Source organism: Hypanus sabinus, chromosome 12 (assembly GCF_030144855.1).
Source record: "Hypanus sabinus isolate sHypSab1 chromosome 12, sHypSab1.hap1, whole genome shotgun sequence".
Classification (NCBI taxonomy): Eukaryota; Metazoa; Chordata; class Chondrichthyes; order Myliobatiformes; family Dasyatidae; genus Hypanus; species Hypanus sabinus.
Genome location: NC_082717.1, coordinates 80,921,247 through 81,065,425, shown reverse-complemented (window position 1 = coordinate 81,065,425; position 144,179 = coordinate 80,921,247). Strand labels below are relative to the sequence as shown.

Below are 144,179 nucleotides of genomic sequence, written 5' to 3'. Positions count from 1 at the left end.
CCTGACAGGGTATTCCCTTGGCCCTTGAAGGAGACTAGTGTTGAAATTGCAGGGGCCCTGGCAGATATATTTAAAATGTCGGTATCTATGGGTGAGGTGCCAGAGGATTGGAGGATAGCTCATGTTGTTCAGTTGTTTAAAAAAAGGCTTAAAAAGCAATCCGGGAAATTATAGGCTGGTAAGTTTGACGTCTGTAGTAGGTAAATTATTGGAAGGAGACTAAAAGATAGGATCTATAAGTATTTGGATGGACAGAGACTTATTAGGGAGAGTCAACATGGCTTTGTGCATGGTAGGTCATGTTTAACAAATCTATTATAGTTTTTTGAGGAGGTTACCAAGAAAGTGGATGAAGGGAAGGCAGTGGATGTTGTCTACATGGTCTTCAGTAAGGCCTTTAACAAGGTCCCACACGGGAGGTTAGTTAGGAAGATTCAGTCGCTAGGTATACATGGTGAGGTCATAAATTGGATTAGCCATTGGCTCAATGGGAGAAGTCAGAGAGTGGTAGTGGAGGATTGCTTCTCTGAGTGGAGGACTGTGACTAGTGGTGTGCCACAGGGATCAGTGCTGGGTCCATTGTTATTTGTCATCTATATCATGATGTGGATGATAATGCAATAAATTAGATCAGCAAATTTGCTGATGATACAAAGATTGAAGGTGTAGTGGACGGTGAGGAAGGTTTTTGAAGCTTGCAGAGGGATTTGGACCAGCTGGAAAGAAGGGCTGAAAAATGGCAGATGGAGTTTTATGCAGACAAGTGTGAGGTATTGCGCTTTGGAAGGACAAACCATAGTAGAACGTACAAGGTAAATGGTAGGACACTGAGGAATGCAGTAGAACAGAGGGATCTAGGAATACAGATACAAAATTCCCTAAAAGTGGCGTCACAGGTAGATAGGGTAGTAAAGAGAGCTTTTGGTACATTGACCTTCATAAATCAAAGTATTGAGAATAAGAGTTGGAATGTTACGGTGAGTTTGTATAAGGCATTGTTTAAGAAGGTTGAATAGATTAGGACTTTATTCCCTGGAGCATAGAAGAATGAGGGGAGACTTGATAGAGGTATATAAAATTATGATGGGTATAGATAGAGTGAATGCAAGCAGGCTTTTTCCACTGAGGCTAGGGGAGAAAAAAACCAGAGGACATGGGTTAAGAGTGAAGGGGGATAAGTTTAAAGGGAACATTGGGGGGGGGGTGCTTCTTCACACAGAGTGGGGGGGGAGTGTGGAATGAGCTGCCAGATGAAGTAAATGCGGGCTCACTTTTAACATTTAAGAAAAACTTGGACAGGTACATGGATGAGAGGTGTATGGAGGGATATGGGCCAGGTGCAGGTCAGTGGGACTAGGCAGAAAAATAGTTTGGCACAGCCAAGAAGGGCCAAAAGGCCTGCTTCTGTGCTGTAATGTTCTATGGTTCTAAGGTAGCAGTCACAATACTGAACCCTGAGGAACACCAGTAGTCACTAGCAGCCATCATTACCTTATGAATGGCATAAATTGCCATTTTCCTTTTATCACTTTTTTTTAAAAACCATTCAACTTCTTTTCCTATTTATTTCTATGGTGATGTTATGCTGCTGGGTAGAGATGCCAAATAAAATGCAGGATCCTCATTTTTAATTTCCACCATTAACTTCAATCTTTGGGCTTATATTCCAGGAGACACATGCATTCCTCTTTACCCAATATGGAAGTTCTATTTTTAGTTACTGCATCTGCTTCTTGCTTTCTATCCCCAAAAGCATTTATGACATAATTCCCTAGCTACAAATACCTCCAGGTTCCATTCTCTTCAACATTGTGCTTCTCATCTTTAGATTTTCTTTTTAATTCCTTCAGCCTTACAACGTAGCTTTATATGAGGAATTTTGCAGGAAAATAAGTTGTTAATGACAGTATTTTGTTTGGACAGAAGACTCATTATTGTGAATTTACTTGACTTACTGCTAAGATTTAACTTCAAAAAAAAAACCAAGCTGAACTTTGATGGTGGAACAAAGGCTTATTTCTAACATTAGTTAATACTCTGAAAGCAAATGTCTTTGAACAGAAGTGATTTGACCACTGTACAATTTTAATTGGTAAATCTCAGTGCTGCAGAGGGTATATTTTTGTGTAGTTATAGCTCAGTAGTTTGCTTTCACATTTCTAAAACCATAGGTAATGCTGCCAAGTTACAATCTATTTTGTCTTAATTATTATTGAGGTTTTAACCTCAAAATGCAAATAGGATATTACTACTGTAATGATAAAGTTACTTCAAATGAATATTTGAAGAACACACCAAGAACCTTAGCAAATGTACTTAGAGAAAATGTTCATTCCTATGTGCAGGATGAAACTCTACTAATGGACAGTTTCCAAGTCAAACTCAGTTGGGCTAATTATGAAGTACTGAAGCTAAAAAACTCATACAGCACTGACTGTGCCAATCCTCTGACTTCAGGACCTCTCAAGGTTCTTTAAAACCAATTAAATACTCTTTAAAAAAAATTAAATTCATACTGTTGCAAGTGTAGAAGTCAATTTGTACATAGAAAGGCTCAACAGACAACAGCAAGAAGGTAGCAAGATAACCAGGTTATTCACATTAATTGAGAGAACTATTTTTGTATTGCAATTTAATTGAAAATAACAATACATTTATACATAGCAAAATGTGATATCATTTCAATTTTCCTTTTGCATTAATTAATAAAAGTGTGTGCTGGCTGTGTTGTAATAAAGTGACCCTTCCACGTGCTTGTACAATGCATAAAATACATTGATTAAAAAAAACAAAAGGTTCACTGTGATTTGTTCAGAGAAAAAAGGAATTTACTCAAATTTGAACTCAATTGTGCACTGGAGAACAGGAAGTTCCAACAATGCTCTACTCATAAAACGCAATTTTGTTCTTTGCATCACGTGTCATTAATATATATCACTAATGCAAATGCAAATTAAAAGTCAAAGCATTTGCACTTGCCCTGCTTTGCTCAAAGGTTTTTTGTTGTGGTCTTCAGATGTCAAGATGATTCTCTGAATGTCAAGTGTTGATTCTAATGAATGAAATTATTTGTTACAAGAATGTCTAAATGGAGTTTAAATTCCAGTAATAGGAAGTTGAGAATAATGAAATGCATTAATTAGTTATTTCTGCTACAGTGGCTGCCTTCTTAATCATAAATAGATCAGGACATGGTTCAATAAAACAGAGTACTCAATCTCTTTTGACGGCTTATATAGTTACAATTGTTACACTTATCAAATCACAACTAAATTATTAACTTTATTTTTAAAAAAACAGGAACCATTTAATTAACTGTGACACTGCTATTTACAGAAGTACATTTTTATGTTGGAAACCCATGCTGCAATATATTGGAAGAAAGTATTTTGTGATCCTTTTTTCTATAAATATCCAAGCTGCTGCTTGAATGCAGCATTATTCTTCTGGCTATAGCATAGCCCTTTGGATTCCTTGCAGATGTAAGAAGCTGGCTTTTTGACAGCATTCATGATTTTAATTATATAGATATACAATTAATACTCAATATATCACGGTATTTAAACATCATCTTGGAAAATACAATTGAAAATATGTCTTCAGAATTCTACAGGTAAATATTATGGCTTTCATCTCATGTTTGCTTCATTGTCCAATCTGGTTTTTCTTCTGGTCCACAATCAGAGTGGTTCTAAGCCCCTGGCTAATGCCTAATAAGTCGGAACTTGCAAGGGAATTTATCCAGTCACTTTCTCCTATATTACCCTTAACCTACCCATTCATTTGATGGTATGGCAGACCTGGACCATCAGTCTTCTGTCTCATCATGAGAACCTGCTGCCTCATTAAATTTCCTTTCATGTAATCATGCACCAAAATATTGATGTAACTGGAAGAACGAGCTGTGGGCTACCATTTTTTGTTGTTGTCAAGAATTGAGCCCAATCACTGTTCTGGAGCTCACAACAGCAGCACTTCTTTGAGGATCCCTATAGATAGGGTAGGTGAGAAGGGTACTTGCCCATAATTGCAGGTTTCCAGATGCATGTATGGATCAGATCAGTTGAGCACTAATTAATGTTATTACCTGCCTAATGGACAGTCACAAGCAATTTGTGTTTCTTTGCAATTCATTGTCAGATCAGTACGAATCACAAAAATATGCAACCAAGTTGGGAGCAAAACAAAAGCCTGTGGAGCCACTTTAGTTGCCAGATGGCATTAGTAACACCATGATATTTAATACAAAAACAAACAATTAAAATGACAAGAAATCTAAAAATATGGATGATCACCAGGAAACACAAATACTGCAAATTAGATAGATATGGAATTAAACATCACTTACACAGACACATACACGCGGGAGGAATTAAGCATCTATGGAAAAGAGTATACAGTCACCATCTTGGGCCAAGACCCTTCATCAGGACAGCATTTTATGTGTGTTGCTAGGAGCATTAGTGGCGATTTTGAAACTGGCATTTTGTGTAAAATCTCTGTCGTACTATCAGGAATGAAACGCCCTCCTTCCCTGGTCTGCCCTATGTAATTCAAGCCCAGAGTAATATGGCCAAGTGATTTTGAGGATAATTAGGAATATTATCCTGGTCTGACCATATCCAGGGATTTGTTTTTAAGAGACTAAATGAGATGTACAGAAAATTATCAATTCAAAAGCAGCATAGTCCATAAAAGTCTCTAATCCACACGCTGACGGTGTACTCTTCCTTGGATTGTGTGCCACCATATTTGTGTCAAACGTTATATCCTCTGCAGACTTGACAGCTAAAAACAGGAGCAACACAAACAAAATGCTGGAGGAGCATCAGTCCTGAAATGAAGGGTCTCAGTTTGAAACGTCGACTGTATACTCTTCCATAGATGCTGCCTGGTCTGCTGAGTTCCTCCAGCATTTTGTGTGTGTTTGCTTTGGATTTCCAACATTTGCAGATTTTCATGTGTTTGTGAGCTAAAAACAGGGAAGTTTCTGAAACACTAGACCAGCAGCAGAGATACCCTATGGTTTCATCCAATAGCCTTGTGTCCCAGCATATCCCTTATGCTACTGTTATAATCAAATCAGGTGATCAATCATAGTACAAGAGGAGTGCAGGAGAACATGTCAAGAGCAGCACCACACACAACTAGCCAACCAAGTGAAGCTGCAATACAGGCCAATATGTAAACATTAAGAATAGGAGACAACCGAGCAAAGCGTTGCCATGATTGAGGAATTGCTCCATCTATTGTGAATGGTGGTGGACAATTAAAGATTTATTGGGAGAGGGAAGCTCTGTTGGCCAGTTAGGCATGTGAATGCTAATATCAAGGATGAATGTTTGCAGCCATCTTCAGCTGGAGGTGTTGAATTCTACCTTCCCAGAGATCCCAACATCAGAGAATCCATTTTGAGGCAATTAAATTCACTGTAAGGATCAAGAAATGTTTGAAAGTATTGGATACAACAAAGCAATGAGAACAGACCACATCCCAGTTAGAGTAATGAAGATAATTGCACAAAGTTCAATTCCATTTGCAACTCCTCAGCAAGTGAACCAACTTGTGTCTGTGTGCAGCAAGACCAAGAAAGAATTCAGGAAGGAGGAATAGGTGGCAGGTAACATTCACAATGCAAAAGTGCCAAAGATGACAATCACTAGCAACGGAAAACCTGATCACTTATAACTGACTTTCAATGGCATTACCTCTGCCAAGATCCCACCATGAACAGAATCTCAGTGGACATCAAATTAGCTGTAATTGCGAGTCAGAGACGGGGTGACGTCTTCTGATGAACCAGATGTAACTGGGTGACCACCGAATGCTATTCATTATCATTAAAAAGTGTACTCAGGCATCCATCTGGGTAATGTTAGAATAGTTGTCTGTGCCTTTAAGTGGAGATGGTGACGTCATTACGTATGCACAGTATAGTGGGGAGACCATTTTGTTTTCTGCTGAAGAAGCTGGTGGGGCATTGGAATCGAGTTCCTCCCAGAGGTACTGGGCTTGGTGAAGAAAAATGAGCATTAATTTACAGTATCCATCTGAATTCATTTCTGCTTGTTGGCAAATTGAGAATATTGGTAATTTTACATGTTTTACATGTGGATGCTTTAGATTTTTACGAGTAAAGGACTTGACGCCCGATAGCGTGGCTTGCGCAGAGTTCCTTACCAGCCAAGTAGGTCAGTCATCCTGTAATTTAACTACCAGGCAATATCTTGTAAAAGTTGTGCCAAAGTGTACCTTTTGTCTAACTTTATTGTGCATGTAACAGCGTAACGTGAATGTTTAGTCTCCGTTCAGGGGTTCAGCACGTGTGCACTAAAAAGTAGTAGATGTCTTAGGTGAGATGTATTCGCTTACAATTCGGCTGCGATGTACAAGGTACAGGGTTGGGGGGGATTCTAATGTTGTTTGTATTGTGTTCCTTCCGAACTGCCACTACCGTATTAGTTCTGTATTAGTTTTGTACGGTTTTCTTTATTTTTATACTACATACGCAATTGGTTGATACACAAGTGTGTGGATTGAAGGTTAAACGGAGATTGGCAGGACCTGATTGTAAAGTCGTTCTTTTTGTTTTAAGACCCTCTTCTGGCACTTAAACATCTAAAACAGATAAAGGAATTAAACCCTGAAAATGTATTTGTTGTCCTGAGTGAATCTTTTCACTGTTATGAGGAACAAATAAGGAGTCAAAAAAACTCTTCACTTGCCTGGATGAGTGCAGCATCAATGATCCTCAAAATACTTGACCCCATCAAGGAGAAACACCCTGCTTGACTAGCACCACACCCGTCAACCACCCCAAATTAATTCCTTGCACCTCTGCTGCACAGCAGTGTATACCATCTCAAAATGCACAACAAATGCACACAACCCCTCACAAACCTCGGCCAAGGTCAGGGAAGCAGGCATAAGCTGGAGGACTATCTTCAGATCCCCATCCAAGTCACAGTCATCCTGACTTGCAAATATATCACCAGTCCTTCCATCACAAGGTCTAAATGTTGGAATTCTGTAATCAAGAGTACAATGGAAACATTTTCATCAGAAGGACTGTAGTGGTTGAAGGCAGCTTTCTGCCACTTTCAAAAGAGCAGCTAGGTTTGTGAGATAAATGCTGGTCTTGTCAGTGATGCCCAGATTCTTAAAATGAATATTAATGCCGAGTTAGTCAAGCAGATCCAGTACATTTAGAATAACTTAGAATATGTATTACCTTCTACATTGGAAGTGCAAGGTTGAACCTCACCTTAGGGTATATTGACATCGGCTGCTACAATCAGAGAGAAGATCATAGCTAAACTGGTGACTGTCAATCAACAGACTAGGCTCCCCAGACTTATTTATGAAATTATATTCGGATGCAGCCAATGAAGCACTACTCAATTCCAACCTCCAAGATAGCTGAGACCAATAACCTGATTAATGCTCAGCTTTAAATAAAGACTTGTAGCCCAGTCTTAGAAATGCTGGGCTACAAAATGAAATACAATGGAGAGTACTGTTATAACCCCACCACCTGGAGATGATGATTGGAAACCAAAATGAAAACCATAAGGGTTGAGATCTAACTGAGCTGCAAAAAGGTGGGAAGATCAACAAATCACCTTGGCTGCTAAGGAAGTCAGAGGTATCTCCACAGTCAAAGCCCTGGAACCTGCCAAACAATGGTTAACAGCTCAGGCTACCAGTCTACAGAAGTACACCAAGGATGCACAGGCCATGCAAATAAATGTATTTGAAGCAGGAAAAGTATTCGCACAGTTCCAAAGCAACGACATGCCAGTACCTGAACTAACCAAAACAGCAACTGAGGAGGACTAGAAGAGCATACAAGAGAAAGAAGCATCACATTACAGCAGTGCCCAGCAGCTGAAAGACCATTGCAAGCCTTTGCAGTCTCCCAGAGGAAGAACCAGTCACCATCACAACTGTAGATGTCCAGCAACGGGTAGCAAGCATGAAGAACTGGACATCACCAGGACCCAACATGATCCATGCCTATTGGCTGAAGAAACCAACAGCATTACATTCCCAGCTGGCAGCTCAAATGAACCAGCTGCTTGAAGCAGGCTCCCACCCTGACTGGCTAACTCAAGGAATGAAGTACTTGCAATGAAGGATCCTTACCAAGGAGCAACATGATCAAACTACTGGTCTATAGCCTGCCTGTCAACAATATGGAAGCTCTATCAGGCATCATAGCCATCAAGCTAAAGGAACTTGTGTGTAAGTTCCTGACTCTTGCTCTGAGAGCGATTGGTGATGGAACCAGAGGCTCCAAACACCAACTACTTGTAGACAAAGCAGTCACACGAGACTCCAAGACCAGGCGAACCAAAGTCAGGACAGTGTTGTTCAGCTGCCAGAAAGCATACGACTCAATGCCCAAAACATGGATCCTGGATTGTCTGTTTCTGTATAAGGTGAACAAGGACCTTCATCAACAACTCAATGGGCTGTTGAAGGTCAATGCTACAAGTTAACTCAAAGCCAATAGGACAAGTGACTATCAGGTATGGAATTTACCAGGGTGATGCAGTGAAAAGAGGCAAACAATAAGATTGTAGGAGTTGAATTTCCTGAAGGTCACATTCAGATGTACAGGACAGCTACAAGTACCTGGGGATCTTGCAGGAAGCCACAATGAGGACACAAGGAAGGCTGCAATATCCAATTACCTCCAAAGAGTGAGACAGGTCCTAAAACATCAGCTGAATAGGAAGAACAAGATCACAGCCATCAACACATTCACCCTACCAGTCATCAGATATCCAGCCGCAATAGTATGCTGGCCAAGGAACAAACTGGAAGCTGCTACATCAAGACCTGGAAACCAAGAATACATGAAGTATCCCATCTGAAGTCCAACATCAAGCCAGAATAAAGGACTTGGAAGTCAAAACAACCATCCTGGAAGAAATGCGAAACATCCATGAATATGTCAGGAAGATGGCCCCCAAGGATGATCTGCTAGGAGAATTCCTCAGGCAGCAGGCGGGAGATCTGGAAGTGGAAGTGGATGAAGCCGATCCAGAGGTCCAGAGCCCATGGCATGAGATGTACCATCACCGGATATCAGAGATGACTGACAAAGTCTTACCAATGGTTGGAAATGGCAGGGCTGAGGGACAATACAGAGGCGCTGCTCATGGCTGCAGTAGAACAGGTGCTGAGCACAAGAGCAATAGAAGCAGAGGTCTATCACACCAGACAGGACCCAAGATGCAGACTGTGCAAGGAATCCACTGAAACCATCTAGCACACAGTAGTAGGGTGCAAGATCAGGAAGGGACAGCATAAACTGATCGGCACAACAAAGTCGCAGGAATTGTGTACAGGAACATCTGCATTGAGTATGGATTGGACATCCCAAAGTCCAAAAGGGGAAACACCCAAGAAAGTAGTGGAGAATTACAGACCCAAGATCCAGTGGGACTTCCAAATACAGACTGATAAGCAGGGGTCCTGGCAAACCAACCAGACATAGTAATACTGGACAAGGAACAGAGGAAATCAATAGTAATAGATGTGGCAATCCCAAATGACAGTAACATCAGGAAGACAATGTGAGAAGCTGGAGAAATACCAGGGCTTGAGAGATCAGATGGAAAGGACGTGGAAGGTTAAAGCCAGAGGAATCCTGGTGGTGATAGGAGCACGGAGCTCTCGAATGGGAGGGTGGCTCCAACAAATCCTGGGAACAAAATCTGAGATCTTTGTCCAGAAAAGCACACTACTAGGAACAGCAAGGATACTGTGCAGAACCCTCAAGCTCCTGGGCCTCTGGTAGAGGACCAAGATTCAGGGAAAAATACACATACATACCACCCATAGGGAGTGAGAAAAAGAAATTATAGTTTGATTAAGTATTCTTATTAATGTAAACAATTCATTATGGGTTATATATAGAAATGTGAAATGCATACGTCGTCACACTACCATGTGATGTGCGCATCTTGCTCAAGGTAAAGAACAAACTAAGACTCGCATTTGGACTCTGTCTTTTTCTTTTAATTAGTTGAACATTTTGAAGTTACAAAACAAAACTTAAATCAAACTGATTACCAACCAGTCAACAATCATCAGCAAAATGATGCAAATATACTTGCCAGTAGCCTGCTTACTGGTGAACAGTTTTAATTTTCCCAGGACCACCCAGCTCCCACCAAACATGGACAAAAGAGATTAATTCCAGATGTGGGTCATGAGTGATATCAAGCCATCATTTGATCAGTGTGACCCAAAGAAACACTGTAAAACTGAAGTTATAGACAGCCAGGAGAAAATATTATAAAGGCTGGAGTCCAGCTTAAACAAAGAAAAATGGCTGTGGTTGTCAGAGATTGATTATCCCAGAGCTAGGACACCTCTGCAGGAGTTCTTTGGGAAAGTGTCTTCAGCCCTACAACCTTAATTGCTGACCATTGACAGGAAATTTAACCATCTCAGCCACACAAATACTGTAGCTAAGACTATATAGTGCATGGATATCCTGAAAAATGACTCACATGAAGACATAGGGCACACCAGGGTTGTGATGGAATTCCCTCTGGATGAGAGAAGCGTCAATGACACTTGAAAAGTCAGACACCCTCAAGTACAAAGCAACACCATTGACTGGTTCCGATCCATTAACTTACACATTCACTCCCTCGACCATCAGCACACAATAGCTGCAGTCTGTACCGTTACATAATGCATTGCAGTTATGTTTCAAAAAACAGACACTTATCACCACTAAAGGACAAGGACATTGGTTTCGAGGGGACACTGCCACTTGCAAGGTTTCCCTAAAATTTAAACATCATTCTCACTTGAAAATATATTGCCAATCCATCGTGCTTGCAAAGTCGAGATCCTTCTCCGGAAGCAAAGGACTGTGGGAGTCTATTCATCACAAGACCTTAAGATATAGGAGCATTAGGCTATTTGCCCCATCAAGTCCGCTCTGCCATTTCATCATGGCTGATCCATTTTCTCGCTCAACCCCAATCTCCTGCCTTCTCCTTGTACCCTTTCATGCCCTGCTCATTCAAGAATCTACCATCCTCTGTCTTAAAAATACCCAAATACTTGGTCTCCACCGATTCAGCACTCTGGCCAAAGAAATTGCTTCTATTTCTTTTTAAAATGATGCCCCTCCATTCTGAGAATGTGTCTTAGACTCACCCACCATAGGAAACATCTTCTCCACATCCACTCTTTCAAGGCCTTTCACCATTCAATAGGTTTCAATGAGGTCAATTGTCATTCTTCTGAATTACAGGAAATACAGGCCCAGGACTATCAAATGCTCTTCATATGACAAGCCATTCATGGAATCATGTTCGTGAACCTTCTTTGAACCCTCTCCCATGTTAGCACATCTTTTCAAAGTTAAGGAGCCCAAAACTGCTCACAATTCTCCTAGTGAGGCCTCACCAGTGTTTCACAAAGCCCGAACATTACATTTTGCTTTTATATGCTAGTCCTCTTGAAATGAATGCTAACATCCCATTTTCCTTCCTCACCACTACAAGTTGACCTGTGGGGAATCCTGCACAAGGACTCTCAAGTCCCTCTGTACCTCAGATATCTGAATTTCCTCTCTATTAGAAAATAGTCTACCCTTTTATTTCTCCTACCAAAATACATGACTGTACACTTCCCAACACTATTCTATCAGCCACATCTTTACCTATTCTCCTAATCTGTCTAAATTCGTCTGTAGCCACGCTAGAACCATAGAACATTACAGCACAGAAATAGGCCTTTTGTCCCTTCTTGGTTGTGCCAAACCATTTTTCTGCCTAGGCCCACTGACCTGCACCTGGCCCATATCCCTCCATACACCTCTCATCCATGCACCTGTCCAAGTTTTCTTAAATGTTAAAAGTGAGCAAACTACCTATTCTCCACCCATCTTCATATCATCCACAAACTTCGCAAAAAAGCCGTCAATTACATCATTCAAATCATTGACATATAACATAAAAAGCAGTCCCAATACAGACCCCATTGAACACCACTAGTCACCAGCAGCCAACCAGAAAAGGCTCCTTTTATTTCCTCTGCCTCCTGCCAATCATCCACTGCTAGATCCATGCTAGAATCTTCCCTGTAATACCATGGGCTCTTAACCCATTAAGCTGCCTCGTGTGTGGCACCCTATCAAAGACTTTCTGAAAATCCAAGTACACAACATCAATCGATTCTCCTTTGTCTATCTTGCTTATTATTTCCTCAAAGAACTGCAATAGTTCAGAAAGACAACTCATCACCACCTTCTCAAGACCAATTATTGATTATAAATATTGCTCTTGCCAGCAATGCCCACTCAAAAAAAAAAGTTAAAGAAACTAGGATGTGAAAAGGAACAATTTATTTTTCTATTGTAAGGAATAAAGAAATTAACTATTTTTCCCCTGGAGAGAATCAAAACACTTATTTCCCTTCATACTAATGATATCGGTGATCCCTTTTTAGTACCTTCTCCCATTCAACAACAATAATCTTTAATTCCCTTTGAACAAAACCACCAGGATCTACAACCTTTCAACACAAATGTACGAGTGAATGCTTTGGCCAAAGCATGCTCCAACCACAATCCTTCCTAACAAAAAACATAATGTAAAGGGATAACAACAAATGTAACCTCAATGCTACATTTAGTTAGTTGTTTTTACTGCATTGTTTAAAATGAGATAGCAGCTTCCTTACTTTGCTGAAAAGTGGTTAAAACAATCATGTCCACTTAAAAAAAATTCCAGAAGGCAAGACTGTCATCAAAATAGATGAGTCTGTGTTTAAAATTTCTGGAGTGAAACCTGGCTAGAAAGTTGTGCTTTGTTGCAGCTTAGGCCATCATGGAACTCAGATTTTAATTCTGGCACCATTCTCTGAGGAATCTCTGAATGCGTGGGTTTTCTCCGGGTCCTCCGATTTCCTCCACAGTCCAAAGACATACTAGATTAGTGAATTGGTCACTGGAAATTGTCCCCTTGATTAGTTAGGGTTAATTGGCGTTTGCTGAGGCGGTGTGGTTCGAAGGGCCGGATAGCTTTATCACTAAGTAAATAATAGATAAATTATGCTCTCTATCAAAGGCAGTTCTTTAACAAATTAATTAACAGATACACAATTTATTTTTCAAGTGTTGCACTAATTATGAAATAGTAATCTGTGTAACAATATCTATTCAGTAAATTCTGAATATAAAAGGGATAATGGATGATTTGAAAACTGATCTAGATTCCTGTTGTCAAGGCAATTTGTGTTTGAAGTGTAATGCCTGAAGGCAATGCTCTTGACTTTCTAAGCACAGAATGAGTTTCAAAGACATTGCCAGAGAGACAAAAGAAGAACCTGATTGTTCAATATCAGGGAAGTCTTCCAAGTAAATTTGCAATGTTGCCATTACCCATTTACAAATCTTCCCCATCTTATTAGTTTTAAGTTTTTAGGAACAGTAGGAGCGAGGACTGCAAAAATGAATAAATGCACATTGCTTTTTATAAAGTCAATTGAAATGAATCTAAGATTAAAATATATTCCTTAGCATTTAAGGAAGAATTGGACATTGAAAAGATGCAAGTCAAAAAGGAGGTACAGTCAGCTACAGAGTAATTAAACTTTTGTTTATGCCTAAATTACAAACCGGAATATTAACATCGAAGTGGATCTACCTGCACTTCACTTTCTCTGTAATTGTTGCACTATATTCTGTTATTGCTTTTCCCCTTGGACTGTATTGCTGTACTTAAGTTTTGGAATGATCTGCATGCAAAGTTTTCCCACTGTATCTTGCCACATGTGACAGTAGACCAATTGCTAATTAACATAGTGTTCTGAAATGAACACACTTGTTTCTTATTCATTAGTTTAAAATTGTCATATAAAGAAATATATATTCAGCAGCACCTTTATAGGTACCTATTAAAGTGGCCACAGAGCGTACATTTGTTGACTTCTGCTGCTGCAGTCCATCCACATTGAGGTTCAATGTGTTGTGCATTAAGACATGCTCTTCAGCCCACCACTGCTTCAATGTGTGGTTATTCGAGTTACTGTCGCCAACTTGGCCAATCTCATCTGATCTCTCTGAAAAAATGAGGCATTTTTGCCCAAAGCACCTCCTCTCAATAGATGTTTTTTGTTTTTTCCACAGCAATCTCCAAACTCTAGAAACTGTTGTGCATGAAAATACCAGATGATCAGCAGTTCCCGAGATACTCAATCCACCCCATCTGGCACCAACAAACATTCCATGAGTCAAAGGCACTTGGATCACATCCTTTCTCATTCTAATGCATCATCTGAACAACAGCTGAACCTCTTCTTCTCACTTTGTACACTAGTTGGCAGTTCAACTTAAAGGTGCATCACTGCCACCAACTGGACTGGAGTGTGACATAGAGACCTGGGAAGAACCCTTCCTACTTCTCTTTCAAATGAAAGCTAAATTACCCCAAAAGCCCTATAGATTGTAAGTAGTGAAAGACGATACCATGAATTAAATGAAAGTCACTCCCATAACTTAAAGATTTTAAATTAAATCTATCAACCCTCCAAAGAATGTAATGAAGCCTGCATTTGATTTCTTTCAACCTTATATGCTTCACACTGTAATAGACTCAAAGTTATAGAGAAGAGCAGCCTTTCAGCCAGTCTTCTCCATGCTGAAACTGTTGTGTCTGTGCACAACTACATATCAATTAAATGACAGACAAACAGATGGAGGGTACGGAATGGATCATTGCTCTAAAAGAAATAGATTCAATCCATTACAGAAACCATTTAAACTGCTATCTCCCAATGACCTGCACCTGGACCATAGCCCTCCACGTCCCTACTATCCAAGTACCTATCCAAATATCTTGAACATTGAAATCAAGCTCACGTGAACCACATATGCTGGCAGCTCATTCCACACTGTTACAACCCTCTGAGTGAAGACATTCCCCCTCATATTCCTCTTAAAATTTTTGCCCTTAATCCACGACTTCTATTTGTAGTCCCACTCAATCTCAGGGTAAATACAAACAGGCTTTTTCCACTATCCATATCCCTCAATTTTGTATACCTCTATCAAATCACCTCTCAATCTTCTATGTTCTAAAGAATAATGTCCTAACCTCTTCAATCTTTCCTTACAACTCAGGTCCATCACACCCAGCAGAATCCTTGTAAATTTTCATTGTACTCTTTCAAACTTACTTACATTTTTCCTGTAGGTAGGTGACCAAAATTGCACAATTAGGCCTCACTGAACACAACATCCCATCTTCTGTGTTCAATACATTGATTTTGAAGGCCAATATGTCAAAAGCTTTCTTTACAATCCCATCAATCTGTGATGTCACTTTCAACTAAGTATGGACCTGTATTCCCAAATCCCTTTGTTCTACCACTCTCTTCCTTAGTGCCCTGCCATTCATTGTGTAAGACCCACCCTGGCTGGTCCTCTCAAAGTGCAAAACCTTGCATTTGGCTGCATTAAATTCCATTTGCTATTTTTCAACCCACTTTTCCACTTCCTCACTGTCCACTACACCCCCAATCTTGCTGTCAATTCACAAATTTGCTGAGCAAGGTAACCACATTATCCAGATCATTAATATAGATGACAAACAACAAAGGACCCAGCACCGATCCCTGTGGCACACCACTAGACACAGGTCTCCAGTCGGGGAGGAAACCTTCTACTAACTCTCTGGCTTCTCCCACAAAGCCAATAACTAATTCAATTTATTACCCCATCTTGAATGCTGAGTGAGTGAACCTTCTTGACCAACCTCCCATGCTAGACCTTGTCAAATGCCTTTCTAAAGTCCATGTAGACAACATCCACTGCCTTGCTTACACCCACTTTCCTGGTAACTACCTCAAAAAACTCAAGATTGATTAGACATGACCTACCCCACACAAAGCCATACTGACTATTATTAATCAGTCCATGTCTATCAAAATACTTTTATATCCAGTTGCCTAGAATACTTTCCAGTAGCTTTCCCACAACTGATGTCAGACTCACAGGCCTATAATTTCCTTGTTTCTGTTTAGAGCCTTTTGAAACAGTGGAGCAATATGAGCTATCTTCCAATCCTCTGGTACCTCTCCTGTTGCTAAGGCTGTTTTAAATATCTCTGCTAGGGCCCCGGGAATTGCTGCTCTTGCCTCCCATAGGATCCATCATGCCCTGGGGTTTTTATCCACCCTGATATACCTCAGGGTAGCAAACACCTCCCCCTCTGTAATCTGTACAGGGTTCATGAAGCTGATGTCAATTTACATCATTTCTACATGTGTACTCTGTATCAGTCTAAGTATAGATGCAAAGAATACATATCATAAGATCTCCACCATCTGTTTTAGCTCCACACATGAATTACTCTTCTGGTCTTCCAGAGGGCCAGTTTTTCCGCATTGCAATCCTTTTGCTCTCAACATTCCTTCACCTTGTCTGCTTGAGCAGCTTCATGCCTTCTTTAGTCTTCCTGATTTCTTTCTCAAAGGTTCCCTCACATTTTTTATACTCCATAAGCATCCTACTTGTTCCTACTTGCCTATATCTGCTATGCACCTCCTTCTCTCTTAATCAGGGCCTCTATCGCTTGAAAACCAGGTTGTTATCTTTACCTTTTATTAAGATGGACTCATACAAGTTTTGTAATCTCAAAATTTTGTGTTTGAAGGCTTCCCACTTTCCATGTACACCTTTGCCAGAACATAGCCTGCCCCAATCCACATTTGCCAAATCATGCCTGATACCATCAAAATTGGCCTTAACCCAATTTAGAATTTCAGCCGCAGACCAAGCCCATTTCTTTACATTTACTTGAAACCAATGACATTGTGGTCACTGGATGTAAAGTGTTGCCCTGCACAAACTTCTGTCACCTTCTCACTCCCTGATAGCAGAGCCGATGTTTCGTGCCCTGTCATTAGGACTTCTATGTGCTAATGAAGAAAGCTTCTGAAAAATTTGATCTCACCTGATCCTTTTACAGAATGGGGTTCCCAGTCGATAAAGTTAAAATTACCTAACTCAAGCAACCTTACATTTCTTGCAACAGTCTGCAATCTCTACCAATTTGTTCCTCTAAATCCCCAAGACGGTGGGGTGGTCTGTAATATAGCCGCACTAACATGGTCATACCTTTCTTATTTCTCAATTCCACCCATAATGCAGTTCTGCAGTCTGTCCTGACTGGGCACTACTGTGACATTTCTCCTGACTAGTAATGCCACCCCTCCTCCTTTAATCCCTCCTACCCAGTCACGTTTTTTAAAAAAAATATGGAACACCGGAATACTGAGCTGCCAGTCCTGCAACAAGTTTCACTAATGGCTACAATGTCATTATTCCAGGTGTTGATCTAAGCCCTGAGCTCATCTGTCTTTCCTGCAATACACACAGCTCAGGACCCTAGTAGCACCATGCTCAACCTTTTGATTCCCAACTTTGTCTCAGGGCTTACCAGCATCTGCCACCACAACCTCTCCACTATCTGTTCTGGCACTCTGGCTCCCATCCCCCTGCAATCCTCGCTCAAACCCCACCATGCAGCATTAACAAAAGTTTCTGCTTGGACATTAGTTCTCCTCCAGTTCAGGTAAAAACCATCCCTTCTGTTGAGATCTCACCCTCCCTGAAGAAAGCCCAATGACCCAAAAATCTTATGCCCTCCCTCTTACACCAACTCCTGAGCTGTGTATTAAACTGTATAATCTTCCTAGTTCTGGCCTCATTAGCACGTGGCACGGGTAGCAATCCTGAGATCAGAAGTCTGGAGGTCCTGCCCTTCAAGTTAGCACCTCACTCCTTGAGCTCCCTATACAGAACCTCATCACTTGTCCTACCCATGTCATTGATACCTGCATGAACCATGACCTCTGGTTGTTCACCCTCCCACTTAAGAATGATGAAGACTTGATCAGAGACGTCCTGGGCCCTGGCAGCCAAGAGACAACGTACCATCCTGGAACCTCCTTGTCACATACAGAGTCTCATGTCTGTTCCCCTAACACTACAGCACATCTCTTCTACCCCCTTCCCTTCTGAACCACAGACCCAGATTCTGTGCCAGAGAGCCGACCACTGTGTCTTTTCTGTTAGGTCACTCATCCACCCCCCAAACAGTTTCCAAAGTGATATACCTGTTGTTGAGGGGGATGGCCACAGGGGTACTTTGTACTTTCTCCTTAACCCATTTCCCCTTCCTGACCCTCACCAAGTTCCTGTGTCCTGCACCTTAGGTGTAACTACTTCTTTATATGTCCCATCTATCACCCCCTCAGCCTCCCAAATGATCTGGAGTTCATCCAGTTCCAGCTCCAACTCTTTAAGATGGATTGTTAGAAGATGTGCTTCTCACAATTGTAGTAATCAGGGGCACTGGAGGATTCCCTGTCTTCCCGCATCCTGTAAGAGGAGCATTCCACTACCCTGCCTGGCATCTCCACTGTCCTAGCATAGCAAATATACAGCAGTGGTTGGGGGGAATGGAATCTTCAACCAGTCCTGTCAGAGGGTCTCGGCCCAAAACATCAATTGTACTCCTTTCCATAGATGCTGTCTGGCCGGCTGAGTTCCTTCGGCATTTTGTGTGTTGCTTAACCAAGAGCTTTTCATTTTTCTTTGCTTTCTCTGACAGAAGCCTTGAAGAGCTAAAGCCTCAAGATCACCTCTGAGTCTGTCCACTCAGAAGACAGCCACTGCACTTGCCCCAGTCTTCCTTTAATTTGCTCTTGCTAATCAATCTAAAATGCAGATTGGTCACTGGCCCATTACACTGCCATAACCCACTGCTCCCTTTCTCTATTTGGGGAGTGAACCTGAGTGAAATCACCTCCTCTCAAACCTCTGATGTACATATCGGTTGCTGGTCTAAGCTCTAATAGTATGCGTTCAACTGTTTTATACTGATAACAAAATCTATACAACCCAGAATGATGTTTTCCTACAAGATAAGGAACAATAAAGCATAGTATGCACAATTCTAAGTTGTGTCAAAATAAATCCTTCCCATTTTGTTTTAACCCCCTTCTCCCATAAACCCAACAGTTTTATGTATTCTACAAATGTGACTCCCCTTGTGCCCATTATCCCACAAGTCTTGCCATAACCCCCTAATTCTAAACCCTACCAACCCCTTGGCTGCTCATTTGCTAAATGAAAATCTATATCCTCTTGAATTTTTAACAGTTTTCTAAGCTAAACAAAAAAAAAACACTCATTCTCCTCAACACCTCTGTGCTTGCACCCAAAGAAGCAAATATATAAACCAATATTTTGTTTATAAAATATGTTTGATGAGCATGCAATAGTAAATCTGTCCTACTGCTAGAAGGTCCCATTTTAAAACTCAAAACTGAAAAGGAATTTGAACAAATTATGATTTTACATAGACACATTTCCTCCATCCACTGCAAGCCCAAAAGGATAGCAACCAATTCCACAGTATAAACTGCAAATGGTTAGTAAGCGGTTTCTTTATCGTTACCTTACCTGTAATACAGGCACAAAAATAGCCTCACCAGCATTCCCAGTTAAATTAACTTTTTATTCATCTGTAAAAATAGTTAACATACCATAATTTTCCTTAATATATTGATGAACCAACAGTCTCCTAGGTATAACTGCATCCTTAGACTGTACTAAATCACGTAACCTAAAATCAACTAAAGTCTTGGAGAAAACCAAGGTGGGGTCACCAAGAAAACTACAGTAGGACACATTACATAATCCAACAAACCTGTACTCCCAGCATGATTGGAACCCAACACCCAAAACTATAAACACTCTTCTTGTCATGTTCCCAACAGTCCTCCAGCACACCTTTGTCAGGATAATCATTTCTTTGCCCTCTCAAATTAGTCTAGGATGTTAACATCTACTTCATCCTCCACAATTCTAAGGGCAATTGTCCCATTTCAACCAAAAAAGCTGAAACAGGGGACAACCTTATTGCACCACAACACATTCTTGAAGCCTGTGCTTGTATCATATCCAAACACTTTCAAGGTGAAGATAAGCCACACAGCCATAATCAAGAGCATCTAATTAAACAAATAGAAATCGTCAAAGATTTCCATGTAGCACCCCAAGAATACCCAGAGATACCCTGAGAATACTTAATGCTCCTTTATATTTATTATTAGATAGATACAGTGCTTCCATGTCAGCTGATTATCCATCCACGTGCTTAGAAATGTTACCACCAACTCGTCAAGAGTTTGACCATTTAATTTCAAACCAATTGCAGGTCTATTAATCCTCTTTGTAAAACATGTAACTTGAGTTTTAGCTACTGAAAGCTTAAATCCCCATTCATTTGCCCCTGTTCAACCTTAAATTGCTAATTGCATCCTATATACAATCCGATGTACAAGGCATTGGTAAGGCTGAATTTGGAGTATTGTGTACAGTTCTGGTCACCAAATAATAGGAAAGATATCAACAAAATAGAGAGAATACAGAGAAGATTTAATAGAATGTTACCTGGGTTTCAGCACCTAAGTTACAGGGAAAGGCTGAACAAGCTCGGTCTTTATTCTTTGGAGCGTAGAAGGTTGAGGGGGGACTTGATAGAGGTATTTAAAATAATGAGGGGGACAGATTGAGTTGACATGGATAAGCTTTTTCCATTGAGAGTAGGGGAGATTCAAACAATAGGACATGAGAGTTAGGGGGCAAAAGTTTAAGGGTAACACGAGGGGGAATTTCTTTACGCAGGGAGTGGTAGTTGTGTGGAATGAGCTTCCAGTAGAAGTGGTAGAGGCAGGTTCAGTATTATCATTTAAAGTAAAATTGGATAGGTATATGGACAGGAAAGGAATGGAGGGTTATGGGCTGAGTGTAGGCCAGTGGGACTAGGTGAGTGTAAACGTTTGCTATGGACTAGAAGGGCCAAGATGGCCTGTTTCTGTGCTGTAATTGTTATATGGTTATACAGATAAATTTAAATTCCTACCACTAATCCACAAAGCTTCATCTGTATATAGTGATTTACCCACTCCAGTACCCATCTTAGAATATCATTAATTATAATATGAAATTATGAAGGACTACAAACACTACCTTGTTGGGTCCCATTCTCTATCTGAAAGAAATCTGAATATACCTTGCCCACCCTCACCAGCATAGATCATCCAAATAAAACTCAAAATTATACAATCTCCCTTTAACTCCTAATTTCAGTTATTTACTCTAAAGTCTTTCCTTCCATAGGACATCATATGCTTTTCCAATATCAGAAGAAAATATTGCTTTACAACTTTTGTATTTACCTGCGCTTTCTCAACATCTTCCAAGCATAAAAATGAATCCAATGTCATTCTCTCTTTCCAGAATTCCCTTTGATAAAATGCTATAATCACCTTTCTTTTCTAAAATACAATTCAAGAAACATTACCATACATTCCACAAATATAGGTCTATAATTAAAAGGATCCGACAGGGGTTTTCCAGGTTTTAGAATAGGCACTATGTGGTGAACTACACATACTTGTCTGGACACGCCCCCTCTGCTGACTGCTCCTGTGGCTCCTCCCACAGACCCTTGTACAAAGGCGATTGGAGGCACTGCTCCTCCCTCAGTCTCCAGGATGTTGTGTGGTGGTCTCTTGTTGCTAATTGTGGCCTCTTGCAGCTAATAAAAGCCTATCGTTCACCTCCCATCTCCGAGAGTTATTGATGGTGCATCACACTACCACTGCCATTTTCAATGAGGAAGGAAGATAGCCCAACCTCCAAATACAATTCAAAAATTTTAACTTTACCTCAAGAGAGTTGACAGCCATATGTCCAATTATACAATAAAGTCCTTTCATGGAGACGTCTGGCCTGCATTAATAATAGATTTCTTAAATTCATACAGAGAAAACTCCGTATCAGTAATGCTATCATTGCTACAGCTGACTTCATCACATCACTTAGAGCCTTGTCCCTACATTGTTTAACTTCTTCACTTAAATCATCTTTATTATAAATTGCAGCAAATGGCCTAACCAGTAACTCAACCTTCTGAATTTCAGTAATAATCATTTTACCCACACTCAATACTATAATATTATCACATTATCAATACGAACTCCAGTAGACCTTTCTCGCAGTCTTCACCACTTTACTCACCGTGGGTTGTGTCCTTTATACTTAATAAGGTTACTTGAATATGATACTTAACCTTCCTAAATGCCTCATCCCGCTCCCTAATTGCTTCTGTACACTCCTCAGTCCACCGTGGTATAGCCTTTCTCCTATTAATGCTCTTTTTAATAGGAATCAGTTTGATGAATAATGTGATGTAACCTTTCATTACAAAATTCCACATCATACTCAATAATCAGTCCTGACAGATGTTCATCACATAAAACCTTAAATTTCTCCCAATTCGCTTAACCAAAATTCCACCACCTCCTAAAAGTGGCCTCCTGTCTCCTATACAAATGCAAAGCAAAGCTTATAAATATAGGGAAATGATCACTCCCCTACATTTCACCATCCATAACATCCCACATACTCACTTCAGCCTGCATGTTCGAAACCAAAATTAATCTAATAGCAGTTTCAGAACTATTATGAAAATTAACTCCCATACACCTCCCATCGTTAAGACACAAGATGAAAAATATTTAAAAATTCTTTCATAATCAACTGAACCTCTTTTTCCGACTTAATGGTGTTAGCAGTCCAACTTAAAGGTGCATTACCGCCACCAACTGGACTGGAGAGTAGTGTAGAGAGTTAGGAAATAAAACCCCTGCTAGTTCTTAATCAAATGCAAACTAAATTACCTGAAAAGCCCTATAGATTTTAAATAATGAAAGATTAATATTGTGAATTAAATTAGTCACTTCCATAACAGTTTTTAAATGAAAACTGTCAACCCCCAAAGCTAGTAGTGCAGCCCGCATTTGCTTTCTTTCAACCTTGTCTGCTTCACATTGTACAAGAATGTGTTCAATAACAGTGACAAAATCTACACACCTATGTATACCTGTCTGGACACACTCTCTGCTGACTGCTCCTGTGGCTCCTCCCACAGACCCTGTATAAAGGCAATTGGGGCACTGCTCCTCCCTCAGTCTCCGAGATGTCGTGCTCCCTTTTTGCTGTTTAAAAGCCTATCGTTCGTTTCCAGTCTCCGAGAGTTATTGATGGTGCATCAACACCCCAGAGTGAATAATTAAGCATAGCATGCCCAATTCTAAGTAGAATCAAAACAATTCCTTCCTTCTTGTTTTACCCCTTCAATCCAACAGTTTTATCTATTCTGTAAAGGTGTTTCTCTTATGCCCATTATCCAACAAATCTTGCCATAACCCCCTAATTCTTAACCCTACCAACCCCTTAGCTTCTCATTTGCTAAGTGGTAGGTGTATATCCGCAGATGAACTTTTAACAGCTTTTTTGGCCAATCAACCCACTTGCCCCCTCAACACCTCTATGTGCGGGGACCCATAAGAAGCAGACAAGTAGACCAATACTATGAATATGAAATAAAGTTTGAAGAGCTTCCAGCAGCAGATCTGACCTACTGCTAGAATGACTTGTTTTAAGACTAGTCAAAACTGAAAAAGAATCTGAACAAATTATAACTTTGCAAGATCAGATTTCCTCCACCCACTGCAAGCCCAAAATGAGGGGAACCAGTTCTGCTGTACATATGGTCACATACCCAGTGACGGGTCAAAGAACCAGCTGAAATGGAAAACACATTGGAGTCTGGTATTGCTATTAACTAGTAGCGTTTATCAGTAGCTACTCAATACTGTACTATAAATGCAAATATGTTCAACAGGTTAGCAATGATATACATGTACACAAGTGTGGAAATAGGAACAAAACTAGGCTCTTTCAAACCTTCGGGTGAATGGATAGTCTTATGATGATGATGGAGAGTTCAGTTCAATGCAAGAGGTTGCTGTTGTTGATGAGAGAGAGATTTGTAATCCAAAGGCATATGTTGTGAGAAGGCAATTATGTCAATATTCCAAAACAACAATAACAGTAGGTTTTATCTCCAAAGTTGTTCCACTCCACACACGAAGTATCACCAACTGTGATCTTCAACGAATATCCTTTCAACACAAGTGGTACCACATCTGAATTCAGCTACGGGACATCCCAAAGTGGCGGCCACAGGATACTCAAACAGAATCCATGTATGGATTATCACCAACAGCAGTTTATCACTGAGGTACCATCTTCAAATGGTAAAACCCTGGCCAGGATTATCACACACAGGTAGATTCCACAAGGTTACCTCAAACACACAACTGTGATAGCCACTTATCCAGTTCCACAACATACGAAATGACTCCTACAGTGATTTGCCACAGGGGTGCCTTTCGTCAGTGAGCTACCACACCCAGACAAGGGTAACACACAAGTGGTAATCACAAAGGTTTCCCCACTCCTGTGGATTAACCACATGACAATCACACCTTCGTATTCGAATGGAACTCAAACTCACCCCTATGGGCTACAGAAAAGAGAGTCCAAACAGTGAGCTCTTTGTCAGTAGGTTTCTTCTGTTTCAAACCTTCTTCTCCCCTCTTCTCTTCCTTTAAAGTCACCAACTGTGATCATAACCAAGGTGACTGTTCTTCTGTGGTAGAGTTAACAACCCAGGTTGGACACAAAAATAACTCCCCACTGGTCACACCTTTTCTGCACTGCAAGAGCCACTGATCTATTTCCCCGAATCGATCCTCCAAAAATCCACCTTCCTGTGGGCACAACAAGCTCATCCAGTGTCCAAAACCGTGTGTCTGTCTTGTGTAACAGCGGACTTGGTTTTTATCTCCACATGTTGGACATCAACCTGCTCCAATCTCTCTCTCTCCCTCTCTCCCCCCCCCCCCCAAAACAGTATCCAAAAGTCAGTCTCATTCTCCCAACATTTTAAAGTGATTGTCCACAGAAAATATGAACCCTAGGGGCACATAACAATACTGATAAATGGTTAGCAAGACGTTTCAGTATTGCTCCTTGTAATTCAGGCACAAAAACAGCCACACCAACATCCCTTGTTAAATTATCCTTCCATTAGTAAAAGTGGTTAGCGTATCACAATAACTTTCCCTGACATACCGATGAACCAACAGACTCTTGGGCAAATCAGAATCCTTGGACTTCATTAAATCACGCAACCTAAAAAATCAACTAAAGTCATTGGATAAAACCACTGTGGGGGTTACCGATAAAGCTACAGTGGGACATGCTGCATAATCTAGCAAACCTGTATTCCTAGCGTAATAAGAACCCAACCATCCAAAACTAAAAATACTCTTCTTGTGATGTTCCCAACAGTCTTCCAACATATTTTTAAAAAAGGGTGATCATTTCTCTGGCCCCTCAAATTAATCCAGTACATTAACATCAACCTCCACAACTGCAAGGGTAGTTGTCCCATTTCAACCAGTAAACCCAAAACAGGAGACAACCTTACTGCACCACAACAAACTTAAAGCCTGTGCTTGTATCACACCCGAACATTTTAAATGTGAAGATGAAGCTGATCCATAAGCCACACAGCCTCAATCAAGTACAGATCTTATACAAATTGTCAATAGAGATTTTCATGTAGCACCCCAAGAATACCCACAGACCCCATGGATGCTTAATGCCCCTTTACATTTCTCAGTTGTTACTGATATGGTGCTTCTGTGTCAGCTTATGATTGAGCCACATGCCAAGAAATCTTACCACTGACATTTCAAGAGTTTAACCATATAATTTCAAATTATGTACAGGTCTATTGGTTCTCTTTGTAAAATATACAACTTCATTTTAGCTACTCAAAGCTTAAACCCCTATCTATTTGCCAACTGCTTGACTTGATTAATCACTAATTGCATCCTATATACAAATAAATTGAAATTTCTACCTCTAATCTATCGTCTGCATATAGTAATTTATCCACCCCAGTATCCATTTCTGAGAAAAAATTATAATCATATTATTAAACAATAAACAGCTACAAATACCATCTTGTGAGATCCCATTCTCCATCTCATAGTGGTCTGTATCTACTTTGCCTACCCTAAACTGCATAGACTGTCCCGAGGAAAAAAAAAATCAAAAAAATTACAAACACGGGGAAATCTGCAGATGCTGGAAATTCAAGCAACACACACAAAATGCTGATGGAATGCAGCAGGCCAGGCAGCATCTATAGGAAGAAGTACAGTCGACATTTTGGGCCAAGACACTTTGTCAAAAAAGTTATATAGCCCCCCTCTTACTTCTAATTTCCATGATTTAATAAGAAGGCCCTCCCTCCATAATATATCACGTATATTTTCAGTATCAAAAAAATACTACTATTACAGCTTCTTTATTTACCTGAGCTTTCCCAATATCATAAAACTGAATCCAATGTCATTCTACCATTCCGAAATTTACTCTGATATAATACTCTATCACCTCTTTTTTCCCCAAAAATATAATTCAACCACTATTATCATACATTCCATAAGTTTACACAAGTGGGACGTTAAGGATTTTGGTCTATAACTAGAAGGATCCAACCAAGGTTTTCCAGGTTGTAGAATAGGCACTACTACTGCTGTTTTCTATGAGGGAAGACAGCCTAAATGCCAAAGAAAACATCACCACTGCTATCACTGCTACAGCTGGCTTCCAGCACATCAGGGTATTCACTTAGAACCTTATTCCTACATTGTTTAGCGTTTTCACTTAAATTATCTTGATTATGAATTATAGCAAATGACTGAGCCAGTAACTCAACCTTCTCTGTTTCAGTAACAATCGTATTATGTTCTTTAATCAATACTGGAATGTTATTAGCCCTCCCCCCAGTTCTTTTTTTTTAAATCATTCCCCAAACATCTTCAAGTTTAATATCCCTTCCAATTCTATCACAATACGACCTCCAGCAAACCCTTTTTGCAACCTTCACTACTTTCCTTACCACAACCTGTGCCCTTTTATACTTAATAAGGTGACTCGGAGAGTGATCCTTCTCAACTTTCCGAAACACATTATTTCTCTCCCTGATTGCCTCTGCACTCTTCTCATTCCCCCATGGTACAGCCTTTCTCCTATTAATGCCCTTTTTAATAAGAATCAATTCCACTGAAGTTTGAAGAATAATGTGACAACCTTTCATTGCAGAAATCCACATCATCAACATTCATCCCTGATAGATGTTCATCAGATAAAAACTGAAGCCTCTCCCAATTTGCTTTCCCAAAATTTCACCTCCTTAAAGTGGCCTCCTGTCCCTATATAAATCTACATTCAAGCTTATAAATATAGGAAAATGATCACTTCCCATGGTTCATCTGGCGTGACATTCCATTCACTCATTCCAACCAGAATGTTCCAAACTAAAGTTAATCTATAGCAGTTTCATGACTATTATAAACATTAAATCTCATGCCCCTCCCATCATTAAGACACACATGAGAAATATCTGAAAATTCCTCTACAATCAACCATTCCCATCATTCTGTGAACAACTCCACAGTGAACGGTGTGCATTTAAATCCCCGCACCATACAACCCTTAGTGAGCCAGAGCCACATATGCTTTCCAGCAAATCAGTCGAGAGCTTTCCACGAGGGTTATAAAAATTTACCACTTTAATGCTGAATCAAACACTTCTACTACAAGTGCCTCATATACTTCATTTACACCCACAACTCTGTCCTGTCCCTTTCCTTATAAAAATTGCAAAACCACTAATCTGTCACACCTAATTACAACATAACCCTGCAAAGAAAAGCTTAAGTGTGGTAACAACCAGGCTTCCTAATACATATAACATCAGGTAGATTTGATAAATCAGAAGCAAACTTATTAAAGTCTTGACCTTTAGAAATCGGGCTTCTGGTAGTCCACTTCAGTATTCTTATACTCATTATGTATCTTCACAAAGAGACTGAAATACAGATACCCCATCCATCAGAGCATCATTTACAACTCCCCATCTAACACCTGTTACACCCAGATGCTTTTCAGCAGCTTTCACAATAATTTTAGTTGTCTCAGTACGACTAGATGTCTGAGCAGTACAATTCACCACATCTGTTATAAACATCACAAACCACATTTTATTAACTAGTGAAGTATCTTTAGTAAGAGAAGTATGATGCTGACATATAGCCTCTGACTTCACATTCTGTTCTCTGACTGGTAACATTCTATCAAAGCTCAGCTTAACTTTTTGCACAGCCTCCACATAAGACACATCTAACTGTACTTTAATCTGTTGAAATTCAGCTGCCTTCTTAAGCACTTCACATCCTCTATAAGCTGCACTATGTTCTCCTCTGCAATTACAATTAAACGCCTTCATAATCTTCATATTTATGTTCCCCACCACACTTAATACATCTTAGTTTCCCACAACATGCCCAAACCCCTGACATTTGTAATATCTAAGTGTGGGTGGAATAAAAGCTCAAACATTTTAACTAACATTCCCCAAACTAACTATGAGGGAGCTTCACTTCATCAAAATATATCAATATAGATAAACTATCCACCCATTCCCCATTTCTGACTACTTGCAATCTCTTTACCCTCTTAACCTTTCCTCCCATTAAATGATATTTAACCTTTTCTATCAATATCTCCTCTGGAACACCTGATACAACGTCCCTAACACATTTTCATTAGGCAAAATAGGTACTTTTTTCCCCCAAGTAAAGTCTTCAACATAATGTCTTTTAGTCCTACACACAATTAACACCTTCCCACGTCAGAGTACAAGCACAATCTATTTTCCCTATGGCTGCTTTTAGCTCTGTAGTTAATTTAATCAGGTTGATGGAGGTCAGGTTATACACTTCAAATTTAAATAACACCTTGAAGTCTTCTTCCCTTTTTTCCAAAATATCCATCCCTTCACTATTACTTGAAATCATGCCAATATTAGGTTTCTTTTTTCCATTTTCCAGATCTGGATTTGACTTTCTTCCAAATTCTTCCTGCCAACCTGTCCTTACCCAAACACTCCATTTGTGGTTCCCTTTCCAGATCCTCTCCCCACCTCCCAACTGAACCTACACTATTTCCCAACATCCAGGGCCATTCACAGCCAACGTCACTGACCTCCACTCCGCCACTATGCCAACTAAACTTCTTTACTGTGTGTGCATGTTTTAATACACTGAGTTACTGCTGCATGATTGGCTGATTTGATATTTGCATCAATAAACAGGTGTACAGGTGTACCCAATAAAGTGACCACTGAATTAAAATATTTAAGACTAAAAAACAGTTAACAAGTAAATACATTGCTGTTTACTCAATTAATTTATGAAAAATGTAATTTACCTGAAGCTGATCTATCTCACTCATTGAAGCAAATGTTGCTGTTGAACCAAGGTCAGCTTTAGCATTCAGATTTCTCAGTGAAACTGGAGGTAACGAGGACTCTATCACTGGATAAATGAAGAGTCCCAATTCAAACAGTGGTCAGAATAACTGCAGTATGGACCCCTAAGGAAATTTAGGACTTTTATATTTCAAGAGTGTCCCTCTGAGTATTGACCTGCCAATCCTTGCCAAAAAAAAAAAGAACCACTATTTCAACAATTCATATGAAAGATGACACCTTCTGCAGATTGGACCATCACTAGGTACTGGAGCAGTGTTAGGCAGGTTTTGTGCTCACATTTCTTGGAGTGGTATTTGAATTCAGAAACTACTGAGTTTAGGTATACTCATGTGAAACATCCTAACACCAACATCTATAAAGCATTAGTTAGGAAAATAATGAAATGCTCTTGCCGGGACAAGCATCGTTTTAACAACACAGGAAACTCAACATCATCCAGGACAAAGCAGCCGCTCGATTGGCAATCTGTCTACCTAAGTGGACATTCATTCTCTCCACTCTTGGCATGTTGTTTCTCCAAACTGCATTGCAGTTATTCACCTAGGCTGATCAAAATGTAATGCCATATGACTAGTTTTAGACCTTCCCATCTGCATGCAAGCCAAGTTCCTGCATTCTTAAAATCCACCATGATCAGCAAATGTAAAAGCATGTGACTCACTCGATAGCTGTGGTTGTCAGAAGGGAAATGGATAGCACTCATAGAGACATGGAATCACAGAACACTACAGCACAGAACCAGGCCCTTCTTCCCATCAAGTCTGCGCCAAACTGTTACTCTGTATAAGCCCATGGACCTGCACTTGGACTGTAGCCCTCTACACCAAGCACTTATCCAAACTTCTGTTAAATTAATTAAATTGGAAGGCAGGAGAATGGGGTTGAGAGGAAGCCACGATGGAACGGCAGAGCAGACTGGATGGACCAAGTGGCCTAATTCAGCTCCTATGTCTTATGGTTGAAATGAAGTAATCAAACCTGTTCCAAACACTCAGCACACACTGAGTGGAGAAGATCCCCCTCAGGTCCCTTCTAAATAGTTCCCTTTTCACCCTTAGTCTCTGACCTCTAGTTCAAGCCTCACCTAACCTCAATCCAGGTGTATTCTGTACCCTGGATTGACCTCTTCTCAGGGTATATCATGGGAGAATTTCAGCATTCAGGAACGCGGCTTGCATTCGGGTAGGAGGGCTGAAGTGGCGGTGCATTTGGAAGTGGGCCCAGACAGCCGAGCCACACATATTACTGCAACACTGGGTGGTCTTGAGAAATGTAGTGCCTGTTAGCATTTCTCATTACCCAGTTAAGGTGGTGTTGACACGGGTTGTGGTGACACCATTCAAAAGGAGCAGGTGCAGCTCTGATTGGATTCCCATGGATTCAACTTTTCCCTGGATAATAAACAAGCTCTGTTTCTACAGACATCCGAGAGGTCACTTTGCCCATCAGACTTTGTACTGAATAATACTATGGGAGCTTGTTCATTTATAGGGTCGTCCATCAGTTGGACGTTCATAACCCAGGGACTGCCTTTATTGAGTTGTCAGCTACAGTCACTTGCAAGTAATCATGGCTCCAAGAATAGGGGCCTAAACTCTCTCAATGTGCAGCTGATGTACAATCACTCTATGTTAGTAATCCAGATGTGTGCACATGCTTTCTGAACTACTTGCATATGCTGTCATCACACAGCTGCTGGGTTAAGCATCATATCACATGTTGAAGGAGTGTTAACAGTTGTTTGCTTAGGGGCAAATGAAATCATTTTGAGAATGTGTAACTGGATATCTGGATAACCCAGGCTAGATGGACATGACCTTGTTGCAGTAAAGCTGTGATAACGTGCCATCTGGTGACTTGGAAGTTATATGTTTCATGGTGCCAATTCCAACATTCCCTTTAACACACCGTGGCCCAGTTCCTAATGCTGTTGGTGTCACTCTGAGCCCAAATCTTTGCACTCCTGATCAACATGCATGGTTCTGTTTCCCATACTTCCCTGAAAGTCACCTTATTCTTCTTCCTATGCTGGCTTGAAACTATTTGTTCATGTTTCCCCACACTAACTTTGTTGGGTTTATTGGCAAGTTCTATTGAGTTACACCTAAAGGAAGTGAATTAAAAGTGCTTTGAAGTATTAATAACATCCAATAGACTGGAAATAGGGTCACCTCTTTTTTCTCCTTATTAAGGAGAGAGAGAGAGAGAGAGCCTGTGGTATGTCGAATACCAGGTGAACGAGTAGTCTTTGGAGTACTGCAAGTGTGTGTCTTAATTGATGCTTTGCTGCATGCTTGAGTGCTCAGCGGAGGGTGCTGATGCTTTGTTGCTGATAGGGGAGGGTAGGTCGTTGCCTTGCTGCTACTTGTGCATGGGAGGGGAGGCATTGGGGGGGGGGCTTTGGGGTTCTAATATTTAACTGTCATTCATTCATTGAGGCACTTCTCTGTTTTTGTGGATGCTTGCGAAGAAAAAGAATTTCAAAATACATTTCCCTGACATTAAATGTACCTATTGAATTTTGCTATTCCAGTACGATCTAAATTAATATTGTTTTAATGTACCACTGTAATCACTTAGGACTCTGGTTAGTGAGAAAAAGAGTGAGATATTATCTCATTTAAACCTATAAAATTCTTTCCCACCTGGCCTGACCATGTAAAACTAAGAATTAGTAGCTAATTTGCGGGTTGGATTTTCAGAACCAAAAATAAATCCCTTCATCTTGAGAGCATTGATTCTTTGGAATTGTCTTTCCAAAACAGTGGAGACTCAATGCTGAGTAAATTCATGTTCAAGTTCATTGTTGTCATTGTTTACATATATTCAACCAAACCATGCACCCACAATACAAATGCCACACACAGTACGAGATAAAATATTACCACAAATAAGTTCATATTATACAATTCAAAATGCATGTTAAACGAACAGCACAGGTGAATGTTAAACAATAAACAGATGGTTCAGCACAGACTAGATGGGCTGAATGACTCATTTCTGTGCTGTACTTTTCCATGGTTCTATGACTCTAAACAATAAGCTGTCCTGGTGGAGGCAGGGTATTCATTTGTCTAACAAACGGGGGACGAAGCTTTTATCCAGTCTGGCAGTCCTAGCCCTGATGCTCCTGTACCTCCTTCCCAACCATAGTGGGACAAAGATTGTGGGTTGACTGTATCCTGAACAATGCTTCAGGTCTTTTGTATTCAACACATGTAAAATGTCACAAATGGGGGGAGTGGGAGACCCCAGTTTTTAATATCCTCTGTAGGGTCTTCCGGCCCAATGCCTTGCAGCTTGCGTGCCAATGCAGCCGGACAGGTCACTCTCGATGGTGGTCCTATAGATTTGGGACGTGGAGCCGTGCACGGGGCTCAGAAAGTGCAGGCACTGCTGTGCCTTCTTGACTAGTGAAAAAGTGTTGTGTGGATCCAGGTAAGGTCGTCCGTTTTGCGCACACCAAGGAACTTTGTGCTCTTCGCTATCTCCACCGCACAGTCATTGATCCAAAATGGCGAGTAGCTGGCCGACGCTTTCCTCCAGTCCATGATAATTTATTTTACGGGTCAGTGAACGATATGTATTTTTAGATGTTAAGGAAATCAAGACATATTAGTAGAGGAACGTAGCACTGATTCCCACTGAATGGTGAGAAGGGACCGAGCACCATTTCGCTGCACAGGCGTCACATTAAGAGATGGCTGACTAGACAAAACCTTTCTGACGTCACTGGAAAGCGCTCTATGTGGCCTGTTGCGGTTGCTGGGTTGCGCACGAATTTCTCGCTTCTCCATTGGTTGAAACCAGCCGCCCCAGAGTTCCTGGCGTTTCTCGTCGACTGAAGCCGCGGCAGGGATTTGGGTCTCGGTTGCCGATATCTCCCACCATCTGTGGCCGACATTACTGCGTTCGGCGGCCGCGACCTGACTTAAATCGGGAGGGGGAAAGAAGATGGGAGTCCCAGCGTTTTTCCGCTGGCTCAGTCGGAAGTATCCGTCAATCGTGGTGCACTGCGTGGAGGAGAAGGTGCGTGTAGTGAGGCCTTGTTTCTTAGCCTAGGCCTATGTCAAGCTCCAGCCACTCTGCCGCTCCCTCCCTCCCCCAGTCTCGAAGTCAGCGCTGTTGACTCCGCACCGAGACCACCCGCGTTGTTGCTGTGTGTTGGAAACGGACCAATCTTCAGGGGTGGGGGCTATTTCCATTGTCTTGTGGTCGCCGATAAAATCGAGGAAGCTCAAGTCACGTGGTAGGAAAGCCTCTGGGACGACTCCTTCATTTTGTCACCGAGGTCCCCAAACTTTTCCTTGCTACCTTCGGTTATCAGTACCCCTTCGGTGATTTATAGTTTGAGTCCGCAGATACAATTCCAACTTAGAGCTTCCCAGTCTTTTGTGCCTGCCACGAATACGTAGCTTCCTCCACCTTTCCAGTGGCTTATTTATCTCTGAGTGAAACTCTGGCAAACTTCGTACCTCTTGTTCTTCAAAATACATACGTTGCCTTATTCTACCTTGATTCATTTCCTTGTGGACATTCACAGTAAATACAGAGAAACAGTAGAATCAATGATCACAAGATGTGCAAAAAACAACGCTGTGCAAATACAAAAAGAAACAAAAACAAATAAAATAATTAAAAATATGAGATGAAATGTCTTTGAAAGTGAGGTTGTGGGGGTTGTGGAAACATACAAGGGTTGGGGTAAGTGAAGTTTTCTGTCTGGTTCAAAAGCCTGATGATTCAGAGGTAATAACTATTCCTGAACCTAGTGGTGTGAGTTCTAAGGCTCTTGTACTTCTTTCCTGATGGCAACAGTGAGAATAGAGCATAGCCTGGATAGTTGGGGGGCTTTTATGATGGATGCTGCTTTCCTCCAACAGTGCTCCTTCCAGATGTACTCAGTGATGAAGAGGGCTTTATTACTGGGTTATATCCACTACTTTTTGTAGGCTTTCCTATTCAAGGGCAATGATTGTTTCCATACCAGGCTGTGATACACTGCGCATCTGTGGAAGCTTGTCAAAGTTTTAGGCCCTTTTAGACATTCTCAGGTCATCAAAGATGCTTCATTTATTTTTTAAACATTGCTCACATTAAAATTGGTGAAAGGTGATCAGCTTAGCATAATTTTTCTGACTTTCTTGGTAGGACTTTTAAGAGCACAGTGCACCTTGTTTTTTTTATGCACTTAATGGGGGAGAATGTGGGATAATGAAAAACAATGTTTAGGGAAGCATAAGCAAATTGAAGTTTGGTATAAATTCAGTGGAAGGTGGTGTCTAACTAGTTTTAAGCTTTTTTTAAAGAGTTAATGTAACAGGATGATGAAGGTAGTGTATTTGGTGTAGTCTGTGTGAACTTTGGGTGATGAAATAATTGAAACTGCATCTGGCAGGTTTACAGAAAAGTAAAAACTTGTGCGATTTAAAAGTGAGTCATGAGTTGGGTTGAAATTGATTAGATTTAAATGTGGTTGATTGAAACTCAGTTTCAGGTCCCTTGTTTTTTATTATGTGTTGACTTGGTCTCAAATGTAAGGTCCATGGTAAAGATGTTTGCTAGCGATTCCAACATCGGCATTATAATGATTAAAAAAGGTGAAGTTAACTGGACTATTTGGGGGCAAATGGGACTTGGAAATTCTGATGTAAAGCATTTGGAGCAGACACACAAGATGAAGAAAACATGATCTATGGTTAAGCAGTGAGCAGCAAGGAAGGGAATTTTACTTTAACTTTGAATTTTGGAATATTTGTAACGGATCCTTAAATGTAGTTGGGCTGAAAGGCAAGGTGTTTAAAGAACGTAAGTGGGGTTCTCTAGTCACTGGGGGTGGTGTTGAGTGAGGAAATCCTGGATTTATTTGGAACTGATTCAGCCACAAATGGAATACCATCTCCAGGACTGGCTGTTGTACTAATGCAGAGGAGACTGAGGGATTGAAAAGTGACACCCTTTTGGAGAGTTTGATTAAGTTTGAATTGGTTTCTTTGAAACAGAGGAAAAAGTCAAACTTAAATCTGAGAGTTCTGTGGATAAACTTGGGCTAATGGGACAAAAAAAGAACTAGAGAGATTGGATGTAAGTTGATTGATAGAAGGATAGGCAGTCTGTTATTTGGGAGGAAAGGTCTTCAGATCAGTCGGAGTCTGAAATTTAGTACTTGGAACAGAAGGTCCAATCCCCTTTATACTTGAATAGTATGTAAATAACCATTTGAACGCCTATAACCTAGAGGAATACAAATGGAAAACTGAGAAGAAAGTGAGCCAGTTCTTTTTTTTGGCAGTAGTGAATGTGATAATCTTAGTGGCCAGTTATTAGCAAAGATTTCAGTGCCTCTTATCTATTGGTACATGTTAGAAATTCTATCTGAAATAAAATCATAGCGTAGGTCTAGGAGGCCAGCATATTTGGATTCACAGCTGATAGTAGTGATTTAAAGATTACAATGTAATTTTGGTGTGGCTTAATTAGATTCTGTATTTGACAACTATTGACCTTGGACTTGTAACAAAAAAAACCAGAATTAAGTTACTATATGAACAGTCTGTTGATATCAGTATTTCTACTCCCAAGTTATTAGTGATCAAAAGGAAAATTGGATGATCAAAGGAAAAGGTAGCTGTCATGTAGAGACAGCAATCTACTAAAGCACACCCACAACCACAGCCATTTTGACTGATTTCTTTCTGCTCTACTTTGTGTGAGGACACTCATTTCTCTGGATTGTCACTTCCTATTTTAACTGTACCAGTTCTCATGCCAGTACATCCTTTTCCTCATTTGGGACTTCCTTACCACCTTGGTCAATGGGTATTTCCTCCAGTTCTTTTAATCCTTTTCTTTAATGAGAAAGTTAGTTTCAGGTCTTCATCTTATACCCTAATTGACAAATCACAGAAATTCTAAGATTTAGTGATAAGGAAGTTGATAACAAAAAGAAAGGTTGATACTTGCACTTTGATGCTGTCAATAAACATGCTTTCCTCTTTTGAAAACATCTAGTTCTGAGGCAGGACTTGGGCTCATGTCTTGGTCACCTCCAGTAGTTTTCTTTCCTAAGGAATCTTCTTGTTTGGATATAGGAGATGCAGCATCTGTGTTTTTACCTTTCCCTTCCCACTATGTGGGTTTCCAAATGCTTTCCAAGCATATCAGCAGCTTTTTTGCATTTTCTGTTTGCTTTGGAATATTACCTATTCACAATTCTTTGCAATTGGGAAATGAAATAAGGATTGGAGAATAATTGTGTAACACCTGAGAATAATTGTGTAACACCTCTACTCAAGTATGAGCTTGAACTTCTTGATTTTCCATCTCTGCCTAGCTGTCACTTCACCCTGTGTCTTTGAGAACTTGCTTATTCCTATTATGTTAATGCAAGCATGTGGAGAGCCTCTCATCTTTTGCTTGGGCTCATTATAGCCTTATTGCATTCAGATATTTCAGATGGTTTTGCTCTTCCTACTTAAACTTCCTCCAGACTCAATATTTGCTTTAATCTTTTGTATCACATGTTAATTTGCAGACCTTTTGTTATCCATTCCCACATGTCTGAACCTTAAAACTTTTTTAATCCTATTTTAATGAAACATCAACAAGCTGGTATCCTAATTCTGTTTCTTTCTCCACAAATGCTGCCTGACTGCTGTACTTGCAGCATTTTCTGTTTTGATTTCAGATTTCTAGCATCTACAAAATTGTGTATTTTAGGGACATCTTTGGATTGCTCTGGCAAAGTTTTAGTGCATTCAAGATGAGCTTAGTTATTCCAGAATTTTGTAAGCAACAACATATGAATAACTTGGCCTCCATAATGTGACATCAATCTGTGAATGCAGTGGTTCTGTCCTTTAAGTACTGTACTTTGTATTATCCATTGGTTTCAGTAATTAATTTATACTCATCTACAAACATTATTTTGGTTTTTGAATCGGCATAGTTACTTTGAAATACCTGTTTTGCTTGGGTTATTCAAATCCTATGTGCTTTGTCTAGCTTTAATAATCATAGCTGCCAAACATAACCTGGTCAATTATTTTAAGACAATATGTTAATTTTATATCTGGAAATTTGTTCTTGCACTTTGTCACAGCAGTGACTACATTTCAAGATTGGTGACTCTTGAAGCTAAGTATGCAGTCTATAAAATTGAGGTTCTTTTTAAATTTTAAGTTTGTAGTCAGTTGATTTTATTGTCACTGACCTAGATTTTATACAAATAAGGAATCACAATCAACTTAAAACAAATCCGAAGTTACTGCTGGCACATATGCAATTAATTGACTGGTTCTCTCTGCATAGTTATTCTGTTGTATGTTATCAGAAGTTCATAACACATTACATTGTAGTTTTTGAATAGCTGGAATTGTGCAGTGTGGTTGAAGGTTATTAGCCCATTGAGCTTGGGTCCAGTGCTGTTTGGGTGCAAAGTAATATTGGACATGCTCCTGTCGAGTAATTAATTGTTGGGCTTGTAGCACATGCCAGGAGGTCCAGCTGGTTTTATAATCCAATTGTTTTGCAAGATGAAGGAAATGGCATCAGAAGGGAAAAGGAATTTTTATGTGCAGTAAATGGTCCTATCAATAAAGTATGTTTTGAGTGTCAGTGGAGTAATTTTTTAAATTTGTTTTCATTTTTTTTTAATTGCACATTTGGCTTCATGACAGCAATCACTAATCACTCCTACTTGTAATGTTGAATTTTGAGACATTTTGATGTGGTCTGTGTGATATCATTCTCTGATGCAGTGATAAACAAGTGTCTATGGAAAAATGGGCTCATACTTACAAGTGCAATGCACTGCAGTGGCAGATTTAAATGTTAACCGCAAATCGTGTGTAATTGAGGGTGTTTGGTTTGGTATGGACATCACATACAAAAAAGACATGCTTACCAGAATGCTGATTTAGTTTTTAAACTGTGAAGCAAGTGAGTCAAATCAAAGCTAAGTATATTGGGGTGGTGGTGAGTTTGCTCCAGTCACACATGTGTGCACATCACAAAGCAAAAGTCTGAAATGAGCTGGAGGTCAAGTACCATGTCCAAGGCCAAGCCACTGCTTGTGATCCTGTGGGGTAGCTGCAGCAGCTGGAGAATGAGGCTAATTAGACCACTGGGCAGTAGTGCAGGCAGTGAGCCAGATTGACAAAACTCATAACATTTTTATTGCATCCTTTGAGTATTAATTATTTGTTGTAATTCTACAGATGTTGATTTCTGGATTTATTCCCTTTCATTCTCATTTCCATTAGCTGAAGCTACAGGACTATTGAAAATGTTCATCCCCATAACAGGTTCTAGGTCCTGCCCATCATGACACTATAGGTTCCCCCTGCTCTCTGAAGGTAGAGCATTCCTATGAAACCATTTGTAAGCCGAAATGTCGTAAAGTGAAGAAGCAATTACCATTAATTTATATGGGAAAAATTTTTGAGCATTCCCAGACCCAAAAAATAACCTACCAAATCATGCCAAATAACACATAAAACCTAAAATAACACGAACATATAGTAAAAGCAGGAATGATATGATGAATCTACAGCCTATATAAAATAGAAACATTGTATATATGGTGTAGTTTCACTTGTCAAATTAGGGAAGACAGCAAGCCAAAATCAATGTGGTGGGAAAAAATTGGCACATACACGCATGTGCGAACAACTGCCTGCACAAGCTTCACGGTCATGGTAGTCTTTCTTGCCACAGGGGTCAGCGCTGGGCCTGCAGCTGTTCATGGTATGTATTAATGATCTGGAAGAGGGGACCGAGTGTAGTAGAGTGAAGTTTGCTGATGACACTAAATTGCGTGGAAAAGCAAATTGTGTAGAGGATATGGAGAGTCTGCAGAGAGATATAGGTAGGTTAAGTGAGTGGGCAAGGGTCTGGCAGATGGAGTACAGTGTTGATAAATGCGAGGTCATCCACTTGGGAAGGAAAACTGAAAGAACAGATTATCATTTAAATGGTAAAAGACCACAGCATGCTGCTGTGCAGAGGACCTTGGGAGTGCTTGTAGATGAATCACAAAAGGTTGGTTTGCAGGTGCAGCAGGCTATCAAGGAGGCAAATGGAATGATGGCCTTCATTGCTAGAGGAATTGAATTTAAGAGTGGGGGGGGGGGTGTTATACTGGCACTGTACAGAGTACTGGTGAGGCTGCACCTGGAGTACTGCATGCATTTCTGGTCTCCTTACTTGAAGAAGGATGTACTGGCTTTGGAGGCAGAGGAGATTCACTAGGTTGATTCCAGAGATGAGTGGGTCAGACTATGAGGAGAGATTGAGTTGCCTGGACTGTACACATTAGAATTCAGAAGAATGAAAGGAGATCTTATAGAAGGATATAAAGTTATGAAAGGGATAAATAAGATAGAAGCTGGAAAGCTGTTTCCACTGCTAGGTGAGACTAGAACAAGGGGACATAGCCTCAAGATACAGAGGAGTAGTTTTAGGATGGAGATGAGGAGGAACTGCTTTTCCCAGAGAGTGGTGAATCTGTGGAATTCTCTGCTCAATGAAGCAGTGGAGACTACCTCAGTAAAAATATTTAAGACAAGGTTGGATAGATTTTTGCATAGTAGGGGAAGTAAGGGTTTATGGGGAAAAGGCAGGTAGGTGGAGATGACTCCATGGTCAGATCAGCCATGATCTTATTGAATGGTGGAGCAGGCTTAACAGGCTAGATGGCCTACTCCTGCACCTATTTCTTATGCTATGTTCTTGAAGGGGTGGCATGGTAGTGTAATGGTTAGCGCAAAGCTTTATAGTACCAGCAACCTGGGTTCAATCTCGCTGCTGCTTATAAGGAGTTTGTGGGTTTCCTCTGGGTGCTCTAGTTTCCTCCCATAGTCCAAAGATGTACTGTTTGGTAGGTTAATTAATCATTGTAAATTGTCCTATTCTTAGGCTAGGATTAAGCTGGTGGATTTGCTAGGTGGTATGACTCAAAGCGCCGGAAGGACCTGTTCCACACTGTTGACAATATATAAATAAATATGCTGATAAGGAATTACAGTCGGCCCTCCTTATCTGCGCGTTCTGCATGCGTGGATTCAACCAACTGCAGATTGGGAAAACCTGGAAATGCTCTTTCAGCACTTGTTGTTTGAGCATGTACAGTTTTTTCTTGTCGTTATTCCCTAAACAATACAGTATAACAACTATTTACATAGCATTTACAGTGTATTAGATATTATAAGTAATCTAGAGATGATTTAAAGTATATGGGATGATGTGCATAGGTTACCATGGATCGGGAATCGAAAAAAAACCGAAAGTTCTCCTTGAACAGGTACATCCAGTATTATTTAGCATCAGTTGGTCAAACGTTTGTCTTAGTGTATAGTATATATTTTGCCTTTCTATGCATATAAAAGACAAGAAATATATTTATTTCAATAATTAAACCACTGCGTTGCTTAGTTAATAATTGTAGCTTTCATTGGGGGCAGGGCCATCACATGCTTCATTATTCTCACTTTATCCTTTAAAATTGTTCTGATCATTGACCGACTGTAACCTAACGCTTTTCCAGTGACAGATGGGGTTTCACCTCTTTCCGGTCACTATTATTTCCACATTATTTTCAATCGTGATCATTTTCCGTCAACGGAACAGAAACAGCAGCAGCCACAGGCGGCAGTCCCAAGCTCTGCCGGGTCCTAAAGTTCACTGTACTGAGACGGGTTAAATAAGGTCTGGAGCTCCGCCAGGTCCTAAAGTCCACAGCACTGAGGTTAAATAACGGACTTGAGCATCCGCTTTTTCTGGTATCCACGGGGGGTCCTGGAACCAATTCCCTGTGGATAAGGAGGGCCGACTGTATAATTAAAATTCAAGTACAAACAAACATATGAACTCTGTTGGCTGAATAACAGCAATTTATATAATTCCGTGTAGCCTAACATTCCAAGGTGCCTATTGCAACATAACCAAATCAAACCTTTCCCTGGGCTTTATTAGGCACCTGAAAACAGATAAACAAAAGCTTGTTTGAGGTGATAGATTTTAAGCGATGTTGGAAGAAGGAAATAAGTGGAAAGGTCCCTGGAAGTATTGAGTGCTTGAGGCTTTACCTGTGGTGGAGTTAAATGTGGAGGCCATTGTGAGATGAAATTGTTGGAAGGCTGAAGTCAATTTGAGAGGGAAGAGTGAGATCGCAGTGATAGGGGGGAAAATAGCTAAATTGGATATAGGTTCCAGTTCAGACATCAGCCATGTAATGCTGGATGCTGAGCACAAATCAAGATGCTGGTTGGTACTGGTCATTTCACCCCACGGACACATCTGTAGGGGTTCCTTGGATAAACTTTATTTTCTACCAAATTAGAGGCAAAGACAGGAATGCGATTGATTTTCTGTGCTTGCCACCTGAGTATAGCTGTAAAAACTTCCCAGTTCTACACTTGTCCTCCGCAAAACTCATTCCTTTTCTTTTTGGTACACCAGCTATACAGTGCGGTGCAGCATCCCCCAAACTGGAAATGTCTGACTTCTGCAAGGACCATGACACTAAGAGCATGAGATCAAGTTCTCCTCCAAATCGCATACTGTCAGGATATAAAAGTATCGGTTGTTGTTTGGAAGTGGGGGTGGGTGGTGATGCCCAAGTAATACTGTGGTGTTGCCTTCGATGTTCTGATTCCATTGTACAAATAGGCGAATTTCTTAAGGGTAGGTAAGAATAAGAGTAATTGATTGCTTCACCAATGAAACCCACATTCTTTGAATTACTACAAGAACTGAAACAGACTTTAATGGAAGTGCTTTTCGAGTTCTGTTATTCTTTGTGTCAAGTAATCTTTGGCAACTTTCCCCCCTGAATATCCAAACTCTAATTTGAAATTATTTCCCTAACAGGAAATATTTCTTTTGACTATTTTGGTTCATTTTAAAATACATACTTTTGATGTAATTCCTTAAGCTTCTACAAGCCCAGTGTATGTTTCTATTCAATTAACCCGAGAATCATTCTGAAATTTGTGCTGCTCTCTCAAAGGCAGTGCCTACTGAGGTGTGTCCAGAACTGAAGATCCACCTTTACGTTACGCCCAACGAGAGCTTTGTATAATTATAATGTAATTCTGATGCCATAGCATTTAAGGCCATTTCAAATCAGTTAATTTTTTCTATTAGATTTTGTATTTGTACTTAGCTCACTAAATTCTGATTTTCGGTGATCAACTTTATTTAAAGAATATTCCATATATATTAGGTTCAAATTGATGACCTTGTTAACTCCTTGTATTGAACTCCAAGCTACCACCCAACTCAACCCAATAATGATCTATTTCAGGCCTTTTCCCTTCCAAGCTATTTACTTAAAGCCATTAATGAATGGCTTTAGCACACTTTTAGACAATATTTTGTGCAGATGATAGGCCTGGAGATGTTTCTTGCTTGTCTTGTATAAAAAGCCTGCCACTCGAAGTGGTTAGAGGCAGAACTCATCTTATTTCCTTATCTATTAAAGAAAACAAGATTATTAAACAGTGAGGGTTGTTATAATTTGGACAAGAGAGCCAAACATTTCCACTCAGCATCTGACATTCAGTTTGAAGAGAATTTGATTGCTTTCAGGGCACACCACAATCATTTCATGCTATATTTTAAGGGCTACAACTGTGCCATAGGTAGGGTAGTACATGAATGTGATGCACTGTAATCTTGCTACATCATGTACACTTTTAACGACTTAAACAAAACCAAGTGGTCTGGTAGTTTTTAAATAGTTTAGGAAGTATGGCAATGATTTTATTGAAGACTGGGATGAGTATGCCAATGACGAAGTGGATGGGAAGTCTGCCCTCTAGTGTGAGGACCTTAAGAATTTAACTCCTGTGCATGATCTCCACTCTTTTGGAATGTGGCTCAGTGCATCCTGGGCCAGGGATAGAGATAAAACATTTGGTACTTGGGTGGAGAGAGGAATAATTTCTACAGATCAGTGCATAACTTTAGAAAAAGGGGAAAAAGAACCTTTGAAAGGCCCTGACTGCAGATTCTTTTTGACGATCTCAGTGCCAAAACCAGTCTTCTAATAAAATGTTACATCTTCAATTGCCTCTGCCTGTTTGTCACTCTTGCCAGTGTTTTTCTCATAGTTACCCACTGATGTAAGCGAGCCCATTCTGCTCCTTAAATATTCATGATACCAATAATAGATTGATGTCAGGAGCTGTCAGGATAATTTGTACTGACCATCATTACTAGAAGCATGCTTTCTTGAAATCTGTTCTTGTGCTTTAGTGAATTGTTTGTGACTAATTGCTGCCAAGTTCAAATGATTCACTAATGTTGATGAAGGTAGTTTGTGCGTTGTTATCACGTTTAGGAAAGTGCTGTAAAGTACTGGTCTGAAATAGTACTCTGGGCATGACTAGAAAGTATTTTTACTTTCAAAGTAAACAACAAAACCACAATTTACTAACTTTCCTGTTTTCTCCCAAATATACTCAGATGAATTGCTGAATTGGTTTGTGCTGCTCAGATATGCTTGGCCACTGGGAGCTTATTACATTGCCTGTTGCCCATTGAATGCAGAATGTGTGGTAACCCTGCTTAGAGCTGACTGAATTAGTTCTGTTGTGCCCAGGAAACTATCTTGAATGCCAAATGAATTTTCATTCCTGTTTCCGTGCTGTAATTGTTATATTGTAGCGGTGTGCTACAAGCAGCGCTAAAATTACGACACGGAGTCGGTAACTGCAGTCGAAGGAAAAACTTTATTCGAAAACTTCAGCCTCACTTTTAAGCCTCTGTCAACCGGCCCCCCATGGCGAAGAGGCTCCAAAGCTCTGTGCTCGCAAACCCCCGTAGGCTATCTAATTGTGAGTCGGTTCGGATACGCTAGGAAATGAGGCGCTACATAACCCCCCCCCAGAACCGGCGATACACCCCCCAATGTCCACAGCCTGGGCCAGAACCTGCTTGGGAGGTCGGCCTCTGCGCCGAGGCGCCGGAAACTCGGCCGGTTGCGCCAGGTCCACATGGGCCGGCTTGAGGCGGTCCACCGTGAAAACCTCCTCCTTCCCCCCAACGTCCAGCACGAACGTGGACCCGTTGTTCCGGAGCACCGTAAACGGCCCCTCGTATGGCCGCTGCAGCGGCGGCCGATGCCCGCCCCTTCGTACAAACACAAACTTACAGTTCCGTAGGTCTTTGGGTACGCAGGTCGGGTGCCGCCCATGCTGTGACGTGGGTATGGGGGCCAGGTTACCGAGCTTCTCGCGAAGTCTGCCCAGGACTGCAGCGGGTTCTTCCTCTTGCCCCCTCGGGGCTGGTAGGAACTCCCCGGGGACGGCCAGGGGCGCGCCGTATACCAACTCGGCCGACGAGGCGTGCAGGTCGTCCTTGGGCGCTGTGCGGATGCCGAGAAGGACCCAGGGAAGCTCGTCCGCCCAGTTGGCTCCTCGCAGGCGGGCCATGAGGGCCGACTTCAGGTGACGGTGGAAACGCTCCACTAGCCCGTTCGACTGTGGGTGGTAGGCAGTGGTGTGGTGCAGCTGAGTCCCCAAAAGGCTGGCCATAGCTGACCACAGGCTGGAGGTGAACTGGGCGCCTCTGTCGGAGGTAATGTGGGCTGGTACACCAAAGCGGGATATCCAGGTGGCGAGCAGGGCTCGGGCGCAAGATTCGGAGGTGGTGTCGGTGAGCGGGACCGCCTCTGGCCATCTTGTGAACCGGTCCACGATAGTCAGGAGGTAACGCGCTCCACGCGACACTGGCAGGGGGCCCACGATATCCACATGAATGTGGTCGAAACGCCGGTGGGCGGGATGGAACTGCTGCGGTGGGGCTTTGGTGTGCCGTTGAACCTTGGCCGTCTGGCAGTGCATGCACGTTCTGGCCCATTCACTGACCTGTTTGCGGAGACTGTGCCAAACGAACCTGCTGGAAACCAGCCGGACAGTTGTCCGGATGGAGGGATGCGCCAAGTTATGAATGGAGTCGAAAACACGTCGCCGCCAGGCTGCGGGGACGACCGGACGGGGCCGGCCGGTGGCGACGTCACAGAGTAGGGTCCTCTCACCTGGGCCCACGGGGAAGTCCTGGAGCTGCAAACCAGAGACTGCAGTCCTGTAACTCGGAATCTCCTCATCTACCTGCTATGCCTCTGCCAGTGCCTCAAAGTCTACCCCTTGGGAAAGGGCATGAACGGTAGGGCGAGAGAGCGCATCCGCCACGACATTGTCCTTACCCGAGACGTGCCGGACATCCGTTGTGTATTCAGAGATGTAGGACAGGTGGCGTTGCTGGCGGGATGACCAGGGGTCGGATGCTTTCGTAAACGCAAAGGTAAGCGGTTTGTGGTCCGTGAACGCGGTGAAGGGCCGGCCTTCTAGGAAGTACCTGAAATGCCGGATTGCCAGGTAGAGCGCCAACAGTTCCCGGTCAAAAGCACTGTACTTGAGCTCGGGTGGCCGCAGGTGTTTGCTGAAAAACGCCAGGGGTTGCCAGCGACCTGCGATGAGCTGCTCCAGCACCCCACCGACTGCCGTGTTTGATGCGTCCACTGTGAGGGCGGTAGGGGTGTCCATTCTGGGATGTACTAGCATTGCGGCGTCAGCCAAAGCTTCCTTCGTTTGAACGAAAGCGGCGGCGGACTCCTCGTCCCAGGTAATGTTCTTGCTCGGACCCAACATCAGGGCGAACAGGGGGCGCATGATCCGGGCAGCTGAAGGGAGGAAGCGGCGGTAGAAATTGACCATACCTACGAATTCCTGAAGGCCTTTGATCGTGGTGGGTCGGGGGAAGTGGCGGACCGCATCTACCTTAGCGGGCAGAGGGGTTGCCCCGTCTTTAGTAATCCTGTGGCCCAGGAAGTCAATGGTATCAAGTCCGAACTGGCATTTGGCAGGGTTGATTGTAAGACCGTACTCACTCAGTCGGGCGCAGAGTTGACGGAGGTGGGACAGATGCTCCTGACGACTGCCGCTGGCTATGAGGATGTCATCCAAATAGATGAACGCGAAGTCCAGGTCCCGTCCCACCGCGTCCATTAACCGCTGGAACGTCTGTGCGGCATTCTTCAGGCCGAACGGCATGCGGAGGAACTCGAAGAGGCCAAACGGGGTGATGAGAGCCGTTTTGGGGACGTCGTCAGGATGCATCGGGATTTGATGGTACCCTCGGACAAGGTCGACCTTGGAGAAGATCCGGGCGCCGTGCAGGTTTGCCGCAAAGTCCTGAATGTGCGGCACAGGGTAGCGGTCCGGTGTGGTAGCCTCGTTCAGCCTGCGGTAGTCGCCGCACGGTCTCCAGCCCCCCGTCGCTTTGGGCACCATGTGCAGGGGGGAAGCCCAGGGGCTGTCGGACCGCCGGATGATCCCCAATTCCTCCATTCTCTGGAACTCCTCCTTCGCCAGTCGGAGCTTGTCCGGGGGAAGCCGCTGAGCACGGGCATGGAGGGGTGGTCCCTGTGTCGGGATGTGGTGCTGTACGCCGTGCCTGGGCATGGCCGCTGTGAACTGCGGTGCCAGAACCGATGGGAACTCCGCCAGGACCCTGGTGAAATCGTTGTCGGACAGCGTGATGGAGCCGAGGTGAGGGGCTGGCAACTGGGCCGCGCCCAGGGAGAACGTCTGAAAGGTCTCGGCGTGTACCAGTCTCTTCCTGGGCAGGTCAACCAGCAGGCTGTGAGCTCGCAAAAAATCCGCACCCAGAAGCGGTTGGGCTACGGCGGCCAGTGTGAAGTCCCACGTGAACTGGCTGGGGCCAAACTGTAGCTGCACCTGACGGGTGCCATAGGTCCTTACTGTGCTGCCATTCACAGCCCTCAGGGGGGGACCCGGTGCCCTGCTGCGGGTGTCGTAACTCGTCGGAGGTAAAACGCTGACCTCAGCCCCAGTATCGACCAAAAACCGGCGTCCCGACCTGCTATCCCACACATACAGGAGGCTATCCCGATGGCCAGCCGCCGTAGCCATCAGCGGCGGCTGGCCCTGGCGTTTCCCGGGAACTTGCAGGGCGGGCGGCAACGGCGGGCTTCTGCGCCCCACCGCTGGTGGTAGAAGCACCAGTGGTCATTGGGCCGGGGGTTAGCGGGCTCTGCGGCCGGGCCTGGACTGGTTTGCTGCCGGGAGCGTGGCTGGGAGATCTGTGCGATGGACGCCCCGCTCACCTTTTTGGCATTCCACAGCAAGTCCGCCCGGGCTGCCACCTTCCGGGGGTCACTGAAATCCGCGTCGGACAGCAGCAGGCGTATGTCCTCGGGCAGCTGCTCCAGGAATGCCTGCTCAAACATGAGGCCTGTGTGTCCCTCGGCCAGAGACAACATCTCATTCATTAAAGCCGATGGAGGTCTGTCGCCCAAGCCATCCAGGTGCAGTAAACGGGCAGCCCGCTCGCGCCGTGAGAGTCCGAAAGTCCTGAGGAGCAGGGCTTTGAATTCCGTGTACTTGCCGTCTGCCGGGGGCGACTGTACGAACTCCGCGACCTGGGCAGCTGTGTCCTGGTCGAGGGAGCTCACCACGTAGTAGTAGCGGGTGTCTTCTGAGGTGATCCGGCGAACGTGGAATTGGGCTTTGGCTTGCTGGAACCATAGGTCCGGGCGCTGTGTCCAGAAACCCGGCAGTTTCAACGAAACCGCATGAACAGAGGCGGCGTCGGTCATTTCTGGTCCAAAAATCGTTTGGACCGTCGGGGTCACCAATTGTAGCGGTGTGCTACAAGCAGCGCTAAAATTACGACACGGAGTCGGTAACTGCAGTCGAAGGAAAAACTTTATTCGAAAACTTCAGCCTCACTTTTAAGCCTCTGTCAACCGGCCCCCCATGGCGAAGAGGCTCCAAAGCTCTGTGCTCGCAAACCCCCGTAGGCTATCTAATTGTGAGTCGGTTCGGATACGCTAGGAAATGAGGCGCTACAATATGGTTATTACTCACTTGTCCCGATGAAGAGTAAAAACCCAAAACATCAACTGTTTATTTCCCTCCATAGATCCCTCCCTTGGTGAGTTCCTCTAAAACTTTGTTTGTGGTGTTCAAGATTTCCAGAATCTGCAGTTTATGTGTATGTTGCACTATAACCTCTTGTTTAGTCCATTGTATTGGAGAAACATCAAGTTAAATCAAGTCAACTTTTATTGTCATTTCGACCATAACTGCTGGTACAGTGCATAGTAAAAATGAGACAACGTTTTTCAGGACAATGGTGTTACATGACACAGTACAAAAAACTAGACTAAACTTCATAATAAAAAAAAACAGAGAAAGCTACACTAGACTACAGACTTACACTGGACTGCATAAAGTGCACAAAAACAGTGCAGGCATTACAATAAATAATAAACAGAACAGTAGGGCAAGGTGTCAGTCCAGGCTTCGGGTATTGAGGAGTCTGATAGCTTGGGGGAAGAAACTGTTACATAGTCTGGTCGTCAGAGCCTGAATGCTTCGGAGCCTTTTCCCAGATGGCAGGAGAGAGAAGAGATTGTATGAGGGGTGCATGCTGTTTCCTTTGTGGATGCAGCGTGTAGTGTAAATGTCCGTGATGGCAGGAAGAGAGACCCGGATGATCTTCTCAGCTGACCTTACTATCTGCTGCAGGGTCTTGCGATCCGAGATGGTGCAATTTCCGAACCAGGCAGTGATGCAGTTGCTCAAGATGCTCTCAATACAACCCCTGTAGAATGTGATGAGGATGGGGGGGGGGGGAAATGGACTTTCCTCAGCCTTCGCAAAAAGTAGAGACGCTGCTGGGCTTTCTTTGCTATGGAGCTGGTGTTGAGGGACCAGGTGAGATTCTCCGTCAGGTGAACAAGAAATTTGGTGCTGTTTACGATCTCTACTGAGGAACCATCGAAGTTCAGCGGGGAGTGGTTGCTCCGTGCTCTCCTGAAGTCAACAACCATCTCTTTTGTTCTCTTCACATTAAGAGACAGATTGTTGGCTCTGCACCAGTCTGTTAGCCGCTCCACCTCTAAGCTGACTCGTCATCATGATCCTACTAAGGGAACTTCTAATTTAAGTCAGTAGTTTTATTAAATTAAGGGGTAATTGTATGAAAATTTTCAAAACTTATTTTTATATTTACGATCTTATTCAATCTTGTGTAGGCAAAGGAAGTCAATGGAGTCAAAGTTCCAGTGGACTGCAGCAAGCCTAATCCAAATGAAGTGGAGTTTGATAATCTGTACTTGGACATGAATGGCATTATTCATCCTTGCACACATCCTGAAAACAAGTAATGTTAATGTTAGCTTTTATTTCTGTGCCTTTTCCTGTTTCTTTCCTATTACAAAACTCTGATCTTTGTTTTGAATGCATCTTGCAGGCCAGCTCCCAAGAATGAAGATGAAATGATGGTGGCCATATTTGAATATATCGATCGTTTATTTAACATCATTAGACCGAGGCGCTTGCTTTATATGGCAATAGATGGAGTTGTAAGTACTATCTTTCCATGTTTGAGAGCTAAGTTAAATAAGGTTTATGGAAGTACCAACTGATACTTGATATTTTCATGCCAGGGTATTTTCTTTAATGTATTTAGTGTGATGTACTTTAAAAGTAGACTCTACTGAAAGTATTAGAGAAATTAATATTCATACAAAAATAACTTATTCCCATTGATCTAGATCTGTATGGGTTTAAAAGTTAAGGTACCCGTATGAAAGACTCCATGTTATAATCAATATGTGACCTCTTCCATGCATTACTAGTAACATCAGAAATAAAATAAATTTTAAATTTTATGGTAAATTCAGCTTAGAGGTTGATGATATAGAAACATATTTTATGTCTTTTTTATGTGTTTATATGTTTTTATGTGTTTTTATGTGTTTAAAATGTGTCTGCAACTGTCATTTTGTCAAAATGTGTCTGGAATGACAAGATAACTAAAAAGTGTTTTGAGTGCAAAACATTTTATAACACGTCACCTTTTACACATTATTATGCCAAAAATTATCTCATCATGTTGTAGGAGAATTTGGATTATGCTATACAACTGATTGTGGCAGTAATTGTTGCGGAAATAATGCACAAAAGTGAAATCTTTGCTGTAATTATAGGAAATACAGTCACCATTTAATTTTTGCACACATGCACATCTATTGCCAGAAGAAAATATATAATCCAAACAATAGTACAACTATATTAATTAATAAATTTGGTAGCCTTTAATTCACAAACTTTTTTTTGGTGGGGGATTTATTATTGAAGATTCGGACTTTTGGGTAGTACAAATTGTGATGGTATTGGGTTTGCTGACTGTGAAGTTTAAAACTCAAATGAAGATCTTAAGCCCTATCCAATATAGATAGATACAGTGTATCCTCATTAAAGGGAAGTAGTACTGTAACTACCCAATCCTCAAAAGCCAGCTTTCTTCCATGTTTATCCTTCATGGTGAGTTTAGCTGCCAATACCCATTAATGAGTGTTGGTATCTCCCATCAAGGTGGAAATGCTTCCAGCCAACAACGTAGTTCATTTATTCTCGGTGCTAAAAGTTTAAATCCAGACAAAATTGTTAAAACACATTGAAAACTCAGAGGATTTCTATCTTATAAAAGATTTCCAAATCACATACCATTTCTAAGACAGAAAGAATTTCTGAAGCACAGGCACAGTTCCTGTAAGCTAAAAAGACATACTAATGAATTTGTCGCAGAAGTGAAAGACAGCTATGGATTCTATTTCACACCATGTTTCTGTCATTCTTCATGATGTTCCTGGCCATTCCTAATAAACCTGGCTGCACTCAACGTTTATTCTGTTTTTTTCCTCCCACTTGGATGACTTCACACACATGATATTTTTTCAGATACCTTTTCACACAGGTGGTCTAAAAGCTTCTGGAGACAGAGTTCCCCAGTACCACAATTAAAGCTCGAATGCTGACTTCACGAGTAGCCAACTCTTCCAACTATTAATAAATAAGTTATTTGATACTCTAAGTGATATCAATCTGGTCTGTAAATAACTTAGCTTTGATACAAGCCCAATTAACATAAAATTTTTGGCTTATTCAGCTTCTCTTGAGTATTTAGCCCAGGTGCTATGGGCCAGCAAGTCTGCTGTATAGACAATGCTGTTTGTAAAGCTGTCCTTTTAAATTCAAACTGATTATTGCTTGCTACTTACATTAAGAACTGAAAACTTTGTCCCATTAGGACAGAAAGCTAAACAAAGAATATGTAACTCCCTGGGTCGCCTCAGGCTCGCTCAGCTCGTTCTTGTCTAGGGGGAGCAGCCTTCGGCCCCGCCAAACTGGGTAATCAGCTGGTGTGGATGCTGTGTGATGTCCCCGCCTCGCCCAAAACCAGACAGTACACCATATGCGATTAAATGAGTACAATTTATAAAGGTTACTATAACTAAGTGATTAATAACGATACAGTATATATGAAGAGAAAATTAAAGAAAAGGCGCCAAACTTATCAAAGTCCAAACCACTTCGTGCACAACCGTTGGAGCTCAATTTCTGAAGTCTTCTGGCCACCATTCAATCCCCTCCGAACTCCTCGACTCGCAGCTCAGGACCCTCCGAACTCCTCGACTCTCCAAACAGCTCAGGACCCTCTGAGTGGTCAACCAAGCACATCTAGCTTCATCCCCATTTGGTTTACAAAGGAATACCATTCTCGTTATCAGTAAATTAGCATTCATGCTAGTTAACAAAAGGAAACCCTTTCCCAACAGTAACAAAGAAAAAAAAAGAAACCCCCTTTACAAATACTTAGTTGGAATTTTAACTTAAAGACAACACTTTGATCTCTAGAAATGTCAGCTGCTGTGTTTAGAAAATTGAGCTTGGCAAAAAAAGGCTAGGCTCCCCTAGCCCTGGACAGTGAATGTCCATCTCAAAATTAAAAGCCTAAATCAGTTGAATGTTTAGTGGGTCACAAATTTCCATGGAAATGCTTTTTATGTTGAAGAGATCTGAACTATTAATTAACAATTATAAATTGTATTCTAAACTTGTTGAACTTGATTTGACTGAACAGTTAATTTGGTTTCAAAAAGAATATTTCATATGTATTCAATTCAGTTGATTCTAAGTAATAGAAGCTATGGTGAAAATTAAATACTGAATACTATGTTGTACTATTTTATGGTGTTACGAAACCCCGTAACTGGGTCACTTACCAGCAAAGATAGAGAGGTCCGTTGAAGTCTGATGGTACTATTTTTAACAGTATTTATTGATAAAGGGGCACAAAATAAGATCAGTGCAAACATACGGATAATATACGTCATCAATATTAAATCTAAAAGCGCGGGTATAATAATAATAATAAGAAATAGCTCTATCGTTGTCTAGGGGATAATGTATTGTCCGATGGAAATATAAAAGTCACTGTTAGTTCGTTCAAGCTGCAGCGTTTTGAGTTTGAGAGAGAGACAGGTTAAATTTGCCCAGTTCTTTTATGATGCCAATCCTTCGAGTTGCGGGGAGTTGGTTTCCCCGTTGTTAGCTAAAAGCCGTTTTTCCGTGGTAAAAGCCACCGGTTCCGGGCAAATGGAACTGAACGCATGTGGCCTCCTCCCAATGGCTTCCGCTATTACGGGATCGCTAGCGTTTCTTCTGGTGCGTCTGAGGGGCTGTTCCCACAGACCCTCTTTTATTCTGACTCACAGGATCTCAGATGTCAATCAGGTTGGGGGTGATGCAATCCCTCCCTCAACCAGCCCACTTTGCCTGAGGGCTTCCATGTAGCACAGTATGGCAATACACAAGTTCGGCTTCAAGAGACAATGGCCATGTCCCGTAGCTTTATATTGCCGGGGAACGCAACATTCCACACGTCTCTCTCTCATTTCCTGGGTCTCCTGACCCAAATCAATAGTGATCTTGCGATCCTCACAAAGGAGGGGGCTACAGGCGTAACAGTGGTAATTATTTATATGCTATATATCACTATATCTGACTTCAATTACTTTGACTCTGAGCGCCTATCCCTGTGACCTCCTTATCTCTTAAGCATGAACCTGTGTGTCTCAGTTGTGGATTTACTTGATCTTCACAGTAATAATATACAACTAATAATACAGACAGTGCATGGCACAACTGTATCCAAGGGATGTCAGCTTATAAAATTGATAGTAATCATAAATACTTACAGCCAAAAGCTGCAAGTTATTCAGCATAAATATAATACAATGCTTAAGTAAATAAGCTTCTTTCCCCACCTTTTACTTGCTTGATATGAATGTAACATATCTCTTAAAAATACATACAACATTTTCTAGGCTCCCCGTGCCAAAATGAACCAACAGCGATCCAGACGTTTTCGTGCATCCAAAGAGGGAGTGGAGCTAGCTGAGGAGAAGAACAGAATGAGGAAAGAAGTGCTTTCTAAAGGTATGCTGTAATTCTGTTTTACACAATGAAATCTGGAGTAGGCCATGTCCACAACATCAGCTCCATCATTTAGTAAATGACAACTTGTCAATGATAGTTTTAGCTTCAGCTTTGAACGTCCATCATCTTCTGTAATAGAGATCTTAGCAGATTCCCGCTCAGATCGTTGAATTTCTCTTGAATGCATCTGGAATGGAATATTCCTACTCTGTCACTGAGTTGCAAGTTCTCTGTCCTGAGTGTGTAGCTCATCAGCATCTAGACAAATGCTCTCAAAATCTGCTGCCTCTCATGAGTTTGCCTTTTCTATGAATTCCAGTAGATCTCATACTTAAATCTCTTCTCATAAGACCACTAACTCTCTTAAACAAACTGCTGATCTGAATTGATCGTGGTATTTCACAAACAACGCCCAACTAAATTGGAAATGCCCCATGTATTTCTATAGTTTGCTGCTCTTTAATTTGTTCCACAGTCATACTGTGCACGTGCACCCATGTGTGTGCTTGTTTATGCATCCACGTGTGTGTGCGCGCAAAGGGAGCAAAAAATAATGAGTTAGTTAGTGTTCATGTGTTGGTTCATGGTCCATTCAGAAATCTGATAGCAGAGGGGATGAAACATTTAGTGTGTGTTTTCAGGTTCCTGTATTACTTCCTTGGTAGTAATAAGAAGAGGGCATGTTCTGAGTGATGGGGCTCTTTAATGATGGGTGCTGTTTTTTTTTTGAGGCATCGCCTTTTGAAGATGTCCTCGATGCTGGGGAGACCAGTGCCCATGATAAAGTTGGCTGAGTTTGCATCTCTCTGCAACTCTTCCAGTCCTGTGCAGTGGCCCCTCCATATCAGATTGTGATGCAACCAGTTTCTTGTCCAAACCCTTGTAATTTGCTGCTGATGGTTGCATGTACTTTTCCGCCCTGTTTGATACCAATCCCATTTGTAATGGCAACAGTTAGTCAAGCTGTAAAGTGGAAATTAATGTGATGAAACTGAGTATCAAAACAAAGTAACTAGATAATTCCATAGAATTTTAGGAAATAAATATTGAATACATACTGTGATTTATTTATTTCTGCATTTGCAGGTGGATATTTACCTCCAGAGACAGTAAAAGAAAGATTTGACAGCAACTGCATTACTCCAGTACGTATTATTTCTTAGGGAATGGACATGAAATTTCAGCGTACAGATGATTTTCAGATGTTAATGTTGTAATCTTCATTCTAGGGAACAGAATTCATGGACAACCTAGCACAATGCCTTAGATACTACATCGCTGATCGCTTAAATAGTGATCCTGGTTGGAAAAACTTAACAGTAAGTGTTCACTAATTTTACTTTCAAAGTTAATTTATAAAATGCACTCGTCTAAGAAAGCCATTCAGTTTACTTATCTTACCAGTCAAATTCATCTGGCAGTCTTCATTCTTCTTTACTTTGCATTTGTGATGCTCTTTAAATCAGAAAACTGACGATAAGTAGCTTTGCTATTCAGTAAGATGGCATTTATTGACCCACGGTCACTGCTGAAAAGGTCTCTACCCTAGGGGCAAAATGTGTTATACATTGTTATAACCTTTCTTCATTCTAACTTACACCCAAGTGTGCAGGGAAAAAAACCCAAAATGTACAAATAATAAAAGTAGGCAAATAGCATTCAGAACTGACGTTTACAAAAGTGAGTCTGCACTTTGAGAGGTACAAGCCACAGCTCAGTGCAGAAATGAGCAAACCTCGCGGAGAAGCGAAGTGAAGTTCAGTGCAGAGTTGCATAAAACTCGTGGAATAGTGATTGAACAGGTCTGGACAAACGCTTAAATCATTCAAAGCTCAGGCCATTCCTTTCTCTCGGACCTTGGCCCTGCTGCTTCAATACCCTCTCGGGCCGGAGCCCCACCACCTCAATTCAGTCCATACCCAACTTTCCTAATTCAGCTCTGCGCTTAAATGTATTAGACCTCGGGTCTTTCCTTACCCTCGCGCCTGGGCCCGGGCGCTGTCATCTTGACTCTGCATTGTCTCTGCTCTTCTCACCTCAGTTCTGCTGAATCGAATTGCCATCTAGCCCACACCAGCCATTCCCCACTCTGGCTTGGACCCTATGCCATTGATTCAGCCCATACACCTCACACTGCAACCATCCTGCACCTTCAAGACTTCTATTTTCCCACTGCAAAAATGCCAGGTGGTTCAAAAGCTCAACTCCAACAGGGAAGTTACAGTCTTTTGTTCGTATTGATCGTTTGCCAGAAAAAAATGTAATTAATGAAGTATTTAGTTGTTTTATTTGCCACCAGCAAGTAGTCACGGATCTTCACCAGTGCCATCTTAAACTGGTTATTAAATATGATTGTTAGTTTGCCTGCTTCTGAGCCAAATGGTTGGCTTCACATTTACAGTGCAGAAAATGAAGCACTGGTGTTTGTGGTGGCATTCATTAGAGTGATGGGAATGTGCTTTGTAGTTGATGCGAAAAGAGCTTACGATAGCCTTTTTGCCTTTCAGGTAGTGACCTTTAACTTAGGCACGGAGTTATTCCAGGTCTCCTGGCCAGCATCTGTTGTGTTCAACCAATGGCTATTGAAAACTATTACCTGGTTGTTAATAAATTGTTGTTTTGTTGAAACTTGGTGTGTGCAAAGGTTGCTTGCATTTAGCTGAGGTGTCCATGGACCTCTCAATTAATGGTTGGAGTCCATGGCATATAAAAAGGTTGTGAACCCCTGTTTTATACCAATTCCATTGATTAAATTACTTCAGTTTGTACAAATCGCTGTACATCTGCAAGTCTTCTTGAAATGATTGAAACTATCATTATTTTGTTGGCAAATTGCAGTGGAAATACCACATGACTATTGAGTCCTGCATTTCCAAATGATCATTGGAGTTTATTTGAAAACTATTTTATTTTTCCTAATAGGTTTTGCTCTGATACTATATCTTCCACGTTTCCTTAAACTTCTGTTTCCTTAAGCTTAATAGCTGAATGACTATGTTAAACTTCCTCTTTGCACTATTGCCATGGCTTGCCTTTTTCTAATTGAGCTATAAAACCTGTGCACCTCATTCACTTCCCACCACACTGATAAGTTCCATAACTGCACAAACCAAGTAACTAAAATAGACTGGCACAATACTGAATTTCCATTAGAGCATGCAGTCATTGCAAGATTCCACAAATGTCAATGTCAATTTCGATAAGCCAGTTCCACTACTTGTGGATTTTCATGCATTTGAGCTAGTTAGAATGCAGAATCAGAATTGCGTTTCCGATCACTGTCATATAGTATGTTATGGACTCTCTTGTTTTGCAGCTGTAGTACAGTGCAAAACAAAAGTATAAATTACAGTAAGAAATAAAAATTACAACAAATTGTGCAAATAGAAAACAAAAATATTTAGGTAGCGTTTATAGTTTGATTCAATGTCCATTCAGAAATCTGATGGTGGAAGCGAAGAAGCTGTTCCCAAAATGTTGAATCTGTGTTTTCAGGCTCCTATATGTTCTGTTAGCTGCCATATAGCATCTAAACAAATTATCTTGAATCAAAATCATTCGTTTTTGTTTTTGTCTGCTTAGCCATTTTTAAACAGCTGGTACTAAATTTTGACTGGCTTTCAAAAATTACAGTGAACTTTGATCAATACTGTTCATGGCTGTTTGAAAATGTTGCACGGTGCTATCAATGTTTTGAATTGTGCACTGCTCCCAATGGTTATTTGTCTTTTACAATAAAATATCTTCTGGACTGGTAATCTAGCACCAATTTAGTTTTTGTTGGACCATAACTATTTAATTCCTTTTTAAAAATTCACTAGGTTATTTTGTCAGATGCCAGTGTTCCTGGTGAGGGTGAACACAAGATCATGGATTATATAAGAAGGCAACGAGGTATATATGTTACACTTTTGTCGGGGTTGGCTTGGGAGGGACAGAGTGAAGAATATAAGAATTGATATTATTTAGTTACAACTTTTAATTTTTATCTTGCAGCTCAACCAAACCATGATCCAAACACTCGGCATTGCTTGTGTGGGGCTGATGGTCAGTAGCTCTGATTCACCTCATGTTGTGAACAATATTGATTTAATTCTCTTAAGAACCACATTTATTTTTTAGTCTTGCCTCATGCAAATAGCTGATAAAACAATCCAAATCCTTTTTTTTTCCCCACAGCTGATCTTATCATGTTAGGATTGGCAACTCACGAAGTGAACTTCACCATAATCAGAGAAGAGTTCAAGCCAAACCAGCCAAGACCATGTCCTCTTTGTGGCCAGATAGGTCATGAAATCAATGAATGCCAGGGCTTGCCAAAAGAGAAGCAGGGAGAGGTACGTTGCTGAATTTTTATGATAATTTGCTATCATTTACACTTCATAAATCACTTTAAATATAATAGATAGCTGGTAATAGGAAAGGTAGGTTTCTAAAATATGGGATGACTTCTTATTAAAGAAATGGTGGATATTTGAGATTCCCTTCTTGTAGATTTCCAAGATTATGCACATTTCAAGATACGTTTTTCAAAATTTCCAGACATTTTATCTTGCTCATAGCCTTTAGGACTTGAGAAAATCTGCAGGCTGTGTTATATACAGTTTTAATTACACATATTTATTCCTCCAAAGAGGGTCCATTTTAAAAATTGTTGAAAATAATGACTGTATATATTTTTAGATTTAGTTCATTTTTTCCAATTAAGGACAATTTTCTCATCATTCATCATCTTTGTCTTTTACACCATTGTTATATTTTTCAAACAAATCTCTGTAATCTCTGTTCAGATGAAGGGTCTTCAACCTGTGTTAACTATTTCGGTTTCTACAGATGTTCCTTGGCCAACTGTTTTGTGGCATGGTAGCATAGTGATTAGCACAACGCTTTACAGTACAGGTGATCCAGGTTCAATTCCCACTGCTACTTCTTAAGTTCTCCCCGTGATCACGTGGCTTTCCTCTGGGTGCTCCAGTTTCCTCCCACAGTCCAAAGACTTACTAGTTGGTAGGTTAATTGATCATTGTAAATTGTCCCTTGATTAGGCCAGGATTAAATAGGGGGATTGCTAGCCAATGCAGCTGGAAGGGCATACTCCCTGTTGTATCTCAATAAAATAAAAAAAATAAGCATTTTCTGTTTTTGTTTCAGAATTCCAGTACCTACCTTTTTAATTTTGTGTTTTTTTTTCCCCACTTAAAAACTTTATTCATTGCTATGTCACTAACTTTAATCTTATAACTTGCTGCTACTTTCTTGGGCATTAAATATCGCTCATTGCAAGACTGCTTGATTTTCACAGATCGTAAATGCCAAATAAGAACAAGCTAAGTTTTATCAAGAGTGATAGTTTCTCAAGCCAGTTTTGCCCTTCAATAAGATCATGGAGACTCTTACCTTTAGCTTCAGTCCCCTTTCCTTTCTGGTTTTCCCCATTCTTTGTGACTCCAAACATCTTTTTTGTTCCCTCAATCTTGTGGAGAATAGCATGGGACTACATAACAGTATGCACAGTTTAAATGAGCAGGCATAAATAGCAATGGGCTACATAATCCATTTGCTGTAAAACAACATTAAAAAATGAGTTTTTCTGTACTTCCCAACAAAGTAGATAAGCAGAATATTATATAAATAGTGTATTATTATTAAATGTTGCAATTCTACAACTCACTGAGTTTGGAGTTCCATAGGTGGACCACACTTTGGGGTGGGGAAGAAATGTCGATTCCACTATGTGGTCTCAAGTAATTCTGTCCTCATGCTGAAATATTGCCCTTTAACCCTAAAACGTACCACCCTAGGGAATATCCTCATATCTAATCTTCAAGCACTTGATGAATAATAAATTTTATTGTGAATACTGTCCCAATTTTTCTAAATTGAATATAAACCACTATTTGATCTGTCCTGAGAAATCAAACATCTCATCCCAGATATCAGTTAGTGAGCCTTCACCTCATGACTTCCAAGGCATGTAGCTTTATCGAACTTTGGATATCTAAACTCTATCCTGCAGCATAATTGTGGTTTTGTTGAACCCCCAATAAATTCAAGCAGTCTCCCTGCAGGCTATTTGCATATTTAATCTATAGGGGCTGCAGGTTTCTCAGTACACAACTTAGTAATGTTGCACTATTTGAATAATCTATTTATCCACTATGTTGGGAAGCGTGGCAAACCTCCTTCCTTGCTGTAACTTGTATTCATATTGTTTTGCTGGTCCTTGCTGTTCTCATAGATTTCCATTTCTGTGTTTGTATTGTCAGCAAGTATGGATGCATTTCATTCTATCCAATTTATGAATATCAATTTTAAAAACTGATCCTTGAAATTTCATGAGCTTGCATATCTGAAAATGATCTTTCTAACCATACTCTATTGTTTGTATATTAACAAATTCTCTCTTCATATTCGTATTACACGCTGCCTCATGAGACTTTTTCTGTGGTTTCTCATGGCTCTTTTTGGAAATCGGATGTATTACATCCATTACATATTGGCTTCAAAGAGCACTAATAAATATAGGATAGCATTATTTGTCTTTTGTAAAAGCTTTGTGTTATAACTTCCTTGGTATTGTTTATTCTTGTTAAACTATTTGGCTGTAATTTCCTTTTTTTTTTCCCCACTCCTTGAACATCAGTGTTAAGTTTGTTGTTTTTCAATCCACTGGGATCTTTTCAGAATTTTGGAAACTTTGGAAGATTACATTTAATGCAACCACCATTTCTCTTGTCCATTTTGAACACAGGGTGCAGGATATTTATAAGCCTCCGTTGCTATTTTTAGTGATGTTAATTGTTTTTAGTTTAATTTTAATTTCCCCCTTTATCCAACAATTTTTGTGAGTTTCAGCTGGTTTTTGAACATACAATTTGAGCACATACAATAGGTTTTCTCAGAATTGTGCTCAATTTAGCAGTTTGAAGAACTCTGCTATCCCTGAAAGGTCAAAGAACTGTATTTAAGAAAGAAGCGGACTGTACTTAGTCTATTTGGCTATGAATTTGTTGCAGTATTTATTGTAAAATTATATTTCAAAAGATGCATTTCTTTATAGTCTAATTGTATTATTTGCTGCAAATCATAGTAAAGGACAGTTGGGCCATAAAATTCATGCTAAAATGTGAAACTACATAAAACTGTCTTTGATATAACATCCTATGAAGCATCTTGAAGACCTCTACAGATGGGCAAAATGTCAAATTGATTGCAGAGCATTGAACTGAATTCTACTTTCCCTCAAGGGATTCTTAATAGCCCAAAGTTTGAGACCATAGATGCCAAAGAAAATCCAAGATGTGAGAGAGAGCAAGCCTGAGAGATCAGCAGTTTGCACTTGGCAGTCTTCTAGTGGATGGAGTAAAAATAGTTGAAATAACCTTGGTCTTTACTGGAGAATTTTTTTGAATTAGTTTCAACATGTTTTCATTTGTTTCTCCTCAGTTTGATCAGTTTGCAGGCAGTGCTCCTTCTGGTTCAGAAGTTGAGTTCATATTTATCCGATTAACTGTATTGCGTGAGGTAAGTTAATTCAAGAATTATTTAAACTGTTAAAGTATTTGACGTTTGGTATATGGCACAGTGATTTTTTATTTTTATTTTGAATTACCAGTACTTGGAAAGAGAATTGACGATGGCAAGCCTGCCCTTTCCATTCGACTTTGAGAGGAGCATTGATGACTGGGTATTTATGTGCTTCTTTGTGGGAAATGATTTCCTGCCTCATCTGCCCTCCCTGGAAATTAGGTATGCTGATTTAAGTATGGAATATCTTGTGTCTGTTTTGCTGTTGAAATCGGTTATAAATAATCCCCAGCAACCAGGAAGGGAAACACAACAAGTACATCTAGATCCTGGAGATCCAAGAGGATGGTAGGATCACCTTCAGCAGAAAGGTTATGGCATTTTAAGATGATAGTCTTCCACCATGTACTCAAGGGCAATAAGCAATAGGTTGCAAATGTTACTCTTTCTGGCCATTGCCAATATTTGAAGCAACAATAAATTCAGTAAATTATTTAAAACAGAAGGTCCTCATTTTAAATTTATGATGTAGGGTTACTGATTTATAGCATCAATGGGAAGCCACAGTTGGAGACCAAAAGCTTTGGCCAAAAACTAGTGCTTTTAAAAGCACAAACCTGCCTGAGCTATGATTCTCTGCTCACCATTTTGCTTTGAGATTTTCTAAGTCCTGGGGATATACCAAAATTTTAATCATGCTCCCATCTGTAAGATGAGAAATTTGCATGCTCTGCTCTGAGTTAACCAGAGGAACGGCAATGTACTTTGTGCAGAGTTGACGAGTTTTCTTTGATTGTTAATTTCAAATTGATGGCAGCATGTTGTGGGGAGGGCTAATGTTAATAATAGTCTTGTGAATAATATGAATGAACTGACATTTTCTTTTGCAATTAATGTTGAAGTGTTGCAAATTCAGTTAGTATGTGGGATCCATGAATACTGCAGTCACATTGAAATCTGTTCTTCATATTTAAATGAAAAATGCTCTAGAGCAACATTTCCATGCACTGTGAACACTTGAGTATTTCATGGATTGCATTGATTTACAGAGTGGGACAAAATTTTGGAAATGCAACAGTTTTGTAATCAGAGTTCAGATCCAGTAGCTAACATCTTGCTCTTTAGCAACTTGTTCTTGAAACTGAACTGGGTACTCTACTTACTACTTAGGGAAGGTGCGATTGATCGACTGGTTGGCATTTACAAGAATGTAGTGCACAAGACTGGAGTAAGTAAAAACAAAAGTGTTGATAAACAGTGTATTTCATTCCAAAAACAAAAATCAGATAAAATTCAAAGATTTATCTTCCTTTCAGGGCTATCTTACAGAGAATGGTTACGTAAATTTGGAACGAGTTCAGATGATTATGACTGCAGTTGGAGAGGCTGAGGATAACATTTTTAAGAAGAGAAGAGAGGATGATGTAGGTCGTCTCAAGTTTTGAAATTTATTATATGTTAAGATATGATATTTAATAGTTGTATCTACAGTAAAATCACAATTTATAGCCAACCTAACTACTGTATATGGTAGAAATTATTCTGATATTCTGGCATAGAATTGAGCAGTAAATACATGTTACCAATCAAATGTTAGAAAATCTAAATGAAGTAAGGTTTTTAATGGGTGTAATTGCAGTGGTGGATTTATGTCACAAACAAGAGACAATCTGCAGATGGTGGAAATCTGAGCGACACACAAAATGCTGGAGGAACTTAGCAGACCAGGCAGTATCTAGGAAAACAGTACAGTCGACTGTACTTTTTCCTAGATTATGCCAGGCCTGCTGAGTTGCTCCATCATTTTGTGTGTGTGGGTCGATTCATGTAATATTATTGGCTGCATCATTGTTACTAAATTTGAGTGTAAATTGAATGTCAAGGCTTGAACAGGTACAAGTCTAGGTTCCTTTGTTCGCTTTTCTGGATTTAGGCCATTCTGGTGTGAACACATTTTGAATTCAAATGCAAATTATAGGGCAAAGAAGGTTTGGAAGAATTAAACTTCATTAAATAGCTGTTTTTAAATCAGCTGCAGAGATTCACTATGCCATCTGAAACTTTGACAAACTAAATGTGTAGTGGAGAGTATATGGACAGGCTGCATCATGGCCTGGCATTGAAATTCTAATGGTTTTGAACAGAAAATCCTGCAGAAGGTAGTGGATTTGGCCCAGTATATCATGGGTACTGGGCCAAATCAACTATTGAGCACATCTATATGAAATGCTTTCGTAGGAAAGCAGCATCCATCCATCAACAGAGATCCCCGCCACCCAGGTTATGTTCTCTTGTTGCTGTCATTAACCATCAGGTAGAAGGTACAAGGATTGCATCACCAGGTTCAAGAACAGTTACAGTACTACTCAGTTACCAGCCTCTTGAATTAACTGCACTCACTTGCTCTATCGTTGAAATGTTCCCACAACCAATGATCTTACTTTAAGAACTCTTTCTCATTATCTCATATTCCTGTTATTTATTGCTATTTATTTTTTATCTACATTTGCACAGTTTGTTGTCTTCTGCACTTCAATTTATCTTTCATTGATCCTGTTACAGTTACTATTCTATAGATTTACTGAGTGTGCCCACAAGAAAATGAATTTCAGGGTTGAATATGGTGATGTATTTGTACTTTCATAATAAAATTAGAGCCGTTGAACTTTTGAGTGTTAAAAATGTAAATCTTTTTGCAGGTGTCATTCAGAAAAAGGCAGAAGGAAAAGAACAAAAGGATGAAAGTAAGTCACTTCCAGATTTTGTCACAGAAGTACTTTACATTTTGGATTTCTAGAAGATTAATAAGATCTCAGAAAACATAGATTTGAATGGCTAAAGGTTTCTCAGAATTGCTGATAATAGATGTTTTAATTTTGATTGGATATATTGAAAACATCCAAATATGTCCATCATTTGCTTAACATTTGATTTTTTTTCCCCTCAGAGGGTTATAAGTTTTTAAGAATTCTTCAAGGCAGAGGTAGCTGGAGTCTCAATAAACAAGAAGTTATAAGTTATTGAGGATGGGCAGGAATTTGGACTGTGATCATATTAAATGGTGGAGCAAGCTTGCAGAGTGCGCTCATAATTTGTTTGTTCATGATCCCCACTTGCCTCACCAAACACCACATAATCTGAAGGATAATTGTAGTAATCTGTTCCAATAGAACTCGCCCAGTGTCATGCTGACCATTGGGACTTCACTCTATAGTGAACTTATGAGACTTTTGAAATTCATGCCATTATTGTGGATGGTTGTGTTGGAGTCATGACATTAGTGGAAACTAGGCTGTTGAGTGAAATATTAGCCCCTCTTACCTTCCAGCTTATCAGCCTATGTCTTGCTCCAGCCAGACTTTTACGGGGGAATATACATCACATTGTACCCTGATCTGGCTCCTATTCCTTTCTTTGACTATATTTCATTCTTTTAACTTATTATTTAACTTTCTACTTGTTTGTTCTCTCCCTCTTACATTATACAAAAAAGTCTCCATGCTACCACTTGGCAACCTAATTATAAATAACAGCCATGTTTCCCACACACTTGCTGATGACATCCAGCTCTACCTCACCATCCCTTTATTTGGCAAATGTCTGAAATTGAGCCAGCATAGTATTATGAATAATGCTAAGATGTATTTTGGGCTCTGCCTCTCTGACCTCTTTCAACTCTAAACTTGACTCTTCCAGTGCAATCTTAGCTGGTCTTATTCTGTCCACCATGAACCTGAGGTCATCCAAAAAGAATCCACACACTAATCCACCCAAACCCTGATGCACTTGTTAAACTATAGTTTGCTGACCCAGTTTTTAAAAAAATGGTTCTATTGGAAGCTTTTCTTCTGTCTTTCCAAATTTCTCATTACTTTACACCTTGGGTTAATGCAATCTCCTCTGGTGTGATCACCTTGGAGATATCCATGACCTTCTGATCATTTTGAGAAGTCCATTGCCTGAACCCTGCCACATCTCAATTGTCTGCTTAGGCTGAATCCAACTCTTCCCCACTATTTCATTGTTTTCCTCAATAATATTCCAATGAAACCCCAATGTTTCAAAAATATTAAACTCCAGTTGCTTTGTTGTGCGGTCTGGTGAGAGCTTCTCATAAGTGTCTGTACAGGTGAAATTTAGCAGTTTATATTCGGGAGGCACCAAGTTTTCTTCTAATGTTGTAACATCGGTAGAGTTGCAAAAACCATGTTTGTAATCTAATGGGATTATCGTGGGTTAGTCTGGAAGTTGATAATTTTGGGAAAAACATGATTCAAAAACTGAGAGGTTTTTTTATTCTTTGGCCTAAGACTGGCTGCACAAAGATTGCTTGGTTTGGTTTGTGCATCTTTAATGTAGAATGCCTTGTAAAAGTATTCAGCCCACAACCCTTTCTTCATATAAATATGTATTACAACCAGGAATTTTGATCAATTTAACTGATAAATTTATTACATGTTCCTTTTTTCACAGCAGAGTCCCAAAAAATAGGGAACTTTGAAAAACATGGAAAAACTAATAATTCAAAAACTTGAAATGTCAACATCCACCTTTGCTTGGCACTTAGTTGAACCACCTCTTACAGCTGTTAGAGTCGGTAGTCTTTTTGGATAAGTCACTATCAACTTTGCAGAATGTGATGGAACAAGATTTGCCTATTCCTCCTTGCAAAATTGCTCAAGCTGTACCAGATTAGTTGGGGAGTGGCACTGGACAGCAGTTCTGAGGTCTACCAAGAGAAGTTCGATCGGGTTAAGGTCAAGACTGACTGGGTCACTCGAGGGCATAAATTTTCTTTAAGTCATTGCATGATTGCTCTGGCAGTGGGATTGGGTTGTTGTCCTGAAAGACAAACTTCCTCCCCAGCTTATGCTTTCTGGCACAGGCTAGCAAGTTTTTATCCGGGATCCCTCTGTAGCCTTCTCATCAATCTTGACTAGGTTTCCGGTTCCTGCTGCTGAAAAGCATCACCATAGCCAGAAACTACCTCCATCATACTTTGCAGTAGGGATGATGTTACCTAGCTGATATGCAGTATTATATTTATACTACACACACCATTTAGTTGAGTCCTAAAAATTCCACTTTAGTCTCATCCAACTACAGGACCACCTTCTGCATCTTTTATAGTATTTTCTAAGTGATGCTATGCAAAGGCTTTATGGGCAACGATGTGCTTTTTTTAGCCAGAGTTTCTTCTTTGCCACTCTTCTGTAAATATAACTTTTGTGCTAGGCCTTCGAGATTGTGGGGCCATGAACTTCATCTCCAGTTGCAGCCACTGACTTGTGCAGCTCATGCAGAGTGACTGTTGGTATCCGAGTAGCTTCTCTTGCAAGTGCCATTCTTCCGTGGCAACCAGCTTTAGAGGGGCAGTGTGGCTGTGGTTGCATTTATTTTCCCACTTCTTCACAATGGACTGCACTGGGCTCTGAGATATGTTCAGTACCTTTAAGATGGTCTTGTACCCTTCCACAGATGTGTGCTGCTCTATTATTATTTCCTTGACTTGTCTTGAATGCTTTTTTGTCTTTATTTTGGTTTGGTCTGCTGAAAAAACTATACTGTTGAACCTTACATTAGAACGTAAGAAATAAGAGCAGGAGCAGACCATCCGGTCCATCGAGCCTACCCCATCATTCAATAAGATCATGGCTAATCTGTGCATAAAGTCAGCTTCATCTACCTGCCTTTTCCCCATAACCCTTAATTCCCTTACTATGTAAAAACCTATCTAATTGTTTCTTAAATATATTTAGTGAGGAGGCTTAAATTGCTTCCCTGTGTAGAGAATTCCACAGATTCACCACTCTCTGGGGAAAGAGAGTTTCTCCTCATCTCCATCCTAAATCTTCTCCCCTGAATCTTGAAGCAATGTCCCCTAGTTCTAGTCTCACCTACCAATGGAAACAACTTCCCTGCTTCTATCTTATCTATCCCTTTCAAAATTTTGTATGTTTGTATAAGATTCCCTCTTCCCAAGCAACTCAGTCTCTCCTCATAGGTTAACCCCTTCGTCCCTGGAATCAACCTGGTGAACCTCCTCTGCACTGCCTCCAAAGCTAGTATATCCTTCCTCAAGTATGGGGATCATAGCTGCACACAGTACTCCAGGTGCAGTCTCACCAGTACCCTGTATATTTGCAGCATGACCTTCCTGCTCTTGAATTCAATCCCTTTAGCAATGAAGGCCACATTCCGTTTGCCACCTTAATCTGTTATACAGAGAGAAGAGGTATACTCAGGTGATACTCCAGTTTTCTACATCTACAAATTGGGTGAGTTGTGAAGGTAATTGTACAGTTAGCATAGTGATTACAAAGGAGATGAATATTTTTTTCAGCCTCACAATTTTGGTTTATAATTTTTTGTGAATTGTTGACAGGTTTTGTAACTTTTGATTTGCCATGATAAACAATATTTTGTAGATTAGCTCAAAAAATCCTACTTCAATATATTTTAAATTTAGAAAATGAGACAGCAAAATGTGAAAATAGTTATGGGAGCTGAATACTTTTTCAAGGCCCTGTACTTCACAGGGATAGTCATTTATTCCCAAGTTCTCCAGGGCTTGGCTTCTGTTTTTACAGTTTGCATGTACTGTGGGCAAGGACTAAAAGATTGCCATATGTTACGAGCACATGAGCGATCATGATACTGTCTTACTGCATGGGCTCTGTATGGAAGCTAATAGATACATCAAGTATTCAAGGGCATCTTCAACCTCGCATTGCTGTGGTCAGAGTTTCCCACTTGATTCAAAGGGGCAGCAATCATTCCAGTGCCCAAGAAGAGTGAGTTGAGCTTCCTCAACAACTAATGTTTGGTAGTACTCACATCTATGCAGTGAAGTGCTTCAAGAGGCTGGTTATGTCTAGAATTAACTAAGGGACTGGTTCTGGACTTCAGGAAGGGGAAGTTTAAAGAACACACACCAGTCCTCATTGAGGGGTGAGTGTTTTAAGTGATTGCATCACAGCTTGGTATGGAGACTCCAGTGTACAGGATCAGAAGAGGCTGCAGAAGTTTATAAAGTCTGACAGCTCCACCAATGGCATGACCTTCCTTGATCATAGATATCTTTAAGAGGTGGTCTGTCACAAATGCAGTATCCATTATTAAGGACTCCCACCATCGGGGTGCACTTCTCATTACTGCTGTCAAGGAAGAGGTACTGAAGCCTGTAGATCCGCACTCAGTGATTCTGCTATCAGATTTATGAATTTATGAGTGGCCCATGAGCATGACCTCATTATTCTTGATCTTTATTTGCACTTTTTATTTATTTTTGTGATTTATAGAGGAGTTATGTCTGCATTTTGCTGCTACCATAAAACAACAGATAGCACATCAGATGTCAGTGGTACAAAATCTGATTCAGAGCCAAATTCCATACCTCCATTGGGTCTCAATCAGCAATTACTCAGTTGATTTACATTTGAAGTGTTAATATAATGCACATTATTAATTTGGGAAAACTCAGTTATGTTAGAGCAGGAGAGTGGTCCAGAAATGGTCGTCTTTCCAGGTGGTTCCCTGCTTTCCTTCTGTTGCAGTTTAGTTTAATTGGTAGCTTTTTTAGTGTTCTGGTTTCACTTGAGATATTTAGTCTAAATACTCAGTTTTATTTTTAAAATATAGTTTTCACAGGAGGAGAAAATCAGTCTTTGTTCTTTATCCTTTATGAATTATATTTTCATATTATTTACCCAGCCTGTTGCTGCATCCCTTCAAACTCATTTCTTCCTCCTGTTTGACTCGTTTTGTGTTTCTATAACTTACTCAGTGTGAAAATGTTTTATTCACCTCTGGGCATTTAAAGTATCTAACACTATTTTCAAGTTTCTGAAACCCTGTACAGTATTTTTCAAAATGATGAATGGGCTCCACAGACATTGCCAACTTTTCCATGTCAATTTCATCAACATATATTTTTTCAGACTGTTTATGATTTTGGGGCACAATGTGCTGAGGTTCTTTTTATATTGCATCCAGGTAACTTGAGCATCTCCAAGGCATAGACTTCCATAATCCACTATACCATTGTTCAGAAATCCTGATAATTTGATTTCTGGCACAACATAGCTAGTTCCCACTCTCCCTTTAAACTTGTGGAAAGCCTACTGGAAAGTTTATTATACCGTGTGTTACATCTAAAGAAAGTGAATTGATAATATGTTGGGTATTAATAGAATAATATCCAATCATCCAGAAAAGTTGCTAGTGAGGCACTGCCAACAGCTTAGGGTACTAGATTAATGGAGTTGCAGGGATTGAAATATAAACATATTGAACCTGGACGTACTTGAAATATGTAATCCTGTTTCACCTAGGGGATTTTAGGACTCTATTATATTTTTAAAAAGCAGGAAATCCTGCGTAAATACTATTGTCAGTGAGATTATTGCCAGTTTTGAGAAATGTGTATGTTTATAAATTTCTAAGATGGAGAAAACATTGGTCTTTCTATACTTCTACTTTAACAGTATAGCTTTTGATCAGTGTGATTGAGCATTTAATACAATTTCACCAATAACTTCCAAAAAAAGTGCAATTAATTGTGCACTCTGTATTGAGTAATAAGTTATGTCAATTACCTCAGTACTATTGTAGTATTTACTCTATCATTTGCTTTATTACTGCTGCTCTAGTTTTAAGACATATTCCTACACCAGATCAGTGTGCATCATTCTCATGGTGTTGTGGTCCATCTATGTAGGTGTTTCCATTTTGTTTCGCCCTGCCCTGCCCCTTTACAGTGGGGTTCCGATGATACTATTCAGTGAATACCAGTGATGGAGATATTGCAAATGAACATGTCTGCAGGAGTGAGAAGAATAAATTACTGAGGTGTTGGGACTGGTTATGGGCAAGTGAATGTGTACATATTGGATAAATTGATTTCACCAGATCTGGAATCGGTACCCTTTGGGAAAGATTTAAACCACTTTCTCAGGGGTTTATTGAGAGCCACAGTTTTCAGAATGGAGCAGCGCACAGTTGAATGTGAACATGAATGCATTATAAGCATGTTTTGAAGCTGGTAGGAAATGAAGGGTGTGGATGGAAAGGCAGCAAAGAAGGGTATATATTTGGATTCAAGGAATCCAGGAAATATGGCTGATTCACTGAAATAACAAATGGAAATGTGCATGTCATATCTGTTAATGATATAATAATAATAACAATAATAATAATAAGATAATAATATATTTAATAATATACTTAAAGGGAAACGTTTTGGATGGATTTGAGAGGGAGAGGAAAAAGAGGCAGGTGAGGAAACAATGGTTTTAAACCAACAACAATTTCATTTGTGAGAAGGGATGATATGCAGTAAGGATAAACAATTGGGACCCTCTTGGCATTTTTTTAATGTGTCAGCAAAATTCCTTGCAGGGAAAGCTATTTGCCTTTGTATCTCTTGCTATTGAATTATATTTTGTGGTTATTCGAATGCTTTAATTTTACTTGATTTTGTCAGATACTTGGAAATTTACTGTGCAGTGACTTAGTGTAACAAAAAAATAGTTGTTTATCGCAAATAATAGAACTACTTGTACAAGTTCTGTACTTCTAATGAAGCATATGTTTCCATCATGATGCAAACAGCTCTTGTTAGGGTAAAGGAGGTTGCATAATTTTTCCAGAAGCTTCTGGCATTGAAAAGAAAGTGCTTTCAATATGGTTATCAGCTATATAGCTTTCAATCTGTCACATGGTTGGATATGGGAATCTTTGTGACTATACCTCCAGAATGGGTTAAGTCATTGCTGTCAGATGTACAAGGAAAATGTTTGGGTTTGTGCAGGAAGTTTAATGTGAATACTTATATGAATGGTTTTATATTGAAATCTTACATTTTCATTAATTTCCTGAATTGCTGGTCAGGGCTTAGTAATTTTTCTGAATACTGTTGGAATAATTGCTTATATTTTAAAAAAAATTGCAGTTCAGTTAAGTACTATCTTTCTTCTCTCTCTCTCTCTCTCTCTCCCCCCTCCCCGTCAATGGCCTTACTCTCAAAATGCAACAGTTCACTCTGATTCAGTGTTGTGCAGATTGTCATTAAGAAGCATTGTTCAAACTAAACATTTCTAAGGTCCAAATTTACCAATGCCACACTTGCATGAAAGTGAAATTGTTAACTATAAAACTAAAAATTAAAGTTTTATAAAATAATCTAAAACCCATATTTGTACAAAGAATATCAGAAAGATTTGTGTTTATGTAATTTCTTTTGCATCTTTCACAATGTCTCAAAGAGATGAGTAACCAATCGTGTATACAGACTTTGACTTTTCGTTCAGAAAAGCAAGTTTTAAGAAGTGTAATGTAACTTGTATTTAATAATGAAATATGGTTCCATAAAATATTTTGGTATCTATAGATAACTGTTGATGCAGGATACGTTTTTATTAAAAAAAAATCATAGGTTTGTTTAATCTAAGATGTTAGGATAAGATTGCTGTTTCTGTTAGGTGATATTGATCTAATCTGTCTGTCCCTCTGAACTCCAACTTGCATATTTTTTGGGGAAAGTAAGACGTGGAAATTTGTGCTTTGTGATTCTGTTGCATTCCGTTCATCTATCTTGAAATTGTGTTGATTATTGGTTTCTTGTATTTTCATTTTTTTAATGCTGTATCTGTGACTTTTTTTTCTTTTCATCAGACCGATGCACCATCCTTTATTCCAGGTGGACAGCTTGCTCCACAACCTTTGGGCCAGCGAAGTGGTGGAAGTAAACCAGAGGCCATTCAGAGTCCAAGGCAGACAGCTTATGAAATGAGAGTACAGAGTAAAGATCAACAAAATAGGGTGAGATTATGATAGGCTTTAGGAACAAAAGCAAAAAGAAAATTTGCATGATGATCAGATGTTCATGTGAAATTTGTTACCAATTAAGGAAATGGCCTTTACATCAGAAGAGTGAATTATTTTCTAAGTTGCTGAAGTTCTTGTACGACTCTTGTGAGCTGAATTAGGGAGGTAGCTTAGTGTTGAATTTGTCCTGTTAGTTCGCAAAATATTTTTTTAAAAAAGAGAAAAAGTTACTACTTTTCAATGGGTTAATCCAACATACAAAATTTACTTGAAACTCAAAAATCTGCAGATGCTGGGAATCTGGAATAAAAACAGAAAATGCTGAACAGGTGTTCTGAGTTGATGTATCAACAAGATGAGTAGTCTGGATCGAGGTTGCAAACACAGGCATATAAAAACTGACATAGGGGTCAGAATTATAGAAAATTGCCAGCATGTTGGGGAGCACCAGTGGGAGAGAAAAAAGAACAAGAGCTGGGTTATCATACAGCTAAGGTGAAAGTGCAGAATGGTTCAGAAAGGTGAAAATGTGAGTGATGTTAAAGTGTGGGCAACTGAAAGCTCTAGACTGAATGGAATTGTTTGACAATGGTCGCCCAGTTATATTTGGTTTCTTCTCTATGGAAGTGACTACACTGAGCACCAAATGCAATTCACAACATTAGCAGAAATAAGTCTGAATAAACTGTTAAGAGCCCTGGATGGTAGAAAGGATAAGATAAAAGAGCTGATGTACTTTCGATGGTTGCATAGGAAAGTACTGTGAGGAGAAGAGTGGTTAGTGGAGATTGGGCTGGCAAAGGACAAAACACTTTCAGAATGCTGCAAGGAGACTTGGAAGGGTTGTCTGGTGCTGGACTCTGTAGAGCCAGGTAAATGTTGTAAAGGATGATCCACTGACTGCAGAGGCTGCTAAGTGGAAGGTGAGCAGCAAAAGTTATCCAAAATACTTAAGACAGAGGAGATGGCTCTGTGAGGTGTGGGTAATAGAGGAGATGCAGTTGAGGGCTTCTGTTATTTTTGATAGCTAGAAACTGGTGAACATGGGAATTCACCTCAGAGTTGCTTATGTATAAAACCCTGTCACTGAATAGGTGCTAGAGGACTCAGGAGAATGGAATGGACCCCAATTGCAGGCAGGAGTAAGTATCATTACCATCACTAGGGAGAAGGTTCTTGGAAAACTTGAAAGGTCTGAAGATAGATAAGTCACCTGAACTAGATGGTGCACACCCTATAGAGTTCTGAAAGAGGTGGCTGAAGAGGTTCTGGAGGCATTAGCAATGATCTTTCAAGAATCATAAAATTCTGGAATAGTTCTGGAAGACTGGAAAACTGCAAGTGTCATTCCACTCTTCAAGAAGGGGGAGAGGCAGAAGAAAGGAAATTATAGACCAGTTGGTCTGACCTCAGTGGTTTCAAAGGTGTTGGAGTTGATTATTAAGGATGAGGTCTTAGGGTACTTGAAGTCACATGATAAAATAGGCTATAGTCAGCATGGTTTTCTCAAGGGAAAATCTTGCCTGTCAAGTCTGTTAGAATGTTTTGAGTAAATAAAAATGCAGGATATATAAAGGAGAATTGGTTGATGATGTGTACTTGGAATTTCAGAAAGCTTTTGACAAGGTGCCACACATGAGGCTGCTTATCAATCTGTGAGCCCGTGGTATTACAGGAAAGATTCTAGCATGAATAAAGCAGTGGCTGATTGGCAAGAAGCAAAGAGAGTAAAGGGAGCCTTTCTTGGTTGGCTGCCAGGGAATAGTGGTGTTCCACAGGGGTCTGTGTTGGGATTGATTCTTTTTAAGTTATATGTCAATGATTTGGATGATGGTTTTGTTGCAAAATTTGTGGATAATATGAAGATAGGTAGAAGGGCAGGTAATTTTGAGGGAATAGAGGCTACAGAAGGACTTAGGTTAGAATTGGCAAGGAAGTGGCAGATGGAATACAGTGTTGGGAAGTGTTTGGACATGCACTTTAGTAGAAGAAATGAAAGGGTTGACTATTTTCTTAAATAGGGAGAGAAAACAAAATCTGAGGCACAAAGAGACTTGGGAGTCCTTTTGCAGTATTCCTTAAAGGTTAATTTGCAGGTTGAGTCTGTAGTGAGGAAGGCAAATGCGATGTTAGCATTCATTTCAAGAGGACGATAATATAAAAGCAAGGATGTAATATTCAGACTTTAGAAGCACTGGTGAAGCCTCACTTGAAGTATTGAGTAGTTCTGAGCCCCTTATTTTAGAAAGGATGTGCTGAAACTGGAGCATTTTCAAAGCAGTTTCTCAAAAACAGGGGCAGGTAGGCGATTGTGGCTGAGAGAAAATGGAACAGCTATGAAGAAATGGCAGCGCAGACTCAATAGGCCAAATGCACCTATAGCTTATGGTATTGTATCATGTAGTTAACTGTGATGGGAGTAGGGAGCTGTAGTCTTCAATGGGTGTTGGTTGCTATCCCTTAAGATGACAACAGAGAAATTTAGAAAGGGAAGTCTCAGAGATGGGCCATGTGATGGTGAGAGCAAAAGTAATGAAATGTTCAAGTTATATGTGAATGCACGAAGCAGCATCACTAAATTCAGTTCACTGGAAAAGGAGTTAAAGGATGAGACCTGGGACAGCTATGGGAGTTACCATAGATAAATATTTGACCTAGAGAAGGTGCATTGAATTGAAAGAGTAACAGTCCAAATTTCATCTTTCAAATGAATGTGTTGGTGGGGGAGATCTTGTTTAAGAAAGCACCTCAGGAGGTGCTGATTGTTTAATCTTCATGGTGAAGATGAGATAGTATTAGAAGACATTGGAAACATCAGAAATTTCAGGATAGGGATTGGATTGTGGAGAACAGATAATGGACAAGAATAGGCTGAAATAACGAGACGTTTAGATAATATTGCCTATGGAACTTGGGCTTTGATTGAGAGATATGAGACTAGTGGCTATGAAGGGAAGGTGTGAAGAAATGAGATCAGAATTCTTTCTTTTTCTCCAATACCATTCACTAATCTATTAACCAAAGAACTCTAAGGTTCTTGCTTGCTCTAATCAGAAGTTTCCCCTTTGTCCTATCCATCCATTCCCATCCACTTCAACTTAAAACTAACTTGTTTTCTCACTTTCCCAACTCTGAAAAATCTTTGAACTGAAATATTTATTATGTTGCTCTTTTCACAAATGCTGCTCGAACTGCTGAGTATTTCCAGCATTTTCTGTTTTTATTGTATATTTTTACCTCTGGGAAATCCTGTGTAAAATCTTAAAATTTTAGAACAATCCACATAAAGGGTGATGTTATTTGCTGTTTTCAGATTTTTATTTAGTGTGTCCTTAAATTTTAAACTTTATTGTATGTTTTCTTAGTAGAGTATTCTCATGCAATTTCTTCCTGCTGCGCTTCATCCTGATGTGTTCTTCTTGCAAGGTTACTGAGCTTTGCTCAGCTCTTTTAAAGAAACCCAGTAAAAGATGTTGATTCTAATACTGGATTGGTAAATCCAAGCAGTTGAAAGTCTTCAGTGTGATGGTTTTTAACCATGTTATTAGTTCAAATGCATATTTGTTTAAATAGATTACAGCCTTCACATCTCATTTCTTTCCATTCCCGCCCTTTATGTGCCAAAAATAGTTTTTATTGACATTCTGATCATTATTGATCTTGACTGCATTTAAAAAAAATATCCTGGCTCTTAAGTATTTCACTGACCTTGTTGCTATAGTTGTAGATGATGCATTTGTTTCTCTTCTAATTTTTGTATTCCAAGCTTCCTTTGTAGTCTAGTAAAAAAAAACTAATTGGTGGGCAAAACAGTTTTGTGTTGCTTACAGCAAACATAATCCCAATGTCTGAATTCTTAACCAGAGGTTCAGTGTAGGTGAAATTTTGAAATCTGACGATTTTTTTAAATTAACAGCTTAAAGCCCAAATTTTCAATTTTTTTTCCCTTCTTTCTTTACACGCACCATATCTCATTCACTTCCGGTTAATTGCGACACATTGGGACCAATACATATTGGACCAATTCTACCGGCTGTTCCATTTAGTCAAAATTTCATACAAATAGTTAGAAAAGTATATTTTTAACAAATAAATTAGAACACATTTAATATTACTACAGTATTATAAAAATGTGTATTGGTTCTTAATAGTTTTTGGCAGAGGAATTCATCCAGTGTATGTTGCCGTGTTCTTTTGATTGACTTTAAATGAACAGAATCAGCTCAACATCTAGTGCAGATAATGGAGTGTCTTCCTATAATGCTGTCAACGATGGCATCCTTTTCCTTTTCATTGTAACATTCAAGAAGATAGTTGATACCTTCAGATCTTTGTAATGCCTAACTTATTGAAGGAGTGAAGTCGTTTCATTTACTGTCAGCCATTTCTGCCATCTCTAAGTCTGAATGCTTGAAACTCCAGTGAGTAAAACAATTCTGAATTTGTCTTAAGCAACACACACTAAATGCTGGAGGAACTCAGCAGGGCAGACAGCATCTATGGAAAAGAATAAACAAAGTTGAGATTTTGGACTGAGACTCTTCTGACCAGCATTTTGTGGGCATTGCTTTAGATTTACAGTATCTACAAACTTTCTTGTGTTTCTGAATTACTGCTTATTTCTTGGCAACTATCAATGAAAAAAAATCACTGCTTTTTGAATATAAGCCCACGCAAATGAAGCTGTTTAAAAGTTATTCACTCTAAGCACAGTATAGTGCCTTAACAGCCACACAAGTTAGAACTGTTCGGCAGTAATCTTCTGCCCCAGTTAAGCGGCATAGTGTTCCAAATAAACGAAGGGAATCGTGGCTGTTTTCTTGATTAGCTTTTGTTATTTAAGAGTTATCTCAAGTAAGCAGCAGACCCAATAACCAGAATCCACTGTATTTGCTACCAGCTAGGAGAGAGTCAGGTGTAATTTACCTAACTGTAGTCTCAGAGGTTTGAAACTCCAGGTCACCTTTAAAGTATCCTTTCCTGTTTACAAAAGTATTGAACATTTTAGAAGTTTCTCAATGTTATTTTTTTATAGCAAAGTGAAATAAAATGGACGTGAATGGCTAATTTCACAGTTTGCAAAGGGAAATATGAATGTAGCTTCAACAGGGAAATGGTGTGAAGCAATGATGCCAAAGCAGATTTGCTGAAAAGTTGATGAATGGCTAAATAGTGGGTTACTAACTTTTTAAACATTTTACTCTTGCTCACTTGATTGTTATTATTTTAATGAACTGACAAAAAATATGTTGCAGTAATTCCATGATTTTATGCACATTTTCAAACTTACTTCAGCAAGATCTTATAAGGTGGTAGGATGAGAATTAGAAAATATGCATTGGTTTCATAGGAACATCCTTGAAGCTGGGTTTAGAAATGCAGGTTGAGTAGCCTTTGTCTGAAAATTCTGAGCGCTGCCATGCCATCACAAAATGGAAACTTACTCAAGGTGCTGGGAAGGTTTCTGTGCATCACACAGTTCTGGGAAGTGACCTTGTGTAATGTTATTGTGTTCATGAAGAATAGAAGAACTACATAAAGCGAAAAATGAAGCTCTTGGTCGTGTATTGAAATAATAGATTCGTCAGTATCGGGGTGAACATGTGCAGCTTAGCACTATGCTGATCATGAAACAAGCAAAGATGTATCACAATGAACTGAAAATTGAAAGTAATTGTGAATATTCAGCAGGCTAGTTGCAGAAATTTAAGAAAAGGCACGGCATTACATTTTTAAACAGCAGAGAAATTCATTGACTAGTTTGTGAAAGATTTTCCATCAGATGGACTAACTCCATAGCAAGTCTACAATGCTGATTATTTTTATACATAAGACCTTGATAAAAGTAAAATACAAATACATTGTACTGTAACCTTTTAATCAAAACACAGCATTGTAGTTGGAGATTGAAAACCTGCCATTTTCTGTTGTTGTTCAACAGCTGACTGAGGTATTCTGTCGATGCTGCTGTACTGCTTCTGTCACCCTGCACATATATTTTCATTAAATAAATGGTACATAGTAATTTTTATTTTTAAGTACAGATGTGTGAGATTGCTTACTGGTAATACATAAATTCAGAGTCAGAAATGATGGCAGTCCTGAGCTATCTCATATTCCAAAATCTGAAATACTTCCAGTCCACAGCATTTTGGATGAAGGATAATCAACCTGTACTGTAATATTGGACTCCCAAAGTGCTTGGGAGTGGAAGGAACAAACAAGTGTTTTCTCATCCTATCAAAGCCCATACATTATTTTAAGTTGTATAAATAAATATACAGTATATGAACTTAGAGAACAAAGTATATATAATGGGGAAAAGAAAGATGGTGCATGCAGTGAACACACATTTGAGTTGATCTTCCCAAAATAGAGCAAAGGGAAAACTGATTGTTGAAGTACATTTGTAGTAGCTTCCTTTGCAGGAGTCATAGGTCGATGATTTTATTTTATAAAATTTTTGTAGAAGTTCTGTTGTCAAGAATTGCATACTCTGAGAAGCCATTGAACTAAGTTGTTTAATAAGAATGGATTTTATGTCTGGAAACTTTCGTGATTTTGTAGCAAGGACAGTCTCAGGCTTAGTATTGTTGACTTGAATGGGCCATGTGACTATGTGCTCTTCAGAAAAGCAGCTGTGGTTCCACCAACATAACAGGATTTTAGTAATGTTCCTCTGGAGCTGCTCAACTGGTTTTACTCTTTTTTAAAGAACAAAGAATCAAATCAAGAAGGCCATGTTTTCTTGTGCCAGAATGTTGAATGACAGAATCAGCCTGACTGTTCAGGTGGCTTTTGTGTTTGCTGGCTTGATCTGGTTTTTTTTGAGACACACTTGAGACACAGATTGCTATTAACATTAACACTGAAAATTCAAAAGCTGCTGTATGGTTTGCTGCTTCAATGATCATGAAAAATAATGCACAAGAAGCACTAGTTACAAAAGACCAGATGGTCCAGTACTCCACAAGTAGATTCCAAGGTGCTGGATTTATCTCAATTTGCAGAGAGAAGAATGAGTGACAGTGAACAAATGGAAAAAGCAACATATTCTTCTGAAAAGAAAAGAATTCAAGCTCACAATGAAATACATGTATTAAGGATTTTGGATATATGATGCCAGTTTTCAAACAGTTGCATGAAACTTCTTAAATGTGTATTAGCTTGACTTTTTTAATGGGAAAGAAGACTTTTGGAACCTAAGAAGTAATTGCTTGGTGCCTGTATCTAGAAAAACTGGAAAGCGAGGATTTTGCTTTGAAAGATTATGCAATGTAGATCTATCAGTTGGAATTCTTTCTGGATACAGTGATTAGTAGCTGAGGGGAAAATGGAATTTGCCTTTTGAAAAATATTTGATGTTGTTTAGTAGTGAGATTGTATTCATTTATCTCCAAAAGGTTTGCCAACTTGTCCATTGCCTAAAACTAGACTCCTAAATGGGTTTGAACTCCCATAAATTCAAAAAAAAGAAAAAAACTTGAACAGCTCAATGGGTCAATCAGCATCTGTGGAACGAGAAGGGTCCAGAAATGAACTTTAACTGTTTCTCTCTCCACAGATGGAACTTGACCTACTCAGTTTTCAGCATTTTTTATTTCTGATTTCTAGCACCTACGTTTTTTTTATTTTCAAGTCAAAAGTTTACGAGATGGACAGTGGAAAAAGTTGAGAGGAGTCCTCAGATTCTCCAAGGAAAAGTAATATTATCACCACAGGTTGGAATCGCTGGCCACTCACCACTCAAAATGGAAATTAAGCATTCAGGATGATATTGAGAGCCTAGAGCTCGTTTGTCAGGAGTACCCAAAAGCCCACTGCAATTAGCAGAAAGAATAACCACCTCATCAGATACCTCCTTCCATACCTGTAGCAGTCTACAGATTCTAAATTGCTCTCACTGGCCACCTCTGAGTGGACAGAACTGAAGTGGTAATAGATCAGCTCCTGGGGAAGCAAGATGGTGTGACGTGTATTTAGAGCTCCAAAAAGAATTGAAGAAATAGCAAGACAGGTAGTGATCAAAGAGTCTTGTTAACTGAGTTGTCAAAGTGAGAGAATTAAATTTTCACGAAGGTCCCAGGGAAGTTCAAGCCCGGTGGCATCAGATTTCTTGTATTTTGAACAAATTTCTGTGACAATATAAATCTTAAATGAAAAGTATTGAATGTAACATACTATGTAACTTGTCAATAATTTAATGCAAAGGGGGGCCACTGATCATTATCAAACCATAGGAAACTTCAGTGTTAGGTTTAGGAGGGGAACAAATTCTGTACATTTTATTTTTAAAGTGTATTGAGTGCTGAATTTAAATAGCACAGTAAATTCTGGTTGTAATTTTTATTCATTTGTTATATTTAAAAAAAATTTGGATGAGTAAAAAGTGGCATACTGAATAAAATGATAGCAACAGAAAGTGACTGGAAACCATTAACAAATAGTCCATGCTTTACTTAGGCATTTGATCTTCTGTACAAATGAGAATAATACTTTAATGGGATGTGTCCCCATCTTTGTTCTCTCCCCCCCCCCCCCTTTAAAATAGCCAAAAATAAGAATTGGGACATGCTGGTTCTTTTAAAACAGAAGGAAGAAAGAATATTTTCAATGAATAGTGCTCATCTACAGAGTATTTCTTGGAGACATTGCGTATTATGTTCTTTATAGAACTATATGTTCTATACAGTTGCAAATTCCTTTATGCCTCGGTTTTTGTCATTTTGACGCAAAAACAATTATTCTAATGCAGTACAGTTCCACAATGCAGAGTGGCCTCTGGCATTCGTATAATTATTATTTGTACTGATTAGATAGATGAGTGCTGTCGGACATAGTGCTTTGGGAACATTTCAACCTGATGCCTCAAGAAACATTTCAACACTGGTTCCTGATGAGCTAAGAGCAACATTATCTTCCTGTTCACATTTCTTTTTTAGCCAACTGCCCAGTAGAGTACTCTCCAAATTTTTAAGTCTAGAAATGAGTGTTGCTAAGCACTGTAATGCAACTGTAGTGAGTTGTTAATGTCATCAGCCTAGAATCTTTTAGCTCTGGAGGAACCTTTAAAATAATTTTCAGGTCTCAGGGAACCTCTGCGTGGAGAAAAAAAAATTATATCTACAGCTTTCGCTACGTTAGTATGTTGTAGATGTAATAACTAAAAATAATTGTCAATGCTGCTTTGATTATAGAGAATGAATTTTAGCCAACCTTTCTTGAAAAAAGCAGGTGTTAAGCTCAGCTTACCTTTCTTGAAATTAATCTTTCTTTCCTTTAATAAATGTTAAAAACTCAGGATTTCTTTCCTGCTCTTGATGCTTGTTAAACAAGAAAGAAGCTTGATCACACATGTAAGAAGTTGAAAACTGCAGCAAAATGTCTATTTGCTTTCCTATGAATGGCAAGATATTCTTTCCCAGAAATCCAGAACTTGTCCAGGGGCAGGTCAGTAAATCTCATCTTGAGTGCATGATCAAACTGCATCTCACAAAGTTCTTCGTCTTCTTTCAATATCAAGTTCTTAGTCTGAGCAGAAGATTTGGAGAAAGAGTCCCTCACCCAGTCATACACTTGTGTTGAAAGGGAGGAAAAATACTGTTCAGTGTTGTTCTGTAGTTCTTCCAGGTGGTTTTCAATAAGACCTTGAGATTTTCTGACACCCTTCCTCACTGTCAAGCCCAAACAGCTGTGGAAACATTTCAAGATTTCCTTTTGCAACATGATTTTTTCCAAAGATTCACTTTCCTTTCAAATCCAAGAACCTTGTCACTTAAACTCAAAACATTTTCTCCAAGGCCTTGCAGAAACGTGTTCAGCTGGTTCATATGATGAAAATTGTCTGCTAAGTAGGGTAGTTTCTGCAGCCATTTTTCATCATCTAAACATTTGGCAAAATCCGGCCTACTATTTTCTTGAAAGTACACCTTTCAGCTCAAACATCTTGTTGGGAAAACTTCCTCTGCTCAGCCACCAGATTTCTGTATGTAGCAAGAAATCGGTGTGCTCTATTTGTCCAAGTTTTCACACAGTTTTTAAAACATTTGAGAGTAGACTGGTCTTTGTTTACCAAAGTTAACCATTGTTGTAGCATCATTCAGAGCTTTATTCATTTCATCTCAAAAAGTTTTTTTTACATCAGCACCTCTCTGAAGAAAACAGTGTGTTGTGACAATGTCAGGATTTTTTTTACATGAAAAGACAAAGCCTCTCATGGAGCCAAGCATTTATGGGACACCGTCAGTATAGATGCCAACACAGTTCCTCCAAGACAGACCTTTTGTGTCCAGATATGAAGACAAAACGTTAAATATATCTTGGTCTTTGCTTGCTTCGGGCAGTTCTGTGCAACAGAAAAAGTATTCTTGAACTTCACTATCATTACAAATCTTACAAATGCTACAACATGACATTCATTAGTGAAATCTGTTGACTCATCAACCTGGATAGAGAATCTGTTGTTTTTTTCCCCTAGATTTATCACACAAAACCTCTTCAGTGTCATGTGACATGTTATCAATACGTCAACTTAGCATACTGCTTGAGATATTTTTCCACTTCTCAAACTGCATCTTGGCCAAATGTTTTACCGACTATAACTTAACATGCTGGCATTATTAGGTTCACACCAACTGTGTGACTTCCTTTCTGGGTAATAAGTCTGCTACTAAATAACTTGCTTCCTGCCTGCACTGTTTTTGGGCACTTTATGCAGTCCTGCGTAGGTCTGTAGTCTAGTGTAGCTTTCTCTGTGTTTTTTTTACGTAGTTCAGTCTAGTTTTTGTACTGTGTCATGTAACACCAAGGTTCCTGAAAACCGTTGTCTTATTTTTTACTATGTACTGTACCAGCAGTTATGGTCAAAATGACAATAAAAGTGAATTGACTTGACTTCCTGAGCCTTTTACTTGGATCACCAGTCCAAGAAAAACCCATTGATAAGTAGCTTTCATTGTAAAGATGGACTTTTTTTTGTCTATTGTTGCACTAGTGTAGTGAAATGAATCGGAAGATTGTAATTCTTCATCAATAACCTTATCAGAATTGACCATAGGCCTAGGCTTAGAATCCTTCTCTTCAATAATTGCTGCATTGAACTATCTTTAGAATGAAAATTTCCCTCCAATTTTCTACTACACCGATAAAATTTGTTTGCTCCCATATGTCAGTCAGTGGAACGTAAGGGGAAGTTGAGCGAGTAATTTGGGAGGGAGAGGCTAATGTCACAACCAAGTTGGGCGAGTCCACTCAATGCCTGGGAAATGTACTTGACGCTCCTCATCAGCCAACTCGTCACCACCACCTCCCCTCCATGCAGTACAGTGCTCACCAATTATCAAAGGTCTCCTCTAGCTCGCTTCAAAAACCTAGAATGGACTTAACCAAATAAATATGGTCTAACTGCTCACTGCCTTACTGGGCTGAGATTGCAAACACAGCTGCTCAGTCATTATCCACCACTGCGAGCACTGGAATCACACGTTGAGCGAAGTTCGAAAATGATGTTTTTTTTTATCATGACCCCTCACAGAATCCTAGGGGTTTCATGGTACTCTGGTTGAGAAACCCTGACCGAGAAGAATAGTGAACTAGCACTCAAACTATAAGATTAACTGAATGGAAAAAAAAGTTGACTTGATGCCCTTGGATAGTAGCTGCTGGGACTAACGCAACTGCTAGCAGTAGCTTTACTCTGCATCCAGCTCATTTAATGCTACAAAGTATGTGGTGTTGACTTTGTGTTGATGTCTACTTTTGCTATCTGCTGTGTTTTGAAGCACTATACAGATGCATAAAATTAATGCAAGTTCTGCTATTCAGATGCAATAGTTCTCAGTACAGGATACTGCAATCTTATGAAAAGAAGCTTTAGAGAATTGAGGAATGATGACGTATATGAATCATTAGAAGCACCAGATTTGTTAATTAAAAAAAAGTAGCAATATGGCTTGTTTGTCGTGTGATCACTAGTCTAATGACTTCCTTTAGATTGTGAGCTTTGTACTGTTTTATTGTACTTTTTATTTCTTGATTTCATAAACATTTGTGGCACAGTAGTAGTGGCAATGACTGATCTGCCACACCTCTACTGAGAGTAGCACAGAACTCCAGCATCATTGCAGCAAATCCCACTCTAAGTTGTTGTTCGTTTGAGTTAGAAATTCTCTTTTGTAAAGCAATTATTAAAATTTGCTTTCCATTTTAATTTCTAGACTGAAGCACAGAATAGCAGTTCAAATTCAGATGGGAGTCAACTTCCACTGGGAATGAAGAGGAAGAATGGGGATAATGATGATGATGATGACGAACCACCAGATAATATCAGGTTTGTTTAATCTTATGGTTGTCTTGTTCAGCTATTCAATATATTCCTAAAATAGACACTAATTAGTACCACTTAATTTGAAGTTGCTAATGCCATAATCTCTTCATCACTGCTTTTACATTTGTTGAGCACTAGTTAATATGGAAAGGACAAGAATGGTGAGAAAAGCATTTGGAGATACTGGAGCCATTGATTTTTGAGTATGAGATTAGTATGCAAGCAGATTGTCCAATTAAAACTTCCTTCTCCCACTGAGATCAAATTGCAAATTAGGTGAACATATGCATACATGATTATATAATTTGAATACATGTATAGATGCTAACTGGTTGTATTAATTCCTTCTGCATTATCACCTTAGCACTACGTAATCTATATTGGTCCTGCAGATAAATACTTTAAAGCTAAATATTATTTGAATTCTACTTGTGGAAATGGTAATGTTTTTAGAATTATCTAATTGTCTCGAAGTAGTGAGTAGAAAAGTGTTGTCAATTTATACTGAAGACTTATTTTATACTTGGATTCCTGCATCAAAGTAGTTATAATTTTGTGATTTTTTTAAAAAAATAATCTGCTACAGTTCTAAGCAATGCATAGCTTCAAATAATCCCGAGTTAATGATGTTGTACCATTGAGTAAAGGTGTCTGAATGCTTTCATTAGCCAGCTGTCATGACATGTCAATGCAAATTGTTTTTTTGTCCAGTTAGAATTGTAGAGCTTTGTTATTTCTCCTTGAACCTGCTATAAACAACAAAAGAAAATGGGAGACCATTGTCCCTGATACATTGCCTCAGTCACTGTATGCATTTTCTTTTGATTTTCACAGTGAATTTCATCACTGGCTTTCTGGATTTGCTATGCTGGAAAAAAATCACATTTCCCTGTATCTGTATAAAACTTGATTTATATCTTGTATGCAGTCTAGTTTAAATAAAAACTTCAGTAATTGGCTCTTAGGGAAATATTTGAATTTGTGATGGCTGATGAGTTTATAAACTGACACCCAAGCCTTGTCTGACAGCATCGAGTAATTAGTTTAGAACAGGTAAGACAGAGCTGCAATCCCAACTCAAGTGCCCAGATTTTGTACTGCATCTTGTTTTAATGTTTTTCTTGGGTATTAAATTAGTTGTTTGAAGATAATTCTAGTAAATTTTGTTCGCTGCTTTGAGGCCTGGATTAGCTTAACATATCTTTGGTCCTTTTTCTTAAAGCTTTAATGACTTGGATTTACATGCCTGTGCTTTGGTAAAACAAAACTCATAGCTTAACTCCTGTCTAATTAAATATTGTATCATGAACATTCAAGGCAATACAGGTTTTTTATGTGGATTGTGAAAAATGTGTTTTTAAGGCTTCGTTTTGTGTTAGCAAGGAGAAAGCATTCTTTTTCTTCCTTCAGTATTTTTACTGTTTGAATAAAAATAACCATAAGAAAAAGGTGTTAGCACTGTATTTGTGTTTTTGGTATGGTGACTGAAGTCCTGTTTGGCATGAAACAGAAGCAAGGTGATACTTGAGTTTTTTTTGTCTTGTGCCTTTGGGCAGAATACAGATTAAATTCTGTATTCATTAAATTTGCTTCAATCTTGAATGCTTCCAAGAGGTTTGGTTTAACGGTTCATTCAGAATATTGCTTTGTCTCATGGTTGCTTACTTTTCAATCACATGTATTTTTAAGCTTCATTGCTTTGGCAAAAAAAGAAATGATAGAACATTGCTGAAATCAACCGTTTTTAATATAATTGACTTGTATGGCATGAAATTCGTTGTTCTGCTGCACCAGTACGGTGCAAAAACAAAATTACAAAACTAAATAGTGTAGAGAGAATAGAATAACAAAGTAGTGTTTTTGGAGCATTCAGAACTATAGTGGTGGTGGGGACAAAGCCATTTTTGAGTTGTTGAGTATGGCTCAATAGTGGTCACAAAAGGGCATGTTCTGGATGGTGAGGGTCCTGAATAAATCATTTCCAGGGCTCAAACATCACCATCGACCCGAATGGCAGCTCTCATTGAAAATTATGGAAGACATCAAATATTCTCGTTTAGCCTATTGCAATTGAGAACCACAACTGCATCTATAACGTGTGCAGTCAGTGATGAAGTTTAAATGCGATTGAACTATCAATCACTGCTTAAGGCCAATAGAAGCAAATTGAAGACTGTCAGTAGTGAGGACTAAGAAGGTATGGACCAGGGAGGAATAGGAGCACCTACATGACTGCTTTGAACTCAGTGGATTGTTCTTTGTTCAGGGAGTCATCTTCGAGCCTGGATGAGTATGCCACAGTTGTCACCAACTTCATTAAAAACCTGTTGGATGAGTGTGTGTCTACAAAAACTTACTGTACATTCCAAAAGCAAAAACCGTGAATGAACCAGCAGGTTCATGGTCTGCTGAGGGCTAGATCTGTGGCATTTAAGTCTGTATAACAAAACCAGCTATGTTTCATGAAGGGCTGTTTCAAGAGCCAAGAAACAATTCCGGGAGAGGTTAGAGCAGGCATGGGCAAACTACGGCCCGCGGGCCATATGCGGCCCGTTAAGCTTTTTAATCCGGCCCGCAGGACTTGATGAAATTATATTAATAAACCTTGTTAACGTTTTCTCCCCGCAATTCTGGCGTTTTCCCAATAGATGACGCACTCTATATACATTTGTGGCGACCCATTTCCTGGCACATCTGAACCGGCTCACAATTAGCCAACGTTCCGGCTAAGGGAGATAGCCTGTGGGGATTTGCGTGCACAGAGCTTTGGAGCCTCTGCGCCACGGGGGGCAGGTTGAGGGAGGCTTAAAAGTGAGGCTGGGGGTTTTGAATAAAGTTTTTTTTCTTCAACTGCAGTTACCGACTCTGTGTCGTAATTTTAGCGCTGCAGATAGCACACCGCTACACATTGACCTTTGTTGAGGTGCAGTGTATTACTCCACATTTGCGCTTTACTCTTTGTTCGGCTCGACCTATTTGTGTGAACAGGCGTTCAGCGTCATGAACATCAACAAAGCCAGCCACAGATCCAAGTTAACTGAACAACACCTCAGATCCATCCTGAGAATCGCCACAACAATACTAAATCCAGACTTTGATGCGCTGGCTAAAAAGGGAGACCAACAACACTGTTCCCACTGAAATTAAAAATAAGTTTCTTCGTTGTGTTATGTAAAAAATGCATTTGAAAATATTTTTTTCAATAAGCCTTACATGTTACATGTCATTTCTGTTAAGTGATGGACATGAATAGTGCACAGGTGCACGTACGTTCTCAAAATAAAAAATGCGCTCCAGATCAAATAATGCGCTCCGCATACTGGCGCGCTGTCACTGTTCTGTCTTTGTGCTGGTCGTTGTTGAGTTTTGGCACAGGGGACAATTGAATAAGAAGGAGCAGGACAAGTAGACCTGCATCTCCTACCGTTTTTGAAATAAAGACAGTCAGGAGGAGAGTGATGATGATAATATCTTGAAGGGTAACAGAATTTTCAGTGCTTTAAAATAATAACTTACTATTTTAAAAAGCTGTATTTTATTCATTTAATTTTCAGTGTTTTAGAAGTCATTTCAATAAATAGCTAAATACCATGGGACTTCAAAGACAGATATTTTGTTGTAATGCATTTGTTCATTTTCAATTGAAATTAAAGCACATGTTTTCTACATATCCCATGATATTTTATTTTCTCTTATGAGGTGTATTACCAAAACACTCCGTCCATCTGCTCCTGGTCCCGCCCCCCTGTCAAATTTTAGAACCCTTTGTGGCCCACAAGTCAAAAAGTTTGCCCACCCCTGGGTTAGAGGCAACATCTAATGCGTGTCAACACTGGCAGGGTTTGCAGACTGTTGTTTCCTATAAAGCAAAACCCAACATCATGAATGGCAAATGTTGGGCTGTCTTTCAAGTGAATGAACCCTCACAAATATGCATGGCCAGGTAAGGCTCTGAAAACCTGTGCCAACCAACTGGCAGGAGTATTCAAAGATATTTTCAATCTCTACTGCAGTCAGAAGTTCTCGCCTACTTCAAACAGACGACAATTATACCAGTGCCCAAGAAGAGCAGCATGAGCTGATCTCATTGGCAGTCCAATCAGCCTTGGGTCATCTGGACAATGCAAATACCTGTGTCAGGATGCTGCTTATTGACTATCTCAGCATTTAACACCACCATTCCTACAGTCCTGATCGAAAAGCTACAGAACCTAGGCCTCTGTAAATGGACTTCCTAACTGGAAGACCACAGTCTGTGTGGATTGGAAGTAACGTCTTCACCTTGCTGAATGTTAACACTGGTGTTCCACAGGTATGTGTGCTTAGCCCACTGCTCTGCTGTCTCTATACCCGTGACTATGTGGCTAGGCATAGCTCAAATGCCATCTATAAATTTGCTGATGATGCATCCATTGTTGGCAGAATTTTAGATGGTGATGAAAGGGCATACAGGAGCGAGATATATCAGTTAGTTGAGTAGTGTCACAGCAACAACCTTGCACTCAGTGTCAGCAAGACTAAAGAGCTGATAGTGGACTTAAAGAAAGGGTAAGACAGAGGAATATGAACCAATCCTCATAGAAGGATCAGAAGTGGAGAGAGTGAGCAGTTTCAACGTTGTGGGTGTCAGTATCTCTGAGGACCTAATCTGGGCGCAACATATTGATGCAGCTATAAAGAAGGCAAGACAGCAGTTATATTTAATTTGAAGTTGAGAAGATTTGGTTTGTCAACTAAAACACTCAAACTACAAGTGTACTGTGAAGAGCATTCTGACAGGCCACTTCACCATCTGCTGGGGGGACGGTGGCGGGGGGAGGGGGGGCTACTGCGCAAGATTGAAATAAGTTGCAGAAACTTGTAAAGTCAGCTCTGTCGTGGGTACCAGCCTCTGTAGGTCCCAAGACATCTTCAAAGAGTGGTTCCTTAGGAAGGTGGCATTCATCACTAAGGATTCCCATCACCCAAGAAATGCCCTCTTCACACTGATACCATTGGGAAGGGAGTACAGAAACCTGAAGGCACATACTCTGTGATTCAGGAACAGCTTCTTCCCCTCTGCCATCTGATTTCTAAATGGGCATTGAACCCATGAACACTACCTCACTACTTTCTTATTTCTTTTATTTTGCCCTACTTATTTTAACCTAACTACTTAATAGACTTATATACTTAATGTAGCTCAATTTTTTTCTCTATATTTTATCATGTACTGCATTGTACTGTTGCTGTAAAGTTAACAAATTTCACAACATATTAAATCTGATTCTGATTAATGATAGATGCCGCCTTCTTGAGCCTCTGGCTCATGAAGATGTTACCTATGGTCTAGGGGAATGAGGACGTAGTGGATTGTACCTGTGATGGAACTGCAGCCTCTTATAAACCTGTGCATTGAAACCTTCAGACCATACTGTGATGCAACCAGTAGGAATGCTCTGCACTGTACTTTGTTAGGAGTTTGTGGAAATTTAGTACGTCACCAATATTCTTACAATTTTCTACAGATGTAGAGTTACAACCATGCTGCCTTTGTGGTTCAATCAGTGTGTTGGGCCCAGGATAGTTCCTCTAAGATGTTGACACCCAGAAACTTGAAGCTGCTCACCCTTTCCATCACTGACATCTTAAACGTATCAGTATTGCTGCATGTAGTTGTGGTTATGGCTGGAAGAAGATTTCCATAGGTTAAATCAGGGGTTCCTAACCTGGGGTCCATAGACCGCTTGGATAATGGCTTTTGTCCATGGCGTAAAAAAGGTGGTGAACCCTCTGGGCTAAATGAATTCTTCAGTGAGGGCTTGTCCATACACAGATTCCAAAGTCATAGATTCCTTTATCTCTTCACTTGTAAACAGTTGTGATTGGTAAATTTTTGAACTATCTATAACAGGAAAACAGAGTGATTTTAAAGTTCAGCTCAAATCTTGAAGGATGGCGCAGGCTTGAGGTTTGCCCTAATTATACTCATTTCTCTTATGTTCCTGGAGTGCATTTTGAAATCCCACTCAACCAGTTTGTGAACTTAATTCAGTTTTTGAAAATCTATAAATTATGTTTCAGGAAAATTTATTATTAATCTCAAATGTTTGGAGAGGTTGATCAGAGGTTGCTTTCCTTTCACATATTTGTGGTTTCGTGTTCACCTTGGTATGTGCTCACAGCTGAAGGAAATGTTCAGCATAATGGCATTCTATTACAGTTGCTGATCTTGTTGGTGTGAATTCAGGATGGAAGGGACTACTGAAGCAAGAATTCCTTCGTTGCACCAAAATGTTCACTAAATCGGACTAAAGTGCTTGTCGAAGATGTGTATATAATGTTATTTCCGGTGATTGGTTTAATTCTTCCGAAAGGATCATCAGGATATCTTTCTCCACTCCTGCCCCGTCAGAGATATTTATCTAGAGGGCTACATAAGCCATGTCCTTGGCATTGACCATGAATACTCCTATCCGTCCAATAATCTTTCCAACCCCCCGCCACTATCAAGTAGGAGGTACCATAGCACTAGGACAAGAACCCTGCTTCCCCCAACTCATAGGACTTCTGCACTACCTGCCACCACCCATGTCTTATCACTTAACAAGCACCAGTAGTGTTATAAATGCACCTTATTATTTGTTAATTTATTTGTGGTGATAATTGCTTTGTGTTGTGTTTGTGTTATGTACTGTGTTGTGCACATTAGTCCAGAGCAGCATTGTTTCATTTGGCAACATACATGTGTATGGTTGAACAACAGTAAACTGAATTTGAACTTGATTGTGTGCATTGTTTAAATGAAATGATTAGGGAACTGAAGATGCAGGTCAAAGACCTTCATCTGGTCAGGGAGAGTGAGGAGGGAGGAGGTCACTCCTTGGCCTGGGGAGACAGATAAATGGATAACAGTCAGGAGAGGCAGATGCTGGAAAGCACCCCTGTGGCTGTACCCCTTAACAATAAGTACTCCTGTTTGAGTACTGTTGGGGGAGATGGCCTACCTGGGGGAAGCAACAATGACCATGTCTCTGGCACAGAGTCTAGCCCTGTGGCTCAGAAGGGTAGGGAAATGAAGAGGATGGCAACAGTGATAGGGGACTCTATAGTTAGGGGGTCAGATAAGTGATTCTGTAACTGCAAATAGTAGTTTGCCTCCCAGTTGCCAGGTTCTGAGATGTTTCTGATTGCGTCCACAATATCTTGAAATGGGAAGGAGAACAGCCAGAGGTCATGGTACATATTGGTACCAACGACATAGGGAGGAAAAGGGAGGAGGTCCTGAAAGCAGACTATACGGAGTTTGGAAGGAAGTTGAGAAGCAGGACCTGAAAGGTAGTAATCTCAGGATTACTTCCTGTGCCATGCAAGATGAGAGGCTGTACTTGATCTGGTATTGGGAAGTGAACCTGGTCAGGTGTCAGATCGCTCAGTGGGAGAGCATTTTAGAAATAGTGATCATAGTTCTATCTCCTTTACCATAGCATTGGAGAGGGATAAGAACAGACAAGTTAGGGAACCATTTAATTGGAGTAAGGGGAAATATGAGGCTGTCAGGCAGGAACTGGGAAGCATAAATTGGAAACAGATGTTCTCAGGGAAACATGCAGGAGAAATGTTGCAAATGTTCAGGGAATAATTGCGTGGGGTTCTGCATAGGTACGTTTCAGTGAGACAGGGAAAGGATGGTAAGGTACAGGAACCATGGTGTGAAAAGGCTGTTGTAAATCTAGTCAAGAGGAAAAGAGGAGCTTACGAAAGGTTCGAAAAAACTAGGTAACAATAGAGATCTAGAAGATTGTAAGGCTAGTAGGAAGGAGCTTAAGAAAGTAGGAGAACCAGAAGGAGCCTTGAGAAGGCCTGGGCAGACAGGATTAAGGAAACCCCCAAGGAATTCTACAAGTATGTGAAGAGCAAAAGGGTAAGAAGTGAGAGAATAGGACCAATCAAATATGACAGTGGAAAAGTGTGTATGGGGCCAGAGGAGATAGCAGGGGTGCTTAGTGATTGCTTTGCTTCAGTATTCACTGTAGAAAAGGATCTTGGTAATTGTAGGGATGACTTGCAATGGACCGGAAAGTTTGAGCATGTAGTTATTAAGGAAGAGGATGTGCTGGAGCTTTTGGAAAGCATCAAGTTGGGATAAGTCACCGGGAGCAGACAGGATGTGCCCCAGTCTACTGTGGGAAGCGAGAGAGGAGATCACTGAGACTCTGGCAATGATCTTTGCATCATTGATGAGGACAGGACAGGTTCTGGATGATTGGAGGGTTGCGGATGTTGTTCCATTATTCAAGAAAGGGAGTAGAGATAGCCCAGGAAATTATAGGCCAGTGAGTCTTACTTCAGTGGTTGGTAAGTTGATGGAGAAGATCCTGAGAGACAGGATTCATGAACATTTGGAGAGACATGATATGATTCGGAATAGTCAGCATGGCTTTGCCAAAGGCAGATCATGCCTTACAAGCCTGATCGAATTTTTTGAGGATGTGACTAAGCACACTGATGAAGGAAGAGCAGTAGAGATAGTGTATATGGATTTCAGCTAGGCATTTGATAAGGCACCCCATGCGAGGCTTATTGAGAAAGTTAAGAGGCATGTGATCCAAGGGGACATTGCTTTGTGGATCCAGAACTGGCTTGCCCACAGAAGGCAAAGAGTGGTTGTAGACGGGTCATATTCTGCATGGAGGCCTGAGAACAATGGTGTGCCTCAGGGATCTGTTCTGGGACCCCTGCTCTGGTAATAGTAAGACTCTTGGCTGAGTGGAGGATCAGAGGGATCTTTGGGTCCGAGTCCATAGGACATTTAAAGCTGCTGCGCAGGTTGACTCTGTGTTTAAGAAGGCATACGGCGCATTGGCCTTCATCAACTCTGGAATTGAGTTTAAGAGCCAAGGGGTAATATTGCAGCTATAGAGGACCCTGGTCAGACCCCACTTGGAGTACTCTGCTCAATTCTGGTCACCTCACTACAAGAAGGATGTGGAAACCCATAGAGAGAGTGCAGAGGAGATTTACAAGGATGTTGCCTGGATTGGGGAGCATGCTTTATGAGAATAAGTTGAGTGAACTTAGTCTTTTCTCCTTGGAGCGACGGAGGATGAGAGGTGACCTGATCGAGGTCTACAAGATAATGAGAGGCATTGATCATGTGGATAGTCAGAGGCTTTTTCCCAGAGCTGAAATGGCTAGCATAAGCGGGCATAGTTTTAAGCTGCTTGGAAGTAGGTGCAGAGGAGATGTCACAGGTAAATATTTTTACGTGGAGAGTGAGTGGAATGGACTGCTGGTGGAGGTGGAAATGATAGGGTCTTTTAAGAGACTCCTGGATAGGTACATTGAGCTTAGAAAAATAGAGGGCTATGGGTAAGCCTAAGAAGTTTTAGGTTAAGGACATGTTCGGCACAGCTTTGTGGGCCGAAGGGCCTGTATTGTGATGTAGGTTTTCTGTGCTTCTATTAGTTGTTCAGAGTGTCTCCTTTTTTCCTGAGCATAGCTGCATTGTCACCCCAGTGAGGCAGTGAGCAGATACAAATGTGACCACGTTATCTGAATCATAATCAGCTCATTGCTGAGGAGGGGTATATTTACATTCCAGGAATAGGGACCCAGTTCCTTAGCAAGGATGCCTAACTTGAAAGAATGGCAAAGGGGTCCAAGTTGCTCTGTACTGGTTTGCTGGGTGTGACTGGCCAGTGAGATGGTAAATGTTTTTGTCTTCATTTTTAGACCACTCTAACATTGCAGGAAAGGCTGCTGCATGCAGATATAGTTATTATTAGTTGTTAGAATAGAGCTGGTAGAGGATGTTGGAATTGAATAGCTGGGACCGTACCTGTTCCCTGGCATTAGAAATGAATATGGTGGTGATGAAGAATTGGGAACACAACTGAAATAGATTTTTACCTGATTTCCTGTCTCATTTACTGCAATGTTCAAGGTATGATTTTGAGGGAATAGTTTCTGCCTGTGGCTATTTATCAGTTGTTAGAGATTCCAACTAGAGACAATCAGATAAAACTTCATTGTTACTGTGATCTGTCAGTGGTCCCCAATCACCAGGCCGCAAAGCATGTGCTACCAGGCCATGAGGAAACGATATGATTTGGCGGTATGAAACATTATGAGTTAGCTGCACCTTTCCTCATTCCCTGTCATGCCCTCTGTTGAACTTGAATGCACACGAGGTCATCAGTCGGTCATTAACCTACAACTGCTCGACGAGTAAAAAGCAAACGTTGCTTGAGAGTTTCTTTGGAAGAGGTGGTGGGGGGCATAGAAGGCCTAACGATGATGATAACGCAGAGACAGTGAGGCCGAGACTGCGAAAAAAAAGAGAAAGGTTCCTTCAACAGAAAATACGACAAGTCGTACATAAAATACGGCTTTAATGCGACTGGTGACTCACACACTCCAAGCCCCCTGTATGTGATATGTGGAGACAAGCTGTCTAATGAGGCAATGAAGCCCTCAAAACTGCTTCAACACTGAGTCCAAGCACCCTGCACTTAAAGACAAACCCATTGAATTTTTTCAGCGGAAAGAACGTGAGCAAGTGGGACAGAAGCAAGTGCTGAGAGCCACCACCTCCACAAATGCTGCTGCTCTGTGAGTGTCGTACTTAGTGGCTAGCACATGTGCTGTGAACTGTTGGGAGAAACTACAGCTAACAAGATGGCACAGGTTTTTTTCAGCTACCACAGGTTCAAGGAGAAATGATGACATAGCAGAGGGCAGTGAAGCACAGCTGTTGGAACGGCTTAATAAGTCACCATGGTATGCTATCCAGGTTGACGAGCCTACCAGTGTGGACAACAAAGCAATACTGCTGGTTTATGCACGATATATATTTCAAGATGATGTGCACAAGGATATGTTGTGTGCACTGCCGTTGCCAACTAACACAACTGGGGCAGAACTATTCAAGTCTTTGAATAACTACATGTCAGGCAAACTGGACTGGTCATTCTGTGTTGGAATATACACAGACGGGGCTGCAGCTATGACTGGACGGCTGTCTGGTTTCACTACCTGAGTCAAAGGGGTTGCTCCTGAATGCCAGTTTATACACTGTGTCATACACAGGGAAATGCTGGCTAGCCGAAACATGTCACCTGATCTTAACAGTGTATTGAGTGATGACGTTGAAATTATCAATCACATCAAAGCAAAAGCCCTTAACTCACGTCTGTTTGAGCAGCTTTGCGAGGAAATGGATGCAGAGCACAAATGTTTTCTCTTCCACACTGAAGTCAGGTGGCTGTCAAGGGGGAGAGCCCTGGACAGGATTTTTGAGTTAAGAGAGCTACTACAGGGATTTCTTTCAGGAAAAAAGTTACCACTTGCAGCACACTTCAGTAATGATAGCAAAACTCGCTTATCTGTGACATCTTCAACCTGCTCAGTGAACTCAATTTGTCACTTCAGGGGAGAATGACAACTGTCTTCAAGTTGGCAGATAAAGTGTTTGCTTTCAAAGCCAAACTGGAACTGTAAGGATGGCGAGTGGACAAGGGCATATTTGACATATTGCCAGCATTAGCTGGGATTTTGGGAGAGACCGAGGCTGCACTGTCCTTCTCGCAGCTGTTGCGCGATCACCTATCTTCTCTGTTGACAGAATTCGAGTGTTACTTCCCAACTGCAAATGACCCAAGATGTGCAAAAGAATGGGTCTGTGACCCACTTGTGAATGTCCCCAGTGAATCATCCATGTTAGCGCGGGAAGAAGATCAACACCTCAAGCTTGCAAATGTCGGTGGGCTGAAAAGTATGTTTGACATAACATCTCTGCTGGCATTCTGGATCAAAGTCAAGGTTGAATATCCTGAGATAGCCACGAAAGCACTGAAAACGTTGCTTCCTTTTCCAACATACAATCTCTGCGAAGCGGGCTTTTCTGCAATGAATGCAACGAAAGCTAAATTGCGGAATATACTGGACAAGGAGCCCCTTTCGAGTATCGCTGTCTCCCATCACCCCTTGATGGGACCGTCTTGTTGCAGGGAAACAAGCCCAGGGCTCCCACTGATTCAGCGATATTGGTGAATTTATACAATGCCAAATTTGTGAATTCAGGATAGGTTTTATTATCATGGTGTTGTATGATGTGAAATTTATTGCTTTGTGGTAGCAAAACAATGCAAAGGTATTTTAAAATGCTGTAAATAACAAATTAAATAAGTAGTGTAAAACAGAAAGGAATTACGTCGAAGCTTCTGGTTCATGGACCGTTCAGAAATCAGTTGACAAGGAACTGAATCCTTGGATGTGTGTCTTTAGGCTCTTGTATCTTTTAAACCTTTTGAAATTGATTATTTCACCCCAGGCTTTTTCAAATTATAAACAGCATTTGTACACTGGGTAACAGGTGGAACGTGCGCATAGTGATTCTCTTACATTGTGGAGGTGGTAACCCTTTCGACTTTGAATAAAATTTCAGTGTTAATGGTGGGAATTTAAATCTGCAATGATGTAGTCATATGGGTTTAAAGTCAAATGAGTTGGTAGACTTGAGCATCATTTCCTGATTGGGGATCAGTTGGTTTTAAAGTTGAGAATGCTCCAAGATGCAGGAAAAACTTTCTGGAAAATAGCAATGTTACACTATTGTAATGAGTAGTCTGTGAAATTAGATGTTTTAATTGATTGCCGGTGCTTAATGGATTGTAGGTAGAGCACACTTCATCAAGTAAAGAGAGGATAAATTGAAAATAAGGAAAGCAATTGAAACTAAAGTTATTTTGAAGATATGTTAAATTGTTCTGCTGAAAGGTTTGTTGGCTAAATTTTATTTTTTTTATATTGCAGGCTTTGGGAAGAGGGTTGGAAGCAGCGTTACTATAAAAACAAGTTTGATGTTGATGCTTCTGATGAAAAATTCCGCAGAAAAGTTGTAGAATCGTATGTTGAAGGTTTATGTTGGGTTCTTCAATATTATTATCAGGTATGTAAGATTTTTGCTTCAGTTCTATTTATAGAAGTATGTGTTACAGTGGATTCCAAATGGTGGTTTATTAGCTAATGCATTTTAAAATTATCCACCATTTTACTCAAATATCCCAAGCTAATCAAGAGTGCTTGTATTTTAATTTTTTAAGGATGTGTGCTTCAGCACTCTAGTGCAAAGAAAGGAGTTTCAAGTCGTCTTGAAAGCTATTTAGCATTTCAAAAAAAAAGTCATTAGCAGTTTGTACTAGATTCTTGCGGGTGTTTTAGCTTGGAGACAATGCTTAAATGTAGAATTGTCTATTTTGTCTCTGTATGTTATAGCCATAGCTCAGGACGGATGTCCTCATGTTAAAATCTAAAAATAAATCATTTTGTACCATGAGTAATTTGGTTCCATTTTAAAGATCTTAAAAAGGGGTTGTTTTAAAAAGATATATTCTATTTACAGGGGTGTGCTTCCTGGAAATGGTTCTACCCGTTCCACTATGCACCATTTGCTTCAGACTTCTCAGACATAAAAGATATGCCTTCCACATTTGAAAAGGGAACACAGCCGGTGAGAATTTACAAGATTATACTCAGCACTCAGCAAAAGTGTGGATTGCACAGCTTGCTTTTATGTAATGCAGAATGGCCAACTGTCTGCTGATAATTTTGTAGCCTTGATATAAAAGTTAATGAAAACTATCGATAGTGAATAATCCATGTTATGATTAAAGGCTTTTTGTATTGATATTTAAAGTTCAAGACAAGTTGAAGTTGTATCAGCCCCAGTGTAAACTGAATTGAGGATTTTGGATGCTTGTGGTATCTAGAAAAGTCAAAGTTGGCAACCTGTAGTCTTCGATACATGTAGGTTATTGGAGTAGTTTGTGTTATATTGAATTTAAGGCCTTAACAAACATGGACTTGATGGCTTTGTGTAAAAGTATAATTATATATATCATAGCTCTATATGTCTGCATCAGTTCTCCTGTTATCACTTACCACCTCTACTTCCTAAATGAGGCCTGCAAAGTTACTGAGGTATCCATAACTGTGATTTAGCATGTCTCAAGTTGGTCTCCTGTGTAGGAGTCCTACTCCTAGCCAGCCTTTATGGGCTTCGAGCATTTGGATGTAGGAAATGAATTCTTTGTCAGATCTCTCTTGATATTTCTGAACTCCACTTAAAACAGATGGTGTCCTGCTAAATTAAAAGTAAGCTGTATTGTTGATCTCTCAGTACAGACTTACTAAAAGCATATTTGTTATTTATTAAATAAGAAACTTTTTGATGTCTCGTCCTCTTTAGTTTTTTCCTCCACTCTTTATAACATATTTGCTTTCAAAGCAACATACACAAGATGCTGGAGGAACTCAGCAGGTCATGCAGCATCCATGGAAATAAATCGATAGTTGATATTTCGGGCCAAGACCCTTCCTCAGGACTGAGAAGGAAGAGGGAAGATGCCAGAATAAAAAGTGGGGGGAGGGGAAGGAAGCGAGCTGGATAATGATTGGTGAAGCCATGTGGGTGGGGAAAGGTCAAGGGCTAGAGAAGACAGCATCTGATAGGAGTCGAGAATGGACCATGCTTAGTTTCATTGTTAGGTGGGTTGTTTCAGCAGATGGAGTTGTTGCCACATGAATACATTTTTTTTTTGCAGTTCAAGCCACTGGAACAACTGATGGGAGTATTTCCTGCAGCAAGTGGTAACTTCCTCCCAAAGACCTGGCGGATATTGATGGAAGATCCAGTGAGTTATTAAATGGAAAATGTTGGCAAGACTTGCTCAAAACAGATATCCTGTTTGATATTGTCATCAAATTATCAGGGTTTCAAATAGTGGAAGTTAATGAAAACTATTTTAATATTTTGGCAAGATTTATCATTTGAATTATTCATGTTGTAGAATATGAGACTTGTTTATCTTTCAAGGATCATTTCCTAAATATACATTTTCATTACATCATCTTTCACTCCAATGGAGGATTTTCCTTCCCTATTATTATGATTATTTTTGTTATTACACGGGATGTGCTGGCACATCTCGAGTTCTTTGCCAATCCCTGCTAGAGGCTGTTGTGATAAACCTAATTAGATTATTGTTGTAATAACCTCATTAGATTATTGAGTAATTTCAGATTGCAGATAAATGTCAATTAGTTTGCTTGAAAGTCTAGTGTCCTGTATAGACTTTATTATGCATCAGGAAGACAGCAGTTTTCCTTATCTGAATGACATTACTGAGACATAAGTTTTGACAATTAGATGATTTCATGGTTGCCATTACCAATGTTAATTTGAGATTTTTAAAAATTACCCTGCTCCTGAATTACCCTGCAATCTTGGCCCTGAATTGTCAGTTCAGACCTGTGGTTCACTGGTTCAGTCATTTAACTGCGACATGATTGCTCATACGGAGGTATTTAAACAAGCTTAAAATATGAATACAGATTGTAATGTATTGTGAGAAAGAGTTTAGATAACAAACATCTTAATATAGTTATTGTGCTAGTATCCTAAGGTAGATTTGAAACCCAAGTTTTAACAAGTTGCTAAGGTTGACCAAAGTATAATTAATCAATTAAAGATTTTAAATCAGTTTAAAAAAGATTTCAACTTATGCAAAACTTTAAAGGTGTGTGCCCATTGTTTTTATGAACTGTCCTTTACTTTCTGCTTCTATAATCTCAAGCAAGCTAACTGTATTGATGTCAAATCTGGTTCAAAGGGCTCATGAATACTTTAATGTAATGACAAGTTAAATGATTTTCCCATCCCACAGTGTTAGATTAAAGTGCTGTTTTTTTCTAAAGCTAAATGAAACATTTTCCTTTTAATTTGCCTTTCTTGATCATTTGATTTTCATATGAAAATAGTAAATCTGGAAATAATGTACCCCCATGAAATAAAGATGAATATAAGTAGTCTTTTTAAATGCATATGTTTAATTACTGGAACAAATGAATGAAGCTTACTATGAATATATTTGCTGTAAATATTCACAAAGTAGGTTAAAATTTGGTGATAAGCTTACATAAAGCACAGATTGAGATTGTGGTTATTTTCTTGAAGGAAAATTATATCTCATTGTATTTTTATGTAAACTAAGAATCCTCAGGGTACAGATGAAATATGTATCTTATTTAACAGGACTCTTCAATCATTGACTTCTATCCTGATGATTTCGCTATTGATTTAAATGGAAAGAAATATGCTTGGCAAGGTAGGAATTTCAAATTTTCATCTATATTCTTTCATATCTGATTGTATTTCTATGGTTATTAGTTTTAAATCAGGATTGGAGACCACTTTTTTTTTCTAATTTATACATACAAGCAGCCTGATATGCAAAACCCCGTATATAGGTTAAAAGCTGAACTAGATTTGAGAAGGGATCTCTTGTGCCGGAAGCAATTTAACTGTATTATGATTCAGGGGCTGAGCAGGGATCAGCAATGAGAGGGTAATTTTTGTTGTCATTTAGTAACATGAATAAGTATGAATCAGATTATAGCAGTCCAGCTATTCCTTGAAGGCATTGTATTATAATTAGATTTTTTATTTTTTAATGTTCGGCCTTGGAAATAAATATTGAACTCTTGGGTGCGAGCTAGAATCTTGTTTCAAAGTTAAGACAGGAAAATAGACATTATTTAAAGAGGACTGTGTACAGTTTTCATCACTGTATTTTAAAACGGGCACTGGAGAATGTCAAAAATGATTTACTAGAATGATCACAGGACTGGAGGTTGTACCTTACAGGAAGGTTAATGGAGGTCTTCAGGGTTGGGGAAAAGTAGATGCAGAGAAAATATTATCACAAGCAGGCAAGACCACAGTAAGAGACTGTGGATGCAAGGTTATAATAGTTGTGAATGAAATGTCAATCTACACTGTTATAATATTGTCATGTTTGCTTTCTTTATGTTAAGCAGCCTCTCCTGCAGACAATGATATATTGTTGGGCTAAAACTTCAAAGAATCCTGAGAATGATGATCTAACTTTTTTGTAAATCAATGCCACAGCAGGAAGGGGCAACTAATGCTTTCAACAGAATGGAAAATCCTCAGGGATACTTCCTGAATGGATAGAAGAATTCCAGATGAGAAACAATCCCAGGATTGTGCAGAATGTATAAAGTTCAAAGTACATATACAGTGCTTATAAAAAGTATTCAACAAATTTTCATGTTTTATTGTTTTACAATATTGAATCACAGTGGATTTAATTTGGCTTTTTATTGCACTGATCAACAGGAAAAGACTGTTGTGTCAAAAGTGAAAACAGATCTTTACAAAGTGATCTAAATTAATCACAAACAAAACACAAAATAATTAATTGCGTAAGTACTCACTCCCTTTAATATGGCACATCAAATCGTCACTGATCCAGCCAATTTGTTTTTTTGTGTCACGTAATTAGACAAATGGAGATCTGTTTCTCGAGACCTCTGTGCAGTCAAGGTGTTTCAAATTATTGTAGTAAAAATAAACCTGTATCTGAAAAGCCCAACTGCTGGTGAGTCAGTATCCTGGCAAAAACTACACTGAAGACAAAATATTCCAAACAACTCTGCAAAAAGGTTATCGAAAAACACAAGTCAGGAGATTGATACAGAAAATTTTCAGGTCACTGAGTATTCCTTGGAGTACAGTTAAGTCAATCACCAAGAAATGGGAAGAATATGGCACAGCTGTAAATCTGCCTGGAGTAGGCTGCCCTCAAAAACTGAGTGACTCTGCAAGAAGGGGCCTAGTAAGGGAGGCCACCAAGAGACCCTGGAGGAGTTATAAGCTTCAGTGGCTGAGATGGGAGAGACTGCACATACAACAACTGTTGCCCGGATGCTTCACCAGTTGCAGCTTTATGGGAGAGTGGCAAAGAGAATCCACTGTTGGGGAAAAATACTCAAGATGAAATCTCGGCTAGAGTTTGTCAGAAGGCATGTGGGAGATTCTAAAGTCAGCTGGAAGAAAGTTCTATGTTGCGATGAAACTAAAATTGAGCTTGTAGGCTGTTAGACTAAGTGCCGTGTCTAGCATAAGCCAAACATCATGAAGTGTGAAGTGTCGTGGTGTCTGCATCATGCTGTGGAGATGCTTCACTGCAGCAGACCCTGGAAGGCTTGTGAAGGTAGAAGGTAAAATGTAGCAAATTACGGGGAGATCATGGAAGAAAACCTGATGCAGTCTGCAGGAAAACTGCAACTTGGGATATTTGTCTTCCAGCAAGATAATGACCCCAAGCATAAAGCCAAAGCTAGGCAGAATGGCTTAAAAACACAATGTTAATGTCCTGGAGTGGCCAGGTCAGAGTCCAGACCTCAATCCAATTGAGACTTTGTGCCTGGACTTCACTCACGATCCTCATGCAGCCTGACAGTGCTTGAGCAGTTTTGTAAGAAAGAATGGGACAAAGTTGCAGTGTCCAAATGTGCAGATAGAGAGCTACCCACACAGACTCAAGCCTGTAATTCTGCTAAAGGTGCATCTACTAAATACTGACTTAAAGGGTGTGAGTAATTATGCAGTCAAAATAATTTTGTGTTTTATATTTGTAATTAATTTAGATCACTATGTAAAGATCTGTTTTCACTTTGACATGGAAGACTTTTTCTGTTGATCAGTGTCAAAAAAAAAGCCAAATTAAATCCATTGTGATTCAATGTTGTAAAACAATAAAACCCCCAAGGGGTGAATATTTTTTATAGGCACTGTATATCACCATATACAACCCTGAGATTTGTTTTGTTGCAGGCATACTCAGTAAATCTAAGAACCATAATAAAATCAATGAAAGATAGCACCTAATAGGATTGGCCAAGCAACCAATGTGAAAAAGGCAACAAACTGAAAATATAAAAGAAATTGCAATAAATAAATAAATAAATAAATAAGCAATAAATATTGAAAACACAAGATTGAGTCCTTGAAAGTAAGTCCGCAAGTTGTGGGTGTAATTCAGTGATGGGACGTGTGAAGTTGACCCATTGGTTCAAGAGCCTGATGGTTGAGGGGTAATAACTGTTTCTGATCCTGATGGTGTGAGTCCTGAGGCTCGTATCACCTTCCTGTTGGCAGCAGCATGATCTGAGTGGCAGGACTCCCAGATGACGGATGCTGCTTTTCTGCAATGTGCTCAGTGGTGGGGAAAGCTTTACCTGTGACTGACTGGGCCATATCCACTACTTTTTGTAGGATTTTCCATTCAAGGGCATTGGTGTGCCATACCAGGCTGTGATGCAACCAGTCAATATACTCTCCACCACACATCCTTAGAAGTTTGTCAAAGCTTTCGAAGTCATGGCAAACCTTCACAAACTTCTGAGGAAGTAGAGGCTTTGCTGTGCTTTCTTCGTAATTTCACATATGTGCTGGGCCCAGCATGGTCCGCTGAAATGATAACACCGCAAAATTTAAAATTGCTGACACTCTCCACCTCTGATGCCCTGATGCAGACTGGCTCATGGACCTCTGGTTTCCTCCTCCTGAAGTCAATAATCGACTTCTTGGTCTTGCTGACACTGAATGAGACGTGTTGGGGCACTACTCTGCCAGATTTTCAATCTCCCTCCTATAAGCTGATTTGTCATCTGATTCAGCCAATGACAGTAGTGTCGTCAGTGAACTTAAATATGGCATTGGAGCTGTGCTCAGCCACACGGTCATAGAGTAAAGTGAGTGGAGCAGGGAGATGAGCAAACAGCCTTGTGGTGCACCTGTGCAGATGGAGTTTGTGAAGGAGATGCTGACATGAATCTGAACTTACTGGGTTCTGCACATTAGGAAATTGAGGATCCAGTTGCACAAAGCGGTATTGAGGCCAAGGTCTTGAAGTTTATTGATTAGCTTTGATGGGAAAATAATGAATGGAGAGTTATTATCAGTAAGAGCATCCTGATGTTTGCATCTTAGCTGTCCAGATGTTCCAGGGTTGAGCGAAGAGCCAATGAAATAGCATCAGCTGTTGGGCAAATTGGAGCAGATCCAAATTGCTCTGCAGGCAGGAGTTGTTGTATATCATCTACAGCTTCTCAAAGCACTTCATCACAGTTGAGAATAGTCATTGAGGAAGGTTACTACATCTGTCTTGGGCACCAGTGCAATTGAAGCCTGATTAAAGCAGTTGGATACCTCAAATTGCTGAAGCAAGCAGTTAAAGGTGTTGGTGACTCCCCAGCCAGTTGATCAGCACAAGTCTTTTGTATTGCACCAGGTGACCCATCTGGGCGGATGCTTTATGTGGGTTCACCCTCCTGAAGGATGCTGTCACATTGGCCTCGGACAGAAATCACAAGGTCATCAGAGTCTGTGGGAGTTCGTGAAGTTTTGACAGTCAAGGCAAGCACAGAAGTCATTGAACTCATCTGGAAGCAAAGCCCTGCTGTACGTTAAATGTAGCAGGGTTTTCTGTAAAGTACACGTTGCACGATTCCTAGATCTCTTATTATTACATTATCCAAAGCAGTTTCTTCAACTCACATCAGTGAGAATGATCTGAATCAATAAAATGTTCTATCAGCCCAATAAAGATAGCAGAAAAGGGGTTAAAGATGAGTGCATCAATTTTCCAAATATTTTGCGCTGCATGCCTTGCCAATCTTGAGTGTGAGGAAACAGATGGTTACAGATTGCCTAGGACATTAGGTGAAATTTGAAAACATAAGAGCTGAGCCTAAGAGTGTCAAATAATACTCAATAAAAGTAGCAATGCTAAATCAATGAGACCACTGATTCAGTGAGGAAGAACTGATCTGTTCATATCATCGGGAGAAAATTAGTAAATATGATTTGTTTACTTCCTGTTGTAACAAACCTGGAACAAATAAAAAGTTGTTCATCTCTCCTGGAGGTTTGGGCACAAATTTGCAACCCAATGGTGCAGTCAGCAGAATTGGGCAAGGAATGAGAAGAAAAGTGATAACATTCATTCTGCACGTGGGCAGACAATATATTGGAAAATCAATTTAAGAGGTAGTCACACAAGAATTAGAGTAGTACTTCCATTTTTGCCATGGTATTGATAAAAGAATTGGTAATCTGTTTAAATGTGGATCTTGCCAATGTAGATGGCTTCCTCTGGGAATCCAAAAGTGGTAGAAATAACAAGTGGAACTAGAAGAAAGCATATAATTTGAATGTTCTGGTTGATTGCAACCAAACACGGGAAGTAATAGAATCAAGTTAAAATTGTTAAGATAAACAAATAGTAATGATGAAGGTCAATTAATAAAGATCACAGACTAATCCATAATGGTAGTATCACAGCAAGGGCCATTGAATATGGATTTAATCTAATATTTTATAGATATGGATATTGTGCTTGAGATGGCCACTGTCAATGTTCAAAAGATAATGTTGAATATCAAGAAGAGGCATGGAAGTAGAGCAGCAGCCTTTCAGGGTGGAGGAGGAAGACGAGATTACTGGAAAAATCGGATATGGAACTGTTCAGATGTAGTATGACACATCAAGCCACAAAGGAGAGCAGGAAGTGCTCTTCCATGACGTAAACATCAGTAAATACCTTGAGTACAGCCACTCACGATGGTAAAAGATTAACATGGTATTTAAATGTGAAAAGGAGGAGTGCAGATTGGCTGAACAGAAGTCCTCAAAACATAGAAGAAATTGATTAAATTTACTCCCATAGCTGCAACTCAATGCAACCATTCTTCAAGGACAAAAGAGCAGATTTAATTCTGGTATCTGAAAAGTCTGTGTTCATTTTAAGGGAAAAAAAACTTGACAATTGGTAACCAATAACAAATCAACATTAATGTGCCTCCTCAACAAGATCTTGACATTGTGGCTAACTATTTTGTGGGAGTGGATCCTGGTCAAGATATTTTTTTTTTCACCTCATTTCCTAATGATATAGAATGCCAGTTGGGCCCATAACGTTTGTACTATGTCCCAAGAAAATACCATTCTCTCATTAATTTTCCATATAACCTATTCTCCTGACAGTCCCATCAATTTACCTGAGATTATACCAGTCGCTTAAACAACATAGGCACCTAAAAGTGGCCAATTAACATCCATACTGCACACTTTTGGGATGTAAGCAAAAAAAAACTGGAACTCCAGGGGAAACCCTTGTGGTTGGAGAAGCATTGTGTCCCTCTGAAGATGCAGTAGCACAGTGAGACTCTTAAGGATGTTCTGAATTCGGACCCTGTGCTGATGAAGAAACAGTGATCCATTTCTAAGTCAAGATGGTGAGCAGCTTGGAGGGGAATTACGTGTCGTGATGTTTCCGTGCATCTCCTGCCTTTGATTTCTATGATAGAAGAGACAACAAATTTTGAAGATACTATTGGAATGTCCAGACTTTTTCCATTTAGCCACCATTTGCCATTCCAGCTATTGTTTTGTAAACCATTTTAAATTTGCTTCCAGTGCATTAACATACGTCCTTAAGTATACAATTCCAGATGTTACCAATGCCCGATGTGTTAAAAACACAGCCTTGCTAATTTGAATTTGATTTCTTCTTGCAAAATACACTAACATGCTGCTAGCTTTCTTAATTACACAGCACCTGCATTCTTGCCCTTTGCAAACCATTCACTAGGACGCCCACATCTTTTACACTCTCGTACTGATTTTAGTGACTGTTTTATATTCAGCCAGCTGATGATTTTATGCATAATGTTCATTTGAGCTTCCATCTGATTTAAGAGAATCAGGTGATTCATCTGGTCATGTTTGAAAATCCTACAGACGTAAACAGAAGTGGACTGATGATAGCAGATACAATTGATAACTTCAGGGGTGTTGAAATGTTAAAACAAGCTTACAACATTGAAGAGGAATCTTGTATTCATGCAGACAAGCCCTTTATATTCAGTTTTAGAGATGAGCAGACCCTAACGTAGGTAAACATTTGTCTTCTCCCTGTGTCGAATATGAGACGTGAAAAGATTTCACAGCATCCAATTGCATTATGATTATCATTTTGTTTATTTGACTTATTCTTTATTCTGATTCACTGTGTATGTCACATAACTTTTTATTCTGGCATCTTTTCAGTCTTGAACTGTCTTGAGCTGAAACATCGAGTGTTTATTCACTTCTTTAGATCCTCCCTGTCCTGCTGAGTTCCTCCAGCAGTTTGTACTGTTTAGCTTTGGATTTTCAGCATCTACAGAATTTCTCATGTTTATGACCTGCAGTACCTGCTTGAAAGATTTCAGTTGGACTTGAATGTCTTATTTAATTTCTGTTTTGGATATAGGGATGATTTTTTTGTATTAAATGAGCATTCATCCAGATCTCAAAGAATTGTGCTTCAGCCAACATTATCACCTGGTCAGAATTGTTTCGGGGAGCAGATGTTATTCTTTTGTCGTGTCTCAGTGACTACATTTGCTCAAGCAGTAAAAGATGATTAAGTGTTGATTATGTTCATGCCAGGTTGCACAGAATAATGTTATCCTGTGCAAGTTTAGAAATAATATTAGAGTATCCTGAAAGAATTGGAGTGATACATAATAGATTCCCTGACACCTACTCACTCACTGAGCATATAGAATGGTGTGTAATCACTGATGGATACCCAGAAGTTGTATTCCAAGTGGTTAAATTTAAGAGTAGGATTAATGCTGTATTAGAGTGTTTTTAAAGTTTTTTTTTTGCCTTGATTTCCTGTGAAAACATTTTGTATTTTGCTTGGATTGCCAGTTTGTGTAAAGTGGCAAGGTTAACAATTCAATTACTTATGCAAGCCCAATCAAAATTTATTACCTAGTTATTTCCTGCATTAATGGACATCTTGTGTGCATCTTTAGGTGTTGCGCTTCTACCATTTGTTGATGAACGGCGGCTTAGAGCAGCTCTGGAAAAGGTTTACCCTGATCTCACCCCTGATGAAAGTAAGTGTGGTCATACAAGTTTCTTGGTATCTAAAGTTCAAAAAGCCAACAATAATGAATGTGGATAATTGGCTTAACGATTTCACATAATTATTTTTTAAAACATTTCTGCTTTAACTAAGAAAATGATTTATTTTGCTACACTCTTCAGTACTAATTATACCGAGTAGATTTAGCATAGCTTAATTGAATTGAGAAAAGATGCTGAAAGTATCTATAGAATTAAATTCTGGAATATCTTAATTGCAGTTCGACGGAATAGCCTTGGAAGTGATGTTTTGTTTGTTGAAAAACACCACAAAATGTTCGACTTTATTGTTGAGTTGCAAAATGGTGATGATAAGGTAAGTGTGCAACAGTGAATTTGTACTGCTGCTTATTGACCCCCCCCCCCCCTTCCCCTGGCATTCTTCACCATACAAAATTAAACTTCTTGTTCTAGGGTGTTGAAATGTCTCCTGAACTTTGCCATGGTATAAAAGGCCTACTAACAACACAGAGTGATTTAATAAAGCCAGGGAAGTAAGTACTTTTTTTTTCTAAATTGAAATATCCTTATTGTGTACTGGAGTGAATAATGTTATATATATAATGTGATATATATATATATATATATATATATAAAATGTGATATATAATGTTCATAATAACTGGATTTAAGTACTAGAGAAGGTGTGCCTTTCAGATTTTTTTTTGAGAGATTCATTTGGTAAGTTTAATATTCTGTTTCAGGAGAAGGTGAAAGGTGTACTAGAAAGATTAATGTGATTCAGAGAAAATGAATTTCATTTGTAAGGGAGGTCTCATAGCTCAGTGCTAGATTGTGATTTGAAAAGTTGAGATGTAGAATTGTCAATAGTTAAAACCTGTTTTCAGTCTCTGCACTGTGACTTTCTGAATCCTGTTTTGAAAGGAATTGCTGCTTCTCAAAAAGTGCGGGGTGGGTGTATGGGAAAGAGGAAGGATGAAAATTTGCAACTGCTTTGTACTTGCCATATGTATAAAACTTTACTGGTGAATTGTAAAGGTTAGTAACTTGGGATGTTGCAATTTTGATTGAATTTGAATGAATAAATTAAAAGACCAAACTGGCTTTGTGGGACACATGTTTATTTCATTAAATTTATTTTTCCTTTAGGAAGGTAGTTTCTCCTATACCAGCACTGAATGACATTATTGAGAATAATGTATGCAGGTGAGTTTAGTTTCTGGTCACATGTTCAAAACATTTTGATGTAAATAATAAATACAAATCATTCTAATGCAAACTTTTCCCTACCTGCTTATAGTATACTATTCAAGGATCCTCAGTTTGAAGACAACTATATTTTCAAGGCTGTTTTGTTACCTACAGCAGTGTAAGTTTTTTTTCAAAATGCATTTTTTTCTGGGGCTTTAGCTTTTATTGTAGCACTCAAAGTATTTGCCAATAATCATCTGTTTAAGGGTGTTGTCAGTATATGTAAGTGATCACAAAATTTCCTGTCTTCAAGGCCTGTAAGCAACACACACAAAATGCTATAGGAACTCAGCAGCCCAGGCAGTATCTGTGGAAAAGAGTACAATAAAACATTTCAGGCTCACTGAAGGGACTGAGAGAAAAAAGTTGAGTAAAAGGGAAGGGAGAATCACATGGTGATATGTGAAACAGGTGGGGTAGAGGGGTGAAGTAAAGAGATTGGAAATTGATGGGTGAAACAGATACAGGACTGGAGAAGGGGGAATCGAGGACAGAAGGTCATGGAAGAAAGAAAAGGGGAGAGGAGCACCAGAGGGATAGGCAGGCAAGGAGATAAGGTCAGGGAGGGAAAAGGGGATAGGGAATGATGAAGGGGGGTGGTGGACATTACCAGAAGTTCGAGAAATCAATGTTCATGCTATCAGGTTGGAGACTACCCAGGCGAAATGTAAGGTGTTGTTCTTCCAACCTGAGTGTGGCTTCATTGTGTCAGTGGAGGGGGCCATGGATGGATACACTGGAATGGGAAGTGGAATTAAAATGGGTGGCCACTGAGAGATCCCACTTCATCTGGCAGACGGAGCATAGGTGCTTGACGAAGTGGTCTCCCAATCTAGGTCTGGTCTCACTGAATGGGAATGAGGGAGGAGGTGTAGGGGCAGGAATGCAGTATGTAGGCCTGTATGCAGTTAGCTAATTTGAGTTAGGGTGGAAGTGGATCCTTTGATACCTTAGTTAGGGTAATTAAGATGTGTTGTTTTTTAAAAATAATTGTCAATTGCATGCCTGGTGTGCACTTGTCTGAACACGTATCTCCTGCTGTTGGAGTCACAACACAGTACTACTGCTCATGGCATATTGGAAAAAGAAACTGCTTCAGTGTTGGGAGAGAGGGAGCATACTTCTGCAGAAAGTGCTGAAGGGAGAAATACTAAATAATTCTAAAATTTTACATGGTTTTGTTTTCAACCCACTCTGCTGAGATTGATTACAGTTCTAAAGGCAGATTACAGTGTGTTGGGCTAATTAATGGATAGAAAGTGATTAAAGAGTGTAAAAAGCACATCAACACAAATGGAAACCAGAAATCCTAACTAGATATGAAAATAGTAGAGGAGATCTGTAAGGGGAGAATGTATGTGAGAGGGAAGAATGAGTGATGTGAAAAAGCTAGGAAATTCTAGGCAGAGGGCATTGAGGTTAAAAAAAATGTAAGAGGTAGAGCAAGTCAGGCAACATCTTTAGATAAGATTTCAGGTTGAAGTTCTTTCACCAGATCTGAAATGTGAACTTTGCCTCTCTCTTTCTCCTCTTCCAGCAGGTGTTATTTCATGAGAATTTTTTTCAAGCATTTTCTATTTTTATGTCAGTCTTCCAGCATTATTTTGCTTTCTTGTCACATGACTGGGCTACTGAATGAGGACTTTGCAAAAGGTGAAGAGATTAATTCCTAAACAGCAAAGGCATAAGTAGGTTTATTGCAACTATTACTCTTTGCTTTCTGCAAATAGAGGAGTCATGAATCCAATGTTACTGATGTGGAAAATTACTGGAGACCATTATTTCTCACTTGATGATTTTTTTTAAAAAAAAGTTACTGAGCAGCCAGGTTGGATATGTTAAAGAGAAATTGTATATGAATCCATTTGATTTCTTTGCTAACGAATTGGATGGGTGGCTATGCGGATGTTGAAGACGGTTGATGCTGCTGAAAACGGTGAAGTTGGTGTTGCGTGAAATGATTTGCAAGAGGTATTTAATAAAGTAGCAAATAAATTGATCTGTTACCACTTCAAGGAATTGAAGCAATTGCAGAAGTATATTGGTACTAGGCTTTGTAAGAAGTGCATTGGATACAATAAAAAAAATTGTGTTGAATTTCAACTGTTATACTCTGATTTAGATCAGGCCCCTTGATAAAAGTAAAAATGCTGAGGCTCTGGCAAGGGAATGAGGGTGATGTGACTGTGGAGAAGTTACTGAAGGGATTGAAGAAACTGGGATTATTCTATTCTGGAGCAAAATCAATCAAGGGAAACCTAATAGGGGTATAAAAATAGGGAGTTTTTTTGTTCAAGTTACAGAGGAATTATTTCTGTTAGCAAGAACCTGAGGGAAAATAAGAGTTTGTTAAGATCTGGAAAAGATTATCTGCAAAGTGATTTAGTTGAATTAACTAGGTGCTTCAGGAAACTGTATCTTGAAGAATTATGAAGCAAAACCTGAAGTGTGGAGTAAATTGAATTATCCTTTCCCAAAGCCAAATGGTTAACTGAACGGTTGGATGTATGATATTAACTTGCTTAGTGTCTCCTTTCTATTTCAGGAAGCCTCCAAAGGTATTAAAACCAAGTGATTGGGAGCAGTCAAATCCAAAACAGCCTTGGCGGCCAAGACTTGGCTTTAATCCCAGTCGGCAGCAGGTCCATCTAGACCAGTCAGCTTTTAGAACGTTGGGGTAAGTGACCTATTAGGTCATCAGAGTTAAAAGGCTTGGTGAATTTCTTTGATCAGCAAGATTATTTCCAACCTTCCAAGGCTCTCAGATGTTGAGTTTACATGTTAATGTACATGAAACCTAAAGTGGGGATTATTTTGAGGTTGATGGAATATCTCTACATGTCTCCCATTCTGAAGGGTTGCTCTTTTTCTATACAGAGTATTATCCTTTGAGGAAGTATACCGCCTGGAGTGTTGAGCAATCTGTAGCCCATTCAGATTGTTGCACACTCATTATTGGTCAGTTTTCAGTTGTTACTGTAGCTCTTACCCAATATGAATCCTAATTTTCAAAGTTTGTTTGAACTGTAGAGGCGTTCTTGCATGTGACATTAATGATGTCTGGCTTGGAGTGGTTTCATTATTTCATGACTTGGGGTGCCACGGTAGCATAGCGGTCAGTAGGACACTATGTATTACTGTTTGGGGCGTTGAAGTTCAAATCCTGTAAGAAGTTAGTACATCTTTCCCGTGAGCGTGTGAGTTTCCTCCTGGTGCTCAGGTTTTCTTATACATTCCAAAACCCATCTGGTTAGCAGGTTAATTGGTCATTGTAAATTGTCCTGTGATTAGGCTAGGGTTAAATTGGTGGGTTGCTGGGCGGTGCAGCTCATTGGGCCAGAAGGGTCTGTTTTATGTTGTATCTCTAAAACAAAATGAAGTGAAGCTTATTCTGGATCTAATGCAATTCATTGTTGGTTGGAAATAGTGCCTTCAGTGTGTGTGTTTGATTTTGGATTTGCTCCTTTTCCACCAGCTTGTACAGAAATTAGATTGCAAATAAGGAATATCTTGGAAAGATGAGGCTATTGCTGCATAGTCATTCCCAGCACTGAGTGTGTATTAATCAAGTTGTTGATCCATTTCCATACTGGCCATAGAAATAGATAATAGAAATCATTATTGTCATCCAGGTAATTGCTGTTGATACAGATTTTAGTACAGACTGAAGTAGCTCACTAGCTCCTGTAATTGGTGTGTTATTTGTAGCTTAGATTCGTGTGGAACTTTTCTGCTTCCATGCATTCCATGATGATTGATCTATATGCCATTACCTCCAGCAAATAACACCATATTTCATTACAAAGTTTTTGCATGAGATCATGGTCCACAGAAGTTCCTTCCCACCCTTCTAGCTTCACTAATATACCCTTTTCTCCTTGTGTATTGAGCTTCCCCTTGAGTGTGTCTAACTGTCCAGGTAAAGGTTTCTCCTGAATTCTGTATTAGACTTGTTAGGGGACTACCTGATCTTTATGGTACCCAGTTCTGGCCTCCCTAGCAAGTGGGAAAATCTATTCTAATTATGTGGCATCAAACCAGACCTTTACCATGTCATTTCTCAATCCTTATAATAGTAAATTATTATAGAAGGTCCAAACATTCCTAACAAAAATGTACTTTCTTAATTTGGTTCTCAGTTATGAACCAGAAAAAGAGTCCACTGCTTTGTGAAGTACTTTTGTAAAAATTGTATTTTACATTTGGCTGAGCTTGGCACCCAGACCATGATGTGAAGTTTTGGGAGAAATGACAGAGATAATTCAGGGGTGGAAGATTTAGACCAATGTGGAAGCTGTTAACTTCAATTCCCACCACTCAAATCAAAACACACCTAATAGTTAAAAATACAATAACCTGGTTTGTATTATATGCATAAGTGTACATACTGTTTCTTTAATTTTGTTTTAGCCATGTTATGTCAAAAGACCGCTCTCAGGGTGTTTACAGTTACACTCCTCCGCCTAGTTATCAACAAGCGAAAAATTCACGGCCCCCACTGATGAGAGCACCACCATCTCTTACTGTCCCACTGCCAAGTAAGTTATTTGATGAACTTGATTGACAGAGTAAGTAGTAAATTTGTCATAAACTAAGGCCTAAAATTGGAGAAATACAGTTACAAATGAAAATAAAATGGGAATAGTTGATTAAGTTACAAAGTTGTAGTCTAGCTGCTGTATTTATTCTCCATTTCAGAAATTAATTGTAAAACTGAAAAAAATAATTTTAATTTCCTTTCCTGACCTGCTAGCTGACATGTAATTTTTTTTGTCCACCACCCTACCTCAGTAAATCCAATTTAGATACCTCAGTTCTTACAAATTACACCCGGTGCCCCTTCAATTTCAATGACTTCAAATATATTTGCTCCCTCTTTCTTTAATCCACATCTTTCCAACAAGCAATAGCTGGAGCATCTAAGCAATATTCTTTCTTCCCATCCTGAAACTATGACCTCCGGGACCCTTGGACTGCCTACTAGTCCTTGTGTTCATTCTACCCTTTGGAAATATAAAGTAGCTCTTCTCCAACTCTTGGCAATTGGTAAATGTCTGAGCAGTTCAAGAGAAGAAATGGTTTACACTGCAGAATGGAAGGGAAAGTCAAAGTGCAATGGCTATGTTGATTTATTTTTTAAATTCTGCCTTTCAGTAGTTCAAGGGCTCAGCTTTCCTATTGTTGGAGCAGTAATGTTAAACTTTTCAAAGTCTTCATACTGCCTGTTCTGTAAACTCGGGGTCTCCCCTTGATGCAGTTTTGTTCTTTGGTATCTTGGTGATGTGGCAGCCTGTCCTTAAATGTACTGAATATAAAACAAATACTACTGCAATGATTGATATCCTGTAACTGTTGTGTGGGCTTTTTTTTCTTTAAAATTACCATTCAGATGAAATTTATCTTGGTTTAGAGGTGGTATAAAATGTTTTATGAATTGTCTCCTGGCTTGCATTCTCACTTAATTTGGACAAATGGTGAAAAGCTTTGAGTTTTCTATGACCTGAGATTAATTTTATCTATCACTTTTTATCTGCTCCACCCCAGCTCACCATCTCTTGCTTATGTAAGCAACCTATATAACCGGGAGGAGAAAAATAAGTTTTAAAGGGGAGGACAAGGGGGAAAATGGCAGGGAAAAGCATTTTACAGGGAAAAAATAAGTCATAGTTTGAAGTAGCAAGTGAGAGAGCGACACCTTGCACGGGAGGAGCCATTTGAAAACTGCTAGTCTCGTTGGGAGTGAGTCATTGTTGGAGTCAATAAGGAAGAAAAGAGGTGTAAATGGAGTGGCTATTGTGAGTGGTACAGGGTCCAGCTTTGGCTCAACGTGCTTGGACAAGCAGAGAAGCAGGCTCTAAGCAAGTTTCCAGTAAGAGTTGTTTTTTTTCTGTTAGTAGATAGTGAGCTGAGAATGGATCCAGAGATAGTTGTATCGGCTTTGTGAAAGATATGGGAACTTTGGGAGACCCCCCCCCCCCCACCCCCCACAGTCTCCCTGATAACTACATCTGCTTGAAGTGCATTAAGCTGCAGCCCAATGAACTTTGCCTCATACGGGAGGAAAAGATAGGAGCTACAAGGAGGTAGTAATCCCAAAGTAGCAGGATGTGGGTACTTGGATGGCTATCTGGACAGGGAAGGGGAATAGGCAGCCAGAGGAGAGTACCCTGTGGCTATTCCTCTCAATAATAAGTATAACACTTTGGTTACTGCTGAGGGTGGGGGGAAATGGCCTTCCAGGAAGAATCTGCAGTAAACAGATCTCTGGCACTAAGTCTGGCTTTGTGACTTAGAAGGGAAGGGGTGGGGAAGCTGACCTTGTAGCAATAGGGGTTTTGTTGGCAAGGGGAACAGAAAGGAGGTCCTGTGGAAGCGAACAGGATTTCCAGATGGTTTGTTGCCTCCCGGGTGCGAGTCAGGGACACATCAGATTGAATCCACAGCATTCTTAAGCGGGAGGGTGAGCAGCCAGAGGTTGTGGTCCACATCAGTACCAATCTTATGGATAACAATGGGTGATGAGGTCCTACAAAGTGAGTTCAGGGAGTTAGGTGCTGAGTATATGTGAGGCAGTGCAGCAGTGAGGTTATTTACACTACAGATTACAGAGGAGGAGGTTTTTGCTGTCTCAAGGGAAATTCCCTAGGGCCTGACAGTGTTCCCTTGCACCCTGTGGGAGGCTTCCTCAAGAAATTTTAGGGGCTCTTGCAGAGACATTTAAAACATCCTTAGCCACGGGTGAGGATTGGAGGATAGCTAATATTGTTCCATTGCTTAAGAAAGACTCTAAGCATAAGCAAAAAAGTTATAGGCTGGTGAGCCCGACATCAATAGTGGGAAAAGTTATTGCAAGGTATTCTAAGGGACCAGATATATAAGTATTTCGATATACGGAGAGTGATTTGGGATGGCCAACATGGCTTTATTTGTGGTAAGTCGTGTCTAACTAATCTAACAGTTTACCAGGAAAGTTGATAAAGGCAAGGCGGTGAATGTTGTCTAAGTGTGCTTTAGCCAGACCTTCAACAAGATTCTCACATGGGAGGTTGGTCAAGGAGGTTAGAGCACTTTGCATTCAGGATGAGGTAGTAAATTAGATGAGACACTGACTTCACGAAAGAAGCTGGAGAGTGGCTGTAGATGGTTGTCTGACTGGTGGTGTGACGCAGGGATTTGTGCTGAGTCAACTGTTGTCTGTTATTTATATCAACAATCTGCTGGATGATAGTGTGGTAAACTGGATCAGCAAATCTCCAAATGACCCCAAGATTGAGGGTGTAGTGGATAGTGAGGAAGACTATTAAAGCTTGCGGCGGCATTTGCCCCAGCTAGAAGAATGGACTGAAAAATGGAAGGTGGAATTTAATACATAGAAGTGTGAAGTGTTGCCCTCTGGGAGGACCAAACAGAGTTGGTCTTACATGGTGAGTGCTAGGGCAGTGAAGTGTGTGGTAGGCCAGAGGGATCTAGGAGTACCGATCCATAATTCCTTGAAAGTGGTGACACAGGTGATGTCATAAAGAAAGCTTTTTGGCATGTTGACCTTCATAAATCAATTTCTTGAGTTCAAGAGTTGGGATGCTATTGTATAATGCATTGATGAGGTCTAATTTCTTTAGCCAGAGTTAGTAACTGTGTGGGATTTGTTACCACAGGCAGCTGTGGAGACCAGATCTGTGGGTGTATTTAAGGCAGAGATTGATGATTCTTGACTGGACACGGCATCAGAGGTTACGGGGAGAGAAAAGGCTGGGGTGTGGGGCTGAGAAGGGGATAAAAGGAGCAGCCATGACTAATTATTGGAACAGGCTCGATGGATCAAATGGCCTAACTCTGCTCCTATGTCTTGCGGTCCAACTTAGAGCATTGTGTCCAGTATTGGGCACCGACCTAAAGAAAAGATATAAGTAAGATAGAGTGCAGAGAATATTTACAAGGATGTTACAGGACTTGAGGTCCTGAGTTAAATGGAAAGGTTAAATAGGCTAAGGCTTTATTCCCTAGAACGTAAAAGATCGAAGGAGGTGTAGTATACAAAATTATGAGGGGTAAAGATGGGCTAAATACACATAGCTTTTTCCACTAAGATTGGGTGAAAATGCATCTTGAGGTCATGGATGAAGGGTGAAATGTTTAAACGAACATGAGGGGGACTACCTTCACTCAAATGGTGGTGAGAGTGTGGAGTGGGCTACCAGTGCAAGTGGTGGATGTGGTGTCAATTTTAACCTTTCAGAGAAATTTGGTATATGATGAGAAGGGTAGAGAGGGCTATGGTCCAGGTGTGGGATGATGGGACTAGGCAGATTAATAGTTTGGCACAGACTAGATGGGCCAACAGGCCTATTTCTGTCCTGTAGTGTTCTATGATTATAAAAGATCAAATACTTGCAAGTGTAAGGTAGTAGAAATTCCCCTGAATCCCTCAGCCCTTTCCTACCCACTCAACTATCTTCACTTGCTGATAGGTCCTGTTTTTCCTGCCCTTGTTCCCTTGTACGTGAGCTGAAAGTAGTCTGGTACACCAGATTTGTAGTAGATCATCTTAAATAAATTGAAGATTTTGTATATCACTTTTAGTCCTTCTCTCTTTGCATTCTTATGTCATCCATTTCTTATTTTGAGAAGGAATTCTAGCAATTTGATGTGCAGGTTGTCAAAATGACCAGCTGCATTATTATGTGGATATGCTAATACACTTCTATGTTCCTGATGTATCTGTAGAAGTTTTAATTGTTTGCTATCCAAAATCCTCAGCAGAGATGAAAACCATATCAGTTTCTCTTTTAGGACACAAAAACTAGACATTTGTCCAACACATACTGTACATGTCCTTGTTCAAACTCCACAAGGAATCCACCCTTTCAATTTACCTTCTGTTCCTTTCTCCTTCATGTACCTGGCTTGTGTTCCCTTTATTGAATAAAGCTATTTTGCTCAACCAGTTGTAAGAAAGTCCCAAATTCCTGTCTCATCTAACACTGGCTACTAATGGCCCTTTTTCCTGAATTCTTTGACATCCTTACTTATCAAGGACCTATAAATCGCCACCTATAAATCTGTATTGAATGATTTGGTCTGTGGCAATGAATTCCATAGATTCACTACCCTCTAACTAAAGAAATTCTTCCTGAAGGAAGGTAACTTCTATTTTGAGGCTATGCCTTTTCATCCTAGATTCTCCCATTGTTGGAAACGTACTCTCTACATCCACTCTATCCAGGCCTTTTTCAGGAGGTTTCAGTGAGAATCCCCTCATTCTTCTAAACTCCAGTACTGGCCAGAGCCATCAAACACTCTTCATACGTTAACCCTTACATTCTGGGATCATTCTTGTAAACTTCCTCTGAACCCTCTCTGATGCTACCATATCCGTTCTTAAATAAGAGGCCCAAAACTGCTCACAGTATTCCAAATGTGGTCTGACCAATGCTGTGTAAAGCCTCAGCATTATATCCTTGCTTTTATATTCTGGAAATGAATGCAAACATTGCATTTGCCTTACTACTGACTGAACCTCCAAGTTAACCTTCAGGGAAATGGCTGCATGTGTTCCCGTGTCCATTTGTATCTCTTATTTTTGTGTACACTCCCTGTTTAGAGAATTGTCTATGCCTTTATTCCTGCTACCAAAGTGCATGACCTTACACTTCTCTGCACTGTATTCTGTCTGCCACTTTTTTGCCCACGCTCCTTGCTTCCTGAATGCTACTTGCATTTCCCTCTGTGTTTGTAATAAGCACAAACATGGTCACAATGCACTAAGTCTGTCATCCAGAATATTAATATATAGCGTGAAAAGTAGAGGATCCTACAATAATCCCTACAAAATGCCACTAGTTTTTACTCCCACTCTTAGCCATCTGCCATTCAGCCAGTCTTCTATCCATACTAGTATCTTTCCAGGAAGACCAAGGGTTGTTATCTTGTTTAGCAGCCTCATGTATGGTACCTTGTCAAAGGCCCTCTGAAAATCCAAGTAAACAACATCCACTTTTTATTTCGTCAAATAATTCTAGCAAACCTTATGGCCACTATTGACGTGTTAAGAATTCAAAGGAGTAAGTATGCTTTTTAATTATTTTTTTAATGGAGATGTCCAGGTTTGTCTGTTTACAACTAGTTATATCAGCAAATGATTTTCAGCATATTTACTTGAAATTTCTTCCACTCGCAATCCACTTAATGCGATCTTTTGTTAAATCTTACTTAAATGTTGCATTTTCTGGTGACTGTTAATTCTTTCTAAAACCTGTTCAGACAGTAGGATGATCATTAAAGCTATTGTTTTGTTACGCCAATCTCATAGTTGTCAATTCAATGTAGTTGCTTTTATTTTAATTTGAAAAAAGGAATTCTGAATGTAATGGCTATACTAAATGAGATAATTAACTTCTAGACTAGCACATCTGTCCCTTTCCAACAAACCTATCTTCAAACCTATTGCATTTAATTTGTATACAGTACAGAATATTGCATCTTCAGTAAAATGTCATTTGGGAAAAGGAGCATTCAAAGGCTTCCACAGTTGGGCATATTTGACACTTCTATTAAATGGTTTTTCTGATTTCAGCACTTGCAGGAAATTGTGTTACCATATGCCAGTATCCCATTTTCTCTTATGGTAGCCTCTGCAAAAAAGCAAAATTTTAAAATACTTGTTTTGTAGATGTAGGCGTATATGGCTATACATTCTTTATGCAGGTTTCCTTTTTGATGTGTGCATTAGGCTATTTCATGTTTTGTTGTGTAATTCTGAGAATTGATGTATCTTTTCCAGTTTTTAATTTTTATTCTTTTGTAGATTCAGAAATTTGCCCGATCAGTTGGATCTTGTTTTAGTGTTATAAAACATTTAAATGTGAATTATTAGTGCAATAATATAATTGCATTTATTCCATCGTCATCCAATCCCACCCCCACAGTCTCATTACATCTTTAGAAAAACATGTCAAAGGTTAGTAGTGCTGAGAATTGATTATAGATAGTGAAAGGTCAGTGTAGTCAATCAGAAGCCACTTTTCCTCCTCTCCCCCCCCCCCCCACCCTAAAATATATGTTGTAGGTGTTTCCATCAGCAGTCTTTGATTTGATTGGGATAGTTCAGTCTACGTACTGCTGATGAATTGTCTGAGTGCTGATAACTTGTGGGAGTCAAGTGCAGTCTGCAGGCACTCAATGTGAATAGCATATTTGGTTTTTGCAATCGAAAACTGAATCTGATTTATGACATGTTTTCCATGTCATTGTAAGCTGACCAATTAAGTGCATTTGAAAATTGGTTTTGATTAGTGCAATCAGTAAACACCAAGGCCTGCCTTGATTGTCACACTGATTAGAAGAGTTCTCACTTCAGTGCACAGTGGAAATATTAACAAGCATCTAAAAATGGCCTAATAGGGTTGAAAAGTGGAAAGCTTTCCTTTCTGCAATTTGATCTTCAATCATATAAAGGAATAAATCCCGTTTATTTAAATGAAATGCTGCTTTTAGGTATATCATCATATTTTCTTGAAATATATCCTATCTGTTCAAGTTAAATCAACATATTAATTTTGCTCATTGATAGCTTGATTTCCCCCTCAAGAAGCCCAAAACCTGTGGCTATCTGTTCAAGAAACGTGCAGTGATTCTACACAAACCAAGAAGCCTTCATGACTTAGAATGAAGGCAGAATTCTCACTCAAGCATATCTGAATCTTGTGTACGTAGGTGATCAAAACCTTGAATGTAGTTTCTGCAAATAGGAAACACTGTTAGAAATTTAGTTCATTATCCTCTAAGTGGTAACTTCTATTTTCATGTTATTAAAAATTTTATACCCCATCTTCATGACCACAGTATTTTCTTTACAGAAATGTATATTTTTGTATGTTGAATCTGATATCTAATTAAAATAATTGATATCAAAAGCATTAGGTCTATTTATCCATTGCAGTACCATGCAGTGTAATGTCAGTAAAAGAGTTCAGTTGGCTGAGCAGTGTCTAAGGGTGGTGGTGAGGAGAGGAGTAAAGGGTTTTGCAGTGAGGCTGTGTATCAGGAATGAGAGTGGGTCTCAAGATGGTGCTTGTGGAGTGAAGCTGTTTTAGGCTTTGCTCGAATCCTTTTACTTTTTTAACCTACAGACACCCCCTAATTGATCTTTTTATATCTATTCTAAAGGGGTTTAAACATATGAAATTTTTTTCAACTGTTTGAATCATTTTCAACTCGCTGAAATGTCTAGACCAAAGGAATCGAAACAGACGAAAGAACCGGTAACTTTGGAAGCAATTGCGAATCTTATGGACGACAGACTTGGAAAACTGGAGAGAAAATTAACTGCAAAGCTTTCTACGTTCGATGAAATTTTAAAGACATTTGATGCAAAACTTCATCACTGGAGTCACAAAAACAACAAGCAAGTATTTTAGTTCTTGAAGAAGCCGCTCGCCAGAGAGATCGTATAATTGAAATTTTGCAACAACAGCAAGCTTCGACTTCTCAACAGATGGATCGTTATAAATCTTGAAAACCGCTCTCGAAGACAAAATCCTCGGTTAATTGGGATTCCGGAAAAATTTGAGAATGGCGATCTCACTTTTTTTTCTAAATTTTTAATGGATGTCTTTGGCTCAGAGGTACTGGATACCCCTCTAATAATCGACCGTGCACATCGCATTTCTCGTTTTCATTCAGATTCAAGTTTGAAACCACGACAAGTAATTCTCCGGATCCATTATCCTCATACCAAAGAGCGTTTGATTCGGGCTGCACGGAAAAAGGGTATGATCAGCTTTCAAGATTTTAAATTCCGTATTCTGGAAGACTACAGTCCCGAAGTTTTAAGGGCAAGGATGGCTTTTAAATCGGTTATGTTGGAAATTCATCAGGAAGGCTACAAGCAAGCGCTGTTATTTCCAGCACATTTGAGAGTTACTCTCAAAGACGGGACTTATCGGCTGTTCAAGTCTCCAGTGGATGCTCAAAGGTCTCTTGAAGAATAACATTTTATCGGGTTGACTAATGTAATAATTAGTTTATAGATCTGGATCTTTTATAAAATTATATTTTTTATGTATGGTTTACATGTATTTTTTATACATGGTAAAAGTCCATTTTTGGTTTATTCTGAGTTTGTTATTCTTTCATATTATTAATCTGTTAGTTTTGAAAGTAATTCATTCGGGTTTTCTTTTAAGTTCGTATACACTTTTTTATATTTTTAACGTTTAAATATTAAGATTAAAAAAAATAAAAATGAAAATTCGTTTCTTCTTTCCGAAAGACCTTAGTGCTTGGAACGTCACATCCGTTTTGATGTGTTTGAATAAGTTTCAAGCTTTCTTTTAAAACACTAATACAATATTATTCATTTATGTGTTTTATCATTTTAATTTTTTAAAATCCTTTTTATTTATATATATATATATATATATATATATATAAAACTGATTTTATATTTTAATTTGTTACACCAACCCTTTCTTATAATATGTTTTTGTTTGAGTTGCCGTCTTGAGACATGAGGGTAATTTTAGTGTTAGATTGCTTGCTTGCCTCTTTTTGGCTTTTTTCCTGGGGTTTTGAGGGTGGAGGGAGGGGGATTTTTCTTCTTTCTTTTCTTTTTGCTTGCTTTATACTTAATTTTATTTCATGGGCTCATATGAAACTACAAAAATGGTTGCAGTGCCGTGACTTCTGGTTCCTCCTTGAACTTACTTCCCTCTTCTGGGTTCATGAGTTCATCTTTTTTTTAACCTTGTGTTAATTGCAATAAATATTGTCAATATGGATAGGGTTATTAATTTTGTTCCTTGGAACACCAATGGTTTAGATCATCCGATCAAACGGAAAAAAAATATTCGAAGTATTCCATAGAATGAATGCTAATGTTATCTTTGTACAAGAGACTCATGTAAGGAAGGTGGATAGTCGACGCTTTTTTAGGTTTTGGAAAGGCCAACAGTATCACATGAATTCCCAAGCCAAAGTAAGAGGCGTTTCCATTTTTATAGATTCTTCAACCTCCTTTATACACCATGAAACAATTTCAGACCCACAAGGTAGATTTTTGCTTATTACTGGTCTACTTTTTAATCAAAAAGTTGTTTTAGTTAATGTTTATGCTCCAAACACTGATTGTCCTGAATTTTTAAGTGTCTACTTACATCCTTTCCCAATTTGAATCAGTACAGGCTGATAATGGGTGGGGATTTTAACTGTAGTTTAAACCCTTCGATGGATAGATCTAAGCCAACCCAAGCTCTTCCGAATAAATCGGCCTCTCTTATTAATTCCTTTATGACTGATTCAGCAATTTTTGAAATTTGATGTTTTTTACACCCCAATGACAGAGTTTTCATACTTTTCTCATGTTTATCATAATTATTCAAGAATTGATTACTATTTCATTGATCACCGTTTACTTACAGATGTTATGGATTGTAAATACGACCATTTCTGATCATGCACTTTTGAAGCTATCTATTAAGATAATAGATTCATCTATTAATGCTAAATCTTGGATGTTCAACTCTTATTTTATTGCAGGACTTAGACTTTGTTAATTTTATTATTAAACAACAAATTGATTTGTTTTTCTCAAATTCTACAGCAGAGATCTCTAGTGGAATTTTATGGGACACTTTTAAAGCATTTATTCATGGACAGATTATTTCATACTCTGCTGGAGTTAGGAAACGAACTAATTCTAAAATATTAACATTGGTTCATAAAATCAAAGCAATTGATAAGGTGTATTCAGTGACCGCCAGCAAAGAACTTTATAAAGAAAGAGTGGAACTTCAAATGGAGCATAGTTTATTATCTTCTTCAATTGAAAATCAGTTAATTAAATCTAGAACCCAGTTTTATGTACATGGAGATAAGTTTGGCAAATTATTGGCTAATCAATTGAAAACTGCTTCGGTTAAACGACAGATTACTAGGATTCGTAAACAAGATGGCATTCTGACGATCGAACATTAAGAGATAAATAAAGCCTTTCAGGATTTTTATAATTCCTTATATCAATCAGAATTTGCTGAGTATTCTTCTATAATAGATGAATTTTTAAGGAAATTGAATATTCCAAAATTAACAGTAGAGGATAGTGTATTCTTAGATGCACCTATTACGGAAACTGAAATTAAAAAGCCTATTTTTTTAATGAATTCCGGTAAAGTTTCTGGTCCAGATGGTTATACTGCAGAACTTTTTAAATCCTTTTCCTCTATACTTTCTCCTTGGCTTTGTAAAATTTTTAAAGATGCGTTAATTATAGGCAAATTGCCACAATCTTTTTATGAAGCCTCTATTTCTTTAATTCTTAAAAAAGATAAAGACCCTGTTGAATGTGCATCCTATCGGCCAATATCCTTGCTGAATACGGATTTTAAGATTTTTAGTAAAATTTTGGCTACTAGATTAGAAAATATATTACCTCAAATTATTTCTGAAGATCAGACAGGATTTATTAAAAATCGCTATTCATCTTTTAACATTAGAAAATTAATTAGTATTATTTATACTCCTTCACCCAAAATATCAGAATGTGTTATTTCTTTAGATGCTGAAAAAGCATTTGATAGAGTTGAATGGCCATATTTATTTAATACATTGCAGCATTTTAATTTTAGTTCAAAATTTATATCATGGATTAAATTAATAAATTGAATTAATAAACCCTTGGCTTCGGTTTTTACCAATAATCAGAGATCCCCTTTTTTTCAGTTATTCCTTGGGTCAAGGCAAGGTTGTCCTTTAAGTCCTTTACTATTTGACATTGCTTTGGAACCTTTGGCTATAGCCATTCGTGAATCACCTAATATTTTGGGTATTACTCGTGGGGAGGGGACATATAAGTTATCATTATATGCTGATGATTTGTTACTATCCACAGCTGACCCTGAGAGATCTATTCCTGCTATTTCGTCCTTGCTTGCTCAGTTTAGTAACTTTTCTGGTTATAAATTGAATTTTAATAAGAGCGAATTACTTCCATTAAATATGCAAGTTCCAATTTATAAACATTTACCATTTAAAGTTGTTACAGATTATTTTACTTATTTGGGTATTAAAATAACGAAAAAACATAAAGATTTATTTAAAGTTAATTTTTTACCTTTAATTGACCAAATTAAGCAACTTGCTACCAGGTGGTCTCCACTATCTTTGTCATTGGTTGGTCGAATTAATGCTGTTAAGATGATGGTATTACCCAAATTCTTATATTTATTTCAAGCATTACCAATTTATATTCGTAAATCTTTTTTTGGTATTATTGATTCCAAAATATCTTCTTATCTGTGGCAGAATAAAAATCCTAGACTAGGCAAAAAATATTTACAGAAACCTAAGAAGGAGGGCGGTTTGGCTTTACCAAACTTGAGATTTTACTATTGGGCAGTTAATGTACAATATTTAATATTTTGGACACAAGAATTGACTATAGCTGCTTGCCCACAATGGGTAAATTTGGAATGTAAATCTGTACAAGATTTTTTCATTGTTTTCAATTTTAGGATTTTCACTTCCTTTTTCTTTATCTAAATTGAATAAACAAATAACTAATCCTATAGTCAAATATACATTGCGAATTTGGTTTCAATTTCGTAAATTTTTTGGTTTGAATAAGTTTATTTTATCATGCCCTATAATATCGCCTAACTATTTTTTTCGGCCTTCATCTATGGATCAAGCTTTTCTTTTATGGAAATCAAAAGGTATAACATTTTTTTGTGATTTGTTTTTGGATGATAGCTTTATGTCCTTTGAACAGCTATCTAATAATTATAATTTACCTAAAACCCATTTTTTTAGATATTTGCAAGTTAGAAATTTTTTGTGTAATGAGTTAGTCTTTTCTGAAACTATGTCCATTGGACATTACGGAAAGAATTTTAGCTCTGAATCCTTGTCAAAAGGGTTTAGTAGCTGTCATTTATAATATGATCATGAAAATGCAGCCAGAAGTATCAGAAAAAATTAAGAAGGAATGGGAAGAAGAATTTCATTGTCTTATATCCACTAAGCAGTGGGAGAAAATTTTATTATTAGTCAATTCGTACTCTATTTGTGCTAAACATGCCCTAATACAATTTAAGGTTATACATAGAGTTCATATGTCTAAGGATAAACTTGCTCGATTTTATTCTCATGTTAATCCAACCTGTGACAGATGTCATTCTGATGTTGCTTCATTGACCCATATGTTTTGGTCTTGCCCTTGTTTGCCAAATTATTGGAAAGATATTTTCAGTATTATTTCAAGAGTTCTGAATATCAGTTTCCAACCGCATCCTATTACTGCTATTTTTGGTTTACCAATGGTGGATAATAGTCGTTTATTCTCTTCATCTCGACGAATGATTGCATTTGTTACATTAATGGCTAGAAGATCTATTTTATTGAATTGGAAAGAAATTAATCCTCCAACTATATTTCAGTGGTTTTCTCAAACTATCTCTTGTTTGCTTAGAAAAAATTAGAAGTGTTTTTTTTTTGATCCTTCAGTTAAATTTGAAGAAACTTGGAGACCATTTATTCAGCATTTTCATGAGTTAAATTGTCTTTTCCTAAACCTCACTTTTATTATCCTTAATTATTTGAATGGAGGTTCGGAGTTATTGGCACTACTATCTAACGTTATGCAATGGCCCATGTTAGTGAGTGTTTTTTTTTCTTTTTTTTGGGGTATTTTTTTCTTTTTATTTCTTTTGTTCATAAATACTATGAGTTTGGGAGGCTATATATATTGATTATTATATATTTGAATGTCTACTTAAACTATTAACTATGTACTCTCAAACACTTTGTATTCATGTTTCATTTATGTTTGCTTAAAAATTAATAAAAAGATTTAAAAAGAAAGAAAGGAATGAGAGCAGAGTATGATAGCCGTTTAAAGAATGGGTGGAACAAAATGGAATGCCCAGAAAACAATTGATTTGAAATTCTTCGTTCAGTTTTTAAGTTGTATATAATGATTTATTTGTAGCATAATTTGCATAGCAACATATTTGCACTGAGGATGTGTAAAATAAGTAATTGTAACTTTATATCCTCTTGCTATTTTTGGAAAGTAGCTTTATGTAGAAGATGCTGAGATACCTCTGAGTTTCAATGGAAAGAGATGGAGAGTTTTGTTAACTTGGAAAAAATCATAGTGATAATCAGACCTAGCAGATCATGGTCAGTTAACTAGCTTATACCATCTGCAGTGGAAAAGAACTGTGCTCCCACAACAGTTTGAGTTGGACCACCTGGACAGATGCATTTCAGTCCAGGGTTCTTTGAAGTAAAATTTGAAGTCTGAGTTCCCTGGCTCTGAGGTAGGTTTCCAAACCTATGCCTCATTGGAAAATGATACCTTACAGGAGTTTGCTTAAAGTGTCGTTATTTAATCAGTGTTCTGGAAACGCAACATGAGATCATTTAGATAATTGTACTTGTGTAACATGAGAATATTTAAATTTATTTCTCTGAGCACCCCAATTGCTGCCTTTGAAAATGATTTGCTCTGTCCTTTTCAAGGCTGTCATCATTAATGCTTTACTTTTAGTTATGTCTGACTTTAAAAGTATCCCTTAATTGCATTAATTTACTTTGATGTAAAAGTTTTTTTTGTGAAGTAATAGATTAAAAGATAGTTCTGCAAAGCTGCCAAGTAGATGGTCAGCACTTTCCATGTTTAGTGATTTGCCTTACAAATAGTTTTGTGATGAAATACCATGTGTATCTCTCTAGTAGGAAGAATTATTTGTGGAAGCAATGTTATCTATCCTTGATGACAGTATGGGCTCCAGGTTTGATATCAGAAGATGTAGCAAGATAGAAATGTAGGATAAGGAATTATGACAGCATGTTTGTATCTTGGAGTGTACCTGACTATTGATTCTGCAGTATTGCAATGCACAGAAAAGGATCTGACAAATGACTTCAGGTTTCAGATGATTTGTATTAAGGATCCAGGTTCTCCTCTTGTAATTACAGTTGTAAACATCAAGATTGTTCAATGCTTAACCACTGAGCTAACTTCAAATAATTAACATTGAATATTGTGTGCATTCATTTAACTCTGATTAGCAGTGTCAGGCAAAATTAACTTGTGTTGAATATGTCTAGTAGCAAGGATAAATAATTGAAAGCAAATTCAAACCTTTTATCTGAATTTCTACACATCAAGGTAAGAGATGATTGAGGTGGAAGTTGAACACTTGCTATTTTGGAAACCTGGTACCAGCATAGAGTCCTTTCCGGTCATTATAGTTGTGGAGCAGTGTTTCAGTGTTGTGATTCAGACATAACCTGGGAAGTATCCACTTATCGCTATTGAGCTTTATCCAACTCCCACACTGAAGAGCTAATGGTTTTAGATTCGCATTACTAATAACTAGCTACATCACCAGTGCCATGCATGTTGAATTTAAAAACTGGACTGAAACATTGCACATTTTGTAGTGCTTTTGCATATTGCTAAGTTTGAACAAAATCTCAAGGAAGATAGGACTGCAAAATGCACCAATGCTTTTTCAGTAAATTAATGTAAAACTTTAAAAATATTATTTAAAATCCATCAGATTAAAAAGGAAGATACTTCCCAGTTATGCTATTTTGAATTTTTTTAAATTAGCTGTAAGGGAACGGTAGGTTATAAATGGCATTGTATACCAGAAGGTGGGCACATTAAGTTAATGTGTCTCTTGTGACTGTGGTTGCTTGTGGGAAATGAAATTAAGTAATTGAAAAAGAAAAGCAGCATTTTCTAGTTCATGAAACCTGACCATTGAACCCAGCATCCAAGTTATTCATGAAAAATACATAAAAGCTAAGTTTTTAAAAGCTGGCTGTCAGCTATTGAACCTCAAACAGCTCCTCAATGTCAGGTAGTTGAAGGCACTTCTTCTTTATCCATCCTGTAAAACCACTTAGGTATTGGATGATCTTTGAGTGCTGGAAATACACAGCAGCTTCTTAGAAGCTGTGAGGTGCCTGCAGTCACTGTGCCATAGTACTGGGGATCACGTCTCCTTTCAGACATGGGAAGTCCCATTCAATACAGGATTGTTGACAATCCACCTGTGGATCTCGCTGCAAAGCAGTTATCTTATGTAGTTGCTGAAATGGTCTTGGAAGTCATTAAATTAGCTGTAAATATTGGCCATACCAGCAGCATGTATGACTGTGGATGAGTTTTGGAATCAACAGAAGAGCTGATGGAAAAAAAAATTGAAAACATCTTTCTGAACTTTTATTTGACTGTTGGATATCTGATCTTCTGCAAAGTGGTTTGCGTGAAACACACAATATGGATGTTTATTTTTAAAGTCCTAACGGTGGCAGGTTATTTGGAACAGCACAAATTATGGAATAGTTTTGAAACTAGTTAATATTGTAACTAATAATAGTTGTATCATTTACAGGCCTGAGACCACAAGATTGGCGAGGTCCACAACCACTTTTTCAGCAACTTATACCTCAGCGGTAAGACCAGTAATATAATTAAATACCTGTTTTATTTGTCTATATAATAATGCAATTTGTTACTTTATTGTCTTTCTTTAATTAACAACAAAAACTGATTAATTAGTTGCTAATCACTTCTGTTAATGAAACTACTATGCATTTGCAGACTATTTTGGATGTTTTATCAGCAGTCTTTTGCAAGTAATTTGAAAAGCATTATATCAATGGACATTCTTTACTTGTGCATAACAGACATAAATGACTCATTTTAGAAAACTTTTAAAAAAAATTAATGTTTTTAAAAAACATCATTTCTAAATAATATTGTAACAGTTTACTATACAAAACCTGATGTGTACACCATATCTGCAAGTATTTCAATATGTGTCATCCAATATCACATGTTCCTCTAATCATCTGAGCTGGTGCCAAGCTATTTTCTGTGAAAACCTCTCACTGCTCTTGTAAAAATTCATTCACTGCTTCATTTTGCAGCGAAGATGATCATTATTTATCTTTTTATTATGGGTAGGTGTAAAGGATCAAGGGACGAAGCTGTATTGCATATGGCAACAAAAATTTTACCTGTGTCATCCTTGCCACATGTGGCAAGAGTTTGCTACAGATGGCATATTCAGTTGTGTTCAGTAAGAAGTGTGTATTTATAACATTGGCAACAGCCAAATAGTGTGGAAGATTGCCCAGTTAGTCAGCCTAGCTAATTAATGCCCAAGAAATTCCCTCTTAGTCATCAACGAAAGGATGAATGATGTCATTAGCAGTGATTTTGAGTGTCACCTGATCACTTATGTCCATTTTCATCTCCATACCTCACTACAGCCTTGTTCCAAAAATGGGCCTAAATCTAGAGATAAGTGGCTGTGTTTAATGTCAAGGGATCACTAAGTTAAATGATCTGAGTTAAGCATAAAATTGAAGCCAATGGCTGCAATTGTAGATTACTCCAAGGAGGTGGTTGTTAGAGGTCAATCATCCTAGATCCAGGACACCTCTAAATATGTTCCTCTGGCCAGTATTCTCAGCCTAAACATCTTCAAATGTTTCATCAGTGACAATCCATCAAATACAGGGATATTCACCAATAATTGATTTCACAGTATTCAATTCCAGTCACTGCTATTCAGGAAATGGAGCTGTCCACACTTGAATGCAGCAAGTCCCAGACAGTATTCATATTTGGGGTGTAGACTAATAAGTGGCAATGAAATCCTCATTCAAAAGTACTACACAATGGCCATCTTTACCAGACAATCGTATTCCAATTGTTTAAATAATGTGTGCATCTTTTATTTAATTGAGTGCCCCCTCATTTAAAGAACTCAGACCATTGCGTAAAATGTATCTTCTAATGAAGGTCTCCACTCTGTAAATGCAAATGATGTGCAAATCACCCTGACGTATTTAGTAGACACATCAAATTTATTTCAGCTTTACTGCATTGTGCACTTCTGGATGCAACTAGACTTTTTAGATTGGCTTGGTTAGTAAAGTTGCGTGTCTCATTGGCCAGGGCTTGCTCTTTTAGGAAATCCAGAAACTATCCCCTTTGCTGCTGCTATCTTGCAACCCTCCGTGACAGACATAATGTGGGTACTGGTGGCTGGATGCTTTCGGGTGTGTGCTTTTAAGAGCTATTGCTCTTCTCTGGTTGATAGATGGCAAAGTTTTGGAGTGTTAAATTGAACTTAAATCACAAAACCTCCTCTTGATGGAGATTGTATTGTTCTTCCCTTTTACTGCACGTGTTTCTTGAGGACACATGGAAGACACTCTGGTTAGTAGGTTAATTGGCTACTATGGATTATCACAAATATAGGTTGGAGAAAGATGGGTGATTTGGACTGGAGATAGGTAATGTGGTGAGGATAACTGAGTAAGAATTGGGTTCTGTTTTTTTAAAAAGAGGGGGAATGAGGTTACTAGAATCTTTTAAAAAGAATGAGAGAGCCTCTGTTATGGTATGTTTTTTTTACCCCTTGCTGCTTTAGGGTTTTTGAACAATTGTTAGGAATTTTGCTTTGAAGGAAATGTGATTTGGCTTTAGTGCTAATTGCAATCATGCTTTGCTGCACCAATTTATAAGCACCTGTCTTTCAGACTGTCATTAAAGTATAGAAATGGTGTAATTGTATCTTTTTTAATGGCAGTTTTTTTTTTAAAAAGTTCCTTTTCATTGGAATCTATTTCCTCTAAGGCCTGTTAGCCATGACTTTATTTTACATTGTGTCATTATAAATTCAGGATTGGAAGCTTAAATCTGTATTAGATTTTTGTGAAGACCAAACAAATTTCTTTTGAGGATCATGGACCTTAATGAGGCATAACTAATGTGTTCCAGTGTTATCACTTTGTGCTGGATCCACTGTATTAGTACAGACAAACCATTGATTCTTGCTACAAACCACTTCAAGTACTAATCAGCTTCTTTGGTACAACTTTTCAGGCTGCCAAGCCTATTGTGGAACAATGTCACTGTAGGTCAGTAGTTATTAGTGGCAACTGAAAACAGTTTCTTTAACTACTTAAGATTGAACTGAATTAAATGCAGTAGAAACCTGAAGGCGGATTACTGAATTTGTAAAGTTCAATAGTACTGTGCAGTAGAATGAATGTGACATGTTTTTGTAATAAAGGATTTTGCTAGGGATTTGTGTGAATGTGAAATTTTTGTACTAAAAATTGTTTTTAATTTTATTGGTTTATTTGAAAATACTCCGAGTGACTTCAGTTTCAAATGATGTCCCTGTACTGAACACACACTTTAATGAACTTTAAAGTTGCTGGTTTTAAGGTAGTTCTGCTGTATTTTATTTTGACACAGTATAGTGATCTCCAGGTGAAGGCTGCTTGCATTTCTTTCTCACACTGTAATTTGAAAATTAACACATTCTGTCATTGATTCTTCTATAGTGAGGTTGGTCCAGCAATGCCTGTAGATTTATTTAATTTATTTCTGCAGTACATTAACAAAAGTGATTCAACTACTTATCAGACTTCAATTGTAGTGGGCCAAGGCCTTTAATGGTGGATGTAGTTTTTTTTGTAAGAAGCAATTTACAAGCCACCTAAATATTGATGCAGTTTGTCCTTTTTTCTTGGAGGGGGAGCTACTTAATAGCTATGGGCATACATTATGTTCATGGACAGCTTGAATTTATTGAACTAAGTTGATTATTGTACTGCTTGTATCCTGCCTTTAAGTGGATAGTTATATTGATAACAGTATCGTGGAACAAATTGTACTTTTTCCATATCTTTTATTGTTTTCTACAAAATAGGTTTTAATTTGTGTTTTTGGTTCTTTCAAAGGAAGTACTTGTCTATTAATTGTGCGTCAAGTGAGAACAAGGGAGGTTCCCTGGTATGAACTTAAAGTGGAGGGGGAGGGTAGCATGCACACACCATCTTCCCCAAATCTCGAGATTTGTTTATTCTAAAGGAGGGGATCTTTGTCGAGGAGACTGCAACTCCTTAAGTAACCTTAAATTGTATGTGGTTATGTTTGCTTATTCCCAAATAAATAGGAGTGGCTGAATAATTATGAAAACAAGGTGAAAATACTGTTTTCAACTGTGAACTTGTTTTTACAGGCAACGGGTTAAAGATATTTGAATGTTCAGTACAAGTTTTGCAGACTAAATTTGGTTCTTAATTTCATGTTGTACCCATTTCAGAATCGGGTTGATAAAGTTTGACTATTTGGGATTCTTCCAGTGCTGATCCTACCTGTTCCTTTACACTTATTTTAAGAATAATATGGCAGTTTGGAATTTCTTCCTGTTGGGAAGCCAAGCAAACAAGTTGTGTTATAATTGATGCAAATTCTTGTTCCCATATAAACTGTACATCAAATGTCAGCCAGTCCGTGCTAATTAGTGCTTGTGTTGCTAGGTCACCATGGTCAATTGAAACTGCATCAATAGGACTTGAAAAGGTTTCTTCCCGATCAGACCTTCTGACATATTGAGTAGAATAATAGATGGGAAAATACAGCCATAGCCCTACCCTAGATTCAAAATACTCAGCAGTAAGAATTCAGTTACAACCTGCAATTAACTCAAAAGAATAGGCTTCATGAAAGTGTCTAGCTATTTAGAAAATAAAGCTCCCTGCTGCGGGTAGATTTGCTTAACACTTGTATGGATCTTCTTTCTTGCATTTAGCCAAATCAGCTTTTTTCCTCCTTGACGTAACAGAAAGAGCTGGAATCTATGTTGATGATATGTTGATCTGAGTGTTTTGGTTTTTAAAATTACTGGATAAAAATGCAGTTTAATCATAACCAAAGTAGATTGTTGTTTTTTCACCTGACTAATTTAAAGACTATTATGAATCTTAAAAACTAGAATTTTAGTCTACCAGTGTATTTCTACAGTGGTTTTAGCCTAATTGTATGTTTAGACTTTAATGCACTTTGTAGCTTCTAAGCTTTCAAAAAGGGATAGCATACACATTAGGAAAGCCGGTATGTAAATATTCACAAAACAGTTGATATATGTACAACTGTGTCATGGTTAATTTTTGAGTGTCAGAAATAATCTTTGTTTAAAGTGAGCCTTAAAAGCATAGTTTAAGTACGATGTCCTAAATCAGCAAGTGGAGAATTTAAAAAATTCAAATAACCAAATCTGAAGAGTACTGCACAATCTCTATGGAGTCTGCTGAATTGTTGCAGGAGAGTTTTGCTGTATGGCATTTCACAAAGTATATTTAAATCATTCAAAAAATTATTACTGCAGCAAATTAGAATGTGAATGGAGCAAAAGTATATATAAATGCCATAATAGACTTGAAATGTTAACCAAGTTGAACAAGAATGCTATTTGTAGTAAGTAGTTTGAAGCAAATGTGTAATTTAGTTTTTCCTATGTTAAGGGTGTTTTCTATCCCATGGTGAACAAAAAAATCTGCAGAATGCTCATACTTATTTAATCTAAAACTGCTTGTACATTTTCAAGCAGTTAAAATGTTGTAAGAGGGCTAACTGCAGCTGTCTATTGAAACAAGATGATTAGGTAATTTAAAAATACTTTTTAATATAATATTTAAGCAGAATGTCCCTGAAGTGGAGTGGTGAGTTAGTAAGTTTTCCCAGTCTATATTGTATGTTTGCAGCTAATGTCATGTATTGCCTTGTATTGTTTTTCCTGATCCTTCAGCTGGTTTCAATGATATGCACAGGATGTATTGTGATTTTAAGCAATGCAATTACACTCAATCTAGTTATTAACAGCAAATAACTTTTCTCTTCTATAGAAACCAGGGGGTTGAGCAGCAGTTGGCATGGAACCGTATCATGCAATCACAGGGTGGTTTATTCCAGCAGAATCACCACAGGCTTGGGGCAGGAATGCCAGCCTATTTTCAACAGAGGCAAGATGATCGTCGAGGGCGCCAGGTAACCGAATGGATTGAATTAACAAATTGCTTTCATTTGATTAAAAATACTGTACAATTGAAGCTACATTGTTACTTAAATGCAGCTAGGTGTCATGGTAGCGTAGTGGTTAGTGCAAAGCTTTATGGTATAGGCGATGCATGTTCAATTCCCACAGCTGCCTGTAAGGATTTTGTCCATTCTCCCCATGGCCACGTAGATTTCCTCTGGGTGCTCCACTTCTCTCTCACTGTCCAAAGACATAATGATTAGTAGGTTAATTGGACATTGTAAATTGTCCTGTGATTAGACTTGGATGAATTCAGGGGATTGCTAGGTGGCATGGCTCAAAGGGCCAGAAGGGCCTAATCTGCATTGTATCTCAATAAATTAATTTAAGATAATATTTTATTCTTTTGAATTAGTAAGCAAGTTGAAGTAGCTGTATTCAACAGTTTCCAAGGTTGGTGTCCAAATCCTGCATATTTTTAAAATTAAAAACTACATTTGTTCTCTGTATAATTTGCAGTGACAAAAGATTTATTTCAGTTCTCTTTGAAATACACTTTTGAGCCTTTCAAGAAAGCTGCCAACATGAGAAATCTTTTGTTTTAAGAAAAACAATGTGTGAATTTAAAGGTTTAGTACTCATTGTTTTGGTAGGTCTTCCTGTGTACTGACCTGGAAATCTCTAGAAGTGATGGGCCCAATTCCATAGTTGATTTCTAGGATGTTGCTCATCATCCTAATTTGGCCTTGCTGTTTAGGATGGTTTTCAGACCTGCTTTGATAAACTAAAGAAGAACTTCCTCAAGTTTGTCAGTCACCTTTACTTGCAACAATCCTGACAAAACATGGCAATTTCCAGTGCTGAGCATTCCTCTGAACCTGAGGATGGACAGAGAAAATATTTGCCTGATACTAGACCATAAGACATAGGAGCAGAATTAGAATCAGAATCTTTTATAATCGCCAAGTATGAGGACACATACAGGGAATTTGATGCCGGTTTCCCTGAGCGCTCTCTGTACAGAATTAAAAGCAAACAAAAACAATAGTGCAAATAATCATAAACTATAGACAATGAGGTCCACCTCACTGAATGTACAGGTGGACTTGATTTATGATAGACTAAGATTCAAGTGTTCATAAGACTGATGGCATACGGAAAGAAACTGTTCTTGTACCTATTTGTCCTGGCATACAGTGATCTAAAGTGCCTACCAGAAGGAAGGAGTTGGAACAGGCGATGTCCAGGGCGTGTCGGGTCTACAATAATGCTGCTTGCTCGCTTCCTGACTCTAGATGCATATAAGTCCTGGATCGAGGGCAGCTTAACACCAGTAATCCTTTCTGCAGCCCTGACAGTTCTTTAGAGTCTATTCTTGTCTTATTTGGTAGCTGATCCAAACCAGACAGTAATGGACGAACAGAGAACAGACTGGATTATTCCTGAATAGAATTGAATCAGCAGCTCCTGAGGCAGGTTGTACTTCCTGAGTTGACGTAGGAAATAGAACCTCCGCTGAGCCTTTTTGATAAGAGTGTCCGCGTTGGGTGTCCACTTCAGGTCCTGGGAGATTGTGACACCCAGAAATCTGAAGGTCTCCACAGCAGACACAATACTGTAGAATTAGGCCATTCATTGGGGAATATTCTTTGAATTAATGATGCTGATTAACATGTATATCTGGACAGTGTTTTACTGGTGGTGAAATAGGTAATGGCATTGGCTGCTGGTGAATACAGCTCAATATATATACTTCAAGATGATTGGCATCTTACTACAGACCGAAATTAGAATTCTGCATATATTTTGTGCTTGTCCATCAGGTGGTGCCATTTTTGAAGTTAATGAGTAAAGTAATTTCCTTTGATTTTGTGGGGAGAGTTAAAGAGGAACAAATAGGGAAGTGATAAGCTTGAGCTTAGTAGATCTTGCTAGTTTGCCTAAAATGAATATTATTTTGTACTTTAATTTGTTCAGCTTTCCCAAATTGAAATAATAAAAACAAAACTGCCCTAACTGTAAGTTCTTTCACATAATAGGTATTAGGGTCCTTTAAAACAATTAAAAAGGAAAGATTAGGACTTGAAAATATACAGCTCTAGAAAATAATTGGATGCATCCAGATAATTATCTGTCTATGTATGATGGCTGGATGATATAACAAACATTTAAAATTGTTGTCAGGCTTGTAAATTTTAACCTGGATAATTTACATTATGGACTGGGTTGGGTTGTTTTACTTCTGTTCATTCCTTTGTTTACATGTATTCTATCACTTTGCTCCTTTTAGCAAAGTGAGCTTCCCTCTCGATTAACACAGCAATTTGAATGAGTTCTCTGTTTTCATAACAGCCATGCGCTGTAGTATAGTATTAGCATGCCAGCTGTGAAGCTCATTTTATTTTTCTGGTGTCTGGCTCAGCAATTTGGAGGTGGGGCTTTTTCTTATGCAGTCATTTCTCGACTCTTAGCAGTTGGATTTGAGTGAGAAATTTCTGGGTACCATATGTTGAGGGAGTGCTGCTGTATTAAATGTGCAGTCTATTGGATGAAACGTTTCAATAGCCGAGACTCAGCTGAGTGCAAACATTCCTATGGCATTATAATGGATGGATAGGCAAGTTATTCCTTGCATCCTGTCCAATGTATATCCCCCAGTCAGTATCTTGAAAATAGACATGGCCCAAAGTTTGCATTTAGAACCCAGGATGATCTTGATAAAGCTCCCTGCAGATATCAAATGACAAGAGGTACACCTTGCATGAAAATTTCTGCTGGGCGTTGTTTTGATTCCCTGGTGCTCAACAGCTGTAATGAAGGTGATAGCACAGCCAATATAATTTTAAAAACTTAAGAGGACATAACTTTTAACTAACATCATGTAAAAAGACTGCAGCATAGGTAATTTAAAGAGAAATTCAAATTTTAAAAATGCAGCATATGAACTTTAGGAATATTTTTGCATTGAAGTTACGATAGACAATTTTTTTGAGATTTAATAATTTGCTAAGCCATAATTATAGCTTAATATACAATTGAAACTCAGCAATTATCAGTAATTGGTAGTTGGCTTATTATTGTCACATCTTGAGATACAGTAAAAAGTTTTGTTTTACGTGCCATCCATATAGGTCATTCCAAACACAAGTACATCAGGGGAGTACAAAAGGTAAAACTTATCAAAATGCAGAGTATAGTGTTAGAGAATTTTAAGTGCGGTTAGGCAAGTAAGGTATATGGGCCCTGCCAAAATAGAATGAGAGCTCAAGTTTATTGTACAAGGCGTTCATTGAAGAGCTAGAATTGAAGCTGTCCTTGAGCCCAGGAGTACATGCTTAAAGCCTTTGTATCTTTTGCCTGATGAAAGGGAGGCGGAAGAGAGAATGAATGGGTAGGGCAGTGTCTTTGGCTATTTTGGCTATTTTCTGAGGCAGTGGGAAATATGGATAGAGACATTGAAGGGGATGTTTAACCAAGAGCAGTACTTTCTTGATTTAAGTATTGTAAAGTGACAAAGTGCACACAAGGATAAGTCATTCATCTTTCTGTGCTTGCTCTGTCGTTCAAAAGATGGTGGCTTATCCTTGACCTTGGTGCCTCTTTCCTGCACTGTATAACTCCCTATCACATGGTGTTCTGAATATCCAAAAATCTCTACTACTTTCATGAATATTACACTTTATATTTATCAGCTCAAGTTATTTCCAAATCAAATTATTTCACCTTTTTAATGCAGGCATGGTTTCAAATTATGAGCCACCCAAGGCATATGAAATCACTTTCACCACTTTTTTTTTGCATAGAAAGGCAAACATGGACAATTTTTTTAAGAGTAGTAACAATTTGTTTCAGATTAAATACTACCTCAAAACCCTGCCATACCTTTGATTACCATTCCATTGCAGTCTGACAGAGCATACTGTGCGCTAATTAGATTTAGCTCCTGGATAATAATAAAAGGTTACACTTCCACAGCATTGTAAGTACTATGGGATGCCATAGGGGAAAGGCACAATATAAGTAAGTTGAGTAAATATCACTCCACTTCTTTTAAGAAGGGAGGGAGGCAGAAGAAAAAAGTATTGGTCACTTAACATGACTTTAGTGGTTGGGAAGATGTTGGGAGTCCATTATTAGGTTGAGATTTCAGGGTATTTAGTGGCACATGATAAAGTAGGCCAGAGTCAGCATGGTTTGCCTAAGGGGAAATCTTGCCTGACAAATCTGTCAGAATTCTTTGAAGAAATAACAGGAATAGACAAAAAAGAATTGGTTGAGGTTGCCTAACAAGATATGAACAGTGATATTACAGTAAAGATACTGTTAGGGATTCAAAATTGACTGGGAGGAGGCAAAGAGTGGGAATAAATGCAGTGTTTTCTGGTAGGCTGCTGGTGACTAGTGATGTTCCACAGGGGTGAAAGTTGAGACCACTTTGTTTCATGTTATGTGCCAATGATTTGGGTGACTGAATTACGGCTTGGTGTTCAGGTTTGCAGATTATACAAAGATAGATGGTGGACAGGTAGTGTTGGGAAAGCAGGGTGTCTGCAGAGGGACTTAAGCAGATTGGGAGAATGGCAAATTGGCAGATGAAATATGGTGTAGGGAACTGTCATGCACTTTGGTAGAAGGAATAAATATGTAGATTATTTTCTAAATGAGAAAAACAAATCAAAAATCAGAGTGTGAAGGGACTTGGGATTCCTTGTGCAGGATTCCATAATAGTTAACTTGCAGGCTGAGTCAGTGGCAAGGAAGGCAAATGTAATGATAGCATTCATTTCGAGAGGACTACAACAGAAGAGCAAGGATGTGATGCTGAGTCTTTATAAGGCATTGATCAGACTGCATTAGGTGTATTTTGAGCAGTTTCGGGGCCCCTTATCTAAGAAAAGATGCTGACATTGGAGATGATTTAGAGGAGGTTCATGAGAATGATTGTAGGAATGAAAGGGATAACACAAGCGTTTGCTCTAGGTCTGCACTTGCTGGAGTTTAGAAGAATGAGTAGGGGATCTCACTGAAACCTATCAAATACTGAAAGGCCTAAATAGAATGGATGTGGAGAGGATGCTCCCTATAGCAGGGGATTCTTAAGACCAGAAGGCACAACCTCAGACTAGAGGGACATCCATTTAGAACAGACATGAGGAATTACTTTAGTCAGAGAGTGGCTAATGTGGAATTCAGTGCCATGATGGCTGTGGAGGTCAAGTCATTGAGTATATTTAAAACTGGGGTTGATTGCTTTGATTATTCAAGGTGTCAAAGGTGAAGGCAGGTAAATGGGGTTGAGAAGGATAGTAAATACAGCATGATGGAATGGTAGAATAGACTCAGTGGATTGAGTCCTTAATTCTCTCTTGTATATTCAATTATTTCAATTGGGTGTTAATTAATTGGATAACTTGCTATCCGCCCACTAACTAATCATGCAAAAGTGGATTAGGGTGATGGACTTAAAATTTGAAAAAGAGCCTTGTTCAGGTTTTGTCTTTCATATATGCACTTGTGTAATTTTGTAATTCAAGTAACAGACTACAAATTCTGTCAGTCAAACTGGTTACCTCCTTTCAAAGGCCTGCTGCTGGTGCCTCAGGATGGTGTAGTGATTCAGATTATCAATAGGCCATGCACGTGTGTCTACAGTCACATTGTCAAAGATCAGTTTACCTGTGATTTTCTTTGCAACAGCATTGTAGTCTTTGTCTAAGAATTTTTGGATCTGCATGAATTTAAAAGGTATCACTTAAAAGCACTTGTACTGTTCCTATGGAAAACTGGACAAAATAAAACCTCAATCGTGACTGTTCTGTCAGCCATTTAAATGAATTGGATCATTCATTATTCTAAACACGCTTCTACGCACTGTTCTGATTATTGCTATTGATTATATTGTGTAAAGTATTGGGTAACATTATATTTTTCAGGGATTTCCTGGGAGACATTACCCATTGCCACCAGATTCTGGAAGATTTGGTTGGAATTAAAAGCCTCTCTTGGCTCTGCTGCACAGGCTGTGCCTTACAGGGTGCAGTTAATTGATCAGCGTCCATCCAAGCTGAATTTTAACATTGTACCTGTAAAGAGTCCTGACTTAATTTTTAATGTGATAATGTAATACTTGTTTCTATGTATTTTTGTGCTTCATTTTTCACTTGCTGTTGTACGGATTCTGCAGTTACCATTTTTTTTTAAAAAAACACTGGAATACGGTGTGGTAAATAGATTGCAGAAGGGCTACAGGCAAGACTTGCTGTTGACATTGTAATGGTTTAGCATCTATAAAAATCGGGAAACCAAATTGGGTTTTTATTTGTGTACATCAAAAGTGATCTTTAGTAAAAATGTATTACCATTTTTGGTTTCGTTTCTTGTTTCATTTCTTTCCCATCAATTTTCATGAAGCCAATTCATCTGCAATAAACCAAATGCAATCACATTTATAATTTTTTTACAGTAGAAGTTTTTAAATTGCCATTTTTTCCAAATGCAGGAGACTTTTCAAGCTTTTTGAAAAATTAAAATGCTTATTCCTGGAAGCTTTCATATACACCACCATGCAGGTCTACAAAAGTTAAAGAAATTTGACTGACATTTTTGTCATTCGGCCAATCTGCTACATAGTTTCTACATAACAATGCCATCAAATTGTTTTGGTTACATTACTGTTGGGTGGCTATTATTTGTGTACTTTCCTCCTTTTGTGAAAACAACTATCTGTTCTCAGGGTCCTTTACAGTCACTGAATAGGAGACATTTGCCATGGCACAAAGAATTTTTAAATGATAGTGGCTTTTAAGTTTCACCACCAGTGATCATTGGGGATTGTCCACCCAGAACATATCCCAATAGATTTTCCTTTTATGAACAAGGGACAAGCCAGTTAATTGACTAAATCTTCTGGCGGTTTAGAAAATGTGAAACTTTTAATATTAGTTGTCCACTGTTCATGAAGGAATACCAGCAAATTATATTAGTCGAGTTGATTAATTAGTATTGAGTAAGAAGACATGAATGAGGAAATTGCTACAAGCAGAGCAACTGTTGTTAATTTTGAGGAATAAACTCATTAGTGTGCTGATCTTCACTTTCAAGAACATTGCCAGTGTGGGAGGTGGGATGATGTCAGCACAATGGCATTTGATCCGAAGGAATAACTCTTGCTTCGGTAGTCTTTGCTAGGTGATTCAGGTCAGCCAACCAACATGGGTGTCATCAAGTTGTAAAACACATAAATCAGCCCATCGTACCCATGCCACCATTTTGCTCATCCTGTTTGCCTGCTTTAAATATGTATCCTGTGCCTTGCCTTTCCAACTGCTTGTTTAAATGCCTCTGAAATAGTGATTGTACATATATAACAAGTTCCAGACCTGCCACTTCCCCTGCTTCTCCTTATCTTAAACCTAGCCCTCTTGTTTGATACCCTTACCATGGGAGGAAAAGTCTCCACCCAATTTTTGTCCGTGATTACTTTTATATATCTTCATCAGACAACCCGGTCTGTTGCTTCAAGAAAAATAAACCCACCCTATTGATCTTCTCCCCTTCACTTAAGTCCTCCAGTCCAGGCAACATTCCTAATGAACCTCTTCTGCACTGATTCCAGTGTATCACATAGGATGTTGACTCTGGTGTTTTAATTTAATATCTGGTAAATATCAGTAAATGGATTGTGTTTAACTCTTCTTTAGATGTATAGTGAAACTACCTTTCAAACTTTTTTATAATTTTGGAACACATCTTGTTGGGTATAACTCTCAGTTCGAGTTAACTGGGCTAGTACTCAGTAATTAAATCTACAATAAGACCAGGATTTTGGTATGCTTTTTTAGACACCGCTACTCTGGGAGTTCCTGACAGGTTCAGAAAGTTGAACCTTCTACTTCACATTACCTGCTGTAGACATACAACTTGTTGGAATCGGCCAGCATTTCTGTGCGTTACACATTTTGAATCCTATGTCATGTCCTGGTGGCAGATCCAATGTTCCCGGAATTTCAAAGGGAGTTGGAAAGCAAAAGATTCCAAGGAATAGATAATTTATTTTTCTTTTTTTAAAATTATGAAGCACAGATTTTCAATATTTTTGTATATATATAATTATGTATCAGGTATTTAAGTAGATTACCTACTGTTAAAGTCTGTCTGAGAAATTTCAAAGACAGGCCAGTTAAACCCTATTCCCACTCTTGGAATCAGAGATACAGTGACTCGGGGGCAAGGCTCGCATATCCACACCGATTAGATAAGTGCATGTGGAAGTAAGTTACTGTTTTAGGTTGATAATCTTTCATCTGAACAGTGAAATGTTTAGATCTAGGAAAACGTGAGTTAACAGTTCCTATACACTCGAATTTAATTTAACAATTTTCTTGTCCTTTGAAAATGCTAATTTATAGATTTGTGCATTTTATTTTCAGTAAATACAGTGTACAGTTCAGTTATTCCTGGATCATTCCCAAATACTATTGATTGAATTGTAAAAGTGCTTAAGTAATTACAATGAAAAGTAATATTTTGCATTACTACCTGATCAATATGTTTCTCCTTTGGTAGGTGAAGTCCTATTCCATTACTGTGCACTCTGTTTTAGTGTATTGCCTGATGCATCAATCCAGAGATTTTAGTGTAGTACTGTACTGAACTAAACACATCAGAGATGCCCTCCTCCTTCAAAGAATAGGGTTTCCCTTTCTCCACCATTAATGTTGCCCTGATCTGCATCTCCTCCATTTCTGGGACGTTCCTACTTGCACCGTCTTCCCATGCCTTAACAGTGATAGAGTTCCTCTTGTCCTCACCTACCACCCCATGAGCTGCATCCAGCATATCATTCTCCACAACTTCCCATCTTCAACAAGATCCTATTACCTCCCCAGCACTCTCTGTTTTCCA

At 39.2% G+C, this 144,179-nt stretch overlaps 1 protein-coding gene across 3 annotated transcripts; it reads left to right on the top strand.

Moving 5' to 3' along the window:
* The first annotated feature begins 33,179 nt into the window (after positions 1-33,179).
* On the top strand, positions 33,180-141,638 carry xrn2 (5'-3' exoribonuclease 2). Of its 3 annotated transcripts, XM_059986271.1 has the most exons (31): positions 33,180-33,404; positions 49,444-49,571; positions 49,662-49,773; positions 53,584-53,695; positions 54,782-54,840; positions 54,925-55,014; positions 57,517-57,589; positions 57,692-57,742; positions 57,875-58,032; positions 61,142-61,219; positions 61,311-61,444; positions 62,393-62,450; positions 62,539-62,646; positions 63,922-63,966; positions 70,454-70,498; positions 71,897-72,043; positions 84,265-84,377; positions 97,170-97,305; positions 97,759-97,866; positions 98,960-99,049; positions 100,450-100,522; positions 108,093-108,176; positions 108,426-108,520; positions 108,619-108,698; positions 109,315-109,371; positions 109,466-109,534; positions 111,962-112,093; positions 113,827-113,954; positions 129,825-129,885; positions 135,145-135,286; positions 141,209-141,638. In XM_059986271.1, exons 1-31 carry the CDS (start codon positions 33,330-33,332, stop codon positions 141,266-141,268), a joined length of 2,901 nt encoding a protein of 966 aa, XP_059842254.1. In that variant the 5' UTR covers positions 33,180-33,329; the 3' UTR covers positions 141,269-141,638. The 3 variants fall into 3 exon arrangements, with proteins under 3 accessions (XP_059842254.1, XP_059842256.1, XP_059842255.1); XM_059986272.1 differs by lacking the exon at positions 70,454-70,498 and having other exon boundaries at positions 33,181-33,404; XM_059986273.1 differs by lacking the exons at positions 70,454-70,498; positions 71,897-72,043.
* Positions 141,639-144,179: the final 2,541 nt, after the last annotated feature.

Coding starts and splice junctions, on each gene's coding strand:
- xrn2 (XM_059986271.1), top strand. CDS start 33,330: ATGGGAGTCCCAGCGTTTTTCCGCTGGCTCAGTCGGAAGTATCCGTCA. Junction 108,521..108,618: donor TGCAAAATGGTGATGATAAG/GTAAGTGTGCAA, acceptor TTCTTGTTCTAG/GGTGTTGAAATGTCTCCTGA. Junction 108,699..109,314: donor GATTTAATAAAGCCAGGGAA/GTAAGTACTTTT, acceptor TTTTTCCTTTAG/GAAGGTAGTTTCTCCTATAC.